At 39.9% G+C, this 144,179-nt stretch overlaps 2 protein-coding genes and 1 long non-coding RNA gene across 35 annotated transcripts; 2 read left to right on the top strand and 1 right to left on the bottom strand.

The window, feature by feature from the left end:
• The first annotated feature begins 24,571 nt into the window (after positions 1-24,571).
• Positions 24,572-27,466, top strand: LOC125700943 (uncharacterized). Its single transcript, XR_007380100.1, has 3 exons — positions 24,572-24,629; positions 26,793-27,008; positions 27,259-27,466. It is a non-coding gene; the product is annotated as an uncharacterized LOC125700943 (long non-coding RNA).
• A 28,261-nt stretch (positions 27,467-55,727) lies between these two features.
• LSM8 (LSM8 homolog, U6 small nuclear RNA associated) lies at positions 55,728-64,526 on the top strand. Its single transcript, XM_048931768.1, has 4 exons — positions 55,728-55,912; positions 56,786-56,826; positions 57,947-58,074; positions 60,813-64,526. Exons 1-4 carry the CDS (start codon positions 55,882-55,884, stop codon positions 60,901-60,903), a joined length of 291 nt encoding a protein of 96 aa, XP_048787725.1. The 5' UTR covers positions 55,728-55,881; the 3' UTR covers positions 60,904-64,526.
• A 6,086-nt stretch (positions 64,527-70,612) lies between these two features.
• On the bottom strand, positions 70,613-130,466 carry ANKRD26 (ankyrin repeat domain containing 26). 33 transcript variants are annotated; one of them, XM_048956988.1, is made up of 48 exons: positions 130,175-130,466; positions 127,243-127,357; positions 126,824-126,997; positions 126,595-126,701; positions 126,044-126,181; positions 125,102-125,250; positions 122,267-122,317; positions 122,150-122,183; positions 122,000-122,069; positions 120,752-120,812; positions 119,399-120,384; positions 118,394-118,544; positions 116,774-116,835; positions 115,245-115,395; positions 113,600-113,661; positions 112,479-112,581; positions 110,867-110,895; positions 110,705-110,768; positions 110,571-110,615; positions 107,624-107,706; positions 105,011-105,161; positions 103,375-103,436; positions 102,251-102,353; positions 100,646-100,674; positions 100,484-100,547; positions 100,350-100,394; positions 97,395-97,477; positions 93,808-94,043; positions 92,862-92,993; positions 92,121-92,154; positions 91,769-91,907; positions 91,173-91,256; positions 90,140-90,353; positions 87,867-88,050; positions 86,215-86,361; positions 84,676-85,632; positions 83,834-83,986; positions 82,388-82,563; positions 82,099-82,192; positions 80,836-80,907; positions 79,301-79,435; positions 78,203-78,315; positions 77,638-77,779; positions 76,643-76,924; positions 75,744-75,979; positions 75,089-75,335; positions 72,789-72,834; positions 70,613-71,955 (listed from the first exon to the last, which is right to left on the bottom strand). In XM_048956988.1, the coding sequence occupies exons 1-48, from the start codon at positions 130,378-130,380 to the stop codon at positions 71,807-71,809; spliced, it is 7,350 nt and encodes a 2,449-aa protein (XP_048812945.1). In that variant the 5' UTR covers positions 130,381-130,466; the 3' UTR covers positions 70,613-71,806. The 33 variants fall into 33 exon arrangements, with proteins under 33 accessions (XP_048812945.1, XP_048812954.1, XP_048812973.1 ...); XM_048956997.1 differs by having other exon boundaries at positions 100,484-100,541; XM_048957016.1 differs by lacking the exons at positions 107,624-107,706; positions 110,571-110,615; positions 110,705-110,768; positions 110,867-110,895; positions 112,479-112,581.
• Between the last annotated feature and the right edge of the window lie 13,713 nt (positions 130,467-144,179).

Here is a 144,179-nt window from a genome sequence, read left to right as displayed (position 1 = left end):
AAAATCACCAATGCCAAAAATTCACAGTAACCCCATTAGTCATTTTCTAAATTTTAAGTATTTTTTGCTTTGCATCCAGCAACCGGAACATGAGAAATGACCTGGTTAAGAATAATTTTTTTGTTCTTCCCAAAAGACCTTAAGAATGCACACCACTAAATTATTGGAACACAGTGGGAGTATAGCATACCGTTGATCAGGTAGGTACTTTAATTAAGACTTCTAGTGCAAAAGCAGCTACACTGCAAGACATTGTCCTACATCCAAGTCAGCATTCTCCTTCTCTGTCATTGTGGACTTCAGCTGTGTAAAGCAACAATCCTGCAGGCTACATGGATTTGAACACAGTTTGTCCTCTGACAAAAGGTTTAAGACAATATGACCACGTATGATAACAATATGTTATCACCTTGCTACTAACTGGTAGGATTTATTGAGGCCTTGCTTGAAATCTACATGAGGAAAGTACAGAGTTTATGGTATATGTTTCAAAACTTGTCACAAAGTCACTCCCTCCCTGATCTTTTTCTCCACTCCACTGTTTTTCAGTAGGATCTTGTGCACTTCTAGGCTGCATCATCTCCTTCTGACTTATTAGAGACAACTGGTTCTGACTGGGTCGAGAAGTCACTATCACAGTGCTGATGATTGATACTGATGTTTTGTCATGAATCAGTGTTTAGCAGTCTGTGCTTTATGAAATTCAAATTATTCATGCTTTTTTGTGAATCAGACTCTCCTGTTCCAAATCACTGAATATATGTCAGGAAAGGCACAGCTGCTGAGTGGCACCTCTCTCTGTGGCAAACTGCCTCTGTGCTCTCAGGGAAAGTCTATGTGCAAACAGGCTCTGGAGTGGGAATGACTGCATGCACTGCAAAAGCCTCTGGTTTTTTTTGGTTTTCTTTTTTTCTTTTTGTGGTGTATCCAAACTCCATGATTAAAACCTTCTTACTAGCTTACCTGTCACCTTTTCACTTTCTCAGCTTTGGCCTTTCCAGTGATGCTTAAAAATCAGTTTCCTGAGTGATTTGTCTTGATTTTCATCTTTTCCAGAGATGCTATTTACAGGTTGTGCTGGTCAGTTCCAGTCTCAGTTTCAACTCCTCACGTGAGAGTTTTCTGACACTTGTGTACTTGCAAGAGTAGGAATTATTAGTAGTAATGATCTTCATGGAACCCATTTCTTTAATTTTGTATTCAGGTTTCTAAGAATGATGCTGCAGCAAGCAATAAGCATTCCCCTCCAATTTTCCACCCCTGAATTCCAGTGCTGTATATCTGAATCTAACTTATGTTGTTGTTTTTTTTTCAATAGTTTCATTAAAAATAGCTCTAGTAGCTTCAGGTACCATAATTAGGGCAGAACAAAGCTGAACATTGGTTTGTCTCGTTGCCTTTCTGTCTTACGACATATGACATCTGGGACCACAATGTATTTTGCAAGTCTTGCTATGACAATTTTCCCATGTAGACTGTGAAGTTTACTCTTTGTAGTAGCCTGTCCTTCTTTAATATTCCGTAGTTTTAAGATAGAAGTTGGTGGCTGATCAAGGCTAACAGACATATATCAGAAAATTATATTAATGATGAGAAGTAGGCAAACTCCATGCTGAGAATGGGAAGCACATATGTGAACTGCAATAAGCAAGGAAGAATCTCCTTTCTCCTCTTTGAAAAGTCCATAGCTGGGCAGCTCAGCTGTGTCTTGCAACAGGTTCTATTCTTCCTGAAAGACGTAGTCTCATGTCTCATTTGGGGCAAACAATGATATTAATAAAGGGGTTAGAAAATTTAAAGGGTCAGAAGGGAAGTAAATAAAGGAAGAAAATGGGGTACTATATAATGATAACATTGGAATGCATGAAAATACATAAAAGACTGTTTGGAAGACAGAGATGTCGACTGCCCTGTGTCTGTGGTAGAAATGACAAGGCTGCAACTGATGACTCATATTACGTTTTGTGGCAAAAAATAGATTCAACGGGCTGTGGAGCTTGGAAAATACTGTTTGGAAAAGCTGTGCAGTCTGTTATTGTAGAGGTTGGAGGATAGTTCAGACAAGAAATATGTCCTAAATAAATATATTTAATCTTCTTATGCTGTACAGGTATGCAAAAGAATGTACTGATATATAGTTCAGGCCTGGGTTATGCTGTACAAATTACAGAATGCACAACACACAGTAGGTGAGGTGAAGAAAACTCTGCATCTTCTATTGAATAAATGCAGCTGATTTGTTCCCAGACATTATCTATTCAGGAAAAATAGAGGAAATATAGAGAAAAGGAAGGAGAGGAGGTCAAGCACAGTCTTGGTATGAGACAGCTCTTACAGTCATTACAACCTGCAAGCTGTACAGGGTGGGATGTCACTTGCCAGCACTGTTTGAAGGGTGAGAAATCTGGATTATATTAGATGAATTTGTAGATCATTAATTCGATGAGCTGTTTGGACTATTTCCATTCTTTGTATACTCATCCTTTTTTCCTTTGCTCACTAGATATGGAATGGATAGAATGCTCCAGAATTGGAGCATTAACTCTTCAACTCCCCATGCACTACATGATGTTATGATGTGGAATACCGATAACTAAAAATCATAAAACCAAGACAATTTACTAACTTTCTGCACAGAAATTTTGAAAAACATATCTTCCTAAACTATATTCTGTAGGTATTTCTTCTGTAGATCTGTGCCACAGCTTTCAAGTTTCCTGCAAATAGATTGCAACTTTACAGTTTTTAAATTCAAAGCAAAAACTACTGGGGAAAAAAAGCGAAACAAAACAACAAAACCTCAAGTGCCTCATACTAGTTATATATTATATGGCTTTTTTCCTGGTTGCTCAGCAATAGAAAACGCAGGCATGTGTCTCACTCCTCCATCTCCCTGGCACCACTTGGAGATGTTTTGTCCTGGCCTTTCTTCTTCTGTTCTTACCTTTCTGTGGGAGTGTCAGTTATGAAAGGGTTTTCAGCCTGATTTTCTTCTCTGAATTTATATCTCCCTGTTTTCTTTTAGAAGACCGCTATATACAAAGGGCTGCTGGGAAAGAAAGGACAGAGGTGTGGGAGATGTATGTTACTTTAACTTAGGTGTGGAGATGCTTTAGACACCTGCTTATTTGCAGCATCCTTCTGTCAGTGAGAAGATGAAAACAGTGCTAGAAGACAATTCAGTACCTTTGGGACCTGAGTTAGCAGGTAGAATTGTGTTGGTGAGTCCCCCACAGCCACAGGCCGCAGAAGAAGGCCAGGAGAGCAGAAGATGGCTCTTCTTAACAAGGTGAGCATTGAGATACAGGTCAGCTCCTCAGCTCAGAAGGGTTGACCACCATCTTGCCCACCTGTACACAAGCAGGATCTTCAAGTAGATAATGCCAAAGTTTGTCACTACCTTGTCTGCAGGGCCAAGAGGCCATTCAGTTTTGAGCTCCTGCATTAATCTCAATGGGGTCATTTCAACATCTCATGCTTTTTTTTATGGATCTTAGTAGGATTTGGACCAGACTGCTGTTCTTGCCACAGCCGTATAGAGAATTATTGATTGGTACCATCTCCCCAGTGAATTTGCCTGTGCTTCTGGATACCAAAAGAGTTGTGGGAAGGCAGGTAGGGAGTTATCAGCACCAGTGTGATTGAGCCTGCAACCTCATTGCAAGGTGGATGAATCACCAATGCAAAAAAAACCCACAATTCTTGGCCTCAAGCTTATAGATATGCACTTGTGCCAGCTGGTGAGAAGATTGGGTAGGTGGATGGATGGAAGGGTAGGAGCAATAGCTGAGAGAAAAAAAAGGACTTCAACCACACTTGAGGCAAGAGAGTTGACTGTAAGTTTTTGACCTCATTTACCCTCTCCGTTGTGGCCATGATTGCCACTAGGCAGCAGCTTTTCATCCTCTGCAGTTTTCAGCAGAAAATGGTGGTGGGTGAGTTCTCATTTTGGTTTATCCTCATGCACTGTTCTGACAATAAGTGTACGTGCTGATTCACAGAGCAGATCACACCTGCCTGCCTTAACAATGGGAAGAACTTCAGCTGCCCACATTTAATCCATCCTTATGTCTGTCAGGGTACAAAGTCAGCAGTGGACCATACCTGAAGCTTCACAGAGATATACATCACCAAGCAAGTTAAATCTTCATTTTTTAATCCGTCATGTATAAATGGTTATCTTTCACCTCTTCCTGCAGTTGAGAAATGTGTGCAGGCAGATTGTGAAATCCTCAGACACGCTCATTATTCAAAACTGTTTTCAAATTGGTTTGCAGAATGTTTCCCATGTGCAGAGCCTAAGAGTATTTTGTAACAAAGAATTGGTTATCTGGGCTTCGTTGGTGGGGTAACTTGCATTGCTGGGTTTATCTCAAGACAAGAAAACACAGTGCAATTAGCAAATTCTCATTGCCATCATCAAATGGCAATGCCAAATAGAATTTGTAAAATTTATTGCCAGCTGAAACATGTGCAAGTTAATAGCCTGTCTTCATTTAGATGTGAATTTGAAATTGTCACAAACTTAGAACAGTGTTTGAGACTCAGGTTATTATTTATAAGTGTGTGTTTAGACTGTTCATCCAGCTCTGATACTATATCTGTACCATCAGTTAAGTGGCAATGCACGTGGCAGAGTGGCAGCTCTGCAGCCTTGATTTATTCACCACCAGGTGCACTGGCTTCACGATCCAGTTTCTGGAGAAATATTTAAACCTCCAGCTGGCACAATGTAAAGTAAAATTCTAAATAAAAAAGTGACATTTAAGGAAAAAATAATGAGAGGTCTGGAGAGCAGCTGACTATACACAAAACCTTGGTGTGCTGCAAGAATAAAGAACTTCCCAGACACCGTGTTCCTACATATGGGCAAGACACATGCACAAGAATGGGGGTGACTGAGATCCACAGGCACAGTGTTTCAGTGCAGGCTGCCAAACCCTGTGGTGGAGCACACTGGGCTGTCCATATTGGAAGAAGGGAAGGTGAGGCCCCAATTTCCCACTGTGGTAACAAGTATGGATTGCCATTTCCTACTGCTCTGTGCAAGCATGCATAGACAGTGCAACTTGTCATGGTACCTGCAGCGTCTCAGGATTACTAGGAACTATCCCAAACACATAAAGCCCATCTCTTCTGTATCCAAAGGACATCGAGACATCCCCAAACACTGAACAGGGACATGTACTTTTCTTATGTCCCTTGTACCAGTCAAAATGTAGTTTTCTTTAAGGACAAAGTATTCACGTGGTTCAAATTTATGTTAAAGAGAGCCTACACTGTATATTGAAATAGATGAAATAAGTATTGTAATTAAAAAAATCATTAGGAAGCCAACTTAGGTAAAAGAAAACAGTAGTAAATGAATAATCTGACTACTAAATTCTGTAATTCCTCTCAAGAACACTCTGCCCTGTGCAAGTTGTTCAGTGTGTTAAGAGCCATTTTGTTCAGTGTCACTAATGAGTCACTAACAGACTTCTTTTGAAATGATTTCCAAAAGATCTTTTGAAAACCCATCTTGTTTGTGAGCTACATCTTTTGCATATCGTTCCCTGAGAGATGCACCATCCCTTCTACGTGATGAATTTCTAATTAGTTATTTGCTCTTATATACCAGTACTCCACAGTGGCATGGGGAAAAAAAATAAAAAATTGTTCCAGTTTGGTATTTTTCTATTCATGAAAGTTTTTACTGAAGGTTAGTACAGAGGAGAACAGCAGTGGTGTCCAAACAGAAGGGATTTCCTTGAGAATGCATGTAGCTGCTTACCTCTCAAGGATAACAGTGCTTTCCCATGCTTCTCTCTCCCCATCCCTGTGGGTATTTTGAACTTCAGTCTGGTGCAGGACATGTCACCATGTCACATGTCACCATACCACTACTGCCTTCTGTTGGGTGACTTTAGGCTAAGGAGAGGCTCATAGCCAGCAGTTGCTGGCTACATTGGGGCTTAGGCAGAGTCCTGCTGTGCACCCAAATCTTGTCTGCCTGCCTGGGCCCTGGGCTGCCCCTTGGGAAGGAGAGAGACCTCTCCACCTCCAGAATCTCCTCTTGGCCAACGTAAAAATATGAAAGCTGTTTAATAAGTTTCTACACCTATGTTAAGAAAATGAAGGATAATTATTTTTTCCAGTGAGACAGTAGAAGGTATATCAGCATAATGTATTAATCCAATTTGAAATTTGGGTAAGACCTCTCTAACCCACCTGGGATGTGGGACCTGGCAGAAAAATGACACTTCTACATTGTAAGCAGGGTCATTTCTACCCTGCACTGCAGCCTCCAGAAAATACCTCCCCAGGAGTATATATACTCCCCTTTATTTGGGCTTTATTTGGCAGAATGTCAAAACCAATTATAAAAGAAGACCAGCTCTCTCCAGTTCTGTAGCACCATAGGACTGCTATCATCTTCACACCCAGTTCATTATCAGACACTCCTGGCCTTTCTGGCACAGACAGCTACAGAGGAGATGGTTCAGTCTATGTGATTACAGGCTAATCACCGAGACTGCAAAGGTCTGGTGAGGAGCAGATGCTAGGCAGAGGAGCCCTAGCAACCCAGTAACGGGGAAAATGGAGCACACTGAATCTGCTGCACCTGAGACTGCCCAAAGGAGTGTTCACCTATTGTGTGTGGTGCAAAACCACAAAGGTGAGCTATCTCCATCAAACACCTCAAAAGCTGTCAAGGGTGTATGAGACATACGGGATATTTGGATACCTTGGGGATGGGACAAAGGTGGGGGAAAAGGAAGGGGTTGGGGCAAAAGGAAGGGGTTGGGGCAGTTCAGCCTGGAGAAAAGAAGGCTGCGGGGTGACCTCATTGCAGCCTATCAATACCTGAAGGGAACCTACACCCAGGAGGGGAGTAAACTCTTCAAAAGGGCTGACAACAGCAGGACTAGGGGAAATGGTTTTAAGTTGAAGGAGGGAAGATTTAGGTTGGATGTTAGGGGGAAGTTCTTTACTAGGAGAGTGGTTAGGCCCTGGAACGGGCTGCCCAGGGAGGTTGTGGATGCCCCGTCCTTGGACGTGTTTAAGGCCAGGTTGGACGGGGTCCTGGGCAACCTGATCTGAATGTGTATGTTTGGTGGCCCTGCTAGGCAGGGGGGTTGGAACTACATGATCCTTGGGGTCCCTTCCAACCCGGGTGATTCTGTGATTCTGTGATTCTGTGATTCTGTGAAAATGGGGAAAACTGAGGTAAGAAGGGACAAAAGGGCCTGGCCATGTGTAAGTGGGTTAGCAGGCAGTGTACTTGTGTGATTGAGCTCTGTGCTAGATCACCATAGCCTAACTGATATTCTGGTTAAACCCTATTTATAGCCATCTTCTGTTCTGAGTAGGAATGTGTGAATGCCAGTGTGCTTCAAGCTGGATGTGTAGGCATATAGGATAAGAGATGGGCGTACCAAGAAGACTGTGAACCTTCATGCATAGTATGTCTAAGGAGCTGAGGAAACTGAGGAACCTGGGACCAGCTACTGGAATTAATCCAGGTAAGGCATTGTGTCACCCCTGAAGCTGGCTGTGTATGAGTGTTCCTGCCTGTAATCACTTTCCCACTGTCCAGACCTGGGGAAGCAGAGCTGCAGCAGCCTCTGCAATACTGTCGTCTGTTTAATTAACAGTGGACTATGTCCAGAAGTTAATCAAACTTGAGCAGAAATTATGAGAAACACAATTGTTTTTCCCCAGAAACAAATTGCAAGCCTTCTGGTCCCACCCTTGCCTCTCCACCTGCCATTTAGTTCTGCTGTCATGTTGTCTAGGCTTTTCATAACTCTCAAAATCAAGAAGAAAAATCACATTTTGTTTGCAAAATGGATCTCAAATCCAGCTCTGAAGTTTAGCCTCTATTGCCTCTCCATGAGCATTAGTGGCACCAGCCCTGTGTAACCTTTCCCAGTGTTTGTTTCACACATATGAAAGTACACAGATGGCCAATTATGCCAGTGACTGCACTGAATTATGATGTATAATTAGAGATGGGAGCAAGTTTCTAAGTTGGGAAAAAGTCAGGTCTGATTCTTTTAGACTTTTGGATTTATGGGATTTGGGGAGGCAGCTGGTGTGGTCCTCTTTTATCTGAACATTCAGTGCTTTACCTCCATGTGGGATCAGGAGTTGTGCTCAGTGATCCTCGTGAGTCCTTTCCAACTCAAGGTATCTCATGGATCTATGACTTAAGGTATAGATTTTTCAATTTCTTGCAAAATACTTCAGCTTGAGAGAGGAAATACACCACAAGAAGAGGGAGGTAGCAGTATTATTTATATAAATAACTTAGCTGAGGAATAAGCCCACTCCTCCTCCTACCCAAGCTTGAGATGAATTAGTGGCATTCATTTCTACCCTGCTATGTTCCACAAGAAACACAAGATTGTACTTTTCACTTCAAGCTTGAGTAAAAAGACATGACTGTGACAAATCAAACCTTTTGGACCACCACAAAGTCTGAATTAATACTAAAAGAATTACATGCAGCCTGGTATTTTGTTCTCTTCTTTCAAGTTTATTCTGGTAGAAAAGCAATTAGCTCTTGAAGCACAGTTGAACCTTGCCTACTTTATACTAAAACCTGACTCACTGGAAGTCGCTACAGTTTTCAAATTCATGTGCATGAAATGAAAGCAGTGAACTGCAAAAATCAATACTTCTCAAAAGATACTTTCATCTGATATCTTTTGTTTAATGTCATTTCAGATAATAAGGAGTTGCTGATCAGTCACTAAAATACAATTATGGTATGTTTTGTAAGAAATGACATCTTAATAGAAAAGCTTCCTCACCCCTCAAAAGACGACTGCTGTGATCCACTACTGGAGTGAGAGGGGAAAAGATGTTTGATTTCGTGAACCATCTAGAGAGTGGGTGTAAGGCACTCGGCAATTGTTTTTCAATATAATTGAAATATAACTGACTATTGTTTACTTCCATACATTTAGCAATAATGGAACCTATTTCTAAGGCAGCAAAGTGTTAAATGCCTGACAAATCTGCCAGAAGAATTCTGCTGGATATACTTATTAAATTTCTGACAAGAATGTAAATACATTGCTCTATGCATTATTTTTTTACAGCTTTTGTTTCATCTCCACTTGGCCAAATACAATATTTTTCAGCCAATAGATCCATCAGAACATTTATCAGTTTCCAACCTTCCTTTTCATTACTGAGGTTCAGCTTTGAAGAGTTATTACAAACATTTTAAAACTGTATCTATGAAAAATACATAAAATGCAAAATAAATGATAAAGGATGTGCTCATTGCAATTTTTAGGTTGTCAAGTAAAAAATGTTTATGAAATGAAATGCAAACTTCAAAAAAGCAACAGTGTGGCATGCAATAATTTGTAGTAAATCTTTTTAATAAGTAGCTAAATGTATATAATTCTTCCTCCTGTGACAAACTAAAGAGCAAAAATCAAACATTTAACACTGAACATCTCCTTATGCAATGTATTCCCCCTCAACCCCTCCCCTCCCCCCCCCCCCCCAAAAAAAAAAAAAGAAAAAGAAGAAAAAAGAACAAACATACAAACAAAAAAAGCTCCACATCAGCATTGTTTTTACATGAGTTTAATGCTTTTCATGTGCAGCCTGGACTGCTACTGTTGCTGAATATTGTAGTGAGCTCCATTAACATGTGTTTCTGCCTGCATATTAGCAAATATCAATTACAGCTTTACTGTTTTAATGGCTCACAGTTTTCTCATTTTCCCTCTCCCTCTTGAGGTTATGAGCATGGACTGCAGTACCTACTGTCTGACAATATCTGTAGTAACTATCTATTCCCAACACTGTTAGGTCAGCTAAATAGGAGAGTGACCAAAAACAGCTCAATTCCACCTCCCAAGTACTGCCTGGCTCGAGGTTCTGCTTTCACACAGTGCAACGGAGCAGCTCATCCAAGCTCTCACTGTGATACTGAGAGGACATTTAAATTCTCTGTGGGTTGGCTCTCTGTCCAGAGATAGAAACAGCCTCAGTTTCCAAGACAGCCTAATACTTGTGATTCCCAGTTTGAAGTATCCTGGTGTGTACCAAGGTATGACCTGAAAAAGGGAATAATAAAATAACTAGGGCTATCCACATGACTGTTCTTCCCTTCCCTTCCCTTCCCTTCCCTTCCCTTCCCTTCCCTTCCCTTCCCTTCCCTTCCCTTCCCTTCCCTTCCCTTCCCTTCCCTTCCCTTCCCTTCCCTTCCCTTCCCTTCCCTTCCCTTCCCTTCCCTTCCCTTCCCTTCCCTTCCCTTCCCTTCCCTTCCCTTCCCTTCCCTCTCCCTCTCCCTCTCCCTCTCCCCTCCCCTTTCTTGTTCTTCCTTTCTCCTTTCTCCTTTCCCCTTCCTCCTCTTTCAAGAGAAGAAATGCTGTGCAGAACTGGGGCGCAAAAGCTATCAATCAAAACATCTTTGTGGGAGTCAAATCCTGAAAAAAATCCTGCTTTGGAAGGGTGGAGACTTTTTTCCTCTTGTTTCCTGGGCTGCTCAGCTCCTCTGGCTGCATGCTGGGTAGGTGATCCCCCATAGACCTAAAGGCAGAAAAGAACAGCTAGTTTGTCCTGTGAAGGACAAACCCCCAAACTTTCAACTATCATGAAAAGAGACCAACAGAAAGACCACCACTCTCTCCTGCCCTGGGCTGACATGGAGATCCTGGACAGCAGACACCCAGATGACCAGCACACATACTATAGGGCTGGGTGATAGATTTAGTATGTGTACATTTGGGGGAAAAATGAGCTTTGATTGCAGGGAGCATCACCATGCCTGACCCTACCATCTGTCTGGAGGCTAAGACTTTTCTGAGGAAAGCAAATGCAGTGCAGTGCACAGTGAGGTTGAAGCAGGAGTCCACAATTGCCCTGCCCTCTTCTGAGTGGAGGTGCCATGGCATCAAGAATTAAAATTCTGGATTGACCAGTTTTGTCCACTAGGAATCTAACAGACTCTTGAAGTTATCTTAGCTGGTAGCTGCCTCCAAAAATTTAATTTAAAAAAGGCATCTGCTGAGAAAAAAGGAGATGACTGGTAAACTAGATTAACTGCACCTGGATACTTCAAGCATTGTTTCTTGATGTTATTAACTACCCAAACGTGGCCCAAGACAAAAACTAAACTTTAGAATCATTAGATTTCTTGCCCTACAAGAAGTGGTCATTTATAAACTTACCTAGCACTGAAGATATATTTGGCAGCACCTGACATCCTTCTGCTACTACTCATAGCTTTCTATTAGGCTACAAGAGACCTCATCTCCCTTATTTCTTACTTTATCTCTTTTATATCTATTTTTATGCTTTTGTTTATTCGCTTTTCCTCTCAAAAGGCTAAGACAAGTATACTCAACAAATGTCTTTTTAGCTTAGGCCTGTTGTTGCATTCCTGCAGGACAAAGGAATTGTGGATCTGCTTGCAAATATTATGCTACTTCTTTTAGTTGTCCTTATGTAATTGTGGATTAGGCTTTCAGTATCTACCTGCAGGGAATTCATGCTAAGCCATAAAAGCCTTTACAGCAGTGACTGGTGAGGCACTAAAAATACCTTAGTCAGAAACAGCTTGTTTCAGCTCTTTATCAGGCACTAAGAAAAGTGTGATGCGTAATACCTCACTGAAGAAGGATGACTTCCAGAGGAGAAGCACAATACTCCTGGAAGTTCAGAAGGAGAAAAAAAAGAGATTGTGACAATCCAGGCACTGGATGTTCCCTTCTACATAAGAGAAAAGTCTTCTCAAAGCAGCTCAGAATACTTAAGAGAAGCTACCCTGAAAAAAGGTAGTCCTAGTCCCAGCTCAGTGCTCTTAACTCATATCAACTTTGCTCTTATTCCTTTCTCTAAGTCATCTTCAGGTAACTCCTTCCTCCCTTTGCATTTTATCTTTTCATATCTCCGTAACTTCCAGCACATTTTATTTGCTATTTCATCTGTTCTCTCACCTTCCAACTCTCTCTCCTGCTGGTTGATCAGTGATGGATCACGTTTCAGTCTCTAGCCTTGTTTTGTTTGTCCTTCCCTCCTATTATAAGACCCTTTCCTTCTAACTCTGTTTCTTTCTGATCCCATCCTGATGAATGTCCCTAAGACTAGAGTATCTTCCTTCACATGAATTTTGCTCATCCTCTTTTTTATTTTAGTGCTATATCTTCTCTAATATAGTCAGTAACTGGGCTAATAGTTTCAGGTAGCAGTCCAACATCTTTGTTGTACTTCTTAAGTGTGCTGTATGACTTCATCTTGCTCACATCAGTTCTCTTTCTCCCTTTGTGTAATTGTTAGACATTCTCACATTTGCACTGCCATGAGTCTTTGTCTCATGATGTTTGTGCAACGTCAGTAGCAGATTATTTGTACAGGCTGAGGAGCTGTGAATCACAAGATGACTGAGAACTCATGATTGTCTTGCACACCAGCAATCCTTTTGCCCAAAACACAACTGGAGTTTTCTGATTCTCCTTTGCCATTCACAACCCCCTGTTTACACAGAACTGTTGTGTGCTTTCTTTGCTTCCTCATTTACTAAATCTTGAAGGCTGTGTGTATGTACTGATGCAACATATAGTCATAGGGTCACCATCAAAAATAATGCTTTAAGGTTTCAGCCATTTAAGAATTATGATAATTCCTGTCTATAATTTTAATTCAAGTCTTGAGCTTGTGACTGGAACAAGATTAAATAGCAATCTATCTACCTATTCCTGCAATTATTCCTTCCAGATGTCAAATAGTGGATAAAAACTAATACCAGCTATGAAGATCAATAATTCTGATACAGCATCATTTTTACCCATTATTACATTGTGTGACATGATTTAAACCTGAGTTTCTGGCTATGCAGAAACTATTCTCTTCATTCTTTTTTTCCTATAGCGTGATGTTCCTACACTTCAGAGGCGATGCGTTATGTAACTGATTTTTCACAAGGAAATAAAGTTGAAAACAGCAAAACGGGTATCTGATGCATTGACTGTAATAATTACTCAGAAAGACTATTTTAAACTGCCTAAATCAGTGAGCACTGGAGGACTGATGCTGTAGCACATGCCTACTCATAGGAAGAGCTGCCACGGTGAGTTGTAGGCCTTCCATTGAGAAAAGAGAAAGTTCTGTAGTCAACACATTATCCAGTTATTACTAATAATTTGTCCAAGTATTTCTGGTCGGGCAAGTGTCTGGGAGATCAAGTTAGTCTGCTTTTTGTCACAGTTCCCTGAAGCTCAAGCTGTGATTTCTGGCTGCTCCCTTGTGGTCAGTCCTCCAGCAGTAGGGCAGCTGCCTATGAGCCTTTGCCTCATCTTGAGTAACTCTCAACTGCACTTGAGTTAGCAGGACTTCAAGGTCCTGCTAGGAAGAGGGATTCCTGAGGGTCCATGACAGCATGCTTTTAAAGATATGTCTATACACTGAAGAAAGGCCTTAAGCAACTTGTCCTTTGGATGTAGCTGAAGGCCTCTGCGGAGGGTGACTGACCCTGGAGTGAAAGAAAGAATAATAAATATGAGGATCAGGAGTTTCTTAATGTTACAAGTTCCATGAACTGGAAACTTTTAAAAATCATAAGAAAGGAAATGCCTGAGCCCCACACAAGATCCACACAGAGTTCAGAATATACAAGCTAAAAATTGTGCAACACCAACAGCATGGTCAGTACATCTTATTCGAATGAAGTGTAAATAGAGCTAGTTCATTTATTAAGTGGAGCCTTCCTTCTCTATTATGTTTATGTGGAAACATCTTGTTTTCTTCATAAATGGAAAAATAAACTACAAACACTTTATCACTTCCTTACAATTATTTTTCCCTTTTCCAAGAAGCAACTCCTGAATACAGACCAATTCAATAGAGCAACTCCATATAAAGCATATTTATTTAATGCAGTAAACCCGTTACACGGTGCTAGCATGGGGCAATAGTGGAAACTCTGATATCAATAAGTAAATTTTACATTATCCATAAAAGAGCTCAGTAAAATGCAGAAAATCAGGCTCCTTTGTTCCTGCTTATAAGGTTACAACCCCAGAACTATCTATATTTAATGCTGCTTCTAACTGAAGTAAGTGGAAAATCAAATTTGAGGGGTTTGAGTGAACATCAGAACTGAAAGAGGAAGGCAGGAAAAGAGCTGACTGGCATTTTGCCACCAGCCTGGTAGCCCAAGATATTATATAGTCCTTAAAAAAATAACAGAAGAAAATATATCATATAATATTTTGTTATCAAGCTTGATAGATATTTATCTCCTCTTGGAGTACATATACTCTTTGAGTACTGCATTGTACTACTTTGAGTACTACATTGTAACCCTTACATCTACGAACAGAACCAGAGCAAATTAGAAAGCTAGCAGCACTCAAAAAGGTTGAGATTTTGCAGAGCCCTGCTGGACCTAATGGCAACGATCATGTTATTATCTGATATCAGTATTAAACAAGCATTACCACAAGACCACAATGAGCATTTTAAAAATGACCAATTGCGTCCTCTACAATCTGCTCTGTGGTTTCAATGTGAAGATATCTAAAGGTCTCCTTGTGATGGATCTCACATATAATAGTTGTCATTTAAAAAAAAGGTTCCCTGTGAAAAGACATATTGTTTGGATTTGAGTCTGAGTTCTTTGACACATTTCTTCCAGCACAAGTTCCTGTCACTGATGTTTAACTGAGTCATTGGACACTCACTCATTCACTCTTAGGAAATTTGCTCTTAGGAAATTCCCATAAGCTTGCTTTAGCAGATCTCAGGCTTTGCCCATCGATCAGGGAATGAATCCCTGGATACCACAGTCTCTGTGAAGACAAGAGACTTTGAGTTGCTGAAAAGTTGTGAAAATGAAAAATCAATCCTTGTTCAGAAGCTGATCAGAGTCAAATCTCAAGCTGCAGAGTTCAAATGAGCCCAAGAATTCCCAAGATGTTTATTGGACTGAGAAAACTGAGCCTACACATTTGAGGGTCTAGGAGTTTTTCCTCTTACTGAGTTCTGTTTGGTTTCAGGAGCATTATGAAAAATGATTTTGTTATAAACTGACAAGCGGTGCTAATCCATGGTCACCATGGCAAAGATTTCCTGAACAAATAGCTAGATATCTAACTAGTTCCTAACTGGGATCTCTAAATTTGAGTGTATATATCATGAATGATTCCTGGAGGAGGAGGATTTGTCAAAACTCTGAGCCGATGAGAACACTGAAATTTTGAAAAAAAACTCCTTCAGAAACTGTTTTGCCAGAGCTGCATTACAATTCAAGAAACTACCCTGAGAATAAGAATTTACTGTTGTAAAGATCTCTAGCAGCTACCATTCAGTTTAAACTGGCAAGTAACCATACATTTTGTTTTAGAACTCTAGCTTAGCACTGTATGCTACATCTTCTGCTTTATTCTTGTAAACCCTAACTACTTATGATGAAAACATCATAGAATGTCCTTAGCAGAAGATTATTTTACCTGCACTGGTCAATGCTATCACTTGTGTCTGGCCAGTTTCCAGGTATGGCTTGTTCAGAAGATGATAACTGATCTTTTGTGAAAATTATCAACCACATGAAATATCTTCAGGATAAGACAATCTGTATGAAATGCCTACAGATACTGGGTTTTTCATCTTTCTGATTTTTTTTTTGTTATTATTTTTTTTTGTTTTAAGCACGTATTGTGGAGCCCCAGCTAGCCAGGCTCCAATAAATTCCCTGAAAAAGAAGTGAAAGATGAGCAAGACAACAAGAGCTGTTGAGCTGGCATTGTTGGCAAACTGTGCCACATTTCATGCAATGTAGCTTATCTAGAGTACTGGTGACTATGGAAAACAGCTCTAATAAGGCCATTGCAGATTACATACTTAACAGACCAAGACCTTTTTTTCCAAGAAAAAAAAGGAAACCATTAAGAAGAAAAAGAAAAATGCAAGAGCTTCCTCAACTCTGAGCCAGTCACTCTGCAGCAATACTCATGGGCTGGTCAAAGAGATGCTCTTATCTCTGAGACTGTCTTCTGCTGATTTACTGTCTTCTCTATAGAAACCATGTGTTACCATCTTTTTCATCAAACAGCTGAGGAGAAAATCGAAAGCACTGAGCATAAAGCCAGTGATGCATTTACACAAGTTCCTTGTTTAAGCTCTGAAGCCAGCTTTTACTGCAGCATTTCAGTGAAAAGTGCTTGTTTATGCTTTTCCTGTTATAAGCTGAAATAAGAGTGATCGTTTGGGAGACTGAATCCTGTAGGCTTTAATTAATTAACTTCAAGTTGCAGGGAATTAAAGATGGGGATCCTTAACTCTTGGTGAGCTATAGAAGAGATATGCTGTTAGGCAGTTTATGAACACTGCATCAGAATAATGTAAACTACTAGTGTGGGAGAAGAGAGAAGACCAGAAAACCTATGTATGTATTTCTTTTATTCACCTTACCCATACAGGTTATCTTTGCAAAAAAGAGGGAAGTGCTGCAGGAACCCAGTGTCAAAAAAGAAGCTGAAAACGCAAGACTAGAAAGAACGTGGTGACAACGAATTGTTTTTGTCTCTGGTTATATAGGACAGCTTTGAAAGATCCAGTTGGGCTGAAATCTTTTTAAAAATGATGTGTTCTGGATCTTTTGAATCTACCACACAAAAAGAGAAGCTGAGGAATGATCTGAAACCACAAGCCATCTGGTTCTTTGGTCTCCTTATTAAGTGGTAGAATTTTTGATAGGAAAAAATAAGACTGAAACCTTTGTCTGCATTTGTCTTACCTTATTACAGAAGATACACAAAGACTCCAGTACTGCACAAAGACATAGCCACTGAGCTGACTGTCTATCTCACAGTTTCTTAAGGACAAGCTCCAAGAAAAACATTTATGAGTGTAAAGAACTATTCAAGCAGAAGGTGTGAAGGTCCAAGATGGTGATTCAAAAAGAAAATAATCTTACCTCCCTCCCTTCCTCTGATGCCTGAGTCTGTCTGTACCTAGCCCTATCCAGAAGACTTTTTTGGGTGACAAACATCATGCTGTCCCAAATGGCTGGAGATCCTACTTTCTTGCTTGAATTGAATGTCTGATATGAACATATCTCCCATCTCACATTCCTTGGAACTCACAAAATAGGCATCCTAAGAGACCCGTACACAGGCCTGATCTGTACGCATTGCACAGTCACTGAATTTAATGAAAAACACAGTGGCAGCGGTAACTGTGGTGACAGGGATCACTGTTTATACAATGCCTTAAAGATTAGTTGCCAAGTTAGGAGGAAGCCAAGGACACAGCACCGTATTTTGCCTCTAGGAACAACTCGTAGGTCAAGCACTCCATTGCATACTGCCAGCAGATTCCTGGGGGAACGCAACCTGGATCAGAGGGGTTAGGAGAGAAAGCAGCTGGTGAAAGCTCTCAGGCTACAGCATTATTTTCACCTGTAAAGTCTTTCTTTGTTTTCATCTTACGATCACTACCAGAACTTCGAGTTTTGGAGTCACTCAGAAAAGATGTGCGGAGTTATGGCCATGGCCAGCTGCTGTAGTATCACAAAGGACAATTCTGTAGCAACAGGAGATATGAAATGAGCCTTAAGTTTCTTATGTTAGCAGAACTGTGCTGCCAGAAACAACAGGCCTGAGAAAGCCCTGGTGGAATTAATGTGTCAGGAACCATGGCACTTTCAATATTTCTGATTTAAAAAAAAATAGTTGGAGGAAATAATACAGAAATTGCCAAATATTTCAGGCCGAGTCATGTTTCCATAAAAGTCAGCGGGAGACTTGCCATGCACTTTTAAAAGACAAGGATTAGACTCTAAATAGCCCGTTTATGAGGAACTAGCGATATTTTAATGCACCAGTATTTTTCCAAACTGTTTTAGGAAACTTATTAATAACTGAAAAAAGCTGAAAAACCCCAAACCTTGAAAAATGCTTAATTACCATAGCAACGCCTCTAGTACATGCTGTCAGATACTGTAACTCCAATGAGACACAAAGCTGCCATAAGCAGACGGCTTCTTCTAAAATTCCCTGATTGCTAAAATCAAAGAATTGCACTGCATAATCCTCTTTAAACACAAGAACAAAATCAGCTTCTTTTGCCATTAGTCACAGTTAGCAAACAGGTTTCTAACCTTTCCATAAGCAGAGATCACCTTTACTTAATGCTCTTAAAGGTCTTTTAGCTACAAAACTAAATATGGAATTGAGTTAAAATGAATGATACTGCAACATCTGTAGAGAGCCTTTCTCCACGTAACTCACTCTCACTGAGGGAGGCAAAAAGTCTGACTCCTGTCAGCATGAAAATTCAACGTGCTTAGTTTGAAAGAGATTGACTTGCTGCATAAACACAACTCTTCCCCTCTCTTAATAGGAAATAAATGTATTAGTAGTGGTTATAGATTCAAAAGCTGATCATCTGAACCTTCGTCTTGCCTCAGTTTAGCAAACTGCCTGACAACGTTTGGTGCACAAAAGTATTGCTGGTATGGTAGAGCCTGGTGTGGTATTGCAGGTACGGTAGCGGAGCACTCAGCCTTTCAAAGGAAAAGGCCTAACGCTGGCCTCAGCAAGCTTTGCATCAGGCTCTAAAATTGCTGATCTTGAGGATCTGTGGTCAGAAGAGCCGAGGTAGCCAGAGAGGAGTTCACTGGCAGATATGTGTTGTGCAGAGCATGACAGCTTCTGTGCCCTATCCCTGTCCTTGGGTTGTTATTAAGATGCATTGCGAATGTTCATCTTAAGAAACATAGAAGACAATTGACAGTGGCCATTACAGTGGACAGGATTCACACATTCGTGGTCTTAACACTAATTTCTTACAACTGCTGATCATTTTATGTGAGGTCGGAAAATTTGTCTAGCTGGTGTTGGCATGCCTGACCAACACTACTGTTTGAGGAGGAAAACCACAAAAAGTCCTGGTGTTCATATACAACATACATGTGTCTGTTTCCCAACACTAGTCCCACCAATGCTGAGGACACTTGCTGCAGGTGGCAGTGGAGAATGAAGGTAGCAGGTGTGCTCAGAGGCAGCAGCACGGCCACGATGTGGCAGGGACATGTTTGCATGGTGTGCTCTCCCAACTCCATTCTTCCCAGTTGTTTTCAACTGCTGAAGAGTAGAGACCCTCTTATAACAAAGGGATCTCCTGATAAACACAAAGTAGCATAGGGAACAAGTATGCAGCTTTGTGGAGGAAGCAAGCCATACACTTGTTTTACTTTATTTCTGGCTATTTATAGCTTATTTGAACATTCTGACAACTGCAAACAATGCTGTAGGCTAGCTATTTAAACCCCCTGCTGAATGTATCCTGGCAGGAATGAGAGGGGTTTATTAATTTTCTAGCCAGAGAGAATTAAGCTTGTGATTCACTGCAGAATATGCCAAAACAAGTCAGCCACTGAATTTTTAAACTTCTGCTTCTTAAATATGAACTCGTAGACTGTTACCCCCAATTACTTCTCTCCTTTTTGTGTATGAGTCAATCATTTTATATGCAAACAAACAAACAAACAAAAATAAATAAACACCAAAACATCCCAAAGTTCTCACCATTTCAGCAAAGAAAGTGATGTATATTTGCAGAGGGGAAAAAGAAAAAAATTGCAATGCTGAGCTATTGGATTTCTGCTACATTGGAAATCTGTGGGCTCCTGAGCAGCAGGTTAAAAGAATAATGTTTTGGAGGGATAACACCATAGAATCATAGAATCCTTAGAGTTGGAAGGGACTTCTGAAGGCCATCTAGTCCAACTCTCCTGCAGTGAACAGGGAGACCACAGCTAGATCAAGTTGCCCAGAACCTGATCCAGCCTCACCTTGAAAGTCTCCTGAGATGGGGCATCAATCACATCACTGGGCAACTTGTTCTAGTGTTTCACCACCCTCACTGTAAAAGACTTTTTTTTGTTATATCCAATCTAAATCTACCCTCTTTGAACTTGATGCATTTCTCCTTGTTTTATCGCCACAGACCCTGCTAGAGAATCTGTCCCCTTCTTTCCTGTAGCACCAACTTCATCGCACTGCAGGGAAACTTTAATTCTGCCAATTCTGTAACCAGGGAAATTGAAGTTAATTCTAGCTACCACCTTCTCAGACTTCTGGTAAAAATGGTATAGCCTATTTTTGAAACCTCTGTAAATATCTCTAATGACTTTTACTGCCTATATCAATTTCCCGACTAGCACTCTCTAGATAGCCTAAATTAAAATATGTTCGATATTATGTGTCATTAGTAAGTGTGCGCTCTCACCTTTTTATGTACAAGATATCTTTGCATCATTTGCATTTGAAAAGAATGAGCTATTTTCAGCTCTGGGAGAATTTAATCCACATTATTGCTTTGTAATTTTGCATTCACCTTAAAAATTCTCCTGCCACACCTTTCCTATCTCTAGCACTGCCAGTTGGTCCAAATCTCTCATGAGTACTGCATGGGAGCTCAAAAAGGAGAGGTAAAACTTAGGTCATCTCATGTATCTTTTACCAGAGCAAGGATGATCTCTGTTGTATGTACAGGATCTAAAGGATGTATTTTCCTACTGAAATTTCTTCCCTCTCCTTTCTTAGACTGTACGCAATGTCCTATGGCAAATAAAGGCAATGCATATGATCTGACAGTGAACAGGTTTTTCAGTCCTATCTTTATAATTATTTGCACTGGTGAGCTTTTCATTGTTTACATAAATGACACGTATGTTCATTTTTCTCAAATTTCCCAGCTGTAATTCTTCCTGATTTCACAAGGCTTCATGTTAATCGTTAAAGAATAAGCTATGATTGGAAATCTCCAAAAATATAAGCATATAGTGCTCAAGGCCATTGAAGGATTGTTTTCATTACCTTGAGGAGTTAAAGGCAAAATTCATCCCTATTGCTCAAGCAGCTCTGTGCCTCAAAAGGTCTCATGATTTGCTTTCACTGAGTCATGTTCAGGGGTCCTTTCCAAGATGTGCCTTCAGCTTCCATGCACAAGTATGCAATGTAAGCACACTCGGAGCCTGCTCCTAGTTAAGCCACCCTGGTACCATCATGTTTAGCCCCATGCTACCATGAAAACAGTTCTGCAGGTTGCTGCAGTCACAGCTCATCTCTATCCCCATTGTTTCACAGCATTTACTTGTTTTTGTGTTGTTGTTTTTTTTTTGTTGTTGAGACTGAAGTAAGCTTTAGAGTGAGTCTTAGCATCATTTTCCTCTTAAAATTCCCTATGAGTTACATCTCCCAGTAAAGAAAAAAGAATTCAAATTCATATGTTCTATCAGGCATGTGCAACCTATGGCCCTTGGGCTGCATGCAGCCCAGTCCAGCCCAACTCAACCACAGTCACTCTGCCATGCACAGTCACAGCGGCAGCTCTTCCTGCTGAGCAGCCTGGCCCGAGATATACAAACATCACTCAGCACCAAATATTGGTGTTCTGTTTGCCCCATCTGGGCTAAAACCAGGGCACAGGGCGCAGTGTGGTGCTAACTCACATGGTGGCAAATAAGGTCATGGATTTTGATGCATTTGCTAAGCACAGTCTTTTGAACAGCAAAAAAGATGCAGCCATGCTTTCCATTTTGATAACGTAATTTGAGAATAGATTTAAAGGTTGTAAAAAAAATCATTGATTTTTTTGGTTTATTTGTGACTCCATTTCTAGCCAACATTAATACATTACTTGTGAATTTTCAAATTGAATCCATAGAGTTGCAATCCAAAATCTGACCACATCTCTTTACCAGACTCTAATAAGCCCTCATTCGCCAGTGAGGAACACCCCTCACTTCACAGTCACACCTTACTTGTGTCACCACATTTTGGCACTATGAACATTTGTGAACAATCATTCACAGCTGTGAAGGATGAAGCACAGGAAGAGTAAAATTTCATCAAAACTCTCTAATGAACATGCTGAGAGCTCACTGAAAATGGCAACCACTGCCACTGAACCAGCCTGATGTGGTAGTTTCACCATAACTGGGTCACATATCCCATTGGTTTGATGGATTTGTTGCTCTCTATTTTATATTTTTCAATAAGAAAAAACATTAACAATTAAAATAAGTTTTGCTGTTTATACACATTAACTGTAACATATATTTAATGAGGGCCACTCAGAAAATAATGCCTCCTATTTTATGACATTGGCCCACTGTGTCTGAGGCAGATGGTGGTATGGCAGCAGAGGTTAAACCTTCCCACCTAAATCCCATTACATGTTGTTTCCATGTGACAGCAGCAGAGGGGCAGTCTGACACAATGGTGTATGAGATGGAAGTGCATATGAAGCAACTCTGTATCACTGAATTCCCCCATGTGTAAAAAATGGCATGCATTGACAATCACTATCGCTTGCTGAACATTTTTGGAGACCAAACAGTGGATGTATTTACAGTGAGGCAGTGGGAGGTGTGTTAACAACAGTGGTGACAGCAACAGTGGCCTACCTCCACTGATTGTTCATGAGCTCAGCATGAAGGCTTTTGTTCACTGGCAAAAATGCACAGCTGCTGGTGGTGACTGTGTTGAAAAAGACTGTTTCATAGCTGAGAATTTGCTTTATCAAATGGTGCCATCGCGCTCTTTGTATCAATTTTATTTTCCATTGAAATAATTAGGACGTGTTGCTTTCAGAGCAACCTTCATCGATGCAGCCCTAGGCAATTCCTCTTCATTCATTGTAACCCAGGCAAGCCAAAAGGCTGGACAACCATTGCGTTAGTTTCTAAGGTTCAGGATACATAAACTGGACTAGGGCCTGGCTAATCTCTCACATCCCCTTAACTGCTATAAAGTTAACTAGATTACCAGCTTAGTTGATAGGCTGATATTTGATTGTACGTCACAGCTCCTGTCATGCATAGGAATTCCTAGCACTCAGAAGGAACAAGATGGACCACTCTTGAATTACCACTACTTTCTAATATTTTGATTTTATAAAAGAGATGTGACAATGGAGTCAAATACTCCCATTCCACAGGAATTCTGATGCATTCAGTGCATTAGATTGGCGTTGTCCTATGTTAAATAGACACCTGCCTATTTTCTTCTGAATGTGGACACGGAGATCTGGGATTCTGTCCCTGCCTCTCTATTTAAATTCTGTATGATGCCGAGAATGTCGCCCAAACCACAGTTTTCAAAATGTGACCACAAGTTATACATTCCTTATTATTTGGGTATCTAATATGAAACATCTGGGGATGATTTGCAGGCACAGAGAGTACTTCATCTGGAGCCAGTTCCCATTGCATTACGTTTTATAAAAAGGTTAAGTGCTCTGAAATATGAATTCCAAGCTGGCTGTCTAAAAGCAGTAGGTATTTCTGACAGTGGGATAGTAACACAAACCATTCCTATAGGAATTCAATGACGAGCTCACTAACATTTGTGAACCACTAACAGCAAATCTACAGGGATTTGGGAAGTGCAACAGAAATATTCCAGGTGCCCTGTCATAGTGCAGGATCCACAATTCTGAATTAGCAGCACACAAGACATCAAAAGGTTTTGCATAAAGTGAGAGTAAAAATTTCTCCTACCTTCTCTCCTTTTCCAACCACATATATACATGTTGTACACTCAGATAAATGAGAACTGAGATAAATGCAACAGTAAACAAATAATCCAGTCTACAATTTTGGTGTTTCTTCAGTTTTAAAAGCTTGTGAAGCTCTGCCTCCCACAGAACATGAGGAAAGAGAGGCATCTTCCAGCATACCCAGGTTATCTAATGCCAGCATCCAAACCATCAAAACAGGGACCACTTGCACATTTCTGGGTCTGAGTCCTACTTTAGTGCCTGTGTCCTACATAGATGAGATAAGAGGCCCAGCTCTTTGCACCCTGATTTCCGTTAAAAGGAAGCCCTGCTGAGCACCACAGAGGCAACCATGATATGTTCTCATAAATGTCTGGTGTTATTAAAGGGATCAGCAGTTTCACATAGACATAAGACCTATCTATCTCAACTAGAACATGGCAGGTCTGCGTTAAATTCCTTCTACTGCTGCCTGAGGGAATCTGACCTAACATCTCCCACATCCAGGTGAATATGCTGATCACTAGGTCAGCTATTTTAAGGCACATAGGTGAGGAGTCCCATTATTTCTGTTCCAACTGTTCCACTTTGCAATGCAGTGAATATTCATTAGGCTCACCGGGGAATTAAAGTATAAAAGTACGTCTCTAACTGGCTTGTTAGGATGCTCAGTGGGGAAGGTTGGCGAGCAATACAAAGGGATGCAAAAAGGGAAGAAAAGTGAGTCTAGTCCTTGCTTGAATTCTAGGAGCAAAAGCAAAAAACCATTCTCTTGATCAGGAGCACTCCCCCTAGGTGAATGCATGAACCATTAGCTTTCTCTTCTTTTTTCTTTTTTAATCTAATCAGTTGTTAGTTCTCATGTGCCCAGAAGAACTATTTCACCATGTATGGGAACTACTGAGTCACGGCCTGAACCTCTGATTGATCACCTGAGGCGAGCCGTGAGTCAGCCAGAGGAGCACAGGTGAAGGCAATTCATCTGTGCTGCCAGAAGGGGTGGAGCCAGGCTGCACTCCTCCTAGACCTATTGAAGAGCTGGCTACCAGTGGGGAAGGATCTCATCTGGAGATCCCTCCTTCTGATGTTTTGTAAGTGAGCCCAGCATAAGGGTAAGCCTTCCATTTATTCTCTCTTGTTGTCATAGTCCACTTTGCCTAACTTTTTCTTATTTTCTTTTCTTATTTTCAAGAAGAAATAAACTTCTCTTGTTTATTTTGTGATTGTAACATCTTGATATCCATTGATTATATACACCAATATAAGCTTGTACCATGACGTGGTGAACACCTTCATCTTCTGCTCTCACTGTTGGAATATTGGGTAGTGGACACGTGCAGCAAGAAAGGCTACTCATTCCTCCACTGTGCAGGTTAAATAAGCAATACAGCTTATATGTGTCTTGAATTACCTAGTTAAACAATAGCAAGGGGTTTTCCTGATCAGTGTTTTGCCCTGAGATGCTCATGCTGGCAGTAAGATAGAGCTTGCAGGCTTGAATCTGAGTGTGGCAGCAGCCTTCATAGTACTGACATAGCTTCATCAAAGTTAATAGCTGTGTATTTAGTGCTGGATAATGTGAGGAAAATGCAGTGTGAAGCCAGTCACAAAATGATGAGAGTGATACAGTGAGAATCTAAATTCTCCTTCTAAACTACACTTACATATAGATCTGGGAATAAAAATGATCCTGGTATAGAAGTAATTAAATGGAATGACTGCAAAAGTCTGATGATAGATTGTCCTAACTTCAGTGAGAAGCCCTTCATCTAGATGCACTGAAAATTAGATTAAATAACCACTCACAGGAACTCGTCCATGAAGGTATTTTTTGCCTTTAGACTTCTGCTTTAATGACTATGTAATTATTGGAATGAATTGAGTTTGAAGGAACATTAGCACTTTTAGCACAGGTTTTATCAGGCAGTGAGAGTGTATTTTGCCTTACCGTAAATTTTATTTTGACCCTGTGACACCTTACTGCTGAATCAAACTTTTCATTTGTGAAGGTGATAAATTCATCCCTGTGGAAAAAGATTCGTTTCAGATTGTTTGCAAGGACTGCTCCAAAAATAATGCCTCTCATTATATTCTGTAGGCCAGGGACATCAGAGGAGGATGTTGGTGGTATGGCAGTAGAGGTTGAACCTTCCTGCCAGTGTCCCATTATGTGTTGTTGCTGTGAGACAGATGGCAGCAGAGGGGCAGTCTGACAAAATGGGGTCTGACACAGAAGCATGTAAGATGCAAAGATGCGTCACTGAATTTCTCCATGCAGGAAGAATGTTATCCACTGACATTCATTGATGGTTTCTGAATGTTTATGGAGACCAAACAGTGGATGTGAGCATAGCGAGGCAGCGAGTGGTGAGTTCTGACAGCAGGGACAGGGACAGTGGGTCATCTCCACCGGTGCAGATTGCTATGAGCATGGTATGCAGGCTCTTGTTCACTGCTGGCAAAAATGCACAGATAATGGTGGTGACTGAGTTGAAATTTGGCGGTGTGTGTGTCATTCCAGTTCCGTCAAAACTTATTTCAGATTTTCTGGCTACGAAAACCCTGTAGATTTTCTTATGTTTGCATGTTTGTAGCTGATTTGGGACTGCAACTTCCTTTTATATACGGCAGAGGGGTTTGGTGGTAATTTTTTGGTGTTTGTTTTTAAAGAATGCACAGACTTACAAGGAATAGAATACAACCAGCAATTAGAGGAAGAGCAGCAGCACCAGCAACTGTCTTCATATGAACTTTGCTGTTTTATTAAGCTTTACCAATGAAGATTGGATGCATCAATTCAATAACTTCTTGTTTATCTTACAGACTGGTAAACTAGAGTTGTGTCTCTTGCATTTTTTAAAATGTTGGTAGATCCAGATTACTATTTTGATGCCTTTAATGTACCTACAGAACTTTTATGCCATTCATCTTCCATAAACTCTACCTTTTAGCTAATGGTGATAATGATTTGGGGACTGTAGGAAGAATTTAGATTGTATTTTTCCAGGACACTTGAGAATATCTGGGGCTTGGTATGCTCTCATATTCCAAAAGAAATATTTTGAGTGCCCAGAGAGAAAACATCTCTAGCAAGAGTTATTTAAGAAGATTCAGACAGAAAGGATTACATCGGAGGAGGGAGATTGCTCAAAGTTTTCCATTTGCTGCCAGAAGTCTGGTCAGGCACCCTCTGTGACTAACCTCAGTGTAACATTAGCAGGTTTTATAAACTGCAATTACACATTAAGAAATATTTCTTTTGTTCCTGCTTATAGATCTTCTTGGAGGCTGGTGAATGTGAACTCTTCTCTCTTCAGGGATGCTCATTTATTCTGGATCAGAACCAGAAACCAGAAAGTGTATTTTTCTAAGTGACGAAGAGGATGCACTTATTTCATTGAAGACATCACTTGTCCTAAAAACACAGAAATAAGAATCTTGAAAGGACTGCAGGAAGCTACCCTGCCATGGCCCTGCACTGTCCTTAACAGGTATGGGAGCTGGCATTAAACATACTCAATAAAAGGTATTCAGCTGTATTCTTGAGAGCTAAATCCAGTATTTCAGCAACGAGAATATTCCTTCTTAAAAGGCTTACAGTAAATATTCTCTGCTCTAAATTGTACTGATTTCTTCTTGCCCTTCCTTGCTGCTCTTGAAAAACTGATCATCATTCTTTCTATAATTGTCTGTTTTACATACTAAAAGACATCCCTTTTAATCTTTTTTTTTTTTTTCTAGCCTAAAGGAACAGAAATACCTTCCTTTATGGATTGCATTTTCTAAACCCATTAGCATTCTTTTTACCCTCCTCTGGATCTTCACCAAGTTATCTTTTTTAAAATTCAGTGGACGCACCGGTCTGAGATCCATTTGGCTTCCAAGTAGAGCAGAATAATTACTTTTCAAGGCTTGCATACAGTATTCCTATAAAAATGTCTTAGACTAAGAAGTGTTTTTTTTTTTTTTTTTTAATAAATATAGTGTTGTTACTCACAGCCAGTTTGTGATTCACTACAACCTCCATATCTTTAACTCATGTTACATTTGCCTGTTTGCATTTGTATTTGTCAAATTTCATCTGCTTTTAATTTCAGATTATATCTGACTTTTCAGACTCATTTGACTTCTAATTCTGAGCTTGTCTCCAAAGTAGGTACAGCTCCTCCCTTCATATTGTCTGCAGATTTTTTTAAATGTTTTAATTTAATTTCATTATTCGATGATTAATAATAATACTCAGAAGAAATGAGTCTCCATGTGAGGTGCCACTCCAGCTTAACATTAATCACTGAAAGTTATTCTTGGCACTCACTCATAACAGTGACACGCAGAGGGCAGGGCTCAGCACTTACTTTTCTCAGGTGTGGGCAAACCACCCTGGTGCCTGTGGTAGTTCTCAGCTCTTTTGCAGAGCAGTGACGTTAATCTAAACATTAAAGCCTGAAAACTCCTTTGCCCAACATATACCTTTCCAGAAAAATTACACGATGGAAGAGATGGAGCCAGACTCTTCTCATTGCTACACAGTGACTGTCAGAGAGGCAATGTGCATAAAATGAAATATAGGAAATTCCATTTAAATGTTAAAAAAAAAATTACTTTGTGAATGGTCTAAAATTATAACAATTTTTCTGGAAGCTTTGTGCAGTTTTCATCCTGAGGACACTTAAATCCTGAATGGACACAGCCCTGAGTAACCTGCTCAAACCAACCTCGTCTGAGCAGGGGGATTGGATGGAGTCCTTCTGAAGCTTCATTTAACCTCAGTCATTCTGTGATTATATGAATTTACTAGAAAACTTTTTTTTTTTTATTCTACACATTCTTTCTTGAATTTGAACAGTGACTTTTACAAGCAGTTTTCACTTCTTAAAATAGTAATTTTAAACAGCCTGAAGTCATGGTTTAATCTGTAGTCATTCTGCTGAAAAAAAATCTGGAGATGAGTCTGAGGATTAGATTATGTATTTTGCCTGTCTCTGCGATACTCTGCATAAGTTATAACATTTCAACAGCATTTAAAACTATAACTGACTCCTCTGGAGACTGAATACATGTCCTTTTTAACTCCAGATCTAAGGCTTTCTCCCAGAATTTGAGCACTGTATCAGACAACTTCTCCTGCAATCTCCCTCATCCCACCATTCCACCTTTAAAAAGCAGCATGTTATTTTTAAGGAAGCTGAAGCCCTATTAGTGAAAATCTACATTCATCTTTGTGACTCATATGACCCAGCATAGGCCACTACAGTCAACTGGGAGTATTGACAAGTATTACTTGTGACCTGGACTCCGTCCCCTGTGTTCCCAGAACCTTGTAGTCATTTCATTAGTGCCCACATGGATGAGTAACATGAATAGTATGAGTCACAGTCAGGGACTGGATATGCCCCAACAGTCTTTCCACTGTGCCTAAGGTTTTGGATTAGACAAGAAGCCCATGTCCTGGCAGGAAGGTCAGACTGGCAGATGGGTGTCTTTGGCCCCATTACAAGAGTCTCTTCTAATTATCTGCTGAGAAGTTTATCACTGGAGCAGAGAACACAGGAGATAACGTGATTATACCTTACCAAAGAGCTGGGCCAAAATGTATTTGTCTTGAAACTGAATTTTTTCAACACTTATCACTCCTGAAATATGGATTTTTTTCATCCCTAGCGTGGTGGGGCACCTCAGGCTTCTGACTTCACTACGTACAGAACCTGTCATATAATGAACTGAAAATTTTTGTGCTTACTGTTTTACAAAACTCATGGACTGGTCAAAATGCTTTCAATTCTCTTATAACTTGATTTTGATATTTGGCAGAAATTTAAGAAGTATTTTCATTTCTTGCTTTTCTATTTAGGAGATTGCTTTTCAGCACTTTTCCTTTTTTACATCAAGTTTTCTGATTGAAAACTCTCCATTATATTTAGATTCACAACAATCTGTTCAGACAGGTTTCTAAAATATAAAACAAGCACATGTTCCTGAATACCAGTGCAATATCAGGGTGTGGTGAAACAACATTTAGCACATCTCCCTGTGTACAGTTCTCTTAGTTACAAGGTTGAAATCCACACCATGTCAGCTATAACACTATAAAAGTGCTGCTTCTTTTTCTCATTTGCATCTATTATGAACACCATTGTGTTCTCACTTATTGGTAAAGTTGACTAATCATTACCTAAAACAGATAAATAGAGTTTTCTAAATCCACTGGGATTTAAGTGTTCCTAAATACATTTCTTCTACTGGCGGAATTTCACATTTCCTTACCGCAGACAAATGCTTCTCCCCAGAAGATTGTTGTATGTTGTATGTAAAGATATCAGTACTTCTGTTCTCCAGGTAAGATACAGATGGGAAGGCCTCAATTGGAAGTCTTGCCAGAGCTAGGTTTGAGACACTGGCCGGAAGGCTGAGCATCAATTTGTCCTTTGGAAAAGTAGGTATTTTCCATTACCATCGAGATACACTATAAAGAAACTCATAAGAGTTTTGGGAAAACCTTAACATGATTTGGGCACCTTGAAGGGCAGTTAGGTAACGAGTCCTCCAGTGAATCCAGCCTTTTATCATACCAGAAAATCTTAAGCTATGTGTGGAAATGGTGAGGCAGTAGTCCCACTTGTGAGGGGATGCAGAAACGATGCAGCATTTGAACATAGCACTGGTTATTTCTTCTAAGAATTAGTTCTGATCATCTAACACCACTAAAACTCCTATGGTTCTTATAAAAGACACTTGAAATTTTGGCTTCAGCAAAAAATTCAGCAAAAAATTGGCTGCCTAGAGTTGTGGTTTTTTTTGCCTAGTAGAATGACCCTGCAGCTAGGCTGATTCGCATGACTCCTCGCTTACCTTAGGGCATATAGATCCACATTTCTAATTAATATCATACACATGGCTAGTTTACTAGGAGCTGGAAATTTCAAACCTGCAGAGACAAACACAAAAGCAAGTACATTTGTTGATCTTTCCCAGACAAAGCTCACAGTAACCATGCAGATAGAAGGATATAACCCACAGGTTTATGTGGAATAACATAAAGAAAATAGATTAAAAATCTAATAGTAATTCCTGGAAATTTCCAGCTTTCTGCCTTAGTGCAGTAATATATACTGATACCTTCCTCCTGCTTCCAAAAAGAGCAAACAGTTTTGCACATTTATAACAGCAAGTCATGATTTCCATCAGCCGTATCAGCTTGAATGCTCCTACTCCATTGGCTTCTTAGAAGTTATATTGGGCCAAAGTATTTGCACATTTCTGAGACAAATCTACTGTTACAGCACTAAGGACACATCCCCATTACAGCATAGTTCATAGCTATTTCAGGAATGAAGAGTTTTAAGAGCTCCCCAAGGTTAAATACAGCATCCTATGTGCAAGCTGAGTTGCTATGGTGACAGTGCTTCATGCTTGCATCACTCACTTGTTTAATATGGGCCGATGGCCTTCTGTTTTCTAATTGTTGATAAACTATCAAACTGACTTAGATAAACTGTACAAAGGTGATACGAAACGTATTTCAGAGCTCCAAACTGAATTAAATCTGAGGAAAATTCAGCATCATAAACAAAACTCTGTTAAGATAAATTGTTGGTTAAAGCCATACAATAGAAGCAATCTTTGCAGTCTAACAGACACAAAATGTGTTTCTACAGAATCAAGAGGTAAAGCTGGAATTAGGAGCTCCCGTAACAAAAGTGAACCATTAAATATCAGGAAATTATATTTCTGTCATTAAAAAATCATCTCATGAGAAATTCCAGAGATTTCTAAGCTTCTGATCTCAGTCCTTCATACTGTTTTGACCTCCATTCACCAGCAGTTTGAAGCTCACTGTCTATCCTTTGGAAACAAAATCATACATCCCATCAGATATGAAAATTATTAGTAATCATTTCATTTGTTTGCTTGCTCACTGTTTATGTTTTTTTTACGATTCAAATTCTTTTTTCTTTGAGAAAGAATTGTAAATAAAAACAGAAAGCTTTCTCAGCAATATATGAAGCATAGCCTGTAACCCTGATAGCGATCTTGTGAGACAGCAACTAATTTTAGGCATTAAATAAGTACACAATTTCTTGACTGGGGTCTTGACGGGGATCACAGCTCTTTGCCCAGGTGTAACTTTAGTTTTGTTTCAGTTCTAGTTAGAAATAATCAAAATATATGTGAAAAGTAAAAATTTTAAGTGAAACTGTTATGTCTCTTAACTTTTAGGAATAGTACTGAAATATTTGTGTTGTGCTGGGGAGACAGAATGCTTTTAGGCAGCTGATACAATCAAATGGTCTTGGTGCATCATTAACAGGCAAAATATAACTGATTGGATTTTATAAGCTCCAAAATATGCTGGAAATGAAAGATTGTCTGTTTCTTCTTCTCAGTGTTTAGGCTTTTCTCTTAAGATTCTGTGCCACTGAGCATCCTTTGCTAACCATAATTCTGGTCAGTCATAGATTGAAAGGCACACTCTGAGATGCATACTTCATTCCCTGTCAGTGTATGAAAATACTTCTGGAGCAACATTTTTTCTTTTAACAGGCAAGATATGTTGCTGTACAGCTCCCTCAATGTATGTAGAATCATTTTGTGTTGTTTTCTTTTTTTTCTTTTTTTTTTTTTTTGCTTTACCTGATTAAATATATCCAGGCATGCTTTTTATTGTAGCAGCAAGCATAAATAGTAGTGCTAAATACTTTCCAAACAACCATTACCTTTCTTCTGAGGAAGTCAGAATTTAGACAAGGAACAATACATGTCAATCATTGGCAGAGAAATGAAAAAGAGACAATTTACTCACACAAACAAATCTTCAAAGCTCTCTGAAGTGAGAAGAACCCTGAAGTGTGGATGAGGTCAATGTATTCTTGTTACTTTCACTGGAAGTATTAAGCTAAAGGTAACTTTTTCTTTCCTTTCAAAATTCCTGCAGCTAATAAAAGAATAACTTAATACTCTCTGTTCTGCTATGCTGTTGAATAAGTCTCTAATGTATTTGGAATGTAAAGTTCCTATGCAGTAATTGCAGAATGGATAGACTGATACATGTGATTCACAATAGACTGAGAGGTGTATTTATGGAAAGGCATTCTTTAAAAAACTGCGGATTTCAGCTTTCACAAGAACATCTAGTTCCATCCTTTAATGCATGTTCCTCTGGAGACCCGGGGAGTCTGTAGTTCAGAGACTAAGATAAAATGCCTTCTGTGAAATATGTAGAAGTAAATCCTAATCAGAAATTAAGGAGGAATTATGATATGAGATAGGAATAAAAATTACATTTGTTACAATTTTAAGCTGTTGCCTTCATTGATGCTTACTTGTCACATGCTGCATTCTAATAGCCATATTTTTGAAAAATTGGTTCATAACCTTGGTTGCATGTATCTTGCAGCAAGCCAAAAGGGGTTCTTAAGAAAGTTGAGGCTAATTAGCAGAGAACTGTGGCTATTTGCTGGGGAGGGAGAACACATATGCAAATGAAGTAGTATCACTTCTTAGGACACTCTCTAAGGACAAGGTTTGAGGATCAGCCATTTCCCAATTAGATCTCTTGATTCCCAAACCTTTGATTTCCAAGCAAGAGCTGGTATCTAGCTAGCTCTAATCCCATCTTTGCAGTAAAAATAAGATGCCCACATAAAGAGGCTTCAGAACGAATTCTACACATTGCCAGTGGAAAAAAAAGGCATTTTATTTCACTGCGTGAAAGATATGCTAGTAGTTTAGACAGGCCATGACAAACAAAATATATATTCCTCTGACAGAGAGAATGGCCATAGAAAGTATTAACATTTCAACACATGGGAAAGAAATCTATGAGGATAAGCCTCTGTCTTGAACTGCAGGATCAGTACTCAGGAAGGGGTGTAGAAATGTCAATGAAAACCCCAGAGCCAGTCCTTCCCCACCCACTTTGCACAGGATCCCTACTCTATCAGTACTCTCTCATCTGCCCTGAATACAACCTGGTTTTAGACATATACAGTATGTACAAAGTGTGCACTGCTGACTGTGTGGATTAGACCACCATCAGTGTACACAGCATATTGGCTAAATGACTCAAATATAAGCCTAGGGTCAACTGATGGTTTTTTTTTAGTTTTTGTCAGCAGAATTTTATTGAACAGTTAATAATAGGTTTTACAGAGCATTTTATAAGTGATTATTTTTGTTTGCTTTAAATTTAATCTGGCTTGGACGAGATATTCAGTATAGCTTAGTAAAATAAAAATATAACAATCCTGTAAAATGTACTACAAATTAGTGTCGATATTCTGGACAATACTCAGAGAAATTAAAATATTTTGCTCTAGAACATCCAAAAAGTATCAATGGGTTCCTCTGATGAGGTTTTTTTTGGGGGCCGGAACAAGGAAAGTACTCTCAAGATAAGCATTATCCATACAACTTTTCTGTTATGTGGATGTTTTCTGATAAGAGAACTAGAGACTTGGGGATTTAGGAGAATGTCAGGGAGTGGTGCTCTTACAGGGCTTGCAGGGATAGTGGAATGAGTTGCAAGTCTGCTGTACTCTACCTTAGACACTATAATGAGGGATGAAGAGTGACAGCATGGATTTGCAGCATCTTACTTTAGTTAACTTTGGGATGCTATTCTCTGGCACAACTGACCATTATCTTTTAACTCCAAGAAAGAGGAGAGGAGAGGAGAGGAGAGGAGAGGAGAGGAGAGGAGAGGAGAGGAGAGGAGAGGAGAGGAGAGGAGAGGAGAGGAGAGGAGAGGAGAGGAGAGGAGAGGAGAGGAGAGGAGAGGAGAGGAGAGGAGAGGAGAGGAGAGGAGAGGAGAGGAGAGGAGAGGAGAGGAGAGGAGGAAGGAGAAAATTTCATATTTTAGTGAACTTTTTTACTAGCTCTGCTGGTACCAGTCAAGACTGAGAAGAAAATGAGTGTAATGACTTGAGTGCCATTTTGGTAGATGGTTTTGGCATTGAGGAGTCAAACTGCACAAAGGTTTCTCAGAATGAAATCATGAAAGCCTGCTCTCTTTCTAAGAACGGTTCTTCTACATCTGGCTGGAATAGATTCCAAAGATATAAGGGTGAGATGTGACTAACAGATAAATACAGGATGGCAACCTCCAGAGTTGTCAGCCTAATAACTTTCAAAAGCATTTCAATCCCTGACAAAAATTCCAAGAAAACAGAATTCTTCAGGTTAATGCCAGAAATCCGGCATCATGGTGAAGCTAGTACTAAAATCAGATTCCCTGCTGCCTTCCAGTGTGAAAATAACTCAGTACTTTTGAGTACACTAGAGAAGACAAAGCATCCTAACAGTTTTTCGGAGCTAATTAGGCAATTTCTGAAGCTAGAAAAGATGTGTTCCTAACAGTATATTTAAAAGATAAACTGTGGGATGGATGTGTATCTGTTCTACATCTTATGTTTCACAAGAACTACTTCTAAAAATTATGTGGACCTAGCTGATAAATTCCTCTGCACTGTAATTAATTAGACAGATACATCTTAAAACAAACAAATAATGCAATTTAAAATCTATGAATTAAATTATCACAAACACAATGCTTTAAGATTCTAGAGCAGGGACTGTATTTCATGAAATCTGAAAGATGATGACTTCTTTGTCATTTCCACCTTTTCATTTACAGAAGCTTAAGTAAAAGTAGGCCCTTCTAAACTGGTTACGTTGGGGAAAACTCTGGAGACTGATTCAAAGGCAACAAGAAACTTCTTTGAAGAATACTGTCCAGAAAGCAGCACTTTAAAGTAACTATTATGTACAGGTAGTCATTGCTAGAAATAATTCCTCTCCCAATAAACCAGAAACAGGAAAACAGATAAACAGTATTTACCCTGAAATTTGCTGAGGTCACAGAAGAAGGCTGGTAAAGAACTGGGAATGAAACTTCATTAGTTTTTACACCGTCCTTCATCTGTGATTATACGTTTCTGCTGAGAAATGCCTGCTCTAAAATGAATTATGAGTTAATTAGCTTTCAGAAGGCTGACTCATATAGTTCAGAAGCTTTAGCCCACCAATTTGAAAAAGAGCTCTTTGACATTGCATATTAATTGTAATAGAGAAAGGAGAAAACAAAAATAACAAAAAAAACCCAAAAAACAAAAAACACCAAAAAAACCCTGATTCTTCTCTGTCTCTTTTTTTGAAAGAATAATCATTTACAAATCAAGACATGTAACTAGTTTCCAAAGCAACAGTAGCTAAGAGAAACCAGTCATGTTTTTTTGCTGGCTGTTTGACAATAGAGTTAATACATTTAGGTGTGAAATATTCTATCTAAATGCATAGCAGTATTGTCATGATTGATAATTAAATATTTCGCATTACAGAGAATTGCAAGAATGTCATTAGCATAAGAAAATGTAAAGAACATTATGAAAATACCTCTCAATTGAAACAAATGTTAAAAAAAAAAAAAAAAAGATAAGGTATACTTTCCTTGGTAGCAGAAATTAATGGTGAATTTGGGGATCAACTATATATTAATATTGACAGTAATATCTTGTTAATGAAGTATAAATGGCTTCTTATTACCTAATTGAGAGATTAGCCAAATGGAAAATGAAAAGCTGGAAGTAGATCCCAGGCACTGCCAGTTGCTGATAGTTCAAGGGACTGACACATTGCATGGAGACAAACTTTTGCTGAAACCTGACTTGTGTCTTCAGAAAATATCTAACAGTCCATGCACATTTTTACAATCCAGAGCAGAACATGATGATCAGTGAGCAGGGGGGCTTATGCTTTTAACATCTTGATGAAAATATTCCTATTAAAGCAGTCTTTTTGCAGAAAACTGAGGCTTTGTTTAATTTTTGACATCTGCTTTTCATGCTCTATTTATTTTTTCTATGACATACGATGACCTGAAAGACAAAATATTTTCTCTGAAACCTCAAAATTTTATGTTTTGAAATGCAAGCAGGTGTCCTCTGAATTTCATTTTCTCCCCATCTCCACCATCTTCTCAGGTTCCTCTCCTGAGCCTCTCTTTCCTGGTGCACTGTCATCAGAGACTCCTAGGAATTTGGCAAGACGTGGATGTTCAGACACAGAATAAACAGAGAAACTGGACTTGAAGGAGAATTAACTATGACTTGTATGGTGGTAGCAATTCCAAATACATTTCATTTTTAGTCAAATACACACATAAGTATTGTTTTTAAGCATTTCTGACAAATGCAATAATTATACTTTACTCAACTAGCTGTAATTTTCATCACTAGTTTCAGCTGACCTATGAAGCCACCTAATTTCTGGGCATGCAGCTATTAAAATATATATGCTTAACATTGACAATGAAAACTTTTGTACAGAATACTTCAATATTGCAGAAACTGAAGAGACAGCTTTACTCCAATCACTTGGGAAATTCCAGCAGCTATAGCGTCAAGACACATAACCATGCAATACCCTGCATATTATAGATCTAGCTCCTTAGAAAAACACTAGCTCTGCAATCATCCATCAAATAAATGACTCAGTCCTGCAGAAGCTAACCAGTAACAATAGGCTTATCTGTATTTTGTTCGAGATCTTATGAGCTGCCTGGTCTTGGATGCCAAGATACTTCATAGGTACTTCAATATCCTACACCATGTGTAGGATTTCATCAGAAAGTGACTGTGTGTCTCAGATTTTTTACAAGGAGGAGCCACTAGAGTGGGATCTCTCTTTCCCCCTCCTGAGTCATACACATGACGCCCCCATCTGAACTTCTTGCCTATGGTACACTGATGGCTCACCAGTAGCTGATTTATCTCAGGGCCAGCAGCAAGAGGAAAGACAAATGGGACACCATCTCCACAGCACATTTTGTCATGAAAGACAATATCTAACTATTCACTTCTGTTTAAACAGCTCCCCACTGTATTTCGTCAAGCCTCAGGGATATCACTTTGATGGGAGTTGGTCCTCACGCACATCCCCGGGAGGAGCTGTAGCCATTTCTGTGCTGAGTGTGATCTGCTTGGCCTTAATGGCTCCATCCTGGATATTTTCTGAGTCCTGAGCCACGCTCACAAGGGACCATCTTCACAAGTGGTTTTGTGGCCAATGGAGTGTAGGAAGTTGATCGTCCTGGCGTCAGTCACCCACTGTATGGCATCGTAGAGCGGAGGGCCATGGAGCCCAGCTGGGTGAAGCAGAGCAGGCAGGGACCCATCAGACATGGAAGTCTAGCGCTTTTGGGCCTCACACGTTAGGCTGGAGATTTTAGGGGTGTCTGTGTAGGGGACAAGCTGGCCCAGTCATGCAGAATAAGATGAGATCTTCAGATATTCCGTCAGGATGAAGGCACCAAAACTACCAAAACTTGTGCTGAAACTCAGATTTTTTCTCCACAGACGGCTTCAGAAGAATATGTAAAACTGATCTGACCCAGGAGAATACTCCAGGGCTTTGTGCTCGATCTTGCTCTGAGGAGCAAGCTGAGCTGAGGCTCTCCTCCACGCCTAGGAGCTGGCTCTCCCTAGTCCTGGGTTCTGGAGCAGTCATGAGGCTCGCTCGTGTGAAGACATGGAAAATTTGGGCTCTCAAAAGGCTGGATAAGTTCAACTTAGCGCCTTTGTCCTTTGTGTTCTCTTAACAGCTCTATTTTTCCAAGGTTTAATGCTTATCTCTTGCAGTAGGAAATCCCTTTATAACACATCAACTTGCCGTATGTCTGCCGAAGCGAGTTTAGAAAATTGTAAAGCAAAGAATGCTGCTTTTAAAAAAGTGCTATCATAATTATGTGTACTTGTGGGACAAAATTAAAGACAAACGATTGAGGGTTGAGGCCACAGTAACATGGTAATTGAAACGTTATCCACAGCGTCCTTTAAACAATGAGCCAGATGCTAGAGACCTTATTCCAAACTCTGATTATTATTTCCTTTGAAGTTTTATAGAAGTAAAGTTTGGTATAAAAATGAGCTTGTAATTTAGGATTTTTCCCACTCTCTGTATGCAATTTTCTTTTTTAAAATATAAAGCGAAAAGGAAACAAAGATTTCATGATAAGAACAAACTGAAATACAAGAACTTCTGTGGGAGACTGAAATAGCAGCAGGATTAAAAGCAGAAAATACACACTTTCTTGCCTTGGAGGCCTCCCATTCAAGTACTGACCAGGACAAATGTAGCTTGGTTTATGATAGCTGACAAGCTCAAAGCCTCTCTGACTGAGACAACATTAAGTAATTCTCAAAACACACTTTGAAGCTCTAGGCAATAATAAAACAGTATTAGGAATGGAGTTCAGCTCTTCTACATTTGCTCAGCATTTCATCTATACTGCCAATGTAGAGGTAAACTTTAATCTGTCTATGTGTTGAAGGCATGGACTTGTGTGTATATATATAAATGTTGAAGCATTTTATTAACTCAGAATTGGAAAGATCTGCTGTTTATTTTGGAGAACTTTCAGAAGGATGTATTTATACAATACTTCTATTTTCTTATTTTATATAGCTGATTGATAATATACATCATCTTTGTTAAGTACTTTTAACAGTTATTTACAGTTTGTTAGCTTAAATTAAAGAAATTCTTCTTAATTTTTAAGGATTTGGGGAAAATCCCAACTATTTGTGGAAGAGAATGGATTTTATGGCATGTTTCAGCACTGCTAGAGTCAATAATTTCTCATTAACCTCAATGTCTGCAGGACCAAAGCCCTAAGATCCGAATGGCTAACAGCTGTCATCTTGCCCTCTAGTGGCACCACTAAATAAAAACCACATGGCTGCAGTATTCTAAATTTATGAAAAAAATTAAAATTGATTCATGTTGAACCTGGAGAAGAAAACAGATACAAAAAGTGCCCAACTATTCTAATTTCCTCCAGCATGGCAGGCAAGATAAGGCCGTTACAAAAGGTCTTAAAACTTTGCAGGAAGGTTTGCAATAGAAGATCAGGCAACTCGGATAGCTTGGTAAACAATAACCCACATTTTTCCAGTTTCTTCTGAAGCTTCCCATTCAGGGGCTATGATGTCAGACTTTTTGATCACTGGATATCTCACAGTTTTCTAGTGACTATGAGTAGATGATTAAAAAAAAACATGACTGCAGGAATTTCTGCCTCCAATTTTTGCTGGCAACTCTATGGTTTGTTTATAGGATGCAGAGTTGTTACATGCATAGATTTGGGAAGCTGATATAGCAGAAAAGTAAGCCAGCACAAAGAGGGGATTTATTTTTAGTTAAATCAGCTCTCCTATCCAGTTCAGCAGGTGAATCCTAACACTAGATCACGAGAAGAAAGAGCTTCCTAGGGAAACTGGACTTTGATCAGCTTTATCTGCAAAGGCACTGACTGAGTAATGTCAGAGATTTGGGGCAGACACAAGGAGAGGGCACAAGAGCACTGCTGTAAAGGACCTCTGTGTACTTCAACCAAGTCTTCTATGCGTTATACAGACTCATGGAGAAGAACTGCCCAGTCTCAGGGTCAAAACCAGCTTTTTCCATGGAACCTTCAATGAATAGTTCAGTTCTGGAGACAATTCAAGATCTAACCTCCACCAGCTTTTCACCTGTTGTTCTTGTTTTTCCCACTTGAGAGGAAATCTGAGGCTCTTTAAGTAGTCCAGATTTTTTAAGTAGTCCACGGTAAAAGACTGTCAAAAGTACCTCACTGGAACTGCATAAGGAGGAAGAGATTATACATTCCTGGCAAAGAAAATGATGAAAGACTTGAGGGTCTTTCACTACTAAATGACACAATCAGAACTGCAATATTCATACAAAGGAAAATTCATAAAGATAAATCGTGCCCTGTGAAGAAATGACACTGTCCCTCACATTAATGACCACCTCCATTGAAAATGCCTGCACACAAAGGCTTCTAAAAGCAATAAAAAGTATCATTTCAACAAGGCATACCTTTGTAATGTTGCAAGAGAGTTTCTATTTCACTCTACAGAAGTTACCAAATAAAGATGAATATCTTTCTAATTTTCCACTAGGCCTTAGTCTAGAAATCCTTAGATGGTATTTAATCATATTGACTCTGGCATACATTCGTAAGAGTATAAGTGCACAGTTTCATACCAGTAAGGACATTTATCATTTCAGTAGGAATTTTTCTGTGCCACATGTTCTTTGATTACTCAAAGCAAAATCAAAAAAACAAACAAAACAAAACAAAAAAACAAAAAAACAAAAAAACAAAAAAACAAAAAAACATTACTAGAGATGATCCTAATCCACAGAATCCTGATGTATAAGTAAAATTGGTTCTCCATACATATTTTGGCTCATTCTGTAGCAGAGATTGTTTAGGAATCAATAACATGAAAAAACAGAAACCAACATAAATATACATTGATACAGAAACCATAGAGGTTTGGATTCAAGCTGCTTTCTTTGTAAATAAAACTATTTCTAAGTGCAGGCAGTCAGAGTAATTTTTAAAATGTTCAGATTTTAGGCACCTAAATCAAGTAGTTGTCTTCCTTATTTCCCTTCTGAGTGTCTCACCACAAGTCATTTTTCTACATGTTACTTGAGTCAAACACTTCTAATTGACTCAAATGTTGGAAAAGCTTGTTGGTTTATTGGCTACAGGTGAAGCTCAGAGAGATAAGCACCCTACTTTAATTTCTCTGATTTCCTTAAAAGTCAGATGAAATAAAGCAGTAATTTCATTTTTTTTTTTACCTGAAGCTTTAATTACAATTATCATTTTAAAGATAGTGCTTTAATCTAAAGAGGTGCACTAGGACTGTTCTGGTATTGGAACACACATTCTGACCTGACCCTACTAAAAATGTTCCCATAGATGCTAGGGATTTACGTGCAGTGCAGTCAGGAGAGAAAAATCTTCCTTTAAGTGAGAAAATGTGTTAATTGTTCAGTTCATTTGTTCAAAAATTACGGGATTTGGTTCTGTTCAAAGCATCAGCAAAGCTATCAAACTGAATGTGAAACTTAACTGCTATATTTCTGTGCGTGACTCTGGAAATAAAAGCTCTGATATAATACCTGATCAAACAGATAATATTCTTCTAAATTCCAATGAACTCCTGTGTATGTCCTACCTAACTTAACATATGTTCACTTCAGAACACAAGTTAAAAAAGCCCATGCTTTCAGAATTAAAATTTACAAGATGAAAGTGTCTAATGATCTGTGATATTTCCATTTTTACAGACTGAACTCAGGATCATTAAATTTTGATCTTTACAGTGCATTAAGCATGCATAAAATGTCTCCACGCTGGCAACTTAAATCATGAACCTTTCCTAAAATCTTCTAAAAATTCTCTATAGAGTGCATCTGAAATACATTTCTGTTGGAGGCAATGATGATGTAGGAGGTTTATATATATGCACATGCATTCCTTTTTTATGTATAAGAAATTTATGTACATACTTATATAAATGAGCAATTTCTTCAGGTGTGACGCAGATGAACTATGAGAAGGTTCAGGTTCATTGCTAGTTTCTGAGTAGTGGTAGGATATTCAGAATGCTTTCAAAGATCCATCCAAATATCCCTCCTGCTGTGAAACTGGGACCAGTAGTAAAATGGAGAAAAACAGTTCCCACTGCTAGCACTGTGGACACTGCATTGATCACAGATTTCCTTGCTCATATTCTGAATGCACTTATGCGGTGCTAGAGCTAATTGTATTAAGAGATAGGAAGCTATCCCACAGTTACACAGAGATTCAAGATGAGAAATACTCTTGATCAAACAAGTGCAGATATAACTTCATATTAACAAGAAAAGAGAGAAGAAAAAGGAATGGGAGCACGAAGCTTAAAGTGGAAGATGCAAAAGGAGATTTCCAAATGCTATAGTTATGCATAATTACTTCAGGAGGTACCTTAGTGATGGATGTATTTTCTAAAAGATCTTCAATGAGCTGAATTTCATTGAAAGTGCTTAGCATATTTCCTTTTGCACGCATTGGTTGTGTAAGCCTTTTTTGATTCCAGCCTGACCCTGGCAAATCCCCGGAGTCAGGTGGAGCTCAGAGCTCCATGGCAAGCTCTGTAGCTCCAAAGGTGAAAGCCAAGGTTAAAAGGCAGTAATGGACTTGCTTAGTCTGAGCCACAGGGCCAAAAGGGCAGCAATGAGTCTTACATATCCTGGCCTGAAAAGAGGAGACAGATATAACCTTTGGCAAATTGAATTCTTCAGGGACCTTTGTTTCAGCTTTGTGGGCTGTATTTCTATGAGCAGTAGAGGACATCATACAGCACAGAAATATAGGACAAGTGATTACAGTGTGCCAGATCTGTGGAGAGCGGGTGGGAAGTGTTCATCTGCATATGCTGTAACAATTCACTAAATGCAGTAAACTGCCTGCAAAATTTACATAGTGGAAAGAGGACATTTCATTTCTTCCTCCTTCTTTGAGGGAAACAAAGAATGCTTTATGTATCTCATCAGTCATAATCTTAAAAAGATTTTGTTCACTACAGGGGAAGTACCTGGTGTCATTTTGGTGGGGCTAGGATTTCACCTTGAGATCACCAGTTGCTCCAATGCTCTCAATATTGGAGATCAATAAAATGCATTCCCAGACTTGGAAAACATTTCCTCCAATATTTTATGCTAATCTTAGTTGCTACATTGGCTCTATGCATGTTAAACTTTTGCAGAATCATTTAATTGCATGAGAAAATATCAGAACAGAGACTTCCCATGCGACTGAATTTGTTAATTCAATTGTCAAAATGCAAGATTTTGTTATGAATCTATATCATAAAATAAAGCTTTGCCATCTAGCTTGGGTGGTCCTAGGTCACCTGTCCTTAAACATTTAAACTATGTCAGAAAATGGAAAGGTATGTCTATTTCCCTTAGAAGTTACTTCTCCAAAAAGGTTGTTAAGAAATTTGCTTTCTCTTGCATGTATTTACAGTGCATAATTATTTTAAAGCAGAAAGAATTCTAGTACCTTTGCACATCCCCCTTTGACAGCAGTCATCTTGGATTTTAGTAGCAATTACTCAGAATGAAAGGGATGTGTTATTGTAATTGACTCCTATTTATATGCCCCAAAATATCATTTGGTGTGGGTGGCGGAGGAACCTCCACCAACATGCTGATTTGTTCCGTTACTACATGTTCTTTGAGATTATCAACAGTGTGAAAAAAATGAACCTGCCATATGTCTATACTCAGCCATTCTCCTTTTGGTTGAATGTACGATGCCCATTTTATATAGCTCTAGCTTTTACACTCTCAAACCATGCTGAATGGAGACTCAGCACTCAGCTAAATCCAATGATCTAAGGCCAAGCAGAACAATTATGATTGTACATCTGATCTTCTGCACCACATACAGTTCTATCTAGTCAAACCCAATTGACTCCTGGTTAAAACAGGCTACGTAAACATTTTAGGAAGATGTCAACCATTTGAGTCAGCAGCAGAATGCCTGAGAGGATGGAACAGACTATCAGCTGCTTTTCTAAAACTAACATGTAGCTACCCAATCACCAATAGAAAATTACACCTTGGGAAAAAGTTGAAATGAGTCAAAATTTATGCAGCCATTAAAATATATATCTTTATATATGGTGAGAAACTGCTGGAAAAATTCATGTCCTCTGCATGCCTTCTTTCCCCTTACTGCAACCACGTGAAGATATAAGTTTTCCTATAAAGGAAATAATCATTAAAATGATAGTGTGTCACATCAACTTGTGTGGCATGTCAGCTGAGGCCAACTCACACTCAGCAGCCAACTTGGCTGCCTGTAGGAATAATTCTGGTCCATTCACCAAGTTCTCGGGGAGAAGAACCCTACAGTCAGAGTGATATCTCTTCTGGTTGGGCATATTATATCAAAGCACAAATAAAAACAGCTATGGGGTATATCACATTAACTCCATTTCCTATCAAATAAGAAAAGCTATAGCCTGGTAAGATTTGATCAGGTCTTAAGCACTGCCACAGTGGGAAATCTACTGGCACTATTTCTCAGGTTCTGGTGCAATTACATTAGTTTCTTCTATCAATTTGGGACTTTATCATAGTGCTGCTGTCACTTTGCATTCTCTGCTGCTCACTGGTGTCAGAACCATCTCACCCTAGTTCATACTGCCACTAGACTATTTCAAGGAAAGCAGTGTTCTTGGTTACAGCATCAGATTCTCTTTGTTCTTCTCTTCACAAACATCATTAGCCTTCCATACTACCTGAATAACAACGCCTACCCCTGCTCTCACAAAGTGCTTTTGTAACTCACAAAATGCTGCAAATATTTCATGAATCTCCACCTACAGCAAGAGACAGGTGGGCCATGGGCTGCATCTTGATTTGGGCCATAATCTATGAGAATAGTGGCTGCTATTTAACTGTGAAAAGCTTTCCTTGAATTGTCTCCTTATTTAATGCATCTGGTACGTACGATGCAGCTTATATCAGCTCTAGGAACAGTGCTTCCTCCCTGATGCCTATAGCAGAGCAGCTCCCCAGGTAATGAGCTGAGGCAGCCAGGAGCAGGAGAACAGATAGATGGTTCCCCTTGGGGAGCATGTAAAGCACATAAATGGGGCCCCAAGGAGAAACACTGACACCTGAATTACAGGGAGCCTGTGGGAGGAAGTCTGCTGGTGTAAAATGCTAGTCAGGAAGAGACAGGCACAAGGAAGTGAAAACTGAATACAAGAAGGGAAAAGTTAGACCTTTCATGCCTCGATTGCCTGGAATGGGAGGAGATTTTGAGAGAAAGACCCAGGGGAATCGTTCTGACATACAACAGACAGTGTAGGTTTGGTGTGGGTCAAAATGTGTGTCAGTCTAAATTATTACAGCAAAGTAGGGGTAAGGAAATTTGGGAACTGATAGTTCTTACACATTACTCTGTGTAAGGGACAGAGAATAAGACTTTGACGTACCCGAGCTTTAATCTTGGCTTAAATATTGACTCAATCTATTGCCAAGGGCAAGAAATTGGTTAGATTGGGTCAATTATGTCTATCTACCTATTTCAAAGAGCTGCTTTGAGGATTAATTAGTCATTGTTATTACATTTCTTTGGAGATGCAAATGTAGAACTGTATCATTAAATGAAATAATTACATATAAGGTTATGTGGCTTTGATCTTTTGCTAAAATACATAAATTAATAGCATAACATCTACTTTTATTTTTAGGGATAATCATAATCCTGGATAAGGAATTAGCAGTGCCTGTAAAATGTGCCTACACGGTGATTGTATCAATGAAGTCCATCAAGTAAAGATTAAAGCAATACAAATTAGGTTTACGTATCGTTTCCTGTTGATATCCAAAGACTTGGTAAATCTGAGTACTGACAAATATTATACCTATGGCAGCCAACAGATTTTGGTGACAACAATGAAAATCTTAACACAAATCATGACAAGTTGCAGTGGAAAGTTTCTGGACTAGACTTGTCATTAAGAGATTTTGTATTTTCTTTAATGAAATTTTATTAAACATTCCTGAAAGGACACAACAGCTCCACCACCACACAGTCTGCTTCTTTATAGCTGTCACTTAGCATTTATATAACAACAAAATTTAAGTTTTATTTTAAACTGATTGTTTTCCAAACAGCTTTTGTGTGCTCAGTTATTGAACGTGGTGGAGAGGGGGAAATGCGAGGGAGTGTTAGATTTCTTTAGGGTTCAATCATCACATGGACTTTCTCACAACTCCTAACACCCATACAACACTTAGTGGGACCCATCTGCTGGGAAGAAATGGTGCCTAGGGCCTTTCATTTCTCATTTAAAGTTTCTGAAAACAAACAAAGGTTGGCAAAATGGCTGAACAAAAGACGACTATGTTAATATTTACCTATCTTCAGATTCCATTCAGAAAGCTTCCTACATTCTATTAAACTGTCAAGCCAGTGCCTTTACTGTGGAGCTCACAATGCTGTCCTTAGGCCAGTTCATCATATCCTGCAAAAGCAAACCTAAAGACCTCCACCACGGAATGCATGCTTCCTCTGTCCTTTATTATTTGCTTATAATTGCTTGGGTTAATTCTTTCCTCTATAGCCTCTTTTGCTTTGTTCTTCTCATCTTCACTCTAACCCTTGCTCATCCTCTCTCAAGAGAATTATTAATTCATAATATTTTCTGGAGTGATGTCAATTCTCATTCCCCCAATCTCCTCACTTTCAACACCACAGAAAAGGCCTGTGCCCCTGTTGATGCCAGCTGCAGGCACCTCTCTCCAGACAGCAAGCAGCGCCTGTTAATGAGGCCACCCCAGACTCAACTGAACGTTAAAAATATCATTAGCTCACCTCAAGACAAAATGTTCTCTCTCACTTTGTAAAGGACAGCTCAGACCTCATCAGGAAGCCTTCCAGTATATTGAAAGTTGCATTACATGTAAGTGTACTGATATGCCTATACACTCTGCCACACCTTGCATAAATATATCTATGCATTAGTGGCTTTTATATGAGATATGACATGCAGCAATTAATCATGTGGAAGTGGTGAGGTTTCATGTGGCAAAGCTTGAAGCGACACTGTGATCGACTTACTGTTTTCAAGATGCATATTTCATAAAACACTTTGCTTTCATTCTGTAACTCTTCACGAAGGGGGTTTTCCTCAGGAGCCTGGTGAAGAAACCAGACAGCACCTCTTCTCCTCATCCAGGCTGCTTAGTTACAATTCATGTGCTTGTTTCCCAAACCCAATATATTATAGACATTCTCAGTTCAGAGATTTCATGGTCAGACAACCACAGCAAGAGAACTAGATGCAGAAAAGATCTGTTTTATAGGACAAATATACAAGAGTGATGGTGAGTATTCCAAACACAAAGTGTCTGATTTTCCATCATTTTGTGAGCTTAGAGTGAGAAAAAATATAAAAAGCCTGCAGATGAAAATTCCCTATTTATTTGTACATCATGTTGCAATCTCTGCAACTCACTCTCTACATCTTCAGTACAAACGCAGAACACTGAAGCAGGTCTCTGTGGAGGCTGAGAAGAATGAATGGCTAAACTGAAACACTGACTTTACAGAATCAGAATCAGGCCTACACTGCATAGATGCAAACTGCCAAGATAAATGGAAAGAAATGGCTTCAGCTGAGTTTAGGATTTGGGCTGCACTTGATCCCTCCAGTAGCTTCGCAGGTCCTCTTTTCCCCAGTTGCTTCCCTCAAACACACAAGTGGGTCTGGTCTCCAACCAGTTTTACAGTAACTTTTGTGTAAATCCCAAATGCTCTTCTCCTGCAATCCTAGACAGCAATCCTCAGACTGTGAGATGTTATAGAGATCCACTCTCATTTTGTGGACAGTACCGTGTTACACAGCAGACTGTGGATCCTGATAAAATCCAGGAGGAAATGGAAGCCTCTGCCCTCTTGCAATTTCCTCTGTCAGGACAGTGTCATCCTGACAGACAAGCTGCTGCATCCCTGTTCTCAGTTGCTCTATGGATCTTGCTTTACAGTACTTGCTTGCATCTGACATATTCCAATAGATTGTTCTGCAAGCCCTGCTAACAAGGTGAGGAAAACAATGGTAAAGAACAAAATGGGGGAAAAAATACCTGATCTGATGATATAATGATATAATACGTCAGGGTTCTACTCCACCCATCTCCTAAATCCAATGCATTAGCATTGCTGAAATGCAATAGCTGGTCTAACCTTGTTGCCAGCATCCTTCATGCTCTTTTCATTTCTGTGTTCAAATATTTGCCTTTGGAATCCTTGCATTGCACAGAGGCCTCTTGCTGGACAATGTCTGAACCCAGAGCAGCAATTGTACCCTTCTGAACTCAGGCTTTCTTCAGCTGGAACATTACAGATTAATCACCAATTTAGCACAATAATGCTTCAAACTGAAAAATAGACCTGCTTCAGAAAGCCTAGCATAATACTTGGCATTGTGTGTTACAATATATACAAACATGGTCCCAGGATGCACAGTTTCTAAACCTAGGCATTTTCCTGGAAAGATTTTATTCCTGAGATACAAGTAATGAATGTTTCAAGAGTTTATCCTACCTTTCAGCTAGGTATGTATATCCCAGACATAAACCTTCTTGTAAAAATAATTCAGGAATGGTACAACAGAAGAAGAAAGTCTGTATTCAAGTCTCTAAGCAAGTTTTCTTCCAGTGACTGGAGATTAGTTACCAGCTCAGCTTTCTCCAGGAATTTAAGACAATTAGGTGCCTCTCATCAAACACGTTTTCAGAATACAAGCACATCATGTTCATATTTCAATATTTTCAGAAAGTCTTGAAATGCACTTAAAAAACAGCCACCAGGCTAAATCTTTGAAAGGCATTTTGTTTTTAATCAAAGGCAATGTGATGCTTGTCATACTGAGCGCATTTTGGGTATTAACAGTATCATGAAGTTTTGTGAAAAGGTCTCCATTATTTACAATAGTTCCTACTCAAGTGGTACTGCTCATTTCATCTCATTAAGCACAGCTCTTAGATTGAAACAGGGGACCAATATTATATAGCAGCTACAAAAGAAACAGACAAACGTGCATATATGTAAAAGCTTTCCAATTTAATATTATGCTTGCATTTCTGATAATGCTCCCCAGGTAGAGACCAGAAATCAGATTCAAATCACCATAGATTCGTACTGGAAATAAAGAACATTGGGTATATTCTTTGAAAACAGTCATAACACCCTCTTGCCAAAACCCAGCAACACTTTATTATTTCCTCTGTAACACAGCCCCTTTTCCATGTGCAGAACAGATCACCTCCTGTTTAAATACCACAATCGTGACTACAAAATACTAGAGTCAGCCAATACTGAAAACACTTAAGTGCTGTATATGTTCATAATAAAGAACAAAAGTATGAAATCATTTGCAAAAACAGATTGTGCTCATTAGCTCCAGGACAGCAGAGACTTGCACAACGACAGTCTTATCTTGATCTTGTGCTTCAGTTTGTGACAGCCTGTTTTGCTCAGGAGACAACTTCCACACCTGCCTCATCACTTACCTGGCATAAGAGAAGACAGACTACTTTCTAAAAGATATATAAACACCCTAATATATCATGTCAGTGTCAAGAATGGCAACGAGTACTCCTTCCATTCTAATGACCTTGTTCCAGGTGCATTTAATTCTCCATTTCTTTTTCCATTTTATTATTATTTTTAAATTGAATTCATAGACAAGCATGTGAGGCAGATGATAACAGTACTTTACCTCATGTGTGGTGGTGGTGTACTGAGGTCCACATCGCACTCCGGAACTTCTCCTTAGGAACTGAAAGAGAATGAAATGAATGTGGATATCAAAGTAAATGGAGTCTCTGGAAAGTGAAAGAGGCCAGATGGGAGATGTTCATACATGTTCATTATCACATAAAGACATACAGCAGAAAGGAACCAGGGGAACCTTCCTCAAGCATCAAAAGCGCATTGTAAAATAAACTGTGACAAACTGCATACAGTCTAGAAATCTGAATTTAGTTTCAACTGCTGGTACACAGCAGCCTTAGCAAAACAATTTTCTTTGCTTCCTGTCTGTAGTGGATGTCTCCCTCATTCTGCATTGTCTTGGCTATTCACTATGTAAATTCCTTGCAGCCAAGACTTTTGGTCTTCCTTGTACATACCTGTACAGAGTTCAGCATAATGAGGCCCTGATAATGACTAAACTCTTTTGGTGTTATTTATAATACCAATATTTAAAAATTAGCTGATTTCTATTTGCAGTTCCACCACTGACTTTAGAAGAAATTCTGCAACTTCAGTGAAGGTCTATGTGATTCAGCTTAAGATTTAGTAACCAATTGGAGTAATGCTTTACCAATCATTCTGAGATATGGTAATACTTCAGATGTACAGAATACTTTTAGTCCCTACAGTGAGTGAAGCATGTCCAGAGCAACATTAGTAGTAGCAGCATTTCTAGCATTAGTTGAATAAAATATTAACAAGCCAGGATTGTATCTGGAAATTTGATGCCTTCAGGATGCTTTCAATATTCAATGACATACCTACTTTTGCCAACGCCTATAAATGGAAGGAGTGCTGATGAACGACATTTCACTCACTCTTCTTGCTATTCAATTAGATGTGGCTGATACATTAAGTGGTTTTCAGTAAGAACATAAGGGACCAGCAGGAATAGCAGTAATCAATAATGCAATAGCACAGTGGTTGATAATGAAAAGGCAGCAGTTACCAGTGGATAGCACTGTGCTCTCTGCGACACAGCTCTTCTCTCAGGTTCAGTGCTGGCGGTGGTGGTATCTTTTCCACACCCCAGCTAGTTATAGAGTGCTAGTGCACTCTAACACAAGGACATGTCTGAAAGCCTTTTATGCTTTTCCTCACCGCTTCTCAGGCACTGTTCACTTGCAAAACTAACTTGAACATTCAGACATTAGATATGCTCACCAAGTGCCCCAGAAACTTCAGGGCAAGACATCACTCCAGAGTACAATTAGGCTCAAACACATGATCACAGTAACCCAAGTACAATTCTATCAAAGCCTAAAGAAAAAAAACAAAACAACACAAATGTGAACAGAAGACAACTTCTTGCTGTAAAGCAAATCTGTTTCAAACAAAAAGCTTTACCAGTGTAAAGGCTCTTCAGACAAGAGATACATCCTTTCACGTCCCAAAGCCCTGTTGTTTCTTTGTGTGTGTGCATGTATGCGTGTGTGTGTCTGTCTGCCTGTTTTTTTTTCACAAGTGTCTTCTTCTGCCAGCCATTCTTACCCCACCTTTTTCTGGAGCTGCAGTCCTCCCTCTCCTTCAGATCTCCTTGTGCTGGCTGCAGCCCAGGTCCCACAGTAAAGAATGTGCATGAATCCTATTCACAACAAAAGGCCTGACATTCTGCCCAACACTGATGCCAGCTGACTGGCCTCAATATCTGAACACTAAGCTAAAAAAGACCCGTAATTATGCAAAATCTTGATGCCAGCAGAAACTCTGAGGATGTGAAGAAAGTACCTGAAAGCACCACGTGGAAGCACCAGCACATACCCTGGTAGTGAACAAAGATTCCAGCCGCCATTACCAAGGAGATTTTGGGGGTTGTATGAGAAAATATCCAGCTGGAGCAGTAGTTCAGTACTTCTAGCAGTACCTAAGCTAGAAATGATGACAAAACAGACAGCCCTCTTCAAGGCTGTGAAGACAGCATAGCATCTGCCATCCTCATGTGCCACATCTTTTCATTGCTGTTGGTGCAATTGGTTGCCTGTGTTCGAGTTTTGCCTTTCAGAACACAGTCTAGTGATAAAAAATAGCTTCCTCCTTGCCCTTTGTTCTTCTGTGTTTTGTTAGATAAAACAGTTCAGTGCCTGTTGTAAGAACGCCAACTTCTCCTACTTATCCTCCTCTTCTGTTGATCACTTTTCATTTATATGTTTCTAACAACAAGGAATTCAGCACCTGTTCTGTGCAACATCAAATTCACAGAATGTTCTTTCTCCACTTCCATAATTGCTTTAAAGGTCCTGGTACCAGCAGACTGCTCCGTGGTACATTGAATAACCTTACTTCACAAAATAATTATACCATCTAAGTAACAATGCAGAATTATACTGAATTTCTGGTCCAATCTACATGATATCTGGCAGTAGGCAGTGTGTAAGGCACCCCTGAACATGAAACAAGAAGTAGAACGGGTCAAATAGGCATCAGCATAGGGAGTGTTAAGATAAAGAGCCTTAAACTTAAAACTGGAAGATCTAGTAATCTTAACAGAGGCTAAGGATTAAGATCAGTGCTTTTACAAGAAGATGAATTATACTTTGAGAACGAGGGAATGTATCAGAATGAAAAGTCTGCTTCACAAGAGCAATTTAGCAAATGCAATTTCAGCTATGACTGTAAAAATGATGAACTTGACATGCTGGTAAATGTCAGTTACTTGAAGCACATTACTCATTTTATGTACAATAGCATTGTCTTAGTACTCTGCTTAGAGTAGATGAAAACAACAGTCTACTTGCTCTATAATTCTATAGCTGTAGGTACATGACCCATTAGCAATCACATTTTTTCTACCAATAGTTCACAACATCCCCTGAAATTACCATCTAAATGGAAAATAGTACTGATTTTCTACAGATGTTTTCAGTTTCTTCAGGGAAAAAAAAAAAGAAAAAAAGATAGCAGCTAAGAGTTTGTTTTCTTGCAAACAGAAACATGCACTGTTATTTTTTATGCTAGCATATTAAGTGGGGAATCGGTAAAGTCATTAAGACTGGTATCGTATTTTGTGTGTTAGCAAAAATTGCTGGAAAAATACACACTTTCTAGTATAAAGGAGATCTGAGTAAAATGAGGGTTTTTTATAATGTTTCCTATGAGAGCAGCAGTTGCTATCATAACAAACAAAATTTATATCAGGTGCTTGCTAACTGCTTATAAAAAGAAATAAAAAGCACTTTGGGACTGCTCACGTGACAGGTTTGCTCCTGATGCACTGTAACTTATATTCTGTGTCTACTGGCAATTTTCAGGCTGCGATCCTTTTAAAATATTTTCCAGTTGTCTTGTTGCAAAAACCAGCCATTTGATGTAACAGTATCAACATGAAGCATGTCCTGTCTTAGATCACAGCTAGCCATGCATGAGGTGAGCAAGATCTTTCTAGTTTTCCCCAGCCAACACCTATAATCTGTGTCCTTGCACTGCTGATGTTGTATCCCCAGTGTTTCTACAGACTCAGAGGAACAAAGCCAAGGTGAAGGGATGTCTCTGTTTATCCTGAAGACACAAGTGGGCATCAGTCATGTTTAGTCAGCTTGGGTGTGTATAAACTAAAGAAGAATTAAAGGGGTAGGCCAGGGACACTCTGCGAATGTAGATAAAAATCAAAGAGGTTCAAATCTTTGAGTTCCAGAAAATATGAGAAAGGCTGTCAAATGTATTAAGTAATGACATGCATGAGATTTGGGGGTGCTTAGTTTTCTTCTGCAGGATGTGATGTCTGCTTCCTCTTCTCCAGTATGCACCACTCCATTATTTCCAGCCTCGTGTGCAATTTTTTCTGGATGCAATTAGTGCTGAGCAAACGGACAGATGTTGCCAATTTGGGAGGATTTGTTACAAGAAATGTCTTAAATCCCCTCACAGTCTGAGCATTACATTAGAGGTTCAGCTTTCAAGGAAGCCTGAAGAATAGGTGGTGTACCTTTCTCCACCAGATCCGACAAGGTTTGAGCTTGGTAGAGTGGTTCTGGGCAGGCCTTTAATTCCCCACCACCTCCACAAAGCCATTTCAGCCTTTAGCATGGCTAGGTCTATAAAGCATACCTATTTCTTGATAGCTAAGGAAAGCAAAGCCACAAGAAGCTGTCGTGTTTGAAGAAATGTAAAAGAGATAAACAATACACAGTGGCAGTAGCAACAGATCATCCACTCATCTGCTCTGTCAGCTCAAGGCTAGATAACAAGTTTACACACAGTAACTGCTTGCAAATACACCCTGCAACTATCACTGCAGGCTTTCCTTCCTGCCCTGGCAGAATATGAGGAAGCAGGAAAGTAAGCAGAGACACTCCAGGGCATAATTAGTTGGTTATATTTTCTGTGGAAAGCATAAAATACAGCAATCGCTTGCGATGGAAACCTTAAAGTATAGAGAGTCAATTGCAGAAAAAAATGGTTTTAATTACAGGAGTAAATGGTATTATCAAGTGATATGCTAGACAGGGGAAAGGGAAAGCCTTCCTACAAAGATGCTTTGTTTCTTCAATTATTTGAGAGCATAATGACCATTATGCTGATATTAAGTTATTTGCTATGTCTTAATTATCTGTCTGCAGCAACTCAGTGGAAGAAACAGGCAAAAGGGTAGCAAAATAGATGTTTCTCATCCTAACACCAATGTTATCTTGGCAGCTATGGCCAACAGGAGCAAAATTTGTGTGGCTTAATGTAAGTGCTGACCTGTGAAATTCCTGTGTCTAAGCTAGTCACCCAGGTTCCTTTTATAGCCACCAGAGAGAAAAGCAGAACATCACTGCAAAATGCACCTCAACCGATGGTAGAAAACAAATTATTTTTTCTCTGTAAAGAAGACTAAAATGACATGCTAAGACACAGGTACCACATTTCTACACCTAAAATCAGGACTCAAAGGATCCTGACCAGTGAGAGAAAAAAGATAGTCAAGGCTGCTTATTCATCACATCTTAAAACCACTGGATTTCTACTCTGAAAGAGCTTGTAATACAACCAGAGGCTACGACTTCCCTCTGCTGGACAAGCACCTAAACCACAGTTTCAGACTCTCGCTAGCCTCATGCCAGCTAATTGAATTATGTGTCCTCTGTTTGTGGCACAGCTTCAACCAAAGAGCCAGGTTATAGCATCATGTCAAAACTTGGTAGTAAGAGAGGAGGGGAACCTCTGATTTCTTCAAAAAGATGTCGGTGTCAGATCAGATCTTTCTGCTCCTACATGGAAGATTATTATGCAGGAGACTGACAATAAGTAGTGACTTCAAGCAGAAGGCTGAACCTGGATGAGAATTTAGAGAAGGCAGGCACAGCTGCTCATCTGTAAGCTCCCCTCGAGTACTGGAAAGCCACAGTGAGGTCTCTGTGCCTGAATATGGTGTAAGAAAACAGCTTGTCTTTATTAAACTAAATACACAGCACATGTTTACTGCTGGAAGGAAGATGTGCAGAAGACAGGGGACACAAGATGGAGACATGCTAAGCTATGCTGACTTCTCCCAGTCTGTGCTTTTGCTCCAGGATCTTTCTTTTTAATAGGATTCCATCGCTCAGTGAGAACACAGGACGACACTTCGTTATTCAGAGTTTCATCTACAGAACGGGGAATAAAACAGACAACCAAATATCCAGGTTGTATTTCAAGCACCTGACGATATCTTCCGATTGTTAATAGACGGACTTTATTGCAATTATAGATTTATGAACCTCAGAAATGAAACCACCAAAAATCAATCTAATCACTAACGGCGGTGCTTCAGGAGGGACTCTGACCACCCGATCCCACCGCACATCCCTATGTGCCCCCTGCGCCCCACGACGCCCCTCAGGCGCCACCGAATCTCGCCTTAACGCGCAGGCGCAGTAGCACTGCTCCGCCCCCACCCGCCTCTCTACGGAAGGAGCCACGTGCTGCCAAGGGGAGGGACAGCCAGACCCCCCTCAGCACGCTGCACTTGGTACAGCCCGCTCGCCCCTCTCTTCCGCGCGCCGTTTGAAACCCAGTCCCGCCGCGGCGCCGCGCGTGCGCAGTGGCCAGAGAAGGTCCTTCCCGCCCTCCTGCAAGGTCCGTGCGGCTGCGCGGCGGGCGAAACGTCATCGGCGCACGACGGAAGCGCTTCCGGAAGTAGTTCTGCGAGCGGTACCGGAAGTAGTTCTCCGAGCGGTGCCGGGAACGTTGCTGCCGGTGCGAGGTGAAGCGCGGGAGCCGCCGCCATGACGTCGGCCCTGGAAAACTACATCAACCGTATCCTTCTGCCGAGCGGGCGATCTGGGGGCGGCGGGGATGTGCCTTTCTTCTGCAGGGGGCGAGGCTGGGTGCGGGTTGGCGGTAACATGCTGCAGTGGCTTATCGCGCTGCTCGGGTCTGCCGTGATTCATGACAGACAGAATGGGGGGTCAGAGAGGGCCCCCAATGCTGCCCGCTTGTTTGTTACTTGTAACAAACTGTGGTGAGGGCTGTGGTGAGGAGCGGGATCCGCAATAGACCTGGCCCCTCACAGGGTGCATAGCGGGTGTTCAGCTGCCAGCTTCACGTCACTCCCTCAAAAGCCATGCACTGGTGTTCTTAGGATCTTTCTCTTGCAGGGTTTTTCTTGTTTCTTTGTTTTTCCTGTTACTTTCAGTTTTATTCACAAACAATAAAGTGTTAAGCCAGCATCACTGATAATAATGAATGGTAATAATAAGACTGGGAAAATCAGAGCTTCAGAAAGAGGGGTGTGCAGTGTCACAGTCAGGATCTGCGCTGCTGCACTGTTTTTAAGCTCCTAGCCTGAAATGGCTGTTCATCTCGTTAATAAAACTGTTTTCATTTCTGTTCTGAGCTAGTGCAGTTAGTAATGGGAAGGGAGTCGAACTCTAAACTGTAGTTTGCTTTTGTAGTGTTCATGTTTGTATGCAGCTGTGCATATCTGGGGGAAGTGAAACTTTAAAGCAGGTTGTCAAGACTTGTTGTCAAATGTTCATATTAAATGTAGGGGGGTGTTGTTTTTTGTTTTTGAAGGCCTCTGGTAGGCTTTTCTGACTTTTTTGATCTTATTACACATAGATGTTACAGAAAATGTTAATGATTCTATTTCATATATCTCTGAATGCTTCCTTAATGAACTCTTGTCAGGTACTGTTGCAGTGATAACTTCTGATGGAAGAATGATTGTGGTGAGACATTTATTTTCAGGGGGAAAGCAGGGCCTCAAGACACTTAGCATTTTCTTGGGAGAACAGACGATTTCATAACGAAAGCCTTCCTTCTCTTGCCCTTCCCCGGCTTTTATAGCTGAATGTAACATCACTTGGTGTGGGATACACCGTGTTCACTTTGGTGCAGTGCTGTGTTCCCTTCTGTGCCTTGCTGCCCCTGGCCTGCTGGCTTTCGGTGGCTTGTGTGCTGCCTTGGTGTGATGTTGGTGCTGCTCAGCTACAGCCAGAGCACTGAGGTGATATCAGCACTGTCACAGATCCAGGTGCAGTGCACAGCCCTGTGTGGACTGCTGTGAGGAAGGTTAAGTCCAGCCCAGCCACACTCAGTAAAATGACTTTAAATTTCATAATCTGTTAATTGATACAGATCAGTTTTTATAATTTTTCCAAACTCTTGTTAAAGCAACACAGAAATTCTCTCTTTTGTGTGTCTTTCATTTTTGTTGAGTAGTGTGGTGGAACCAAGATAACCTCCTTTAAAGAGGTGCTACTTAAAATTGCATGTTAAAAATTGTTTCAGTGCTGTTTAACATGTAAGAATCTAAGTTTTCTGTTCCTTGACTTTATTTTTAACACTGGATTTCTGGAGGGTTTGGGGTTGTGGATGCCCCATCCCTGGAGGCATTCAAGGCCAGGCTGGATGGGGCTCTGGGCAGCCTGGTCTGGTGGTTGGCGACCCTGCACATAGCAAGGGGGTTGAAACTGGATGATGATTGTGGTCCTTTTCAACCCAGGCCATTCTGTGATTCTATGAAATTTCCATACAAGGAAGACTACAAGCTGTAAAATCAGTTGTCTAGAGGACCTAAATAAAATTTTTATCTCTTATTCTAAATAATGTAGCTGTTAGTATGAACACTCAGGAGTAAATATAGATACTTGCTTAAGTAGATTACCATTTTCAAACTTCTCCAGCAGTTTGTGTTTAAGACTAACATTAAAAACTAAATAGAGCATCTGTTCTCTAGTGTCTTAATATTGCCACTTTGCTGTTTAAGATATCTGTGAGAGCAAAGATATAAATTTAAAAGGCAGTTGGAGAACTTTTATTTTTGTATGCTTATTTTTTTCCCCTCAGGGAACCCTCAAAGGTTTCGATCAGACCATTAACTTGATTTTGGACGAAAGCCATGAAAGAGTGTTCAGTTCTTCACAAGGAGTTGAGCAAGTAGTGCTGGGATTATACATTGTAAGAGGTGATAATGTGTAAGTAGAGCATTTTTTTTATTTTTGTTTAAACCAATAAAAAAGTTCAGTGTGTGCATATATATATATACATATATATACATATATCTATATATATTTACATGCTTATGCAGTCATGTGTCTTACATCTTTCCATCTGTGGATAGCCCTGATAGAGCCATCAAAGCTGAGGCATATGAAGCAGCAAATAGCTATGCTTCTGTTGCAAAAGTGATTGCATTGTAATGTTAAGATATTGTTGGTTAAGAATATCTGAGTTGTAAATTAACCAGGTCGCCAGTGATAGCAATGTGAGGAAAGGGTCAGTATGAAGCTCAGCATTTTTCTTTTTTAAGTCTAGGCATTGTGCAGATGTACTTTATTCCAATCTGTGTATGGCAGAGTCTATTAACAGAAAAAGAGAGAACAGTGAACATATGATAAGGCAGGTCTTGCACGCCACGAATTAGCAAAGTAGACAAAGTTAACTTTTAATAGGATTGATTTAGGGACGCTATGGGAGAATTAAGATGAGCTTTGAGGGAAAAGGGAATGCTTCATATTCTAAAAATGCTCAGAGTTTCAGGCTTGACAATGCAGCAACTGGTGGCTAAAGCTGATGTAGCAGCAGGCTTGACAATACAGCAACTGGTGGCTAAAGCTGATGTAGCAGCAGATGGAGGGGGGAAGTTGACATTTGATGTCAAATGCCACAATACAGTGAGCAGAAAAGCTCATTGAATGCAGAGAAATGCAGAGTTGATGTGTCAAAGAGATGAGGAGGCCACAAGAGCACTGGAAACAAGCTCCAGTATATGGGCCTGCAGCAGCATTCTAAAAACAGATTTATTTATTTATCTGTTTGTTTGTTTGTTTGTTTCTGGTCATGCCCAGCTTAGGTAAGAATTTTCATTTCTAATTCCAAGGAATATTCACAGGAAATGCTGGGACTGATACTTGTATCTAGATGTGTTTATCCAGTGTCATTGAGAAAACATTTTGGAAGGTCCTCATCACTTTTTACCCTTATTATAAAAAAAGCTCAGGGAGGGAAGGTTTAAGTTGGATGTCAGGGGGAAGTTCTTTACAGAGAGAGTGGAGAGGTGCTGGAACAGGCTGCCCAGAGAGGTTGTGGATGCCCTGTCCCTGGAGGTGTTCAAGGCCAGATTGGATGGGGCCCTGGGCAGCCTGGTCTAGTATTCAGTGTGGAGGTTGGTGGCCCTGCATGTGGCAGGGGGTTGGAACCAGGTGATCCATGGAGTCCCTTCCAACTCAAGCTGTTCAATGATTCTATGAAAAAACATTAAAAAAAAAAAAAAATGACAAACAAACCAAGGTAGCAAAGAGGCCAGATCTTTCTTCTTCCTACTTGATTTTTTGTTTCACCATATCAGGCTGCCACGCTATTCAAATATATTCAATGCTTTCTTTTGTAGGAAAAAAAAAAAAAAGTGTATTTTTTGTATGCTTAACATATTCAGAAATATATTCATTAGAAGGAATATTTCTGTATTCCTGCAAATATTAACACACTGATGTTTGCTGTCTGTATAACAGAGGAGAGTGGAAACTTTAGCTTCAAAAAAGGAGACTCTGAGAAGGTGGGGAAGCTACTGAAAAATAAACAGTCAAGGGATAAAATGTTTTCAGGCATTCCAGTGTGGTTAAAGGTAAATCATAGAAGCTTGCAGTGAGTATGCACCATCAGTCAGAAAAGCTCAGTGTATTTCAAAAGCAAGTGAAGGTTGTTAGAGGGAGGACTATTGAACTGGGAAAAATAGGAAATATGTTTATGGCAGGTAGTCACGTGTTTTTAAAAAAACAAACACAACTTCATTAGAGATTGTGAACAAAAACTATTTTAAAAACGAACATCTTAAATGCGTATCTGTTTTCTCTACTTTAGAAGCAAAAACTATGTAACAGGCATCAAAGGTGATAGATTTTATTTCTTTCTTTTACGTCTGTGAGAACGAGAGCTGATGAAAAATCTGTATTTGTTGACATGACATTTATGCTCTGATACAACGGCCAGTTTTTAATCCAAGGAAATGTTTTAAATTGAAAAGTTGTTTTGAAAAAAGCTGTTAACAGTGACATTGATCCAGGATCAGGTTTTCTTCATCCAAGAATTCTAAAGGGATTTAAGTATGAAATTGGCATTCATGCTGTTGATACTTGAACATTCAGCTGATGTAAGCAGTTTAAGTTTGTGTTGTCTGAGTTGTTGGCACAGTGAAGGTAAGTCAGTGGTGGAATGAAGAAAGCTGCTTGGCATTCTGATCTACTAGTCATCATGGGAATTCTGATACCTTTTGGAGATGTCTTACTCCTGAACTCAGTCTCATCCTGTCTCTGGCTAGTTCTTTGTAAACACTGATTCATCAGGAAGGAAAAAATACTAGGGATTATTAGAAAGAATAATAGAACAGCAGGCACCATTGTGCCATTGCATAAATACCTGGTATGCCGTGACCTTCAGAGGGCTGCAGTAGGAAAATGCACAATGAGCAGAAGTCAGAATAAGCAGAGGGATGAAATGTTATTCGTCACGGAAAATCTGAACAGACAAAGGCTTTTCAGTGTGCAAAAGGCACAGCTACAGAGGCAGCTGATTGCTGACATGATATAATGAGGTGGGAGATTACTATGAAAGTTTAGCATTTAAGTGCTAGAGCTCTACAATTAAATTTAAACAATAAAAACCAAGTCTTCCCTTTCCAGGATTTTAACAAACGATAACTTGTTTTTTATTACAGCGCTGTCATCGGTGAGATCGATGAAGAGACAGATTCAGCTCTTGACTTAGGGAATATTCGAGCAGAACCCTTAAATTCAGTTGTGCATTGAAAGGAAGAGAATGCACAGGGACTTTGTAAATCTTTGGTTGTACAGACCTATTTAACAGTGTTCAACAGTTTTTACAAATTGTGCGTAACTTGTTTAATCACCAGGTTTTTTTTATTATGAATATGTTGTAGTTTCACATGTAAATTAAAGTTTCTACATTTTACTAAGTATGTTTTTGTTGAATTTACTTTGGAGATTTCATGCTGTGTAACTTCACTACAAAATGTATATTGGGAAACTGAAGCAGTATCGGGAAAGGAGGCTCTGGTATAGAGATCAAAGAAGGTAATGCATCTCTGCTCACAGGCTGATGTAAAAGTAGGTGCTAGAGCATTCCTGGGGAAGGCGAGAAAGGTGATTTCAGCCTCCTTTTCAGAAAAGACCTCTGACAAAAACTGGCAGCACAAAGCCCAAATAGGCTGATAGGCTGTGTGTTGTTGAACTGAATTTTCTTCAGTGAGGCAGGCAAAGGATGGCCTGCTCACAGGTCTGGTTAGGATTGTAGACAGCAACTCAGTGCTGCCAGGAGGGAGCCTACTGAGAAGCAAAGTTTGGTTACCTGCACACGCAGACAGCAGCAATGTTAAGATTATTTTTTACTTTTGGCTTGCATTCAAATTTTGTTTCTGTTTCAACACCAGATTTTATTTCCGTTCGATGCTCTTGGTTTTGGTCTGGATTTGACCAAAGTGTGTGCTGGGTACACTGGTGAAGAAATCAAAGACAGGAGAACTGATCAGAATGGGTTACTTTAAATCAAACCTAAGGCCCGCTACCCTTCAAAAAGTACAAAGATGAAATTGCAGCCTAATAAAATTAGGCTCTACAATGGATTGCTAGGTCCTTGCAAGGGCGTGGTGCAAAAGAAGCACTCAAAAAAACTGTATTAGATGCAGGAAGCTGAATTGTAACCAGTCTGATACAGCATTTGTATTCAATCAAACCTGTGCTTCAAGTAAGCTATGCATGGGTCACCAGTGAAAGTTAATGATTTCTTGAAAAATTGTGATGAAGTGGATCAGTAGCAGAAGTAAATGGGATTGAAAGCAAAGAATGGATATCGAAATATGGCCTTACAGTTCTTAAAAATGCTAGAGAATTAGTCCCCAAAGGATGAGGAGGCTGAAATTTCAAGGGTGATGTTTATGTGTATGTCAACTAGATAAAATTACATGAAAACCACATAGCTAGCCAAGAAAGAAAAGACAAGAAAAAAATAAATAGAGCTTAATTTTGAGAGGAAAAGTTATGTTCTCAGATATTGGAAGAGGTCTGGAAGAGGAAAGAGAGAACCACAAACTGTTACTGTGTTGGACAGCTATGCCAGCTGCTTTGTGCCATTTGGCTGCTGCTGAGGTTCCTGTGGTTTTCCACTCTGTACAGATGTAGAAAAGAAAATGTTTCCTAGAAGATAAATGGTATTTTCTTTAAAAAAAAAACCAAAACTCTCCCTGGGGGGAAAAGCACTCAACAAAGAAGAACGATCCCCTTCTCAGGCTTGAAGGTGCTCTCAGTGAGTACTGACTACTGGTCTTAGGACTGTCAGGTGGTTCCTCAGAGTACATGGAGAGTCCTACTGAAGTACAAAAAAAGGTGTCAGTTCACAGTGTTGGAAACTGGCTTTTCGTGACGAGTCAAAATCAAGAGTCTGATAAATAACAAGTAACTGAGTAAAATTCAACATGTCCTTGCAAATGAACAAACTCCTTTTACAGAGGTGAGCAGGACAGAGAAAGATGATGCTGAGGACAAAAGGAAGTAGTGCTGAATTGGAGGTAATTGTCACAATCCATGACATTTCCTGCATTGCCTGATGTTGGTCACTTCCTCCTTTTGTTCATTTAAAAGATGTCTTGGTGTTAAAGAACAAGTCTCCAGTGAAATGACTGAGCTGGTTTATAAAAAGATGTGTTGAAATTCATTCAGTGTGCTTGAAGCAAAACAGTAACCATCTTAGTGGTCAAAGAGCAAGTTCCCTAATTGCAATCTGTGTGCAGAGCCTCTGTGTCCACATATATGCAAAGTTCTTCAGACATTACATGGTGTATGGCTTGAAAAAACGTGGATTCTGTTTTGATGACTTAGGCTGATAAGGGAGGCTTTCTGTCCAGCTCATCTTTTGCTATCAACTATGGCCTATGTGTATCAAACATGCTGAGTTAGATCTGGAGATAAAACAGGTTGTATGATATATCTACTACAATTCCAGCAGTATACTACCTTCCCAACAAACATACCAGTTCTGTATGTGTGAATAGGTGCTTTTCCACCTATTAGCTTCTGATGGGTGAAGCTGTGCTCCACTGGGAATTTTACTCTGCAGGTTCATATGGAAATGATCCTAAATACCAGGTTGGTGTTCTCAGTGCCTTGGTGAGAGATGATTTAGTTGATTCCATGGCTGACAGCTCGTGGCTTGGTATTTTTATGTTCCTTTAGGAATTCATGAAGGCGCTTCTCAACACAGTAAAAGCCTCAGAAGAGATTGAGAAACTCCAAATAACGCCGGTGAAAAAACACAATTTGTGCTTGCAAGATTTATTTGGTCTGTAGCATTTCTGAACACATCTTCCTCTTTTGCATCTTTCAGGCTGTGGGTTTGAGGAGCCACAGTGCCAAAGGAAGCGGAAGCCAAGGAGCCAGATGCAGTAGCTCTGCCTCCATGTCTAGCAGCAGTGTATGCAACTTGGCTCATCTTTAGTAATTGTATTTTCATTGCTGCTTTCCAGCTGTGTGTGCTGCTTAGTGATTAGAACCATGAAAAAAAAAAAATCCATGAGTTTTCTTTGAGTGGAAGAGGGTTCCTCAGTCTCTGTTGCTGTCGTATCAATGAGCCTCAGCTGTCCCTTGCTTAAAGAAGGCATATTTTGTGTGCCAGGTATTCACAGGCAAAAAATCCACCAAAGCCGTATGTGTCAGCAAGTGGTGTCTGTACAGACAAAGCTTTGAGCTGAGGTAGGGGAAACTTATATCAGGTTTAGTTTAACTACATGTGACAGAAGGCAATAATGAGTCAGGTGTTTGCCTTGACAATCCCACACCTGTAATACTCTCTGAAGGATTTTTTTTTACAGTAATTTTTACAGTAATTGCATAAATGGTGACATTTCTTCCAGTAGTAGCATCTTCCCTGAAGAAAATAAGAGCTCCGCTGACAGAGGTAGAAATCAAAGGTGAAAACAATAGCATTCAGACTTCTGCCAAGAGCTGCTTGCCTGCACTGCGATGCTGACCTTATCCAGGCAGTAATATCTTCCTTCCTGGACCTCGCAGCACGTTCCAGGAACTCAGGGACTTGTGCTGAACAACGTGTTGCTGCTGTTAGTCTGATATCAGTAACACTGCCCCTGAGCAGATGCCAAGAAACGTCACTCCATGCTGAACTCCTTGCCCACCACTTGCACTTTTACATAAACGGTGTTGGTTACTTGTGGGGACACAAGGGCAGGAGGAGGGCAGTCCCTGTACAATTTTTGTTCTCTGGAACATCATTTGTGGTTGTTCCCCCCACTTCCTCATTATCATTGTTTTGTTTTCTACTCTAGATTTATATTTTCTTGACATCAGTGTACATGTTGCCAATAGCAATGATTACAGTGTATTACGTGGAAACTGGAATGGAAATTGTACAGGTGGTAAAATCAGAGAAACAGAAGTCCATCAAAAAGAAGGAAGAAGTGGGACAGCAACCTGTTGGAGGTGGACAGGATTCAGCTGTACAGCACTGATCAGAGCTAAGTTCTCGTGAACAGACACAATGTGCACATTATGTTGTGAGAAGCACTGGAAAACTGCAAGAAAACATTCTCAGAATTATTTTAGGGCATTAGAATGTTGTAAAATTCCTAAAGTGTGGTTCTTGCTTGGGATTGTTGTGCTTAAATGAGAATTCTCACCTGCAACATGAAAAAAAAAAAGCAACATGAGTGCAAAAGACCATATGTATATGTAAAAGGGGGGGAAAAAAAAGCTATTATTTCATGCTGAGCTTCCATTTCCATTTTCATTTTTGGTAATTAAGAACTCTTCTTACCAAGTGCAGCCCAAGTGCCATTTTATCTAACGCCACTGCATTGACACTTACTCATGGAAGCTTTGTTCTGCAGCAAGACGCAGTGCAATGCTGAGCAGAAGCCAAGGAGGAAGCGATTATGGCTGAGGAGTTGATGCTGATTGAAAACGTGTGATGCTACAGAGGAAATATCACACAATAGAACCTCAGTTCGTTTGGAACTCGATTTCAAAAACAGGGCACATGAAGATGTAAACAGTCAATAGCAGCGGGTCCCACCTTTCTGCTAACAATCAGCTCATTAGTGGTAGAAGCACACAGAATGATTTCCATGATTAAACCACAAGTGCAAAGTGTGCGCTCACCCAATACACGGAAACTGCCTTCTTGCTTTTCACCATGTTTCTCCTACAGCTTGTCCCACCTCATCCTGGATGCACGTCAGCCACAAATACAGTTTAAGTCAGGAGCTGGAAACGCTTGAGACCTTTGAAAAGGCAGCTTTATGATTCTTTAAATTAAAATCGTTAGGAGCAGAGTGGAATCAGTCTTTGATGTGAAATGCAATCATTAAAACAGTTGATGGAGTTCAGAACTGTTATAATTTGTGTTGATATGTGGGTACAGGGGACAGCCTCCTGTTCTATCCAGAGACTGGTTTAACACCATTGGTCAAGTCATTTGAGTTTTATGCTCTAACTTCTGACATCACTGTTTTTGATTAGTTCAGAGGGGGCAAAAAGCAGTAAGCAAGGCAGCTTTCACTCTGGGGGCTGCACCATTTTATTTGTGGATAAGACATGTGTGATTCTCTACAACCACATCACATAATGCCTGTAGTTTTGGGCTTGGTTCTATTTGTCCTTTTTCTGACCATCAGTAGAAGAGCAAAGCTGCCAGCAGAACTGCCTTCAGCTGAAAGGGAATTGCCAGACCACCCTGCTGCTAATGTTTGGCTCCAATGCACAGATATGCCCACAGCACTGTAGAGCATCATTCATGGCTGGCACATCGTCATCTCAGGCCTCTGAGCACCTGAACACCATTTATAAAAGTACCAAAATTACTGTTGCGTTCTGCTATGGGCTGCTGAGCTTTAGTAAACTGAGGAAGCCAGTTCTAAGATGACTCTTCTGCAGCACTAAGAAAGACTTCTTCAGTGAAGACAGTCTGGACATAAAGAAGTACAGAAAAGGTGCAAGAGCCAATCACAGAATTGCAGGGTTTGGAAGGGATCTCAAGAGATCATCAAATCCAACCCCCTTGCTAAAGCAGGTACCTTATAATAGGTTGCACAAGTAGGCATGCAGATGGATCTGGAATATCTCTGTAGGTGACTCCAAAACCTGTTCCAGGGCCACATTACCCTTACCACAAAGAAGTTCTTTCATATATTTTTATGGAACTTTCTATGACCAAGTTTTAGGCTACTCCTTGTCCTATCACTACACGCCACAAAGAAGAGCCTGGCATCATCCACTTACGTCCCATCTCCCTTTAGATGTATATAAACATATATCAGATTCCTCCCGAGTCTTCTTTTCCTCAGGCTGAACAGATGTGAGTTACTCAGCCTTTCCTCACATGGGAGATGTTCCAGACCTTTTATAATCTTTGTAGCCCTTTGCTGGACTCCTTCTAGGAGATGCCTGTCTTTTTTTGAACTGGAGAGCCCAGAACTGGACAGGGTATTCTAAATGTGGCCACAGCAGGGCAGAGTAGAGGGGGCAGATCACCTCCCTCATCCTGCTGGTCACGCTCTGTTTAATTCACCCTAGGATACACTTGGCCTTCTTGGCCACAAGGGTACACTCTCGGCTTGTAGCCAAACTGTTGTCCACTAGAACACTCAGGTCCTTCTCCGTAGAGCTACTCTTCAGCAGGTCATCCCTAATCTGTAGTGATGCATGCGGTTATTCCACTCCAGATGCAAGCTCTACATTTGGAATGAAATAAGGCATTCAGTATCTCCACCTTCTCAGAGTCCTGTTACCAGGGCACCTATCTCATTATTAGGGGACTCATATTTTCCCTAGTCTTCCTTTCACTGCTGACATGCTTAAAAAAAGCCTTTCTTGTTATCGTCTACCTCCTTTGCAAGTTTTAATTCCAAGAAGGGCCTTAGTATTCCTTGTTGCATTGTTACAGACCTTGACAGCATTCCCATATTTTTCCCAAGTGGACAAGCCATTTCCTCACAATTTGTGGACCTCCTCCTTTCCTTTTAGTTTATCTATGAGTTCCTTGCTCATCCATGCCACTTTTCCCTGATTTCTTACTCTTAAGGTTGCACTGATCTGGAGCTTGGGAGAAGTGGTGTTTTAAATATTAACCAGCTCTCATGGGTCCCCTTACCTTCTAATGTTCTAGCCCATGGGACACCTCCAAGTAGGTCTTTGAAGATCAAAATTAGCTCCTGTGAAGTAGGGTAGCAATCCTGCTTGTTGTTGATCTTACTGCTTTGCTTCTCCCAGACGAGATTTGGAACTCCACCATCTCATGATAGCTACATCTCAAGCTGCCTCCAGCCTTCACATCCCTGACCAGCTCATTCTTATTAGTAAGAACAAGATCAAGTAGCACACCTCTCCTCATTGACTCCTCCACCATCTGCATCAAAAAGCTCCCTTCAACACACTGCAGGAACCTACTAGGCCATGCGTATCTGGCTGTGTTGCTTACCCAACAGATATCAGGATGATTAAAATCCCCCATAAGAACCAGTACTGGAGATTACAACACTACTTCCAGCAGTTCATAAAAGGCCTCATCAACTTCTTCCTCCTGATCAGGTGGCCTGTAGTTCATACCCACAGTAGCATCACCTGTGTTAGTTACCCTTTAATTCTTACCCACAAGTAACACATGAAAAAGCTCTCCACTTTTTCATCATTCACCCCCAGATAGAGCTCAATACATTCTAGTTGCCCTCTCACATAAAGAGCAACTACGCCACCTTGCCTTGCCACCCTGTCTTTCCCAAACAGCACATGACCATCCATGACAGCATTCCAGTCACGTGAGCTGTCCCCCCAGAGTCTCTGTGAACACGATGAGATCATTGCTCTGTGACCACGCAGAGATCTCTAGTTCTTCCTCTTATTTCCCATGCCATGTGCATTGGTATACAGGCACTTTAGGGAAGCAGAGGGTGCCAGGCTATTAGCAATGTTATCTTCTCTGAGGAGTATTCGGAAGATCCTATGGGAAAATTGAGAGGTTTTTCCCTGCAATTTCCTTAAATGACAGCATTCCCTGGTCCTTCTCTATCACAAGGCACTCTATCCCCTTCCTGCACTGAATCTTGTTTAAAGCTCTGGTAATCAATCCAGCCAGCTTGCTCTCCTGCACACTTTTGCCCCATCTACTCTGTCACATTCTGTCTGACGTCCACATACCCCCCTGTCTGTCAAAGGCCTGCCCAAGACCATAGTACCCCAAACCTTGATCCTGACACCATCACCTCAGCCAGTAATTTACCATTCCCCCCCTTCTTTTCCCAGCCCCCAGTCAGGAGGACAGAGAACACTACTTGTGCTCCTAATCCTTTTGATGTCTTTCCAAGGGATGCAAGGTCCCTTTTAATGTTCTGCAATCTCCTTGTTGCAGCCTCCTGTGACCCTACTTGAATGACATTCAGGTAGTAGTCTTCTGTTTTATCAGATGCAGTAGTGCCTTCTCTCACACGTGCCCCCAGAAAACAACAAACTGCTCTGGAGAGGTTATTTGGGTGGCAAAAGGGGGCCTCAGTGCCTCCCAGCAAGCAGTTCCCAATTACCAACTCTTTGCCCTTTTTTGGTGGCACTAGTTTTAATATGGCTCTTCGGTTAGCCCTGTTCCACATGCTTGCTGTATGCACTGGAAGCAGGGATGCTGGGAAGAGGACGGGGATGCTGCCTAGATATACATGGGATCAGGAAGGCCAAGGCACAGATGGAACTGAACTTGGTGAGGGATGTGAAAAACAACCAGAAAGGAGTCTACAGGTGCACTTGTCAGAAGTGACAGAGCAGGGAGCGTGTACTCCTTCTGATAAACGAGGAGGGAGAACTGGCTTTAACAAACAAGGAGAAGCGTGAGATGCACTGAGTGCTTTGCTGTCAGTCAGGTTTCCCATGTTTCTGAACCTCCAGGTGGGGTTTGGGGGAGCAAAATCTGTCCTCCTTGTCAACGATTTATGAGAAACGACACTACTGTAAGACAAAAGCAAGCCCAAAGCTGCCTCCTGAGACAGAACATGTACAAGTCTATAGGGCTGGACAACATGACATCCCAGGGTTCTGAAGGAACTGTCTGATGGGTCTGCCAAGCTACTCTCCATCACATTTGAAAAGTCCCTGGTGATTGGAGAAAGGGAATCACAGAATCACAGAAACATTACTCTCATTTTTAAGAATGGGCAAAAGGTGGAAAGAACGTAGTTTAGGGTCCTGGTGGACGTGAACCAGCAATGTGTGCTTGCAGAACAGAAGGCCGGCTGTATTCCAGGCTGCAGCAGGAGGGGAGGCCAGCAGGGTGACGGATTGTTCTGCTCTACTCTGACCTCCTGTGGCCACATCTGGAGTAGCTTTCATGGTGCAGTAGCTGGAATTGCTGAAAGCTGACAGAGGAAGGATCCCAAGGGTTTTGGCCGCTGATGAATCTCATGGCTTCCCCTTTCAACGGGGCCTGAGTGTCCTCCAAGTACAGTGGACCCTGTTGCAGGTATTCTTCCACCTAGCTCCTGTCTTGTACCAGCTGAAGAGAGCACAAAGGGCCACCAGAGGTCGTCTCATAAAGGGATGGCCAACCTTTTGCAGAAAAGGCCCTAAAGATCCCCCAAGCACGGCCAGGCTTACAGACTCTTGGTTTCCTATTAATGCAGCACCACTGAAAACCAGAAAGTGGTTCAGCACACCCATTAAAATCACACCTCTCCATACTTGTTTCAAGCACACACGCCTTAATTTCTGTGATGACAAAGCTTATAACATCAAAGCTATGAGATGGTACTAGTGGCTGGTTGCCCCACTGTAGCTGCTCCCAACACCTGTTATGCTAGGTGCCAACACTGAGTTTCTGTGCTGCTTCTCCTCTAGACAAGAACCTTCCCCTCTCAACTGACAACCAACAGCACAGAAGCTTATTAGGGAAAAACACCAGAAAGCTTAAAACAGGTCCTATCTGAGTTTGCTAAATTAACCACGCAAAGTGAAGGCCATGACCTTATGCACCTGCTTTCTCTGCGGAGAGATGCTAAAATGTACCAAAATGTGAGCTCCTCTTTGATCACCATGGTGCAGGCCAGAGAAAATTCTTAACACCTTTGCCATCGGCAGGCTACAAATTGTTCAGCTCCTCATAGATCCAAAGTCGTGGGATTTGCTAGCCTTTCATGACTCCCAGAAGCTTGCCCACCACCTTCTGCTCAGACCACAGGAAGAATTACTCTAAAATGTAGGAGTCTGGAAAGTGATTGCTAGCAATACTTCTACTTTAGTCTCCAGACTTTACACAGTGATGCTTCAAGTACCCCAGGAGAAAAAGGACACAAATGCATACTGGCCATTTACCTGAACTCAGGGCAGGCTGAAGGCACCAAGAAGCAGGGATGAAGCGGGCAGAGGAGAGCAGTATCAAGTCGCAGAGGCAAGGAATGAGGTGGAAAGCAAAGTCACGGTTAACAGAACAAAGAACAAAGACATACTGAATATGAAAGTTTATTAAATACCAAGTTGGAATGTAATACCTGGAATTAAATACAGTGTATTAGTGTCACAAAATTGTATTCATGTAAAAAGGAGCAGAGAGTTGCAGCAACATTCACTACATCTCCCCACTGCTCCACTCAAGTTGTTGAATTAGTGGGTAAAAATCTTTTTTCCAGTTTCTGTTTGCTTCAGTACAACATTCTCATGTCTCTGGAATGTTGATTCCATTTGTTGTGTACTATTTTAGCAAATTTTGTAGACAAGGAATGACTACTGCAGATCTTCAGTAACATGTAATTGTTAACAAAACTGCTTGTCTTACAGACACAAAGTCCCACAGCATTACTCTTCACCTGAGTTGCAGCAATTTTATCACCAGCTGTTAGCAGCAATAAAAACCTGTCCCACCACACAAATAGTGTTAAGTACCAATTGGACCGAAGGTTGAAATGTTAATTTTCCTTCTTCTCAGTATGAACTGCTTCAGGTTCATCCCATGTTGATCTTAGCAACTGTGAATGTCTTAGGTTGAATCAAATTCTAATGCAAAACCCAACATGGATACCAAACCAAAAAGATCACATTAAAGCTTTCTTGGCACTGCTACACACTCACAGTATTTTTAAGCCCAAGGTGCATATAAGTGAAACAATGTAAAGTGCATCCTTCTCCAGCTTAAACACTGGTAAAACTTTCACTTAATCAGCAGAAATATTCACAGCACCAGGACTGAAGCAGCTGGCAGAACAAACAAATAACAAATAATAACAAATAAGCCAAACAAATAACCTCCTATGCATTAAAATAACACTGGAAACACAGACAGTGAAAGGGTTCAACAGAACAAGGGGAATGCTTTAAAATGCTTTAAAACAAGGGGAATGCTTTTAAAACACAGAGCACAAGTGGAGCAAAATAATGCATCAAAAACATTCTGACAGTTCTGTCAAGCTCAAGAATCAACGTTACTGAATCTGATAGTAAGAAAAAATAGATATGGCTCTTACTCTGAGTGCAAAATACTAACTACATCTCAGTGACCAACAGGTAAGTGCAGAGTGCTTGACACCTATTTAATACATTTTTAACTTATTGCAGTTTGAATATAAAGATGTTTTCACATCCAGGCTGCAGGATGGGAAATCAAAGACATCCTATGTAAACAAAATGATTTCCAGTACTTTTCCCTTTGCATTTTTGTTTAGATCAGATAATTTTTGTTTAAAACATCACGGTACTCCTGTATTGCTCTGCTAAGGGGATCCTGGTCAATATTGAGATTTTTTGAAGATCCATCAGTAGACATCATTGGAGAAGCTCTAGCAGATCCAATTTCAAGTTCAGCATTGGCTAGAAAGAAAAGAAACAAGATTCATGATGTTACTTTTACAGTAGATTGAGTCAAATAAGTCACTGTAAAAACATTACTGGTAACTGAACAAGCTACATTCTAGAGAAAGATTTAAAAAACTTCCAAGGAAAACAAAAATAAAAAAGGACAGGAGGCATAAAGAAAGAAGCATTTTTTCCAAATTCAATTATCAGTCAACACTAGAGAAAGAAATTCCAGAGGTCTTAGAATCACAGAATGGTTTGGGCTGGAAGGGACCTTTAAAATCATGTAGTTCCGACCCCCCTGCTACAGGCAGGGACTCCTTCCTCTAGGCCAGGTTGCTCAAAGCCCCATCCAGCCTGACCCTGAACGCCTGCAGGGTAGGGGTATGCACAACCTCTCCAGGCAACCTGTTCCAGTGTCTCTATGCACAGCAGCAGGGACTCTGCAGAATGATAATTATGAAACAGGTGAATTCCTCTCTGAATGTATGCAATGAATGCATGCAGAAAGAGATAAGGTGACTGAAGTCTATAAAAATCTTATTTCAGGGCTCTTTTTCATTTGGTGTTTGTGCCTGAGGATGAAAGGTGACTTCAGTTTAAATCAAGTGTATCTGTATGGGGGAGATGGTTTGTTCTCTATGCTTTTTTTCAAAAGTAACTGCAGAACATTCTGAACAGTATTTTGGTAAGCAGGAAGTTTTCCATTAAAACTCTGAATTGGAGAGTTAAAAAAAACAAACAAACACTGTGCTTCAAACAGGATCTTGACAACTTTTGAAAATAATTGCATGAAAGTTACAGTCATCATCTTCCTTAAAAACACTGATATGAGAGTAGCACATTACCTTGTTCAAGTTCTTTAGTGATTTTTTCATCCAGTTCCTTCCGTACCTAGAATTACACATAACACAGAATTGAGATTTCAAGTTCCACTTTTGCAACATAAAACTTCTAAAGCAACTTTAAAATCCACACATTATGTGTGGTGAAACCTAAAATGCCATCCCAAATAGGGACATCTTGGTTTGGAGTTTGAGTTTTCACAACGACAATCTCTTGGTCAGTGAGGCTGTAGCATTCTCATTGCTGAGCAACATTAACTTTAGCACAAAACAATCTGTAATCCACCAGCTGAACCATAAAAAATACAGCAAGAAAGCACAATGGTTTTATAAAAACGTATACATGGTTAATGTCTATCTTCAAATACATATAAAAATATAAAAACACATTATTCTTTTGCTAACTGTCTTGTTAGCTTGCTTACAAAGCAAGTGCTGCGCATTTTATTATGTAACAGAAACCAGCTTGGATCACTAGAAAGGAGAATTTATCCCTTGCTCCCCCAGGAGCTGTTTATTTACTGTCATTTATTCTGAATGCAAAGTCTTCATAAGGAGAAATCAGGCCTTTTAAAGGCCACAGTCCAAAGACTGTATGCTACTGTTTACTTTGATGATATATGTGACTCCTGCATTATTTTCCATCAGGTTTGTTACACACAGAAGTAATTGTCAAAACAGACAGCATACAGCTTCCAGACTTACGTGAGTAGCAAATACAGTTAAGTGCTAGGAGCACGTGGCTGATGTGGAGGGGTTGAGAGCACCAGGACTGTTCAGCCTGGAAGAGAAGGCTTGGGGTTTCACCTGCAGGTGTAATTATCTGATTGTGGGATGGACTATAAAGTAGACAAGGTAGACTCTTCTCAGTGGTGCCAAGTAAAAGAACTAGAGTAATAGACAGAAGTCAAAAGAGTGGAAATTCATAAGACTGCTACAAAACAGGAGTGAAGACAGGAAATAAAATCAGAAAAGGAACAGAAACTGAGAGATGGAATGGGAAGAAAGTGTTCCTTTTCTTATGCTACCAGTAGGAAAACTGGTTCCATAAATCCATGCACTCACACTGGTTGCAGCTAGCAGAGTTCACCATTATTTTCTGCGCCTACTTGTCAGAGCAGCATTGTTTATAATCAGCACAGCTTGTTTCTTCTAACAGTTGCATGGACGAAATAATTGATACCAGCAATCTGAATGATGGCAGTGTGAAGTATTTCCAGCTTCTTGTCCTTGTAGCTCTTTCAAAGCTTTTGCACAAATCAAAGCCAAAATCTACACAAGCTTCCTCCTCCCAGGAGATGCATATACTCTACTTCAGATAACCTCCCTTACTTTGAAAAACACCAAATGTGCACCGAGAGCTTTAAATAAAAACACAAGAGCAAGATGACTACGTGACTGCACCTTAAGCTCCTTAACTCCCTGTCATTATGAGCTTTACTGTCAGGAGTACTTGTAATCTTTTCCATCCAAGAAGGCAGCACTTAGCTTGAATTTAATGGCAATACAGAGGTGGTTGCTTTGTTGCTTTTTTTCCTTTCTTTTTTTTCCTCCTCTCAACAGAAGGGAACAGATTACTGGAAAAATGTGAGGTCTAACTGAAGCAAAGAAAAGGCTCAGAGTCAGATAAACTCTTGTCTTTTTAAGCAGTCTGGTGAACAGGCAAAGTGCTAAGCAGCACAACTGGTGAAGTACTTTAGAGCTACTGCAGAGGATGCGATCACATATAAATTGCTGCAAAACATTAGAAAGCTGTGAAGGCTTCCTGAAGAGTAGGTTGTTCTCTTCTCAGATAATAATACATAGCAGGAAGCACAAAAAGAAATGTTTCCTAGGCACAGCATGCATCCCACAGCAGACTGTATAGGAAGAAGCAAAGAAATCATACTCATATCATCCTAGTTTTGAACCATGTCTTTGTTAGTATTTATGTACTAAAAGAAATTAAAAATGAAGATCAGTAAGGAAAGAAAAAGTTGCTTGACAAGAGATGTCTGACAGGCAGGGCAAAGATGTCAAAGTTATCCATCTAAAGTATGTCATACACTTATACACATACTATACATTGAAGTTTAATAAATAGCTTAGCTGGGAACTTCTAATGCCACAGCACTGCTTATTAAATTCCCTCTTGTTGAAAAAAACAAAACACACAAAAACCTTGTACATGTACATAGGTATGTATATATATATATATATATATATATAGTTAAATAGTTCACTGTTTAGATGCCAGTATTATTGGTGTCTGAGCACTCTTGGAATTCTGTACAGTCTTGATGACCATATTTTACAATGCTTACCTTATCCATGTAGGCTTCAACATTGTTTCTTGACGATAACGCATTCCCAGCTGTGCCTACAAAGCTTCCTCCTAGGTTGAGACTTCTGTTCAGTGCCAGATTGTTGCCAAGATGCCCCAGTTCAGTTGAATACAGAACTGGACTTGCAGGCAGACCTCCTGCGACAATGCTGCTTGTAATTAAAGATTTGTTTCTGTGGCGCTCCTGAAAGAGCTTAGCATTAGCTTCTGCTAGTCTCTCATTGGCTCTGAAACATTTAAAAACATGCAAAGAATTATTTTTGATAGTATTGTTGCAGAGTCACTTCTTCCAGGTCTTTGGCTACTATTCAGCTTTTGCAAATAGAAGGCATTAAGAGTCCAAAACGAGAGGGGCCCAAAGGCCACCTGTTAAAATGCTATTAACTTCAAGCACACGCTAGCGATGTCACGACTGGTGGTGTGACTGCTAGAACACTGAAGTGAAATGATGGTGGTTCCAAAAATAAAGGGGAAAGGTTTTAGAGGGCTCTTTCATAAAGATGTCATCTTAGGTTTACGTCCATAATGCTGACAAGACACAGAAGAGAGAGTTTAGGAAGAAACAGTACAGGGTTTTTCATGCAAGCTAATGCTACTTTACATCTTGTAACCACTCCAAAAAAGCATGGACTTACCTTTCCAGCTTATTTCCTAGGCTTTTTCTAATTTTCACTTCTTCCAGATACTTTTCTTTGTATTTTTCCACTTCTGCCTGTGTGGATTCTTTTTGAAAAATACTGTCGTGTTGAGTATTTTTTATTCTGTCCAACTCACATTCAAGATCTTTAATTCTGTGCTTTAGTTGGTTTCTCAGTGAGGCATGATGATTGTCTCTGATTTGTTCTAACCTGTCCTGGGAGGCTGCCTGTGCCTGAAGCAGATAACACAATTTCAACCACTGCAAAGAAAAGGTGAACTGCCTCCCCCCAAGACAGTTGCACATAACCAATTTTAAGGGCCCAGCTGAGACAACTGGACCTCCTCACTACCATCAGTAATGAAGGCAGAACCTTGGAACCAACACATTAAATAACTGTTTTCATCCAGATAGAGATCTGCTCTTAGCAACATTACTCATCACAGCAGCTACTAAAAGAATGCTCACAAAAAGGGCACACAAAAAGGATTCTACAAAGAAATTATGAGAATCCCATCCCCATTCTTTCTGCCCCATCAGCGACTTCTTCTCTGAGCATTTTATCCTACACAGTGATAAAACATGACCTGTATGTATGGCAAAACTATCTCTAAGTTACAATATTCATGTGATAACAGCAATAACAAGATGACCAGATAGCAACAGCCTCTAAGAACTGCAGAACAGAAGCCTGTCATGGGAACACTATTAAGTTGGGAACCTGCAGGCAAGTTACACACACGAAAGCACTTCTGCCCAACCATTTTCTGTTCTCCCACTTCTCTTCAGGAAAGACAGAAGTACAGCACTAACACAAAGAATCAAAATATGAACAAAAAATGACAAAAAAAAAGTTTCATAATAAAGACTACAGACATACACAACAAATTCATTTACCTGCAAAAACAAATTGACTTCTTGTAGCTTTTGTCTGATTTCTTGTCCAGCTCGTTCTTCCATCTCTTTCTTGTATTGTTCTATTTGGCTGTGATTCACCATATTAACCTCCAAATGATGTCTGAGGCTTGCCACCTCTTCCTTCAACTGGGATTTGCTCCTCTCCAGCTTTTCATGGTTCCCACGCAGAACAGACAGCTCTTCTCGCAAATCCTGGTTTTGTGTTTCCAGCTGGATGCATTTTTTAGACTCTAACTCCAGCTGCTGAGAAAGTTCAGTAACCTGTAGACAGTAAGAAAATGAACTTAGATGGGTGTAAAATTATTCTTTGAAAATTCATAAAGAGGAAAACCATCAAGTCTGTAACCATCACCTGCTGACTCAGTATCAGAGTCAAAGGAAAGTCAAGCTCATCTTTTAAAAGAACAGCTTTTAAGTTCCTGCCAATAGGATTCCTCAAGTTCCACCCTTCCTTAGTTCTTCTACAGCAAGTAAAAAACCGACAAGTACCAAACCAGCAGAATTTCACTGTGGGAGTGGGCTGAAAGGTGCTAGGGCCATTCTTCCGTGCACTGCTCTATTGCTTAATGCAAATCAAACAACTCTACCCAGATACCAGAAAGAATGCCTATTGTGCTTCAGGGGGAATGTTCCAGTACAGAGCTAACTGGGCACAGGAAAAAAGTACTCCTCCTGCCACTGCCTTTGAAAGCCTTGTAAACAGCGCTTCAAAAAGCAGCTTTCACAGCAGTGGTAAAGGAAGGTATTTTCTCTCTAGGTCAAATCCACTGTCTGGTTGCAAGAATATTTAGGAAATATGAGATGTTTCAGAAGTTTTCAAGGTCAACTGTGAAGCCAATTTCATCTCCTCTCCCAGAAACATAACTTTTCTATACCTACTGAAAAGAATATTACAAGTCTTCAGAAATGAACACAACTCAAACAAACAAACAAACAACAACAAAAAAAACAGCAAAGAAACAACCAGAACTCACCTTTGTTCTTAAATTTCCAACTTCATTCACCATTTCAGAATACCTATTTTTCATTTCTCCCTGGAAATTAAATTGGGACTCTCTTTCTCTGGACTCGTGCACTCTTAGTTTCTTCACAACTCTGTTCAGAAGCCTCTTGCACCTGCACAACAAATCAGTCCAGAAAACATGCAATAGTACTATGAATCTATTTGTCACACTTGCATGTGAAAAGCATAGCTTCATCTTCAAGGTTGCTTCCTCTCTAACATGTTCAACAGGCCAACAGTTAATAAGAAAATCCAGCATTCCAATGCAATAGGTCACATGGAGGGTCCAAATTTCACCTCAATAGAGGAAAAAAAGACCTCCCTCTCTCAGGAGAAGTGCAGGGCAGCCTGCATTTGCTGTTCTTTTGGCACCTATAGAAAATCATAGGCTCATGTACCAGAACTGCCCTGCAAGAACTGATGTGAGACTTGAATTTGTTTAGAAAGGGTTAAACATACCTACTTTTACATTCAAGTCCCATAAAGCCTGACTTCTAGCCTGTATGAGCTCTCTTTCAAGTACCAATGAACCATACCTGTGATGTTCTTTCTGCAGTTCAACGTTTCTTTTCATTTCCTGGTCAAGACGTGCTTCAACTGGTCGTTTCAACTCTACCAGCTTCTTCACTTTCTTTCTTTCAGCCTCACACTTTCAAAAAAACAAACAAAAAAAAAAAAGGAAAAAAGAAAAGCAACAAAAAACAAAAAACCATGTCACACTCAGCACAGAATACTACACGTTGCAACTGCAGGTAGCACACAGATCCCTTCACACATCCCTTCACCAAGTTCAGCAGAACACTGGGGCACAGGATTCTTGTGAACATTTAATCACTTCAGGTTTCACACAAACAGGCCGATACCCAGGGATACCAATCAGTGCCCCTGCTGAAGCAAATGCTCCCCCCCCCCCCCACTGGGCTTTGTCCCAAAAAGCTGGAAAAAAGATGCAAGAAAACAGCTTCCACAGTTCCTCTGCAAATAGGTCTGCTTGCATAGGTAGCCACAGTCCTGGAGAACAACGCAGACTCTAGAGCATTCATGGAATCCCCAGTGACCAGCAGGCTCTTGCAGAAGAGTCTGCTTTTCTGGAATTCATCAGTGCCTCCTCAGTCATTACTTCCACATCCTGTTTGTGGGTGTTTACTAATTCGGGTGTTGCTCCTCGTGGTGTTTTCTCAGACAAACCAGAGGAGAGCTGGAAACTAGTTTTGTAGTTTGCACTTGCATCTTACTTATTCTGCAAGTGTTTTAAGCTCCTCCTGTTCTGAAAACATGCAGCAGTTCCTCCATACACTGCCACTGAAAATAAGGGGTGTTTTAATCCTGCCTAGAAATCAAGGGGTCAGACAACAACCAGAAGGAAATCAAATAAATAACTCAGGAACCGCAGCCTTGCTCCATGTGCTCAACTGGTATCAAACCACACTGTCTTCCTGATAGGACAACTCCAGCATTTCAGAGATATACTCTGTTGGCTTTTATTCAATTCCTTCATGACTCCCAAATCACAACAGTATTCATGGCCCAAGCGGCAAGGATATAAAAAGCTGAATATGTAAGAACTCAAGAAAATGTCAGCATCATTTTGAATACTTGCCAGGTATTAGGGACTGTCTGTTTTCTGGGCTCACCTGTTCCAAGAGCTCAGCCTTTTCCCTCTCAAGTTGAGCAAGACGATTTTCAAGGAGGGCTCTTGACTTCACTTCTTCCTCCCACATACTGCGTGATTCTTTTGATGTCATAGTCAACATATCCTGCTTTTGCATCTGTGGAAACAACAATAGCAAAAGGAATGCCAAGATAACTAGAGAGACAACACTGCACATGAACTGCATTATAAACTCGTAACTCGAATGAAGGCAGGGCTAAGCTCTCACCACTAAAGACCTACACTGAATGTCATACAGAGTGTATAAAACGTGGCATCAAGAATAGCACTTAATGCTAGTGGTAAGAGTGAATGCCCTATACGAGATAAAATGAGGTTACATCCGTTGGGGATAAGAAGACACACATACAAAATTACCCCCAAAATTTCTTCATGAAATTCTCCAGATTTCATAATGATACAAAAATAACTACATTTATAACTCATCTACTGCCCAACACAGAAAATTCCCTACACTCACTGACTGTGTAATAACTGCAGATCTTCTCAGAGCAAGAAAATGTTCAGATCAGAAACATTACTTACACTTTTACCCAAAAGAACAAAGATTTGCATCACAGATGCATTTGTGTGGAAACAAGTTATTCAGCTCACTTCGTAAAGAATGAAAGTTGCCTAGACTCTTTGAGTAATACATTTTAAGGGAAAAAAAAAAAAAAAAAAAAAAAAAAAGAGATGCCCCCTGATCTACAGAAGGACACAAAAACCTTAGCTTAAAGGCTTACACAACAAACTCATAAAACTTTCTCATGTGTCCTTACAGAATAGGTTAAATGCTGGTTCTCAATATGTGACAATGTATAAAAACCCAATGACTGCTTCCAATTGGTGCATACCAATTGGACCAAAGGAAGACGACAGAAAAGGAACCTGGAAAAGAACTCAGACTTTTCTGGGGCAGATAACCAACAGTTTTTCCCTTCTACTAGATCCTTCTTACTCTCCCTACAGCAGCTTAATTTTTCATCAGCAGACTAATTCAAGAATATTCCAAGGTTACACAAAATGCTAGGCCGTGCACACACACCAGCTACTTTCCAGCTGCCTGCCACTAAACAGCATTACCTCACCTAGTTGCTTTTTCCTTACCTCAGCCCCCTGTGTGGCAGTACAGTACCAACACATATTCACAAATGGGAAAAGAATCAAATGAGAATCTAATGAGGTGGAAACTATGACAAAGCTCTGAAGATGAGACAGATTTCCAATGTCTAGTTTCCCCTCTCAGCTCTCTCTACCACACATCTCCCTCCTGCTGACATCATCCACCAAAAGAATCATGCTGATGAACACAAATATCTGCATAGCACTGAAAAGATAGAAAAGGCAGCAGGGAAATATGGAAATTTACAACTTTTGCCCTTGAAGGTGCCTTGTCCTGAAACCTATTTTGTCAGTGTATTTGTACCTTACAGTCCACCCAATCTTTCCAATCAATTACCTGCATACAAGACATAAAAAAACTAAACCAGTTATTTTCAGAAGTCATTGAGATACCTGCTGATACTGGTACTTTTCTGCAGCTGTCTGTGCTGTCCGTAAGCACAACTCTTCTAGGCGATGATGAACCTAAGAAAGCACCAAAAGAAGAAAGAAGATGCTACCTTTCCAGACTGATGTTATTTCATTATAAAAAAAAAATTTTGCACATATCTTTCCATCACTTTATTCTTTTCACACTTATCCTCACCATCAGTCATGAGAAATACCTCAATCTGATGCTATGATAAAACTATTAGCAAACATTGCCTCTGCCAGTTGGCTTCAGGGAGAGAACTATGTGGAATACAAAGAACCTTCAATCACAGAATCATACAATTGCTCAGGCTGGAAAAGACCTTCAAGATCATCAAGTCCAACTGCATCCTAACCCTACTACCCTAATTCCAAAAATGAACACACAAAGGAGCTTCTCCCATCCACCATACATTTGAAAACCATGCTGTCTTAACCAAGGGGAAGAGTAAGCACTTCTCTCTTCTTCTGCCAGTGCCAGTACAGCACAAAGTTCAACTTTAATGTATAGCTATTTTCAGAACCTCTTAAACATTAATTAACAACCACAGGTATAACAAAGCCCCCAGATCACTGTTTCGAATACAAAAATAATTTGCTTTATATAAACCACATTATTTATGCTAATATCAATCACCCTATTTATGTTAACACCACTGAACAGGGGGAAATTGCAAGCCTTTCACCAAGTTCTGCAAATAATACCATGGGGATTCCTCTTTACCATTTCATGAAAACAAATACACATCAAGCAGCCAATGGAAAAGCAATTCCACACAGCAAAATGCCTGGGGAATATAATTCTTGTCCCAGCCTGATGATGTCAGTCAGGCCTCTGGCACGAAGCTCTTGGAACCATCACACATGTGAAATTTCCCTGAAGAAACCGCAGAATGCATTTCAAGATACACATTCCAGTATGTGTCTGCCATCTAACATCACGATTGGTATAAAGAATAAAATATTTAAACCAGCACTACAGTGACAAAACCTCACCACATACAGCGTTAAGTAGGACTTGATATATTATTACAGGAAAACTCTCAAAACCAGAAAGCTGGAGAATAGACCAGCAGGATTTTCAGAGTACCCTACAGTCAGCACAACTCAGGTGACTCACCTCCCTCTATGCTCCCCAGGAAAATCATGTAGCTTCCCCACAAAAAATATCTAACTAGGCTCAGAGGCTCACACTGAATAAACAAACAAACAAATAAATAAATGAAAAGTTTATGACTGGCTTACTGAGGCTGATGCTTGCATATCCTTCTGAAGAGCTTCAATACTATTGGTTTGTTGTTTGGTTGTGACTTCCAATCTGGCATTTTCAATTTCAAGTCTTAAAGAGAAGCACAGATCTTATTAGAGAAATCCATAATGGCACAAGTTGTAAAGGAACACTGTGAAAGAATGCAACTTAAAGCAAGAGCTTCTTTCAAAATCATGCATTACCATGATGATGCAACAAGGCAATCCTAATGCTTTCAAAGAATCTCAGAAAGCAAAACCTTGCTTCATTATGTTATTTTCTTACCGTTGCACATGTTCTTCCAGTTGTTTTATAACAGCATTGGTTCCAGAAGTTGCTAACAGAAGGTCTTTCAGTTTCTGGGAAGAAACTGATATTTCTTTTTCCTTATTATCTAGGACAGTCTTCAAGTCATGAACACAAAGCTCAGACTGAACACGTTGTTCTTCAGATTCCTGTAACTGTAAGATAGCAGTGAGAATCCTCAGCACCCAGGTTAGTTTCTCTATAGAGAACTCAGTGAGTGCTGAAGAATTTGAATATTGCACATATCTACATACACCCTCTACCCAAAGTATTGTAATCATTTCCAATTCATTCAAGCTCTCATTTCTCTTAGCAAATGAACAATAACAGACAATATTTCATCATCTGTGATACTGGCCTCTTCAATATGTACAAAGGATTTTCTCTAACACCATTATGAGCACTGACGCTGCTAATCCTACATTCTCAGTGACTTGTAGAGACTCAGAGACTCTGTAGCTACTTGCCTGCTATTCTATTGAAAATATTAATTAAAAAATTAATCCTTCTCCTAAAGTGATTTCACAGTTCAAAAGTAGATTCTTATGATATATGTTTCAGTAAAAAACAAACACAACTCTCACAGAGAGCAGAAAAGGAAAACTCAAATTCAGCTGTCCAGTATTTCTACTGTTTCTCAGAAATCGGACATCTACTTGGCCAAACCAGATGCTATAACCTGTAGAGACACCAGGTAATTTTGCAAAGCAGCTTATCAAATACAGATCTTCATGAGGTAAAGATATTGTGACCTCATGTCAAAGACCACCCAATCACAGACACCAGGTGCATAGAACAATCCAATTCATACATATGTAATTAAATCTATATATTGAATTTATTTCTAGGATAGGAGGACAACATTTCCTTATACTCTGAAATCTCTGCTCTGGTTTGGCACAGGCATGACTGTGATCACAGATGACAAGGGGCAAATTGAGAAGACTAAGGAGATAAAGACCTGCTTACAGCATTTACAACCAACCTTATAAGACACAAAATTAATTTATAAATTCAGAGCACCCATGTGATGTTGCTTCAGAAAGTGCAAACATCCCATACACAAACAAATTCTTAGTTGTGTCTGATACCAGGAGAGGGAAGGAAGTTGGAAAAAGAAAGAACACTGCTGCAGTACCCTGGAGCCTCAAGAATAGCTTTAGCTGTGGGGTTGAAGAATGTCTCCTACTTGCAAAAGAAACTAGTTGGCTTTTTGATGATTCCAGTAACACTCATCTTTCACTATAGAGGAGGAAGCCAGTTGGCAAAGATTTCACTGGCGTCATGAATTATGACAGGGTATCACTGCTAACCTCCTTAGCTCTCTCTGCTACTTGTTCTCAGAACATTATTTTTCTCTTCTTCACCAAAAACAGGAAAAAAAAACCCTCAGATTTATACGTATAAGTTACAGCCTCTCTGTACCTTGGTTTTAACCCTGTCCAATTCCTTTTGCAAGCGCAATTTGTCTTCCTCAAGGTCACTGCGGTAGCGTGTAGTAACTTCAAGGGAAGCTTCTGACATAGACTGCTTTTTAAGAGCGTCAGCAAGCTCCTGCTGTAGCTGTCTGACCAAAACCTAAAGAAACAGTTAGATAAACATGAGGAAAAACATGAAATTTCACTTTACTCCTTTAAACTGACTAGATTATACAATTCAGCCATTTACCAAAGTTTTCCTTAAATACAAGAGAAAAACAACAAACCGCAACAAAACAACATAATTTGGTCCTATGCATATAACTTACACCTGGTGCATTTCAGAAATACAAAATCATTTTATGGATTGAAACATTTTAATGTTTCAGTTGGGACTGGAGCACCTCCCCTACACAGACAGGCTGAGGGAGCTGGGCTTGTTCAGCCTGGAGAAAAGAAGGCTGAGGGGGGGACCTCATTGCAGCCTTTCAGTACCTAAAGGGAGCCTACAAACAGGAGGGGAATCAACTCTTTGAAAGGGTTGATAACTGCAGGACAATGGGAAATGTTTTGAGGGAGGGAAGATTGAGGTTGGATGGCGGGGGAATTTATTTACAGAGAGAGTGGTGAGGTGCTGGAACAGGCTGCCCAGAGAGGTTGTGGATGCCCCATCCTTAGAGGTGTTCAAGGCCAGATTGGATGGGGCCCTGGGCAGCCTGGTCTAGTATTGGATGTGGAGGTTGGTGGCCCTGCATGTGGCAGAGGGGGTTGGAGATCCATGGTCCTTGAGGTCTCTTCCAACCCTGGCCATTCGGTTATTCTGTTATTCCTTTTAATTGTATAGCTTACCTCTCTTTCTACTTTGTCAGTCTCATATTTAAAGACTTGTTCCCTTAAATCAGTACACTTCGTATTTAATTCTTTGTTTCTCTCTTCCATGAGGTAAACTTGCTTTTCAGTATCAGCTCTGAGTTTGTTGAAAATATCATTAAATCTGTCCTGGACATCATTCACAACCTTTTCTTTGATGATCCCCTTGTTCTGCAGATCTTCCAGCTGCTGACGGAGTAAGAGGTTTTCACTTTGGAGCTGAGCCAATCGTTCCTGCATAGATTCCTGCTTTATCATAAATTTGCTGACTTGATCTTTCTCAAGTTGCCGTGCACAGTCACTTTCTTTGGCCTGGCACTGGGCTTGATTTAAGTCTTTTTGCGTCATTTCTAAAAGCAGTGTTTTTTCTCGAAGTGTTTGTTTCAACTGGTGAAGCTCACTTTCTAGACAATTAGCTTTCCTTTCCATCTTACTCAGCTGCTGAGACAAGCTCTTGTTGGTCTCTTGCGCTTGAGAGAGCTCATGATGGAGCTTGTCTTGTAAACGATGCCATTCATCACGTTCTTTCTGAAATGTTCGTTCAGCGTCACTTTTCAATGACTGATGACGTTCAAGATCTTGAACAGCAGCATTCAAGCGGGAACGGAATGATTCAATTTCTGTTTCCAGTCTGTCTTTGCTTTCTCTTGTCTGTTCAAGCTTGGAACTTAGCATTGCAGATTCTGTCTTGAGTAAACTCAGCTGTCCATTGTACTGCAATACTGTTTGTGTTAAGGCTTCCTCATTCAGCTTAAGTTCCTTCTGAAGATCGTCATTTTTTTCTTTCAAAGACTCATTTTCCCCTAAATATTTTCCTTCATTCTCCTGGTGCCTAAGTTTCACTTGATCAAGTTCAAGTCTTAGTATAGCAATCTCTTCTTGCAGTAACTGATTTTTGTGCAGCAGATCCTTTTCTCTGTCATTAGTGTCAGATTCCTGTGTGATAAAGGACATGAATGAATAGTCAGTTGGGAAATAAATTCTGGTTTAACCTGGCAGGCAGCTAGGCACCACACTCCCCACCACTAAGTGGGATGAGGGAGAGACTGGAAACAAAATAGAACTCATGGGTTGAGATAAAAATAATTTACGAAGCCAAAAGATGAAAAAAATGGAAACAAGAAAGTGGTGATAGTACAATAACCAATTCAAAAGCCAAGTAATAGGATCACAGTCTCAGGCAATTTCTTTCCTTGTTAGTCTCGAGTTTTCTGGATGTTTCACTGATAGAAACCTTAAAAATGATTATAGCAACTATACAGTAAAGAACAGCAGATAGCTTAAGGAAGTGGGAACACAGCATCTTATTTTCCAGTGGCTTCCTGCTTCCACATGCAGTTCAGGTATATGTGGGATTGATGCTGCTATCCAGAATTTTTAAAGACAGCAGTAACAAAACTGGGTTATATTGATGAACTGTAGATAATCCACCAAAATGCACAAAATGTTATTTTTCTTATGATTCTAGAATGAGCACAGAGAAATATAACCAAATTAATTAGAAATGGAACTGCTTACCTCTGAATTTTTTCCTATAGTTTTTCTTGTCTCTTCTTCCAGTTCCTTCTGTCTCCACAGGTGGCTGTTCAAAATTCCTTCTTGTAGAGCTCTAGCACTCTTTTCCTGAGAGAGCTGTCTCTGTGTTTCATCACGCTCTTCTTCAATCTACAGTAATATAATTAAGCTTGTGAATCTTGAGCAAAATTAGCAATACCTTCCTATTTCATTCTTCTTTGCATCCCTATTTTCTAGTAATTCTAGTAAGAGCTATTTATCATAAAATCATAGAACGACCTGCATATCAATTTTCCATGTTTGCAAACAAATTTAGGTTTGTTTGTGTTTAGGTTTATCTGAATTGAAAGTTATAAGGATAGTGTGTGTCCGTTGCACAAATCAGCATTATAGAAGTTCTATACTTAATGAAATGAATCTCTCTCCATAACAAATGGAAAAAAAAAAAAAACCACCCCAAACTACTATTCTTGGAAATGTACACAGTTTAAGCAGAAAGCCAAGTTCTCTTTCTAACATACTACATATACACACTAAAAATAGAGATGAACACTCGTATGCTTACAATCAAAGATCTGAAAACATCTATTCATCAATATTAACACTAACATTAAGAACTGCATAAATCAAATGAGTAACATTTCCAAAAGCACAATAATTACATTGTCTATACTCCACTGCAAGGTCCTAAGCCTCCATCTCTTCTACTAATATTTAGAAATGCTTCAGAACATATGCCAATATATTTTCAGTTTACCAAAATCTAGCAATACTGCTGTACAAAATGAGTTGCACAGGATTTCCAGAAATTATTAATGAAGTGAGACATAGAAGAGGACTGACCAGTGGAACAAACAGACCAGGAGGTAAACTAATGCCAATCATGCCCTCATAAAATTCAGGCAGACTGAAAGAGGTGATGCTAACTACTTCCCGCTCCTGCCAGAACAACGTAGGCACTGAAGATCCCTAATGATCACTTTCATGTGTTCTTAATGTGTTTGCAAATGTAAGTTTTGCAAAGTTGAGGCTTAAAAACACAACAGAACAGACTGAATTTTTGAGGTATATTTGAAACTGCATGACAGGAATGCTGAAAAGTATGTCAAGGCCAGTGGAAAGATCCCCAAAACTGTATGTAAAAAATGTATGTAAAAAAAGAATTTATGCAGGTTATGTATAGTAAAAACATCATCATCTCAATCAAATTAAATAAGGCATTAAGCTTGTAATAAAAATAAAGTTGAGAGATTTTCTGGATTCAGTCCTGACTTTAAGATTATCAGGCAAATAGTAACATTTAGGCCTAAATTTAAATCCATGTAAGTATACTTGAAAGAGTGCTATAAACAGTAACTCTAATTTCCTCCTGAAAATGAAAAAAAACAAATCACACACACAGTTTTGTAGTAATTAGAAAAGATAACTCAAAGTGAGGTTTTGTCTGAAACACAAACCAAATTATAATTCTGAAAAATGAGAAAAGGAATCATGAACTTGTTTGTTCACGTTGGTTTGAGGACAATGGTCCTCAAAATGTACCAAGATGGTTGGTTATATAATGCCTCACTCACAAACAAGCTTTGTTGAACATACTAGCATAAAATATCAATCAGAAAGAAGCAGAAAAACAGAAGCTAACAGGTTTAATATACCTGTTTCATGAGCTTTCTCAGTGTTATTAACTCCATTTCTAAATTCCTTGCACGTAACTCAAGTTGTTGTTTCTCCTCTGCCTCTCTACAGTATTGATCCTCTTTCTTCCTTAGTTGTTCTCCTATTTTTTCATATTGCATTTCAGCTCTAAGCCTCTTTTGCTCTTCTTGTTTCAAAGAAAATCTGGGATTTAAAAGAGAATATTTGAGGAATTAAAGCACTCACAAAAAAGTAAATATGCCACACCATGAACTTGCAGAAACAAATTAAACCATAAAAATGTCACATCTTTTCAAATACAGAAGTTTTGCTGCAATTTTAAACTTTTAAAATAACTCTAATTTCATTCCATTAGTGGTGAAAGACATTTTGTACATGAGCTGCACAAGGCTGACAAATAAGCCATTTAGTAATGTACAAAATTTATCATGTATTTTTAAGTTCACATAGGTAAACATGAAGAATAATGCACACATCTGTAATTCCTAAAAAAAAAAAACCCAAAACTTCACATTACAGGTGCACACTTCATTCAAAATTAGTTCACAGTCTTACCAGATCAAAATACCATAAATTTTTAATATAAAAAATATACTGTATTTAATATGCTGAACATCATCTACATACTATGGATTCACTGTGACTGCAAGTAATACTAACAAAACAACACATCACTTGTCTAAGACAAATCCAAAACCTTTTAAGAACCCTTTCCAGGACTATAACAACTGCTTACCATCTGTGAAGTAACTTTTTCTTTTTTTTTTTTTTTTTAAATAAAGGATAAGGATAGTGTTCCAAAAAGGATTTAGAAATGTTAAGCTTAGTATGATTAAAAAACACAGTTACAGTTTTAAAACTCACTGGATTTACATGTGAGAGAAATAATAGCAACTTGATTTTCCATCTAACTGATAAAAACACCTTGGAGAATGTTAGGCTTTTTTTTTTTTAATAACTGAAATAATTAGCAATAAGCATTGATATGGTTAAAACTGTCATTGTGTATCCACAGTAAGTAAGCAAGAAAGCATTTTTGTATTTGCTTCTTATTTTGAATATTTTTCCAATATTTTTGTCAACAAATAAGAAAGTAACTACAAACATAAAGAAAGTGGTACCCCAAAAAATCTGCTTTACTAATTCTGGAAAATGAGTATCAGCAACCACTAATAAATAGCTCAAAAGATTGGCTGTAACATCAGTATTTAAATAGCTTATACTCAAGGAGAAAGCTTTACATATAATTGTTACTTTAGTTTCCTGAAAAGTACAGCTTTTACAAACATATAGCTAATTAGCTAATACTGTTTTGAGATTTTACATATAAAGAATAAATTAATTCCTTGTTTTTATAGATGTTTGGGAATTTTAAAAGATATTTAGAACCAAATCCAGGCCAAATTAGGAATGGCTTTGTCTTACTCTGTCTTACTCATAATCCCCTTCCATGTACTGTGAGACTGCTGGCATATCTCCTTGAAGTCCATTTCCCTCAGCTTCTTCTCACAGAGAAAGTGCTCCATGCTCTGTGATCAGCCTGGAAAGCCTCTGCTGAATTCACACATGTTGACTATGATCTCTTGTACAGGGAGGCCAAATGTTGGACCCAGTGCTCCAGATACAGACCAACAAGAGCTAAGTAGGGATGGATCCCTCCCTTCACCTTCTTGGGTCTCTGCTCTTCTTAATGCAACCCAGGACGCTGTTGGCCTTCTCAGCTGCAAGATCATTCTGGATCATGTTGCTCTTAATCTCTGCCAAGGCCCCAAGAGGCTTCTCAGCAAAGCAGCTCACCAGCAAGAGCATTTTACTGTGTATCCTCACAAGGGGTTTCTCCATCCCATGTGCAGGGCTTTGAATTTGTTCTTAATGAATTTTATATAATGCCTGCTTACCACCCCTCTGAAACGGTGTAAACAGTGACTAAAGACCACCTGCATGTAGCTCAGGAGTAGGAGGACAAGGAAACAATACCAAATTTGACCTTCAATCAAACACACCCAGTAAACTGTTTCAATTTGTGGTCTGAGGAGTTGCCATGATTCCTGATTTTATATAAAAACAGAAGGTACAAAGACAAAACCTGTGAAATACAACTCACAAAACTGCTTTTATGTCCCACTCCCTGGAGGTACTTAAGAGACACATGACTGTAGCACTAAGGGACATGGCTTAGTGGTGGGACTTGGCATGCTGTTGATGGCTGGACTACCAGCATCTTCTAAAACATGACCAGGATAAAAAACAATCAAAATGCAAGATTACATACTTAAGGCTTCGGATATCACTTTTCAATTCCATTTCTTGGTGAGCCAACGTGGATTTCAAATCTTCAGTCTCTTCTGCTATTAACTGTGACTCCTCTTTTTCACTTTTCAACTTTCTGACTTCTTTCCAGAGAGCTGCATAGCGATTTTTTTCGCGATCTATTCTCTGTTCATATTCAAGAAGTATGTTTTGAATTTTCAGCAAAATAGCAGAATCTGTACAGAGACAAAAAGTACACAAAACTGCACATATGCATAAAAACTTTCCACTTTACAATCTATTTAATTCTTTGGTGAAGTGGGTATAGGTGTCAAGGTTTTAGTCGTGGGGAAGTCTCTATAAGAAATACCCAAAAGACTGTGCCAAATGCAGTGGGTCCAACAGACCCACTACTGGACACAACTCAGCCTATCAGCCAATTTTATGGCACCTCCAAGAAAGCATATTTTGGAAAGGGCAAAAACACCACTTAGGCAGAGGAGGAGGAAAAACAGGTGTAAATAACAGTGGAAACATAAAGGTAAGATGAAAGAGAGAGAGGAAGAAAGAAGCACTCCAGGTGAGGGTTCCCAAACAGCCTGTGAAGAGCACCACAATGGAGCAGGTGTTTCTCTCCAGCCCTTGGAAAGGGCCCCATTGGAGCAGATACCCACACTGCAGACCATGGAAGACTCCACTGTAGAATAGGTGGGTAATTCCCCTAAAGGATCTTGGCCTGTAAAAGGACCTATGCTAGAGCACAGAAAATGTGTGAAGAGGTAGAAGAGGCAGAGAGGAACTATCATGTATTGACTGGAAAGCCACCATCCTCCTTGCACTGCTCAGGAAGTGGCAGTGAAGAAGCAAAATTATGTGTGAGAAAGTGGTGGCTGGAAGGTGTTTTATTTACTTATTTTTATTTTTCTCACTCCCCAGTTTAATTAGCAAGCAATGAAATTAATTTTCACAAGTGGAGCCCATTTTGTCCATGACAAAAAGTAGTGATGGCTTTGTCTGTATCACATTTCTTGAGCTTTTTCAACTCCTTTATTTACCTCCTTCCTCTCCTGTTGAAGCGTGGAGGTGAGAGTGCAGGTGGGTGGAAACAAGGCCTTTAGCCACAGTTAATCCACATTTGCCTAATAAAGTTTTAGTGAAAATTGAGAAAATTAGTGCTCCTTGTATTTATATCAAGCTATGTGTATACATGCAAGCATATTACAACATTTCATTATAGATTTCTTTATTTGTTTTTAGCAAAACCATTATTTTGTGGAGCATTACTTATTAAGGGACATAAAGAGGAAGAAAAAAAAAAAAAAGACTGGTCTTTTTTTCTTTTTATCACTACATTTGAATGAACTGGTCTGTACTTTACAAAAACTTTCTCTTCCAGTTCTGACTAGAGACACAGCTGGTAGGTAAGGCGTGTTTGTTGACAACACAGATAGACATCTGAGGTTAGGTGAGATAAATTCTGCATTCAGTGCAGGAGCCTGTACTTCTTAGGGAGTAGGGTATGGGCAAGAGTCATTTTTGATCATAAATATTAGACCTAAATATGACACTAAGCAACTGTGAAGGTACACAAGGAAACGAGAGTTTTAAAAGATGAACTTGTAACAGAAGACAAAGTGAGTTAGAGACTTACCTGTATGATCCACACTAAGCTGTTCTAACAGCAACATAGCTTCTTTGTAAGTTGAAGTTGGCAACTCAGCATCCTCTGTAGTTGTATCAGATGACTGTGTTAAATCAAGGTCATCAGTAACATCCATTTGCATGCTGACCTACAGACAACACAGTATGTATACAAAACTATGTTATTACAGATCATTATAAATGCAGGAACAATTCAGTCTCTCACTCACAGCCCATGAATTTGACTCAAATAGTACAAAGCTGCTTATTAGCAGAAATCTTTGCATCTAATTGAACATGATGTAAAAGCTGACACAGTTTAAGTGATTAAAAACCGATCAGAAAAAGTAATTTTACAGTACCTTGCCCTTTTCACTCCCTGTTTTTGCTGCAGACCTGGAAAACAGAAATACATTTCAGTACTGGAATGCTTACACAACATGAACAACAAATAACTGAAAGTGATCTGAAAACTTAATTTCAGAAGTGAATTAAACTGCAGTTTAATACAATAACTGTGTTATACGTAGTCATGTAGTTGGAGGCAGAAAAAAAAAACAACAAAAACACCATACGTGTGCTGGAAGGCTATTTTTTTCTGCATTATATTGTTAATTATACAACAGCCAAAGTTGAAAAGCACCTCCAAAAAGGCTCTCAGGTCTCCCCAGAGCCTTCTCTTCTCCAGGCTGAGGAGTCCCAGCTCTCTCAGCCTGTCCTCATAGGGGAGGTGTTCCATCCCTTGGATCATTTTTATGCCCTCCTCTGGATTCACAGTATAACAGATCCACATCTCTTCTGGACCCACATCTGGATGCAGTACACTTGGTGAGGTCTCACCAGTGCAGAGTAGAGGGGCAGGATCACCTCCCTTGATCTGCTGGCCATGCTGCTTTTGATGCAGCCCAGGATATGGTTGGCTTTCTGGGCTGTGAGGGCACACTGCTGGCTCACGTCCATCTTGCCATCCACCTGCACACCCTCAAGTCATTTTTGGCAGGGGAAAATCATTGTACGCATTCAGTTTGTAAAATTTATCTTTAGTTTTCAGGACAATTTTTGTAATCATTAAATGTATTTATCATATTCCTTATATTCAGTACCTTTCTTCAGTTTGGGATGTTTCACTGCAAGTGCTATCATCCGTTACTTGAATCTTCTGATTAGCCTTCTGCTTTGAAGACTGCCTTTTATTCTCATTTTTCTTCATACCTTTTGCATTCATAACAGATTTACTGTATTGAACAGAAAGAAAAAAAGTCACCAATTGAGTACATTATATAAAATAAAAAACACTCTATGAAAAAAAATCAAGACTAAAAATGCCTGTTAAAACACAGGCTTGATTCCCAAGATCTGGGAAGATACTCAAGTAAGCTGGAACACCTCTCTCTCCCCATTAAAGGATGTACTTAGAGCACAGATTTTCCTGAAGAAGGTGCAGATAAAAATTCCTGCCAAGGGTAATGCAAAAGCATCTTTGCTTTCTTCAAACTTCTTAGAATTGTTTGGTAATATTATTGTTCCCTTTTTCTTGACAAAGAGAGTCTGAGTTTAATGAAAACAATTCCATGAGGAACACTAATATCTCCTAGAAAAGGGAGAAAGTAAACTGAGTTCCTGCTTTTCTGTTCTGGGTGGCTATTTATTAAGAACATAACATTTTCTCAACCTCCAGCTAAGATTCTGAAGACATGACTAGTGTCAGTATTGAGGAAAAAATTCTCTGGGCAGCCTGGTCTGGTGGTTGGCGATTCTGCACATAACAGGGGGGTTGAAACTAGATGATCATTGTGGTCCTTTTCAACCCAGGACATTCTATGATTCTACAATTAAGACCTTTATCTCCTCCAATGAAATAAACCTGAACCTTCATTGTGCACTTAGTTCTCAGAAAAATATATTTTTTTAAAAGTTTGAGAAGTAGGAGACTACTCAGCATAGCTTTCAACACTGAGGAGAGTGCTTCAAATACAAGATAAAAAAATCCCTAAAGCTAAAACCCCTAAATATTACAAATAAAAATTGCAGAATGTTTTATTAGTTTACCCTTTTGTTGGCATTCTAGTTAATTTTGGTCTCTCCTCAGATGAAAAGTTCTTTGTGCGTTTTTCTTCTATCTTTTTTTCATCCTCAAGTTTTTTCTCATTCTTCCTTAGAGCAAGCTCTTCTTTAACTGGTTGATTGTTAATACTGCCTGCTGGTGTATTTAATTTATCAAGACCATCCTCTTTTTCCACTGCTTGCATTTTGAAATGTTTCTGCTTCTTTTTTTTCTTCTCAACCTATGAAGAGAAAATTAAGCTTCATACATTTTTCTGTTTCTAAAGGCAATGTAAGACCAAATAATATAAGCTTGACTTCTAAAATAACGTAAAATAAAAAAGAATTTTCACAAAAATTACTCTACAAAACGTACCAAGTCAACGAAAACACACCGAATTCACTCATGATTTGAAGTTCAACAAAAAAAAACCCCAAGCCTTAGGAAAGAAACAATAAAGGCATGATGGGTGCATTACTGATAAGAAATTAGACAGACTACACAACATTAGCTGTAGAAATAAAAAAAATATGAGTAGATGCATGATGGAGTACTCCCTTAATGATGAGGAAAAAAACCTCACAAGCAGAAAGTTTCACAGCAATCAGGAATTTTAGTGAAAGGCAGTGAAGGCACGCCATGCACAAACCACAGCAAATGAAGAGATTAGTCAAGACCCTGTTCAGAAGCTATTTTCATTCCTTGATTGAGAATCAAAACTGGTGTACTTGTATGTATTTGTTTTTATGGCAATGTGGTGATAACTACTTACACTGGAACTGACTGCCACCTATTGTTAAACTGAATCAATACATTTTGATTTCTCAAAACCTTCTGATTACATCGTGGGGAAAAGTACAATTCACCACTGCTCTCCTTATTTATGAGTAATGTACTTCCCTTAAAACAAAAAAAAAGAAAAACAATTTCCACAAAGCATGATCAATAGCTAACATGAACAGGACCATTGATATGGAGAAAGACTAAGGAATAAGGAGAAGCAGGTGAACTTCTACCTCTTTTTGTAGCTGTACCTTCTCTTTCTCCAAAGCCAGGAATACCATTTGCAGCATTCCTACCTTACTCTTAAATCTTTCCACATCTTGTTTTAATTCTTCATCCAGATTCCTTTTCAGCATGCCACAAGGTTGCTGATCATGTGGAATAAGATTTTCAATTTCTGCTTCTCCTATTTTCTTGTTTTTGATAAGGCAGTCTCTGGAAACACTGTCACTAAAACAGACATCCTTGCCAAATTTCTTCTCTCTGATAAAACCCAGTGTACTTTCATCATTTGTGGAAATAGGTCTTATTTTAGGAAGAATATTAGAAATGTCATCCAAAATATTTGTTTTTAAACAATGTCTCGGGGAATACTCAGGACTTCCCTCTACATTCCTACCAATCCCATTCTCATTTTCTTCCATTTTCTCTCCTCTTGCTAGAGGTACTTTTGTATTATCTGTGTAATTAGTGCAGTCTTCTTCCTCTGTACTCCAGGTATTTTCCATGTTTGCATTTAAGTTACTGTGATCAGGAAGGACACCGAGACTCTGAACTACAATTTCCACTTCGGGTTCTTTTAGGTCTACATTAAGTTTCATATCTCCAAATTCACCTTTACTTTCTAACTTATTATTTGATTCCGTTACACAAGATGAAACACGAAAACTCTTCAATTCTTCATTGAAGTCATCTTCTGCCACTTCTGCCACAAGGGATGTAGTTTCCTCAGATTCATTAATTTCACCGAACAGCTGCTTCAGCTCTGCTGTGATGTTTTTAAAATTTGTTTTCAATTCCCTTTTCTCTTTTTCAACCCACATTCTTTCATATCTTTCTTCCCACGGCTTTAGACTTAAATGCTTGACAGCACTGTGGGATTCCTCATTTTCTGCTAGGGCTTCCTGATGAGAAATTTCTGCTTTGTCAGTCTGTATTTCATATGCTGGGTTTTCTATCAAGTTGGTAGTTTCTAAAACATATTTATCCTTAAGTAAGCAGGTAAAGACAGAAAAATTACCAAGAAAAAGGAAATTACGGTTAAGCCATGTAATTTACATTGCAAACTCATTCTATCATACAACAAAAAACAAAGGTACCACCTTATTTCTTTTTTCCTCAAAATGAAAGGATCTAGTTTAGAAACAATAGTTTTTCTGCCATTAGATTTCTCCAAACACGAGAATTGCTTTAGCCAACTACAGAGAGCAGGCAGGCTAAAATGTGTCACTATGCAGTTTATGTTTTAGTACTTAAAAAATAAAAATAAAAATTTAAAAAAAAATAAAAATAAAAATCAAAAGAAACCAACAATCAAGAACAACATAAAACACAACTGCCCAAATTTTCCCATCCTCCATCACTTTCTACTGACTGGCACTTTACAATACCCTGTTAGTTGAGTTAACACAGAGTGAGTGATCATAACAAGCTTGTTACTATCCACCACAAGGGACTGATTACATTACAATCATTTATGCTCCCCAGAGTCAAAATTATTAAATTACATTCCAAGCTCCCAAGACAAATATTTACTAGGAAAACCTGTTCGCTGCTGCCCTCAGCCCAAAATCATGAACCAAGACATCTATCAAAACTACCGAGCCTCCTCATATCTCTGGCTCCTCTCTGGTGCTGACTGCTTGTACTGTGTGCCTCAGTCCCTGCAACATTATCCTTGGTTTGTGTTCCCTTCTGAATAAGGCCTGCCACCTTGGCGTCCCAAGGGACCACAACCACTGATCTTCTTACTCTGGTTATACAGGCCCTTTTCTCCTCCCACATCTTAACTCCACAAAAATCTTTCACAATGCAGAGGAGTATCTCAGTCACCACCTCTCTCAGCCACTCCACTCCCAAGCTCCATTCACTCTGCACATCTGCTATCACCTTCCAACACTTAAGTCCTGTTCTCTATCTGCTGAAATTAATCACATCCCTCTTCCATGGTGCCTTGGATGTATGATGGATATTATTTCTTACTCCACTGTCCCTTGAGGTATTACAGAAGACTCCAGACGCTCACTGGAGACCCCTACGCAGTCCTGTATGCCCAGTACAAACAGGATACCTGGTTTATATGCCTCTACAATGGCCTCCAAAAAATATATTTTCAAACACTTATTAACTTGATCAGACAAGGATATATTTTGCAGAGGCAGAGAATGCATGGACAGATCATCATATTTCAAGGTTTTGCTTAATCTTTCTCTTACAAAGAGGAAAATCTGGCATGTTTTGTCAAATAAATAATCACATGATAGAAAAATCTTGCTCCTAATTGAATATGTATTTTGCATAGGAAAAAAAACCCACCACGTGACTGCACTTTTTATCAGCATTGCACACAAAGAAAAACAGAGGTCAATGTTTAAGCAAACCAGCTGGAAACATAGCAGGACAATGTCAAGTATCCATCACAACGGCAAGCATTTTACACAACCATAAGAAGACAGTATCTAACTTCAAATGATACAAACTTCATGTACAAGACTCTTTTCTCAGAACTATTTACTGACTGGTAAGCTTTCTTATACATTAACACATAATACAGTTTACCAATTCAGATATAATATTTGCTTTCACATACCTGCCTTCCACAGGTTTCAATGGCATCCTTGACCGTCTCTTTTTCAGCTGATGACACATGAAAGATATGTTCTGAGCCCTCACCTACAGTGAAGAAATTCCTTCTTTATAATGAACGTGACTTATTACGACTTATTTATACCTACAGTACATTCTGAGTCGTTGCATTTATGAGAAAATAACACAAACTAACACAATCTCTCAAGTGTATGATTTATGATTTGAAGATAATATAACACAGTTTAAAGATGCATCTCTGTGAACTACCCTCTCTCAGGGCATTTTCCCTTTCATGCACAAGGGAAGTTTGAGGAAAATCAGTACAAGTGGTCACAAATACACCTTTAGAGATCTCAAATGGTTTATGTATATGTAGAAATATATTTATATACAATGACACACTGTATGCTACACTGTAACTGGCTAGATTCCTCTAGCTATTTTCACTGCTCCTTATTTTGTATGAAGAAGAGTCTCATTCAACCCTTTTAGAGTTAGAAATACATGTACCACAGGAGTCACAATGCTCTGCAGAAGAAATACAGCTTGCTGAAACCCAAACCCAAAAGTCAGAGAAACTTTCACATATCCTTCTTAATACCTGATCTTCAAGATAACACATAGATGGAGAGAAAAAAAAAAAAGAGACAAGGAAGGATTAACAGAAAATATATGAAATGCTATGCTGACATAATATGAGCTATGAGAAAATTGATTTTCCTACCCAACTTTACAATGTTATAACATCCTGGACCATTATTGGACTACATTTCACATTACTGCATAAAACAGACAAAACTAAGACTCACAGAATCATAGAATCAGAAAGATTGGAAAAGACCTCCGAGATCATGGATAAATGAGGTTGCCAAATCACTATCCACCATATTTAAAGAGTTGTGGCAGTCAGGTGAAACCCCTCAGTGACCGTAACAAGGGAAACATCACACTTGTTTTTAAAAAGGGTAAAAAAGGAGGTACTTCCCAGGATCCAACCAACTTTCTATTATGGAGTGACTGCAGTGACAGATTAAGAAACAGCAACTGATGTTAGCTACCTTGATTTAAGACTTTTTACATGGGCTCAAATAACATACTTGTCTCTCTAAATTGGAGAAATATGATGGATGGATTGTTTAGTACATAAGGAAGTGGTGCCAAGTGGTGTAGCTGATATGTTAGTGAAAAGAGATGACATTCAGAAGGACAATGACAGCCTAGAGAAACAGGCCTCATGACGTTCAACAAGGCCAAGTGCAAAGTCCTGCACCTGCATTGGGCAATCATCAGCTCAGACTGGGCAATGAACAGACAGAGAGCAGTCCTGTGGAAAAGGACTTGGGGATCATGCTGGACGAAAACTTAGATACAAGCTGCCAATGCATGCTTGCAGTCCAGAAAACCAATTGCATCCTGGGCCACAAAAGAGGCACTGCATGGCCAGCAGGCCAACAGAGATGACTGTCCCCTTCCTACTCCACTCTTTCAAAACCCTACCAGGAGTACTGAGTTCAGCTCTGGGGCTCCCAGCACAAAAATCTCCGGTTAGAGCAGGTCCAGAGGAGGGTCACAAAGAATAATTTGAGAACTGGAACACTTTTCCTATGAAGAAAAGCTGACAGTGTTGGAAAATAAAAGACTTTGCAGAGACCATATTATGGCCTTTCATATAAGCCCCTAATTGATGGGGCTTATAAGAAAGATGAAGGAAGACTTTTTTTTTTTTTTACTATGGCCTGTAGTGACAGTGCAAAGAGTAACAGTTTTAAACTGAAAGACAGTTTAGATAAGGAATAAATTCTTGATGAGGGTGGCAAGGCACTGGAACAGGTTACCCACAGCAGCGAGGTTGGAACTAGGTGATCTTTAAAGGCCCTTTCCAGTCCAATTCTATAATTCTATGATTCTAACAATCCTTACTGCATCTTACAGAAATACTATCACTGCAGAAGAGAACCTCCTTTTCTTTATGCATTGCAAATACACACACACATACATTTTTTCAGGAGTCAAGTTTAACCCCTACTGTTGTCAAAAGAAACAGTACCTTTTTTCCTAAGACAAGGATGTCAAACAGCTTGGAACAATTTCCATTCCATACTCAGAAGCTGTAATAGTTTTCTGAATTTTTTCTAATCATCTACTTCATATGCCTGCTTATATAGGTTTTCACCTGATTTGTATTTTCAGGGGCTCATTGTAGAAATTCTAAGACCTGAATAGAGAACTGTTTTGCATCTTGCTAACAAACGCTTAAATTCATACACATCAGAACGAAGAAACTAAAAACCCATTAAGGTTATATATCCTCTCTCCCATATATATATATATAGTGTATGATCTAGATGCTTCACTTTTATCCTTGTTTCCCAACAAAAAGGAATTCCTGTGAATGTACTTCCACTCATTACCTCCCACTTAAACCTTCTTCCCTACATTCTTCCCCTAGCTCTAAATTCAGTGGTCAGTTTCACCAAAACGAGAGGAGGGGCTTCAGGAGAGAATATATATTACATGTTTTAAAACAACTGTCAGAGAGGTAGAGAAAAGTCAGGTGAATAATCACTCATGCTAAGTGCAGCATAAGCCTGCAATCACTCTTACTGTCCCACCTGCAGTTCCTGGACAGCTCAGTTTGCAGATCCCTTGCCTGGAACCAGACATAGGACATACTTCCTATTGCTCCTCTAGAAACTGGTATATTCAGAAACAGGAAGAAAAGTAAATTTGAAGACTTCCTGACAAGGGGTGATGATAGCAGATGGAAGAAGCTTATGCTGTAGAAAGGTTTTTACAAGCACTGAATAGCGGACTAGAGGAAAAAGCACTCACAGATAGAGGCATATTTCATTAAATCTTATGCTGAAATAACATAGCAAACATTAATAGCAGGAATTTACAAGTAGAATGTGTGTGCCCACAAAGGAACATGACAAAAAAAACCTTTTAAAAGTACCTTCAATATTGTCTACATCTTCTAAACTCAATTCCTCCTGTAGATCTGCAAAACAAGTGAATCAAATGCTTAATTAAATGCGCTTCTCCAGAAAGATTCTGAAGTTAAACTCGAAATACCAAAGTCACCATTACCTGATTTCTTCCTTTCTTTTTTTGAAGGTGTTTCATTCCTCTCTAAAACTGCAGAAACCTTCAACTGTGAAAGACAATCCAATGAACAAAAGAAGTTAAATTCAAAGGAACTACATATTCTTTAGCAAGCAGGACAAGTAGACTGAAATGAAAATCATTTACCTGCAAATCACTGGATTTCTCTGAAAAGCCTGCAGGTGAAAAATGAAAGCGCTATTTTATTTAATTGAAGATACCTTTTACTCTGTACAACATCAGTAGGTTCTGCAATTGTTGGCTGGATGCTTTACTTCATTGAGAGTGCAACAGCTAATATTCAATTATCTTATCACAGAGAATTCACAGCAGTATGCAAGAAATGCAGAGTAATTCCCATCATGCATCTTTTATTAAAAATGTTAAATCACAGAATGACAACAATCCCTGTGAAGCATTAAGTCATGCCTGTTAACAAAACAAGGTTAAAATATTTTATTCTTTTTGGAAGCTGAATTCTGCTTTCTAAAAGGATTAATTAGTGCAGAAAGCTCTATGAACAATCACAAAAGAATCCAGCAGCACTAGGACTACTTCTATCCCACTAGTGCTCAATGTTGAGGCTGCTTTCTCATTAACAGCTTTACAGAGAGCAAGGGTACAGACACAAAAATCTCATACAAATGTCATTCAATGAGGTAAAACTAAGCTGGTTCTCAACTGATCACTCTGGTTTAGCTTGCAGGGAAATAAATGATACAAATGTTGTTTGGTTGTAATGCACATGTGCATTATTCCAAATATTTGTGAAGTTTTGTGTCCAATTTTATTTCCAAACTCACACAACCTACTGCCCATGCATTTCTTGAATTCTGTGCTGCAGTCATCTTATAGTTTGAGTCCTCTGAAACAAGTATAGAAAATGCTTCTAGGAATGGTTCCACAGAAGAAGTCTCACATTAAAAAAATATTAATAAAAAACCACCAAGATGTGATTTTAGTACACGTAGTGTACTGAAGTAACATGGAAATACCTTAGAAAGATTATCACTATCAGCTCTTCCCCCTTTCCATATTGATTTCAAACTTAACAGAATCATATGAAGCAGACTTCCATGACAGTAAGTTGATTTAGAGCTCCCAGAAGCTTGAAAAAAAATCTGGTTCCATCTTACTAAACTGAATTTGGATTAGCCTTTTTAGTCATTATACCCATACTATAAGCTGGATTTCCAAATCATTTTTAAAAAGATAAAAGCCTTATTCCAATAGCAAAACTCCCTTTCTCAATCAGGATGGTCACAAGGCAAATGCCACAATCTGCAGGCAGAAACCCTCAGCAACAAAACCTAAATTTGTCCTCACATTTTAGTTCCTACTCAAAGCACAACAGAAACCTATAAAAAATAAAGCTACGTAAAAAAGAAAAAAAAAAAAGCTTAACCAGATGATATTTTTCTTCTGCTGATTATCCAGGAATGACTGAATCCTCAAACAGGTAAATCTTAAACTAGATACCACTCTTACCACATTAAGCAACAAGTTAAAGCAAAAAAAAAACCAAAAACAAATAACATACATGTCCAAAAAAACACATAATGAACACAAGAACTTCCTTGACTAATCAAACAGGCCAGCAAGTGAAGAGTTAGCTGGCGTTAATTAACAATAGCCAAGCACTTCTTCATTGCTGTAGCACATAACCATAGCACAACAGGGCTCCTAAGGCAAACACTGGAAAAAGTTCACTTGTCTGTAAAGAGAGACAAATACAATCTATGAGAAAGTTACCATTGTCATGCTTCCTTGAAATACTCTGCGAGCATAATCCGCGTTCAACTGCAGGTGGGAGCACCACAACAGGTGATACATTCCCTGGAGTTCCAGAATACGTCTGTACAATACAGAACACATGCATGAGAACTAGTACAATTTTTTCTTTTTTTTTAAATCAAATTTATGAAAGGTTTATGTATCTCTAATAAAAGGGCAAAAAAATCCTTACAACTCATCTAAACTATTCTGTAATGTTGATAAAGGCTGGCAAACCGGATAGCCACAAAAGAAATTAACACGGGAAATCAAGATGTTGATTGCAGAGAAGTAGCTGCAGCTCTGTGTCCAACCAACATTTGCAGCAAATTTGTGCCTGACATTCCAATGTGAGCTTATGTTCTGGGGGCACAGGGGTAAGGGAATGCATCACTACGATGCAAAACAAACAAACAAACAAACAAACAAACACGATTTGCTTTGATTAAAGGCTAACAAGGCAAAGCTAACTGAGATTCAGGTTACCTTGAAAGTCTTGTATTTCTAAGAAAGGGGTGGGGAACGAGTCTTTTCCCTCTCACAACAAAAGCTAGAGGGGAATTAGCTACAGACCCTGCTCACCCTCATCTTGTGAATCATCAGGCAGAATGGATAAACACAGCCAGCACACTTGGTGTCTGTGTTGAACACAAGTTTGAAAAATGGATGAAGTCTATCTACAGAAGACAGAGGTTCTGTACAGAAGAATCTAAATGTCTAGGTTGCTCGCCCTAGGGGCATCCATTTAACTCTGACTGGATCAGCAGAACAGAGCCGCACAGTGGAAGAAAACTACTTCTCACACAAGCCTCCTTGAGAAGCTCCTACATTTTTAAGCAGCAATAAACTGTGCTGCTGTATGAGCTAGAAAACCCAACTCAAAAGGCAGCAGCCAGGAGGCCCCTGTAAGGAGCCCGACCTAACGGAACACAGAACCTACACCCAAAGTATTTCAAGGATCCCCAGTTATGGACACAGAGCAGCAGCAACTGAGGTCAATAAACCACATAGAGGGCAGGGCTCTGAATTTGAAGGCAAGCTCACACATAGTTTTCATACGACTTTCCCCCAGACGGGGGAGATGCACGTTTCACAGAAAGTACCTCAGAATCCCAGGGAGAATCAGACTCTTCCTCTTGCTCTGGTCCTGCTACTGGCAGGGCACCTACAAAGAATGGACAAAGAGAGACACTGAGAATTTACTGCACTCCACTTCTATCCTCCATCAGTCAAACACAGGATCTGAAAGATGAGTAACAATTCTACAGCACAGGACAAATCAAGAAATGAGTTACGTTCAAGGACAACTTTACACCCAGACACATCATAGACACATATTCTCTTCACTCCTCTTTATCTCTTTTCCAGCAAAAGATGCCTAAGAATGACAGCTGACATGGCTATGTCCCTCATGTTCAGGCAATGCTCAGGAAGAAACTCCAGCGGGCTTCAGTTTCAGCACACGCAGAGCTTGAGTCATCTTCCCTCTAGCCTACACCCCCATCATCTGGCATTTACCATCACTTTCCACTGTACAAGACGTACCATAAAAGAAAGATGCAAAATACCCTCACACTAACAGGAAACTGCCAACGCACACGGCTCCCTGCTTAGCGCTATCAAGCAACATCTCCCCTGACTGCTGTAGGCAAATGCAACACCTGACTAAGACTCATTACCCTGCACCTTCCGAGAAGGCAGACACTTAAGGACTGACATTTGAAAATGGAAAAATGGAGCTCACAGTTCCAACACTTGGCCCAGACAACTGCAAGCACTTTCCGTCTTATCACTTTACAGTTTCATCTCTTCTCACCAAACTCCTGTCCAGAAAAGACCACATTCATTGCTCCAATCTAAGCTACTCCACTGTGTATCACAGAATCACAGAATTGTAAGTGTAAATAATATGAAACGTAAAACAAACTCAGGATGCACCCACACAGAAACACGTGCAAAATGTGCAGGAATGAGCCACACAGTAGTGATGGTGTCCACTCTGGAAAACCATAACTGTTGACTCCAGCCTGGGTGTTGACTATCTACGCTTTGCCAAATGCACGCTTAGGGGGAAATGTGCAAAGAGAGAAGAGCACGTACCCTCACTGCTTCTGCCAGACTCTCTCTGCAGCATCTGACCAACAGCTACACATGCTCTGAAAATAGCTACTGCAGCAAGCTATGCTCTGGAGACAGAGAATGGCAATAGTATCTTCCCCTGCTCTGAGACCCTGACGTGAGTACCAAAGTACCCAACTCTCTCTGAGCCGCTCATGCTCTCCAGCACACAGAGGAGTAGCATGGAAGAGACCTCCCACATTTTACAACTGAACAAGGTGAAGCACTGCAAGAGTTTTCTCACAGTTTGACTCAAGCGTGCTCTTTGCTGAAGCCCTGAACAAAACACAGCTTCTCAATCTGGTAGTATCTACCAGAAAGGGAAACACTACTGTCACACACAAGACACAACTACACTACCTACTTGTTTTGTTCAGATCACTTCATGGAGAACGCAGCAACAAAATTAAGAAAGCCACTTGCTTCATACGTGATCATTTGGAATCCAGCAACACAAGTTGTGATCTCTAAAAGGGAACAAAAGCTGCAAACCTTCTCTCCCACTGCAGACTGGGGTACACTAAAGTTCATCATCTTCAAGGCTAATCATCATTTTACTTCCTTCACAGAGCATTAATACTTACAGAGGAACAATCAAGATCAATATTTAATTAAACTCACCTTTCTTGTTAGCAGTGTCTTCTTTGTTGTGGACTTGATGCTTATTACTACAAGCAGAACTTTTCACATCATCACAAACTGTAGTTTGCAGCTTCCCACCAGCATCTTCCTTCTTCAGTTCTTTCTCTTGTTCCCACTTAGCCGACTCTTCCTAAAAGAGAGGGACAAAAACAGCTGGGAAGAACAGAAACCACTATCTTCTTCACCACACATGAACAACTTGGAACACACTTCCCACCAGTAAGAAAAAGAAGCAAAGCGCAACAAGGTTTCTAAAGGCCTTCAAGTTTTCACTGGGAATCCGCACGATGGAACAGCAATGCCTCATGTTCTAAACTTCATCCCTGGTTATGCAAAGCCCCTGAGAAGCACTTCCTTGTGGCGGTCTAATCCCAGTTTCATCTACGTTATTCAGAAGTCATTCCTTCTTTCTGCCTCACAGTTTCACTAGCTTCCTGCCCTCAACTGCATTCAAAACTTCCTTCCCTTTCCTTCCCTTTCCTTTTTCCTTTTTCCTTTCCTTTTCCCTTTTTCCTTTCCTTTCCTAATTTGCAGTCATTACCCCCATGAATTCTACTAAATGGCAGCAACTTTTAACAGAAATTAATCAAATGAATGAAAGGTTTATGTATCTCTAATAAAAGGGCAAAAAAATCCTCACAACTCATCTAAACTATTCTGTAATGTTGATAAAGGCTGGCAAGCCGGATAGCCACAAAGGAAATTAACACGGGAAATCAAGATGTTGATTGCAGAGAAGTAGCTGCAGCTCTGTGTCCATCCAACATTTACAGCAAATTTGTGCCTGACATTCCAATGTGAGCTTATGTTCTGGGGGCACAGGGGTAAGGGAATGCATCACTACGATGCAAAACAAACAAACAAACACGATTTGCTTTGATTAAAGGCTAACAAGGCAAAGCTAACTGAGATTCAGATCAAGGCAAGTCAGTCTGTATTTCATATGCTGGGTTTTCTATCAAGTTGGTAGTTTCTAAAACATATTTATCCTTAAGTAAGCAGGTAAAGACAGAAAAATTACCAAGAAAAAGGAAATTACGGTTAAGCCATGTAATTTACATTGCAAACTCATTCTATCATACAACAAAAAACAAAGGTACCACCTTATTTCTTTTTTCCTCAAAATGAAAGGATCTAGTTTAGAAACAATAGTTTTTCTGCCATTAAATTTCTCCAAACATGAGAATTGCTTTAGCCAACTACAGAGAGCAGGCAGGCTAAAAGGTGTCACTATGCAGTTTATGTTTTAGTACTTAAAAAATAAAAATAAAAATTAAAAAAAAAAAAAAAAAAAAAAAATCAAAAGAAACCAACAATCAAGAACAACATAAAACACAACTGCCCAAATTTTCCCATCCTCCATCACTTTCTACTGACTGGCACTTTACAATACCCTGTTAGTTGAGTTAACACAGTGTGAGTGATCATAACAAGCTTTTTACTATCCACCACAAGGGACTGATTACATTACAATCATTTATGCTCCCCAGAGTCAAAATTATTAAATTACATTCCAAGCTCCCAAGACAAATATTTACTAGGAAAACCTGTTCGCTGCTGCCCTCAGCCCAAAATCATGAACCAAGACATCTATCAAAACTACCGAGCCTCCTCATATCTCTGGCTCCTCTCTGGTGCTGACTGCTTGTACTGTGTGCCTCAGTCCCTGCAACATTATCCTTGGTTTGTGTTCCCTTCTGAATAAGGCCTGCCACCTTGGCGTCCCAAGGGACCACAACCACTGATCTTCTTACTCTGGTTATACAGGCCCTTTTCTCCTCCCACATCTTAACTCCACAAAAATCTTTCACAATGCAGAGGAGTATCTCAGTCACCACCTCTCTCAGCCACTCCACTCCCAAGCTCCATTCACTCTGCACATCTGCTATCACCTTCCAACACTTAAGTCCTGTTCTCTATCTGCTGAAATTAATCACATCCCTCTTCCATGGTGCCTTGGATGTATGATGGATATTATTTCTTACTCCACTGTCCCTTGAGGTATTACAGAAGACTCCAGATGCTCACTGGAGACCCCTACGCAGTCCTGTATGCCCAGTACAAACAGGATACCTGGTTTATATTCCTCTACAATGGCCTCCAAAAAATATATTTTCAAACACTTATTAACTTGATCAGACAAGGATATATTTTGCAGAGGCAGAGAATGCATGGACAGATCATCATATTTCAAGGTTTTGCTTAATCTTTCTCTTACAAAGAGGAAAATCTGGCATGTTTTGTCAAATAAATAATCACATGATAGAAAAGTCTTGCTCCTAATTGAATATGTATTTTGCATAGGAAAAAAAACCCACCACGTGACTGCACTTTTTATCAGCATTGCACACAAAGAAAAACAGAGGTCAATGTTTAAGCAAACCAGCTGGAAACATAGCAGGACAATGTCAAGTATCCATCACAACGGCAAGCATTTTACACAACCATAAGAAGACAGTATCTAACTTCAAATGATACAAACTTCATGTACAAGACTCTTTTCTCAGAACCATTTACTGACTGGTAAGCTTTCTTATACATTAACACATAATACAGTTTACCAATTCAGATATAATATTTGCTTTCACATACCTGCCTTCCACAGTTTTCAATGGCATCCTTGACCGTCTCTTTTTCAGCTGATGACACATGAAAGATATGTTCTGAGCCCTCACCTACAGTGAAGAAATTCCTTCTTTATAATGAACGTGACTTATTACGACTTATTTATACCTACAGTACATTCTGAGTCGTTGCATTTATGTGAAAATAACACAAACTAACACAATCTCTCAAGTGTATGATTTATGATTTGAAGATAATATAACACAGTTTAAAGATGCATCTCTGTGAACTACCCTCTCTCAGGGCATTTTCCCTTTCATGCACAAGGGAAGTTTGAGGAAAATCAGTACAAGCGGTCACAAATACACCTTTAATGATCTCAAATGGTTTATGTATATGTAGAAATATATTTATATACAATGACACACTGTATGCTATACTGTAACTGGCTAGATTCCTCTAGCTATTTTCACTGCTCCTTATTTTGTATGAAGAAGAGTCTCATTCAACCCTTTTAGAGTTAGAAATACATGTACCACAGGAGTCACAATGCTCTGCAGAAGAAATACAGCTTGCTGAAACCCAAACCCAAAAGTCAGAGAAACTTTCACATATCCTTCTTAATACCTGATCTTCAAGATAACACATAGATGGAGAGAAAAAAAAAAAGAGACAAGGAAGGATTAACAGAAAATATATGAAATGCTATGCTGACATAATATGAGCTATGAGAAAATTGATTTTCCTACCCAACTTTACAATGTTATAACATCCTGGACCATTATTGGACTACATTTCACATTACTGCATAAAACAGACAAAACTAAGACTCACAGAATCATAGAATCAGAAAGATTGGAAAAGACCTCCGAGATCATGGATAAATGAGGTTGCCAAATCACTATCCACCATATTTAAAGAGTTGTGTCAGTCAGGTGAAACCCTCAGTGACCGTAACAAGGGAAACACACTTGTTTTTAAAAAGAGTAAAAAAGGAGGTACTTCCCAGGATCCAACCAACCTTCTATTATGGAGTGACTGCAGTGACAGATTAAGAAACAGCAACTGATGTTAGCTACCTTGATTTAAGACTTTTTACATGGGCTCAAATAACATACTTGTCTCTCTAAATTGGAGAAATATGATGGATGGATTGTTTAGTACATAAGGAAGTGGTGCCAAGTGGTGTAGCTGATATGTTAGTGAAAAGAGATGACATTCAGAAGGACAATGACAGCCTAGAGAAACAGGCCTCATGACATTCATCAAGGCCAAGTGCAAAGTCCTGCACCTGCATTGGGCAATCATCAGCTCAGACTGGGCAACAAACAGACAGAGAGCAGTCCTGTGGAAAAGGACTTGGGGATAATGCTGGATGAAAACTTAGATACAAGCTGCCAATGCATGCTTGCAGTCCAGAAAACCAATTGCACCCTGGGCCACAAAAGAGGCACTGCATGGCCAGCAGGCCAACAGAGATGACTGTCCCCTTCCTACTCCACTCTTCCAAAACCCTACCAGGAGTACTGAGTTCAGCTCTGGGGCTCCCAGCACAAAAATCTCCGGTTAGAGCAGGTCCAGAGGAGGGTCACAAAGAATAATTTGAGAACTGGAACACTTTTCCTATGAAGAAAAGCTGACAGTGTTGGAAAATAAAAGACTTTGCAGAGACCATATTATGGCCTTTCATATAAGCCCCTAATTGATGGGGCTTATAAAAAGATGAAGGAAGACTTTTTTTTTTTTACTATGGCCTGTAGTGACAGTGCAAAGAGTAACAGTTTTAAACTGAAAGACAGTTTAGATAAGGAATAAATTCTTGATGAGGGTGGCAAGGCACTGGAACAGGTTACCCACAGCAGCGAGGTTGGAACTAGGTGATCTTTAAAGGCCCTTTCCAGTCCAATTCTATAATTCTATGATTCTAACAATCCTTACTGCATCTTACAGAAATACTATCACTGCAGAAGAGAACCTCCTTTTCTTTATGCATTGCAAATACACACACACATACACTTTTTCAGGAGTCAAGTTTAACCCCTACTGTTGTCAAAAGAAACAGTACCTTTTTTCCTAAGACAAGGATGTCAAACAGCTTGGAACAATTTCCATTCCATACTCAGAAGCTGTAATAGTTTTCTGAATTTTTTTTAATCATCTACTTCGTATGCCTGCTTATATAGGTTTTCACCTGATTTGTATTTTCAGGGGCTCATTGTAGAAATTCTAAGACCTGAATAGAGAACTGTTTTGCATCTTGCTAACAAACACTTAAATTCATACACATCAGAATGAAGAAACTAAAAACCCATTAAGGTTATATATCCTCTCTCCCATATATATATATATAGTGTATGATCTAGATGCTTCACTTTTATCCTTGTTTCCCAACAAAAAGGAATTCCTGTGAATGTACTTCCACTCATTACCTCCCACTTAAACCTTCTTCCCTACATTCTTCCCCTAGCTCTAAATTCAGTGGTCAGTTTCACCAAAACGAGAGGAGGGGCTTCAGGAGAGAATATATATTACATGTTTTAAAACAACTGTCAGAGAGGTAGAGAAAAGTCAGGTGAATAATCACTCATGCTAAGTGCAGCATAAGCCTGCAATCACTCTTACTGTCCCACCTGCAGTTCCTGGACAGCTCAGTTTGCAGATCCCTTGCCTGGAACCAGACATAGGACATACTTCCTATTGCTCCTCTAGAAACTGGTATATTCAGAAACAGGAAGAAAAGTAAATTTGAAGACTTCCTGACAAGGGGTGATGATAGCAGATGGAAGAAGCTTATGCTGTAGAAAGGTTTTTACAAGCACTGAATAGCGGACTAGAGGAAAAAGCACTCACAGATAGAGGCATATTTCATTAAATCTTATGCTGAAATAACATAGCAAACATTAATAGCAGGAATTTACAAGTAGAATGTGTGTGCCCACAAAGGAACATGACAAAAAAAACCTTTTAAAAGTACCTTCAATATTGTCTACATCTTCTAAACTCAATTCCTCCTGTAGATCTGCAAAACAAGTGAATCAAATGCTTAATTAAATGCGCTTCTCCAGAAAGATTCTGAAGTTAAACTCAAAATACCAAAGTCACCATTACCTGATTTCTTCCTTTCTTTTTTTGAAGGTGTTTCATTCCTCTCTAAAACTGCAGAAACCTTCAACTATGAAAGACAATCCAATGAACAAAAGAAGATAAATTCAAAGGAACTACATATTCTTTAGCAAGCAGGACAAGTAGACTGAAATGAAAATCATTTACCTGCAAATCACTGGATTTCTCTGAAAAGCCTGCAGGTGAAAAATGAAAGCGCTATTTTATTTAATTGAAGATACCTTTTACTCTGTACAACATCAGTAGGTTCTGCAATTGTTGGCTGGATGCTTTACTTCATTGAGAGTGCAACAGCTAATATTCAATTATCTTATCACAGAGAATTCACAGCAGTATGCAAGAAATGCAGAGTAATTCCCATCATGCATCTTTTATTAAAAATGTTAAATCACAGAATGACAACAATCCCTGTGAAGCATTAAGTCATGCCTGTTAACAAAACAAGGTTAAAATATTTTATTCTTTTTGGAAGCTGAATTCTGCTTTCTAAAAGGATTAATTAGTGCAGAAAGCTCTATGAACAATCACAAAAGAATCCAGCAGCACTAGGACTACTTCTATCCCACTAGTGCTCAATGTTGAGGCTGCTTTCTCATTAACAGCTTTACAGAGAGCAAGGGTACAGACACAAAAATCTCATACAAATGTCATTCAATGAGGTAAAACTAAGCTGGTTCTCAACTGATCACTCTGGTTTAGCTTGCAGGGAAATAAATGATACAAATGTTGTTTGGTTGTAATGCACATGTGCATTATTCCAAATATTTGTGAAGTTTTGTGTCCAATTTTATTTCCAAACTCACACAACCTACTGCCCATGCATTTCTTGAATTCTGTGCTGCAGTCATCTTATAGTTTGAGTCCTCTGAAACAAGTATAGAAAATGCTTCTAGGAATGGTTCCACAGAAGAAGTCTCACATTAAAAAAATATTAATAAAAAACCACCAAGATGTGATTTTAGTACACGTAGTGTACTGAAGTAACATGGAAATACCTTAGAAAGATTATCACTATCAGCTCTTCCCCCTTTCCATATTGATTTCAAACTTAACAGAATCATATGAAGCAGACTTCCATGACAGTAAGTTGATTTAGAGCTCCCAGAAGCTTGAAAAAAAATCTGGTTCCATCTTACTAAACTGAATTTGGATTAGCCTTTTTAGTCATTATACCCATACTATAAGCTGGATTTCCAAATCATTTTTAAAAAGATAAAAGCCTTATTCCAGTAGCAAAACTCCCTTTCTCAATCAGGATGGTCACAAGGCAAATGCCACAACCTGCGGGCAGAAACCCTCAGCAACAAAACCTAAATTTGTCCTCACATTTTAGTTCCTACTCAAAGCACAACAGAAACCTATAAAAGATAAAGCTACGGAAAAAAGAAAAAAAAAAAAAAAAAAGCTTAACCAGATGATATTTTTCTTCTGCTGACTATCCAGGAATGACTGAATCCTCAAACAGGTAAATCTTAAACTAGATACCACTCTTACCACATTAAGCAACGAGTTAAAGCAAAAAAAAAAACCAAAAACAAATAACATACATGTCCAAAAAAACACATAATGAACACAAGAACTTCCTTGACTAATCAAACAGGCCAGCAAGTGAAGAGTTAGCTGGCGTTAATTAACAATAGCCAAGCACTTCTTCATTGCTGTAGCACATAACCACAGCACAACAGGGCTCCTAAGGCAAACACTGGAAAAAGTTCACTTGTCTGTAAAGAGAGACAAATACAATCTATGAGAAAGTTACCATTGTCATGCTTCCTTGAAATACTCTGCGAGCATAATCCGCGTTCAACTGCAGGTGGGAGCACCACAACAGGTGATACATTCCCTGGAGTTCCAGAATACGTCTGTACAATACAGAACACATGCATGAGAACTAGTACAATTTTTTCTTTTTTTTTTTTTTAATCAAATTTATGAAAGGTTTATGTATCTCTAATAAAAGGGCAAAAAAATCCTCACAACTCATCTAAATTATTCTGTAATGTTGATAAAGGCTGGCAAACCGGATAGCCACAAAAGAAATTAACACGGGAAATCAAGATGTTGATTGCAGAGAAGTAGCTGCAGCTCTGTGTCCATCCAACATTTACAGCAAATTTGTGCCTGACATTCCAATGTGAGCTTATGCTCCCGGGGCACAGGGGTAAGGGAATGCATCACTACGATGCAAAACAAACAAACAAACAAACACGATTTGCTTCGATTAAAGGCTAACAAGGCAAAGCTAACTGAGATTCAGGTTACCTTGAAAGTCTTGTATTTCTAAGAAAGGGGTGGGGAACGAGTCTATTTCCCTCTCACAACAAAATCTAGAGGGGAATTAGCTACAGATCCTGCTCACTCTGATCTTGTGAATCATTAGGCAGAATGAATAAACACAGCCAGCACACTTGGTGTCTGTGTTGAACACAAGTTTGAAAAATGGAGGAAGTCTATCTACAGAAGACAGAGGTTCTGTACAGAAGAATCTAAATGTCTAGGTTGCTCGCCCTAGGGGCATCCATTTAACTCTGACGGGATCAGCAGAACAGAGCCGCACAGTGGAAGAAAGCTACTTCTCACACAAGCCTCCTTGAGAAGCTCCTACGTTTTTAAGCAGCAATAAACTGTGCTGCTGCATGAGCTAGAAAACCCAACTCAAAAGCCAGCAGCCAGGAGGCCCCTGTAAGGAGCCCGACCTAACGGAACACAGAACCTACACTCAAAGTATTTCAAGGATCCCCAGTTATGGACACAGAGCAGCAGCAACTGAGGTCAATAAACCACATGGAGGGCAGGGCTCTGAATTTGAAGGCAAGCTCACATATAGTTTTCATTCGACTTTCCCCCAGACGGGGGAGATGCACGTTTCACAGAAAGTACCTCAGAATCCCAGGGAGAATCAGACTCTTCCTCTTGCTCTGGTCCTGCTACTGGCAGGGCACCTACAAAGAATGGACAAAGAGAGACACTGAGAATTTACTGCACTCCACTTCTATCCTCCATCAGTCAAACACAGGATCTGAAAGATGAGTAACAATTCTACAGCACAGGACAAATCAAGAAATGAGTTACGTTCAAGGACAACTTTACACCCAGACACATCATAGACACATATTCTCTTCACTCCTCTTTATCTCTTTTCCAGCAAAAGATGCCTAAGAATGACAGCTGACATGGCTATGTCCCTCATGTTTAGACAATGCTCAGGAAGAAACTCCAGCGGGCTTCAGTTTCGGCACACGCAGAGCTTGAGTCATCTTCCCTCTAGCCTACACCTCCATCATCTGGCATTTACCATCACCTTCCACTGTACAAGACATACCATAAAAGAAAGATGCAAAATACCCTCACACTAACAGGAAACTGCCAACACACACGGCTCCTTGCTTAGCGCTATCAAGCAACATCTCCCCTGACTGCTGTAGGCAAATGCAACACCTGACTAAGACTCATTACCCTGCACCTTCCGAGAAGGCAGACACTTAAGGACTGACATTTGAAAATGGAAAAACGGAGCTCACAGTTCCAACACTTGGCCCAGACAACTGCAAGCACTTTCCGTCTTATCACTTTACAGTTTCATCTCTTCTCACCAAACTCCCGTCCAGAAAAGACCACATTCATTGCTCCAATCTAAGCTACTCCACTGTGTATCACAGAATCACCGAATTGTAAGCGTAAATAACATGAAACGTAAAACAAACTCAGGATGCACCCACACAGAAACGCGTGCAAAACGTGCAGGAATGAGCCACACAGTAGTGATGGTGTCCACTCTGGAAAACCATAACTGTCGATTCCAGCCTGGGTGTTGACTATCTATGCTTTGCCAAATGCACGCTTAGGGGAAAATGTGCAAAGAGAGAAGAGCACGTACCCTCAGTGCTTCTGCCAGACTCTCTCTGCAGCATCTGACCAACAGCTACACATGCTCTGAAAATAGCTACTGCAGCAAGCTATGCTCTGGAGACAGAGAATGGCAATAGTATCTTCCCCCGCTCTGGGACCCTGACGTGAGTACCAAAGTACCCAACTCTCTCTGAGCTGCTCATGCTCTCCAGCACACAGAGGAGTAGCATGGAAGAGACCTCCCACATTTTACAACTGAACAAGGTGAAGCACTGCAAGAGTTTTCTCACAGTTTGACTCAAGCGTGCTCTTTGCTGAAGCCCTGAAAAACACACAGCTTCTCAATCTGGTAGTATCTACCAGAAAGGGAAACACGACTGTCACACACAAGACACAACTACACTACCTACTTGTTTTGTTCAGATCACTTCATGGAGAACGCAGCAACAAAATTAAGAAAGCAACTTGCTTCACACATACATGATCATTTGGAATCCAGCAAAACAAGTTGTGATCTCTAAAAGGGAACAAAAGCTGCAAACCTTCTCTCCCACTTCAGACTGGGGTACACAGGTAACACGAAAGCTCATCATCTTCAAGGCTAATCATCATTTTACTTCCTTTAAGGAGCATTAATACTTACAGAGGAACAATCAGGATCAATATTTAAACTCACCTCTCTTGTTAGTAGCATCTTCTTTGTTGTGGACTTGGTGCTTATTACTACAAGCAGAATTTTTCACTTCATCACAAACTGTAGTTTGCAGCTTCCCACCAGCATCTTCCTTCTTCTGTTCTTTCTCTTGTTCCCACTTAGCCGACTCTTCCTAAAAGAGAGGGACAAAAACAGCTGGGAAGAACAGAAACCACTATCTTCTTCACCACACATGAACAACTTGGAACACACTTCCCACCAGTAAGAAAATGAAGCAAAGCGCAACAAGGTTTCTAAAGGCATTCAAGTTTTCACTGGGAATCCGCACGATGGAACAGCAATGCCTCATGTTCTAAACTTCATCCCTGGTTATGCAAAGCCCCTGAGAAGCTTCACTTCCTTGTGGCGGTCTAATCCCAGTTTCATCTATGTTATTCAGAAGTCATTCCTTCTTTCTGCCTACTTAGCTCACAGTTTCACTAGCTTCCTGCCCTCAATTGCATTCAAAACTTCCTTTCCTTTCCTAAGTTGCAGTCATTACCCCCATGAATTCTACTAAATGGCAGCAACTTTTAACAGAAATTAATCAAATGAATGAAAGGTTTATGTATCTCTAATAAAAGGGCAAAAAAATCCTCACAACTCATCTGAACTATTCTGTAATGTTGATAAAGGCTGGCAAACCGGATAGCCACAAAAGAAATTAACACGGGAAATCAAGATGTTGATTGCAGAGAAGTAGCTGCAGCTCTGTGTCCATCCAACATTTACAGCAAATTTGTGCCTGACATTCCAATGTGAGCTTATGTTCCTGGGGCACAGGGGTAAGGGAATGCATCACTACGATGCAAAACAAACAAACAAACAAACAAACAAACACGATTTCCTTTGATTAAAGGCTAACAAGGCAAAGCTAACTGAGATTCAGGTTACCTTGAAAGTCTTGTATTTCTAAGAAAGGGGTGGGGAATGAGTCTTTTTCCCCTCACCACAAAAGCTAGAGGGGAATTAGCTACAGACCCTGCTCACTCTCATCTTGTGAATCATCAGGCAGAATGGATAAACACAGCCAGCACACTTGGTGTCTGTGTTGAACACAAGTTTGAAAAATGGAGGAAGTCTATCTACAGAAGACAGAGGTTCTGTACAGAAGAATCTAAATGTCTAGGTTGCTCGCCCTAGGGGCATCCATTTAACTCTGACGGGATCAGCAGAACAGAGCCGCACAGTGGAAGAAAACTACTTCTCACACAAGCCTCCTTGAGAAGCTCCTACATTTTTAAGCAGCAATAAACTGTGCTGCTGTATGAGCTAGAAAACCCAACTCAAAAGCCAGCAGCCAGGAGGCCCCTGTAAGGAGCCCGACCTAACGGAACACAGAACCTACACTCGAAGTACTTCAAGGATCCCCAGTTACGGACATAGAGCAGCAGCAACTGAGGGAAATAAACCACATGGAGGGCAGGGCTCTGAATTTGAAGGCAAGCTCACACATAGTTTTCATACGACTTTCCCCCAGACGGGGGAGATGCACGTTTCACAGAAAGTACCTCAGAATCCCAGGGAGAATCAGACTCTTCCTCTTGCTCTGGTCCTGCTACTGGCAGGGCACCTACAAAGAATGGACAAAGAGAGACACTGAGAATTTACTGCACTCCACTTTTATCCTCCATCAAACACAGGATCTGAAAGATGAGTAACAATTCTACAGCACAGGACAAATCAAGAAATGAGTTACCAGACACATCATAGACACATATTCTCTTCACTCCTCTTTATCTCTTTTCCAGCAAAAGATGCCTAAGAACGACAGCTGACATGGCTATGTCCCTCATGTTTAGACAATGCTCAGGAAGAAACTCCAGCGGGCTTCAGTTTCGGCACACGCAGAGCTTGAGTCATCTTCCCTCTAGCCTACACCACCATCATCTGGCATTTACTATCACCTTCCACTGTACAAGACATACCATAAAAGAAAGATGCAAAATACCCTCACACTAACAGGAAACTGCCAACACACACGGCTCCTTGCTTAGCGCTATCAAGCAACATCTCCCCTGACTGCTGTAGGCAAATGCAACACCTGACTAAGACTCATTACCCTGCACCTTCCGAGAAGGCAGACACTTAAGGACTGACATTTGAAAATGGAAAAATGGAGCTCACAGTTCCAACACTTGGCCCAGACAACTGCAAGCACTTTCCGTCTTATCACTTAACAGTTTAATCTCTTCTCACCAAACTCCCGTCCAGAAAAGACCACATTCATTGCTCCAATCTAAGCTACTCCACTGTGTATCACAGAATCACCGAATTGTAAGTGTAAATAATATGAAACGTAAAACAAACTCAGGATGCACCCACACAGAAACACGTGCAAAATGTGCAGGAATGAGCCACACAGTAGTGATGGTGTCCACTCTGGAAAACCATAACTGTCGATTCCAGCCTGGGTGTTGACTATCTACGCTTTGCCAAATGCACGCTTAGGGGAAAATGTGCAAAGAGAGAAGAGCACGTACCCTCAGTGCTTCTGCCAGACTCTCTCTGCAGCATCTGACCAACAGCTACACATGCTCTGAAAATAGCTACTGCAGCAAGCTATGCTCTGGAGACAGAGAATGGCAATAGTATCTTCCCCTGCTCTGAGACCCTGACGTGAGTACCAAAGTACCCAACTCTCTCTGAGCTGCTCATGCTCTCCAGCACACAGAGGAGTAGCATGGAAGAGACCTCCCACATTTTACAACTGAACAAGGTGAAGCACTGCAAGAGTTTTCTCACAGTTTGACTCAAGCGTGCTCTTTGCTGAAGCCCTGAAAAACACACAGCTTCTCAATCTGGTAGTATCTACCAGAAAGGGAAACACGACTGTCACATACAAGACACAACTACACTACCTACTTGTTTTGTTCAAATCACTTCATGGAGAACACAGCAACAAAATTAAGAAAGCAACTTGCTTCACACATACATGATCATTTGGAATCCAGCAACACAAGTTGTGATCTCTAAAAGGGAACAAAAGCTGCAAACCTTCTCTCCCACTGCAAACTGGGGTACACAGGTAACACGAAAGTTCATCATCTTCAAGGCTAATCATCATTTTACTTCCTTTAAGGAGCATTAATACTTACAGAGGAACAATCAGGATCAATATTTAAACTCACCTCTCTTGTTAGTAGCATCTTCTTTGTTGTGGACTTGATGCTTATTACTACAAGCAGAATTTTTCACTTCATCACAAACTGTAGTTTGCAGCTTCCCACCAGCATCTTCCTTCTTCTGTTCTTTCTCTTGTTCCCACTTAGCCGACTCTTCCTAAAAGAGAGGGACAAAAACAGCTGGAAACAGAAACCACTATCTTCTTCACCACACATGAACAACTTGGAACACACTTCCCACCAGTAAGAAAATGAAGCAAAGCGCAACAAGGTTTCTAAAGGCCTTCAATTTCTCACTGGGAATCCGCACAATGGAACAGCAGTGCCTCATGTTCTAAACTTCATCCCTGGTTATGCAAAGCCCCTGAGAAGCACTTCCTTGTGGCGGTCTAATTCCACTTTCATCTACGTTATTCAGACGTCATTCCTCCTATCTGCCTACTTAGCTCACAATTTCACTAGCTTCCTGCCCTCAATTGCATTCAAAACTTCCTTTCCTTTCCTAAGTTGCAGTCATTACCCCCATGAATTCTACTAAATGGCAGCAACTTTTAACAGAAATTAACCATTCTCTCAGTTTTATGTAATAGAAAGTCCACAGATTCCAGAAAGAATGAAGTTTCATGTCTTTCTCCTTCAAAAACTCAGCAATCACACACTGAAAATATTGAAAATAATGTCTGATACTGCTCTTAAATTTCAGAAATGACTTTGGCTACAATTAAGATATCTTTAGTATCAAAATACCATGATAGATATGTAGATACATGGTAAGCATTAACAGGAATACAGTTTACTGTTACTTATTTATACTTATATAATATACTATATTATATTATTATAATATAGTATTATAATATATATAATTATAGTAATAATTATATAAATTATTATTATATAATAAAAATATAATAAAATATAATTATATATATAATATATATATAATTATAGTAATAATATACTTATTACCCTTCATAAACCCTTGCAATTGAATCATCCCTCCACACTTACTTCTGTGCTTGAGGAAAATGCTGTCCTTAGATTTTCCTTACATCGACCTAGACGCAGGTTTTCACTTTCTTGTTTCTGTGCTTTATGCAATTTAATATCTACCTGTTTATACTGCTCTGCTTCAGTATCTTCATCATCCGTGACAGAGCTTCGTCTTTGATTTTCAAGCTTTATACTTCCCCTTGTTGACGAAGAACCACTAATACTTTTGAGGACATCGCTGAAACTGAACTTCTCCTGAAGATCACCACCAATTTTTGAGAGGGGCTGAGGCATCCCTTTTTTCAAGACTGTCATTTCAGAGTCTGCAGAAGAGGAGGCTGTATTTCTGTGAAATATCTTCTGCATTATGCTTTTCTTCTTGCAGCTTTCTTGTTTATCTTGCAAATTATTTACATTTTGAAGGATAGGTTGTTTTGGTGCTGACTCGTAAGATACTTCATTATTCATTTGCTTTGGAGACATGGCTGTTATATTCTCTTGCAACCTTTTGTGAGATCCATCTATAAAAGACACAGGACTGTCAACAGATCCCTCCATCTTTTCATTGATTTTTTTACATATTTCCTGATAATCACTGGAGACACTTTCAGCTCCACACTGTTCATCCCCTTCATTCTTAACACTACTAAGATACCCCAATTTCTGATTAATTTCTTCTTTAGGTTCTATTTTACCTATCTGCTCCTCTTCCGTTACGTCATTAGATTGAGTTTCTTCATCTTCCAGATCTCCTTCCTCCTTTTCATCTTGAGTAAGATCTTCCTCTTCTTCTTCTTCACACTCCTCATCGTCATCTCCATCATCATTTTCATCTTCCTCCTCTTCCTCCAATTCATCTTCCTCAAGGCTGCTTGAATCTGAGCCATCTTCATTCAACAACTTTCCACATTTTCCTCTGTTCAGGTTTGCATCTGTTGGTTTTTTGTGTGTAAGGCTTTTCTTCTGTGACTTAGGACTTTTAACTCTAGAACCATCACCACCACCTTAAAGCATGAGAAAAGGAAAAAGGAATATGAATCAAATGGGTTATATAAATAGCAACAGGCATTTTATCCATTTAAAACAAAGGAAAGGAGTCATCTGGGACTGTATGGAAAAGCCAGGTAATGGCAGGATAGGGGAAGGACAGATAAGACACAAAGGCTTAGGAGGGGACTCAGTATCTTCATTTTTATCATCTGACTTATTTTACTCTGAAATGACCACGTGCTCTGTTCTTGTAACACCATTTTCCTCAATTACTGTAGCCAAGTGAAAAACAAACACAAGCAAACAAAACCCAGATGAGATTACTTAGCAAGCTTACTTTTGTATGTCATTGTATGATGAAGTCTTTTCCAAATAACTTACCTACATTGCTGAACTTCTGGGAAACATTCAATAACATTGTCAAGTTTGGCTTCTGTGGCTTCTGTAAATAAAAATGCATTTAAAAAGAATTATTTCATCTATTTTTGTTTGTTTGTTTTTAAACACATCCCTTACTTACATCAAATCTTGAACAGTAAATACAACCAGGCTGTCCCCTTTTGAGAGGACTTAGGTGCTTGCTAGATCCTTCAATTTTAATTACACAAACATTCCTCTTGTGTACAAGTCAGTGACTATTCACAACTATCTGTAGATGCATAACAATTATAAAAAAAAAAAGTTTTTTAATCCATAGGTAAAATACAACTACACTTGGGATTGTAGAGTCTGGCTGCCTACTTGTAAGTGCCCACAACTCAAATATCTATTAAAGTTCCTAAATTAGTTAATACAACTCCACCTAGTGTAAGATCTGCAAACATCAAAATAAGGCTAGAAATATGCATTAATTCCCCTTAAATCAGTGCAAGAAAATGGAACAATGTTTAAAGTACACATCTTTGCATCTCCAGCATTACAGAGCATGCTGAGCTACCAAACCAAAATTCCTAACCACTACAGAATCCCAGTGCAACATACTAAATACTCCAGACATCACTAAAAAAATTGGCAATCCTTCAGAACATTCATAAAAACAGCAGGATAAGCACATGGAACTTATAAAGAGTAAAATCCAACTATTCAAAAAATGAAGAAAATCATGCAGTGTGAGATTATATACAAGCATGGAATTCCATCTCACAGAAGAAGGAAAAAAGAAAAAATACTTATTTGAACAACTCAAGCAACCTAGTGAGGAAGGAAAGCAAACCAGGCAACGAACAATTTCACTAGATTTTGATAAATAAATGTTCTTTCTCATTATCAGTTAGAATTCTATCATATAAATTAGGGGAAACAATAGCAAAGTTAGAAAGAAAACAGAATAGGTTATTTACTAACTTATCAACTCCTAGGATTTGCAAATCTCACTGAATGAACAACTAATACAACGTGGTAGTTCATCTTAATATCTACTGCTCCTTTGCCCCAAACCACAAATCTACTGCATGTTCTGCCAAAGCTACAAGTTTTTAGGAAAAACTCATAGCAGAAGAAATGTTGGCAAATGACTCCTTTTAGGACAATAAAGAATGAATTGGCTGGAAAAGCAGCTTCTTTCTATCAGAGAAAATTACCTTCAAATCACTTATTTTACACAACCATTCTCTTATAAAGGCACCGTACCTTGGGTGTAAAATCCAGTTCTTCTTCCTCAGAAGTATGCCAAGTGTCATTACTGCCCTCTTTTTCAGAACTTCAAAAACAAAGCAAAGTAAATACTGGTTCTCTCAAATAATTCCTCAAGTAAGTGTTAGATATTTTTAAAAGCCTCACCTTGTTGAGTCTCCATGGGAAAAGTCATCTATTGCTGTTCAAATATAAGTAATTTTAAGTAAGTATTTGTGCATCACAAGACATGTTTGGTATTTAAAATACTACTGTGCAGAATACCTTTCCTCGATTCTCCTGTTCTTGGTGTCTGCTTAGAAGACTGCTGCATTCCTACATCCATTAAGGGAAAGGCATGGAAAGGACAGATGAAAGAATGACATCAGAATACATGCAGAATCTCAGAAGTTTGGAAAACACAAAAAGCATACAGACAAAGCTACAGCACTGGGAGAATACACTGTGACTATGACATGCATTTGCGTGCACATATACATCTGTGTTTCAAATGAGAAGCTGTGGAACACTATCCCTACATCAAATTCTTTCACAACAAAGCTGTTACATTTCCCTGGAGCAGAAGGTTGTCCTAATTCTATTGATTTTATCACATATACACACAATGATGTGGAAAAATGGCTTCTGCCAGAAACATACATTTAAGAAACAGTTAAACGGTTTCTCATTCCTTCTGGCTTTTCTCCATTTCCTTAAGAGGGAATATAGGAAAAGTTTCATCTGACCTCAGGATATATAAATCACACAGGAGTGCTGATTCACTTCTGTAAGAGCTTTATAATGCTGAGACAATTTCTCTAGTGACTTGGGGAAACACTGAAGGAACAATGCTCTACTGTGTGCTGCAGTGATTAAAAATACTGTCACTGTAGACATACAAGAAATAAGAATTGCACAGCTATTATTTTTCTCAAAAATAAATTCCTACTTAAAATCTAAGAGGTCTTCATTCAGTATGTTCTGGAAGCCAGTTTGTCTGCGATTAATACAAAGGTTCATGTTCTGACATCCAAATAATCATGAGCAAACTTGTTAAAAAATGCTGACCTGTTCAACATTCTTCACAATCTTCTCTTCTAATTAGAAAGTACAGAAGTAGCAGAAAGAATAAGGTCAAAATTTTAAATTGCAGAAAAATAACAGAGAAAAGCGAAAGAGAAGAAAAGGGAAAGGGAAAAGAATTCCAAAGTGGGTATTTCTCTGGTCTCTGTCTCAGCATCCTGGCTTCCCCTCTAAAGGCCACTTTGTAGACTGTTACTGTGGTGTATTAAAATGACTCTCGTAATGCAGGGTGTGAATGCAAGCCAGAGACTGCAGAGTTAATTGCAATACTGTTTCTACTACACTACTAAACTTTCTCTCTGTGCCCTCCCACTCGTCTGCCGGTGTCATCTTTAAGAGAATGAGCACAAGGGGAATCACAGAATGGTTTAGGTTGGAAAGGATCTTTAAGATCACCTAGTTCCAACACCCTGCTATAAGCAGGGTCACCTCCCTCTAGACCAGGTTGCTCAAAGCCCCATCCAGCCTGGCCTTGAATGCTTCCAGGGAGGGAGCATTCACAACCTTTCTGGGCAACCTGTGCCAGTATCTCACCACCCTCACAGTAAAAAATTTCTAGTCTAAATCTACCCTGTTCTCAGAAGAAGGATCCTTCAAGTCATGTATTTTAAAATAACCCAGGCCTGTCAGTCCTTACAATGGGGTACCAGAGCAACTGCCTACATGCACAGAAGGTAGCAACTGGGTGCAATTTGGGTGAAAACAGTATTTCAATGATTAAACCAACTGGATCAAGCCCCACTGAAAAACAAGAAAACAGAACTTCAAAACCTTCTAGTATGTCTACAGTGACAGTATTTTTAGCCACTGCAGCACATACCAGTGTACAGTTCCTTCAGTGTTTCCCCAAAACCTACGAAGAAACTTTTCCAACCACTGTGTAGTTCAAAGCAACTGCTCTTAAGTCAAAGGCAATATCTAAGTATCTAAAATCTATTCTTCCACCTCTGATAAGCTCGGGAAGAAAAAAATATGCCATGTATTCTTTGTTCATATTTTTCAATGCTTTATAATAAAGAAGGAATTAATTGTGTTTGAACAGTCTGCTGCCCATCTGATACGTGATTCTGACACAATAAAATTCCTTAAAAATAAGGAATGAACAAAATCTCCTATGTTAGAGCCTGAAATGTAAATTGCAAGGCAAACAATTTCATTCATATTAAGTAGCAATTTTTTAAGATTCCCTTAGGGCAATGTTAGCTTATAATCACTGCCTCAATTTTCCAAATTCATTCTTTCTTTTAATTACAAGGCAGTGAGAAAATGTAACAGTTTTCTGGATCACAAAGTCCTTTTCTTTTTCTTAAATAAAACTAACTGAAGTTGAAGAAATTTTTTTTTAGAAATCTAATCATGTTCAAGAAGATACACTATGCATAAACACTGCACTATTGATGCTAATGAAGTTACCTTTCCAAGATAATTTTTGTTAATGTCCCACAGCATAAACAAAAGCAATTGTAACTGAAAGTGAGAAATTATATGACTCTAAAAGGAGGTTAGTACAGATGAAACTAAACAAAATGACAGAAATCCAGTGGTAATCAACAAAACATGCATCTTCTTGCAATTAATCTGCTGCTTCGCTGCTATAGAAGACAAAACTATTTGGGATGAAACTACAGCTTTTACAATTGGATTCTTCTGAATAACAATCTGAATGAGCATCTCTAAGTAAAATTGCACACCCAAAAAACAAGGCCAGTTTGTTCTAACCTAGTTTGTTCCTTGTCTTCCCCCCTCCCCCTTGCTAAAAGGAAAACTTAAATAAATGGGCAACTTGGTGGGCTGAAGGTGACAAGTGTATGAGCAGATGGATGTAATGCACACAAGTCACAACTGCCCTCAAAGCCTGTTGAGATGCACTGCAAAGTAGCAGCAAGCAAGCACATTCATAACACTTCTTGTGACAGTCCACCTGGTGCTTCCACTGAAGTCCATACTGAGCACAGTAAACTTAAAAGATACAAACCAACTTAAGGAAGAAGCCAGCATAATTTTTCCCATTAGCTCTACCACAGTTAGGTATCCTACCTTCTCTGTTCACAGCAGGTGCACCCAATGTAAAACCAGCAGCTCCTGCCTTGTGAGGAGTCATCGGTACTCGGGTGCCTCGGGAAGCACCTGCACAAGCTTTCCCTGTGTTCTCCCAGTCTGCATATTCTGCCAGTTGTTTACTAAGACTGTAGATAGAAAAAGAAGAAATGCATTTGGGAAAATAATCCCTTAGCTGTATACAACACTTAATGGAATAAGAAGAGCCTCATCTTATCCATCCTAGACATATCCATAGCCAAAACAATTTGTATATTCACTAAGGGTAACATACTGTATTTATTGCATGACTGTAGCATACTCAAATACTCCACACACATCTATTCTTCAGATGTACCTCCAGATCTATGAAGTTATTAAGTTAAGGGTACTGCCTGGTACCCTCTTGCAGTCCAGTTTTTACAAATACAAGCACTCTTATGAATGAACACCCACAGGTAAAATGCTTATATGTAGCACTAGTAAAACTGCTTAGTAACTTAATAAAAGAGATAACAGCTAGATCTCCTCTGAAACAAAACGTAGGCGGCTCCTAGTCAGTGAAATTGAAGACAGTAATAACAATGGTTCTGTTTTGAGAGAGTTTACAAACATTTCAGTTTTTCAAGTTGAACCTCTGTGTCTGTGGGCTACATTTTAATAGCATATGCTAGGAATACTAGGCAGACATGAGCTTATGCTAGGAATACTAGGCAGACATGAGCTTAGCAACAAACACTTAAAATCTTACAGAGAATTTTGAGCAGAAGCTTTCATCAACTTTCAAATCGACAGCAGACACACGGACAGTGTACATGAAGATGCCAATGAACACATCTTCAAGATAGGTCTCAACACACCATTAAATCTTAGTGCTGTTACCAAAAAGGTCAAAACTGAACACTGATGACTGAAAACCTGGCAATAAATTTAGAAGTTTACCTAGCATATCCATGAATAATAGCATAATCCTCAGCTGTCCATCCATTAGTGTCTTTATGGGAAAGATCAGCACCATAGTGAAGAAGGATTTTTACCAACTTAAGCTCCCCACCGGACGCAGCAGTCATAAGTGGGGTTCTGCAGCATCCAAAATAGAAGACAAAATATGTAATTTTAGTCAGACGTTGTAATTATTTTAATTCCCATTTGCTCACTCAAAGGAAAATAAAATCACTTTATGAACAGAAGAAGCAGCTTATACATTAACAACACTTGCATACAAACTACACGTCACTTTGAAAAACTCTCTATGGCATAGCAGTAAGGTTGCCGGCACAGTGGGAACTTTCCTGACACAGTGGCTACCATAAACAGTGTTTTCTTGCAGTTCTCAATGCAGACAACATGCAATAATGAATTACACAAGCTAAGCTGAGACCTGCAAAAACTCTTCTCCATGTCTTTCTACTGCAATGCTCATTCCCATCCCTCTCATCAGTCTAAACTGAAGACAAGTAAGATAACCTGCAGAGTTTAGACCATCTCCTCACCTCTCACACAGATCTCGAGCATGAACATCAGCTCCTTTTTTAAGGAGGAGCTCCACCATCCCATCACAATGTTCAGAGATAGCGAGAGTAAGGGGAGTACATCCATCCTGAAAGGACAGAAATCATTCAAGTTAAAAATAAAACGAAACAAACAAAAAATCTTCAATAGAAATATCAATGCACCTTTTCGAAAGAACATTTTTTTCCCCCAACACATCTCAAAATGTACCTTATTCTGAGCATCAATACGGGCACTGTGCTCAATTAACATCCCTGCTAGAAATGTGTTAGGAGCTACAGCAGCCAGGTGAAGGGCAGTGTTGCCGCTAGCATCTGCCAGGTTCGGATCAGCACCGTGCTCTAGCAGGATTACCGCACATTTTTCTTGCTGGCATTGCACTGCCTGGAAACAACACACACAAAAAAAGGTAAAATTTCCAGCAGTCATACTTCACTGTGTCACAACTACTACAACTTCCCACTCCTGGAATATAAAAGCATCTTCCGAGATAAGCTAGCATACACCTAGCCCACAATTATAGCTTGCATGTTTCTACACAGACTTTTGTAAAGAATCTAGAAAGGCATCCATCATTTAGTACATAGTCAATAATTCCTACTTGCAGCAGCATAACATGTTCTACTTACCTTCATCAGTGGTGATCTGTTATCACTGTCAAAAAGATCTAGCTTACACTTGTTTTCTACTAGAAACGTAACGACATCCGCATGTCCATTTGCACAAGCAAGATGCAGTGGTGTCCTAAAAATTAAACGTGTAAATTGAAACTGACAGCTAAATAAATCATTTCACTCTGTGGTACATGGATACGCCAAATTTCATTTCTCCATCCCAATTACCTCCCAAAATAAACATAATAAAACAAACAAACAAACAAGCTTAATCCATTACCAGTAACAACAGCTGTATACCCAAACCCTGAGGCTGGATAGGAACAACCGTCCACTGCATTTGCTTAATGAGACAACATTTCCTCCATGGTAAAACTGAACTTTCACAAAGATTTCTGTGTCAAGGCACTGCTTGCAGCCTCTGACAGAAATGTGCTCATGGTACAATGAGAGAGACTAAAGCTTGGGAATATGAGGTCTATGGTGGCATGCATGTAAACCTCTAGGTTCTCCCAGGATCATTCACACACTAGAATTGTACCACAGATTCAAGACATGAGTTCTTTAGAAAAAAAAAAAATCACGTGCTAGTTTGGTTATTACTGCAACTAGTAGAGCACTTTTGCACCAAATATCTGGCAACATCTGGCAGAGCAGACAGCAGAACACTGCTATCCCGGGTACAAGAAAGTAATATGTGACATTCCTCGTGCTTCTAACTATGATATATATAGGATATCACAGAGGAAGTCCTCTTCAGGGAGGAATAGCTGTTTTTCCACTACACAAGACAGAAAGAAAGGGGCTTTTTCAAACTATGGCACTGCTAAGGGTCTGATGCCAATTAACCAGCATGCTTGTATCCAAAGCCACAGTCACCCAAACAGTACCTGCAGGCATTTCTCTCCTAATCACAGGACAGAGCAGCACAGGCTTGGCTGTGTGCAGAAGGCACAGTTCCTGCTGCTCTGTGGGACACCTGCTCCAACAAAGCAGGGGTTGAGCTAGAAAGCATCAGGATCTTTCTCCCTCAAAGGTCACACAATAAAATCCTGCAATTCCTCAGGCATCTATAGGGAGTTTTTTTGTTATGTTTTCTTTTTTAAAGTGCATCACCATGGATAGATCCCTTCTCTGCATTTTGGAAACTTCAAGTAACCTTACAACAAAACACCTGTTGAGGTACCTCGTTGACAGACAGGAGCACAACAGCTCATGGGAATGGAAACGGAGAGCTGTGCAAATGCAGTGACGTGATTCAGAAATACAGCCATTTCTCGTAGAATCATTATGGTTGGAAAAGACCTCCAAGATATCCAGTCCAACTGTCCGCCTATGACCAATGTTGCATACTAATCCATGTCCCTTAGTACCACATCTACATGTTTCCTGAACACCTCCAGGGATGGTGACTCCACCACCACCTGTTCCAATGCACAGCCACTCTTCTGGAGAAAATTTATCCTAATATTCAACCTGAACTTCCCCTGGTGCAACCTGAGGCCGCTCCCTCTTGTCTTAACAGATCCCACCACCAGTGGGCCAAGGAGCCTCCTCCAAAAGACCAGCTTCCTTCAAGGCAGAGAAGATGAGGATGTGTGAGAATCCTTGTTTGTTTTTTTTTTTGGCTCAAAGCTTGCTTCCTGAGGTGGTACTTGTGATAAGACTCTAACTGATTTATTGAGGAGGCAAGTAATGGGTGCTACTGTGTGACATCACTTTGTGTACACTAGAACACATTCCTCCAGAGCTGCTTGCTTCCACAAGGGAGTGCACAGGAGTGTTTACTGGTGGAAGATCTGGCCTGTGACTAAATAGCTCCAGCTTGGTATAGGAAAATTGGGGAATGATGCCATCGTATCCTGTGAAAAACAGGACGCAGGTGGGCATCCCTGCTCCCTCTTGTCTTCTGGCAAGGCCTGGAAGATGGGAACAAAGGATTTCTGCTGCGATCCCAGAGCCAGAAGCTGCTGCTCCAAGGACAGATGGCTCAACCACTTTGGATTTGTACCACTTTGGACTTATTTATAAGTTGGTACTGCCACTGAAAAGTCATCGTCAACAGAACAACAATGCCCAACAACCCACTACTACTGAAGATCAGTGACTGAACTACGAACCACAGTGGATCCATGGTCTCGCTCTTGCTTTCTATAAAGACTCTTGCTTCTTTCCTATCTTTTCTATTGCTCTTCTTCCCTTCCCCATTATCCTAATTCATTACAGTGTCCGTCCTCCCCCTCACCATCTCCCTGATTAAGGTTTGTAATAAACTGGTTGGACCAACATGTGAACCATAGTTTCTTAATCTCACGCCAGGCATGCACGTAGCAAAGAACCTCCTCTCCCTTCTATAAATTGGAGCAAGACAAGATGAAATAACAGGCAGAACTTCAAGGAACTCATCATGCCTTGCCACAGATATGGAACAAATTACAGCAGCAACAGAGCAGTCATTCGAGGGTGACTGTCCCCACTGAGAAATTCCCCAGTGAATGTACAAGATCATTTCTGAAGAGAAGCCTGTTGATGATTATTTGAGAGCTGAGCAGCACGTAGTGTTAGCAGTGTACTGCAAAGAGTTCGGATGGGTAACACAACCACAACCAACACAACTATGCAGGAGTCCCTCACCATCCCAAAACTGTTCATACCGAGCACCGGGAAATACGACAACCTGAAGGAACCACCATCAGCTTCGCAAGCAGGAAAGCCTTCAGGAAACCCGCAGCCTTGTCGCTGTCCCGGCCCTCCAGCCCCCCAAGAGAGCTCTCAGTTAGGAGGAAGTCCCGCCAGCCCCACGAAGAATCCCCGAGGGAAACAGGCCGGCAGGGCACATCGCAGCGGCCGTTGCTGTCCGTGCCAGCCAAGCGCGGTCCCCGCTAACGGCAGATCTACGTGCCCCGGTGAGGCAGCGGGGATCCCCGGCCCGGCCCGCAGCCCTTACCGCTGCGCCTTGTCGCGCTCGTCGATGCCGTGCTTCTTCAGCCTCTGCCGCACCTGGGCCAGGTCTCCGGTAGCGGCCGCACGGTGCAGCTTGCCCAGCTCCTTATGGCGGAGTTCGTATGCACCGGCGGGGCACGGCGAGGCGGCGCCGCCGGGCGGCGGCGGATTTTCCTTCTTCTTCTTCCTGAAGCTAAATATCTTCTTCATGTCGTCTCAGGAGAGCCCCGCGCACTGCATGCAAGGCCACTCACAGACGGGAAGGCAACCCCAGACCCCTTGCCAGAGCCGGGAGCCCCGCGCATGCGCAGCGGGAGGCGGAGCCACAGCGATGCTAGGAGGGTGTCCGCCGCGGAGCGCAGAGAGTGTGCGCATGCGCAGACTCTGTCGCGTCAGGACGCGCCTAGCAGCGATGTGTTGCGGTGCTGTTGCCTGGCGCTGCTGAAATAACAGCAGGGATAACGGTCCGTGTGTCTGCAGGGTTAATTCTTGGCTTCCCTGTGGGTTTTATTTAATAGAGATGTCAAAGCACGAGTTTTTCCTATGTTTAGGAACTGCTGCTTGCATCTCAGTTCTGAAAAATGAAGAGATGGCTTGATCTTTCTTCTAAAAAAATACTTAAGAAAAAGAAAAAAACTTTTTGTTGAAACCACTGCCAAACAAATCCAGTTTGCAAAACCTAACTTCTGTGATTTTGAGAGAGAGCTATTTTGAGAGCATCTCCTTAATCATTTAATGGAGAAATGATGAACAAGATGTGTTTTTAGCTGGGTGTATTTACTTTCTTCCAGATGCGTTAGAAGAATTGCAGGGTTTTATTTAAAAGGTGACAACACAGAATGCCACCTTACTGCTCTTTCCAGGAGCAAGTAGTTATCATAGGCTCTTTTTAACCTTGTTGGCAAGCTGTGCTGAGACTTACTTACAGGGCTTGTGGATATAAACTTAAGGGTACAATAGAAACTGTTCATTCTTTTGTTTGCTGAAAAGATTGCAGAATTAACTACTAGAACCTGTTACTATACCAGTTGTTAGCTTTCTGTCTTCAATTTTTTCCATCTTTTTTCCCTTCTTTGTTCATTCTTTATTTAATCTTTGATATGGATGATTTTGAATATACCCCTTTTAAAGAATATTTTTAATTAATTCCTGTTAAAAACAAATAATTCCTTTTTATTTTTCAGAAGTTTGTGTTTCCTGTTGTGGTTCCTCATCCTCTCAGTGTGTTCTCCTTAGGTAATCTGGAGCTTTCTCTGAGTATCATCAAATAATTGCTATTTCAATTCCTGTCTGCATGAGGTGATTCTTTCCTGTTCTGTTACACAGTACAAGATCCATGTAGCACAGAAAGATTTTCAAGTAAGGGCTTACGTGTGGCTTAAGTGTTGCATAAGCATTGGCATTTGGGTTAGTCTGCTAAAGACTCACCTTTCCTTTGACATAACTTAATACAGCTGGATAATTTAGCTCACAGTCCTTGCTGCTCTGAGGTACAAAATGGCAGTCTAAAACTCTCTTTTTCCCAGTCTTTATTTTCCCCCTATTAAATCACTGTGTGTTTACCAAGGAGTAACAATAGCTGTAAAGTCTTGTTGGACTGATAACAGTGTGCTGCTCATTGTCTGGTCATAGAATCATAGAATGGCCTGGGCTGAAAGGGACTACAATGATCATCTAGTTTCAACCCCCCTGCTATGTGCAGGGTCACCAACCACTAGACCAGCCTGCCCAGAGCCACATCCAGCCTGGTCTTGGAAGTCTCCAGGGATGGGGCATCCACAACCTCATAGGACAACCTGTTCCAGTGTATCTCCATCCTCTGAGTGAAAAAAATTCCTCTTACTATCTAACCTAAAACTCCTGTCTCAGTTTAAAACTATTTTCCCTTGTCCTGTCCCTATCCACTGGTGATTTACAACATCTGCTTTCCAACTGTTGAGTTTACAAGCCAGGAAGTCTGGCTGGGCAGATAGCATGTTTCTGCATTGCTTGCTCCAGGGCTTTGAGGAGAACTGGATAGTTGTATGCATCTTGCAGTTAGAGACTATAGCAGCTCCAGCTCTGTCTAGGTGGAGCGCTGGAGCTGCGGTGGTGCTTTTGGTATTCTACTGTCCCAAGCAGCTAAAGTGTATGCTTAAATACAGTTTTGCTTGTTCTCAGTCCGGTCTGAAACTCTCACGCTATCTCATGCAAACAGTTTGTTAATCCTCAGCTGGATTAACAACTAGTTCTCTTTTGAGAACGCAGAAAGGATTTCTTTAGGCTTCCTCTAAGTGAGAAGCAAGAGATGTTATTTTCAAAACAGTGAAAGAGTTGTTGTGTAACACAGTACCCTCATATGTTCAGAACCACATAGATTGATCAGGTCATGCTGCAGTTTCAAATAGACTTATGTGTTGTTGTAGATATAGATATATTGTAATTGGACTTTTTTTTTTTTTTTTTGGTTTAGACACATCCTAGTTGATAACAAAATTAAATAAAACTTTCAAATATTTACAAATCATAAACCGTGACAAAGTGATGAATGTCTGCTTAAAAAAAACACTAGTGTAATACGCTGAGAATTTATTCCAGTTCCCAAAGGCATAGATCAGGTATGCCCCACCTGCAGCCCAGCACAGCCCCTCAGCACCAACTGAGCATTGGTGCGATGTTTGCCCCACCTGGGCTGAAAGGAGGGCATGGGGCACAGTGCAGCACTAACTCAGGTGATGGTAAAGAACGTTGGTAATGATGAATAATGAAGTAATGGTAAATAACATATCAAAATGGATTTTGATACATTGGCTAGACACAGCCATGTGAACAGTGAAAAAGATGCAGCTGCGCCATTTTGACAATGAAAATTAATAATAGGTTTCAAGATTGAAAAAAAAATAAATTTTTTGCTTTCTTTATGACTCCATTTTCAGTTGACATAAATAAATTACTTGCAAATTTTTAAATGGAATGTATGGAGTTGCAACTAGAAGTTTGATCGTGTCTCTCTACCAGCCTTTTATAAGCCTCATTTTACCAGAGAGAAGTGTCTTCTGCCTTACTTGTGCCACCGCTTTTGCAGTACATATGTTTGTGAACAACTGTTTTCAAAGCTGAAGCACAGGAAAAGTAAAATTTCATCAAAACTCTGATGAACACCTTGAGTGCTCACTAAGAATAGCAACCACTGCCATCGAACCAGCTGGATGCAGTTATTTCACAGAAACAAGGTCACGTATCCCACTGGTTTTGTGATTTTGTTGCTCTCTTTTTTATATGTTTTAATAACAAACCTTAAAAATTAAGTTTTGTTATTTTATATGTGCAGTTTTTGTTCCTGAAGTTCACATGTCACTGCTACTCTTGCCAATATCAGTACAGCACAGCGCTTGCAGTCACTTCCCTACCTTCCTAGACCTAAACCAACAATCATTTGCTTCACATAGGCTCAGATGGAAGCACTGCTTTATAACAATTCTAGCCACTGTATCAAGGACAATGAGGCGCTTCAAGTCAGTGCTGTACAGAGTTCTACAAACTTGACAAATACCTCTAATGCAGGAGGAATGTCAACAGTGCAGCCTGAGGTCTTCAATACCACTACTGACCTAAACCAGAAAATTTTTACACCAGCATGTTAGTGTAAACCCTTATCTTCTCTAGTGTTATGTACAGCTTGCCATAGTATCATGGGAAAATTCTCAAAACCACAAAGGTGGGGAAATGACTGGCAGGATTTTCAGAGCAGCCTATGGTCAGCCTAGCTTGGGAACTCAGCTCTCGTAGGCTCTCCAGGGAAATGTCATCCTGCATTTTCCCCACAGAATTACTTAACAAGGCTCAGGAGCTTGCAAAACTCACAGAGGTTTTTAACTAGCTTACTGAGACAAAGGCTTGCAGGTTGCTCTGAGTGGCTTCATTCATTTTGGTTTTTTTTTGCTGAACTGTGGCTTCCAATCTGTCACTTCCAACCTTGAGACTGGAAGAGAAATACAGGGCTTGTTGTGGACATTCACAAGAGCACAAATTCTGAAAGAACAGTGTGAAAGAATGCAACCTAAAACAAAAGCTTTTTTCAAAATCCCATATTAACTTCCTGTGTTGTAATGAGTCAACCTCTCTCTCCACACAGTCCTAGGAAGCAAAGCCTTGCTCCGCTGTCTAGCTTTCCTACCTACCTTTGCATGTGTTCTTCAAGCTGTTTTAGAGCTGCAGTTTCAGAAGATGCTACCAGAAGGAAAAAGTTCTCTTTCTGGGAAGAAGTTTTAGCTCTAGCCAGATATGCTTTTCTTCCAATTCCTCCAGCTGCAAAACCACAAGAATCTGTAGTGGTTAGCTTAGTCTTCATGGAGGGAAACTTTCCTCCAACAACTTCCACTTTCAAAAACTCATGCTACTTTATTGCATTTTGTTCTATTAGAATTCATAAGCAGTTTTTTGAAAGGAACATGCACACAATTCTCCAGTATGGAAAAAAAGCTTCTTGATGTGCAGCCCTAATTACAGGTGTCTGGTTAGTAAAACAAGGCAACCAATTTCCACGTCACTGAATCTACCATGCTGAAATGATGCCCAGGGTGCTACAACCTGAGCTCATGCCCCCATTGTTCCCTTAATCTGCTCAGAGGAGCAGACATGGAAAGCAGCAGTCCCATTCCTTCCCAGCCCCTGTCACAGCTCAGTACACACTGAAGCATCCTGAGGAAAAGTTCCAAAGAAGGAATTGGTTCTCCACACTGGGTTGCTACAGCAAAGGCCTGAGCAGTACTGTCTGGGAACTAAGTGGAAACTTAAGACAGATATGGAGAAACCTCAGAGTCCAGAGCTTTGATGTGAGTACATGGCTTGTGTTGTCATGTATTTTGGTGCCTGTTTACATTAAGCATCCTCAATATGGCTGCAATCTTTCATGTGTACCAAGCTTAGCAGGAGGGCCAATTCAAATCAGGCATTGAAGGCAGGAGCTTGAGCTCCTCCTAGAATCAGGGATGAGGACAATGCAGAAATATCCATTGCTTATCCACTTAAGTTCATGTCAGCTTCAGGGCAGAAACTTGGAGGGAGAGCAAAGTGTTTCTGTGTACCACCAGAAGGCTGCTCCTAACACACTGCTTTGCCCTTCCAGATTGTGTGAAAAGCACCAGGCCTGCTAGCATCATGACATACCTTGATCAGCTGGCTTAGAGCTTAAGTATTTTAAGATCTCCTTGTTCAGAAACATAAGGCAGAGGCAGAAGCAGAGGGAAGTGGGCCCAGAGGGAAACAAACCCAGAAGTAAGCAAGCTAACAAGTATCCCTGTGCATCCTTCACAGAAAGTACCTCAGAATACTAGCAAGATTCAGACTCTTCCTATTGCTGTGCTCCTGCTGAAGGCAGGGCACCTACAAAGAATGAACAAAGAGAGACACTTTCAGTTTCTTGCAGTGAGTTTCCCTAACTCTGTTGAGCCCTGTCATCAAAGATTTGCCATGCTCTCTGTGGGGAAGTGCAACTGCACATTTTGTTAAAAATTTGTGGTAGCTAGCTTTACAACATAAGTTTTCCATTTACCATGTTCCATGTTTCTGTCATGATTATAATAGGGCCCTTTGTCAAAAGAAGCCCAACTCTATGCAGAGATGTGCATCATCAGGCAGAGCTTTCAAAAGAACAGTGCATGCTTGGACAGGACTTTTACACTGCCTTATTTCCTTCCTGTCCAAGGAAGGAATGAACTCCCCTTAGTGCAGAGAGCAGTTGTCCTCTCAGAAGCATGTTGCTGCTTTCTGCGTGTGCTTTTTGCCATCTAGTGGCAGCAACATATTAGTTTAACATTTCCCTCTAAAAATTACACTTTTTAGACATAATATAAAGTAGTCAGTCCATGCTGTAGGAAACCTTCAAGTAGAAAGGTGCAACTATCAATTAAGGCTATAAACTGTACTACTGTGAAGGGCCAAGAGACGATTTCTCTCTGAAATGGCTGGAAAAGACTCTTACTATCATCAAGCCCAACCATCACCTAACACTCTAAGTCTACCCAGAAGCTATACCTCTAAGTGCTACAGTCACACGTTTCTTAAACACTTCCATCATTTCCTTGGGCAGCCTTCCATTCTTGACCAACCTTTCCACAAATAAGTTCTTCCTGATGTCCAAACTAAACATTCCTGGTGCAACTTGAGACTGTTTCCTTGTATCCTGTGACTTGTCAACTGAGAAAAGAGGCCAACACACGTCTTACTACAACTAGGTAATTCATATATGTGTGTATATATATATACACACACATATATATGTGAGCCTATGAAAATTGACTTTTTGAATATAGAAATTAGATGTCTGCTGTTGGTCACTCTGTATCTTGAGTATGTTACGATCCCACCAGTTAGTACTGTGCAGAAGACAATCTGGTCAGAGGCAATATTCAGATCACAGCTCAAAGTAGCATTGCACCGAAGAAAGGAAACTAATGTAGATCTATGTTAAGCAGTAGTATAACTTACTTAGCATAACTAGATTGTGCTGCAATAGGTAGATTTGCTCCTACAAGCAACTGAACTTGTTTAGCAGTATCTTCTTGTTCATCAATATGCCACGAGAAAAGATCTTTAATCTCATCTCACTTGATGTATGTACAGAGCAGTTTCCTCACTGGGCATCTCGCCTCTCCCATAAAACATGGGTACTAAATTGCTTTTCCCTAATGGAAACTTCACGTCTCCTGCAAAGTCAGTGCACAACTTTCAGTTGTCTAGGTGATGCATGTTTGTTTAATAAGTATCTGGGGTGATAGGGGATGATTTTGCCTCTAACTTCTTGTTACTGCTCTCCACTCAGATTAGAAGAGGATGGCTTTCACTTCTGATGTTCATGTAAGCATTCTCTGATGGGCTTTACTTTTTAAAATGGCCCACTGGATTTTGCCTGAAGCAGATGAGGAAGCACTACATAAAAAATCAACATGTTCTTTAAAACATCTTCAGGTGGGGATACTGGATGTTTTTTGCAAAAGTACTCTGTTTACATCCAGCTGTGGGACAGTAAGTGTGACCCAGTGTCAGTAACCAAAAGTTGAAAGTTGTAAAGCCCTTCAATGCCCCAGTTGAATCCAAGAGAGGTGAATAATCATGAAGTGAATGCTACACTGTTCAAACAATTATGTCTTTTCCATGCTCCTTCTTGAGATAAGCATTTTATTCCTTAAAATCTATTACTTGAAGGCAGGAACTGGACTTGGGTTTTAAGAATGCTAGAAAAGAAAGGAAAAGAAAGAACACTGATAACAGGGATAACCTGCATGTCCAAGGGCTGCTCTGAAAGTAATGCCTCCTTTTTTATTATGTTGGCCCATGACATCAGAAGAGGATATTGGTGGTATGACAGTAGAGGCTGAACCTTCCCACCAATATTCCATTGCATTTTGTTGCTGTGTGATAGATGGCAGCAGAGGAGCTGTCAGACAAAATGGTGTCTGACATGGAAGTGCAGGTGAAACAGAGGTGTGTATTGAATTCCTGCACACCTCTGTGGAGAAAAAAAAAATTGCACCCAAAGACATTAATCGATGCTGCCACTGGAGGGTGATAGAGATATCACCTGTATGAAGTATGAATAGGTAGGTGATCTGCTCAGCATGATGACAGAGCTTAAAGAGGATGTAGAGAGATTAAGCAGCATCAGAGTGTGAGCAGGAGATGTGTGAGACTGGTGGAGCAACTAAATGCCATATCCCTGAGAAAGGCACTGGAGTGATACACCCCAAATTGTGGTGGATCCCCTGTGCTGTCAATGTCAGACAGAGGGAGGGGATCTACCTCACCTTCCCATATGCCCTTACATAATAGATTTGAGGCTTTGGAACTCAAAAGATGGGTAAGTGAGGAAGCCATGGAAGGTGCAGCCTTCCATGCAGCAGAAGTGTAGTATACCTAGACTTCAGCAAAGCCTTTGACACTGTCTTCCCAGTATTCTCGTAGAAAAGCTAGCAGCCCTTGGCTTGGATGGGTACACTCTTCGTTGGGTAAAAAACTGGCAGGAAGGCTGGGCCCAGAGAGTGGTGGTGGATGGAATTAAAACCATCTGGTTTCCAGTCACAAGTGGTGTTCTCCAGGGGTTAGTACTGGGGCCTGCCCTGTTTAATATCTTTACTGGTGATTTGAATGAGGAAATTGAGTGCACCCAGTAAATAAGCAGACAACAGGTTGGAGGGAAGTGTCGATCTGCCTAAGGGTAGATAAGCCCTACAGAAGGACCTGGAGAGGTTGGATTGATAGGCTGAGGCTAGTGGGATGAAAGTTAACAACACCGAGTGTTGGGTCTTGCACTTTGGTCACCCCAGGCAATGCTATAGGCTTGAGGCAGCATGGCTGGAATGTTGCGTGGAAAAAAAGAGCGGAAGTTGGTTGACAATCATTTGAACATGAGCCAGCAGTGTATGCATATAGCCAAGAAGGCCAGTAATGTCCTAGCTTGTATCAGAAATAGTGTAGCCAGAAGGACCAGGGAGGTAAACATTCCCCTGTACTCATCTCTGGTGATGTCGCATCTCAAATACTGTGTTCAGTTTTGGGCCCCTTCCTACAAGAAAGACATTGAGGCCATGGAGTGTGTCCAAAGAATGGCAACGAAGCTGGTGAGGGTCTGAAGCACAAGTCTTATGAGGAGCAGCTGAAGGAACTGGGATTGTTTAGTCTGGAGAAGAGGAGGCTCAAGGGAAACCCTATTGCTTTCTATAACTACCTGAAAGGAGATTGTGGTGAGGTAGGGGTTGGCCTCTTCCCCCAGGTAACTGTGAACATGCAGGCTCTTGTTTATTGCTGGCAAAAAATGCATAGCTAATGGTGTTGACTATATTGAAAGGTAGTGTTTTGTAGCTGAGAATTTGCTCTCTCTAATAGTGTTGTCATTTTGCTCTTTGTATGTGCTGTGGTTTTTGTGGAAATAAAGAGGAGGCATTACTTTTGGAGCAACTTATGTATATTTAATTATAACTGTACTGTATAGAAGAATCACGGAATTGTAGGTATTGGAAGAGTCCAACTCCCCTGCAAAGCAAGCTCCCTATAGCAGGCAACAGGCTCCCTATTGCAGGCACTCGTAATAAGTTGAAGAGATAATGTGCTAATACATAATGAGCCAGAAAAATATTGATGCTGCATGCCAGCCCACATAACTAGTCCCAGTAAGTACACAGACTTGCCTGCTCCCTAATTTATGCGCTTTTTACTGCAGAACATGGCTATATGCTGTGCCAAGCTCGGGACAGAGCCCTTTCCTTATCTTTAAGTGGTGTAATGTGATTAAGAAATGTACTCTTTCACCTCCATATGTTTGGCAGTTTTACTGTCCTAATAAAGTGCTTATATTCTGTTGTATCAATGCCCCTCTACTTAAACTTTATGTATTTTTTTCCTTTGGTGGAGGAGACATGTGCAATTCAGCTTCCCTTGCATCTGTGCAAGAATCATTGTTTCCAATACTTTTAAGATGATCTTTCCTTAGAAATAACTTTCAGAGTGCTTAGTATAAAATTTTAAGTTCTTCAAATAAAAGTAGAAGGCTCATTTAATAATTAAGCAGTGTAGTGTTTTAAGCCTCATTCTTCATTTACTGCTGCTGATTGTGATAATGGTCCCTTATGCAACTGAGAGAAGCTGAGAAACTGCCAGGTATCTGTAAGGGTGACCTGAAGTAGCAGCAAACTCTTGAAGTGAGACTTTTTTTAATAACTAATTTTTTACAGAGGTTAGGTTTGTAGAGGTTTTACACAAGGATAAGATAACTCTTCCTTTGTGGTTGGTGCTTGACTGGCTGCAGTAACTTGACTAACAGGCAAATAAGCAATGTATACTAAGGTTTCCCATGACAGATAATCCAGCATTTCCCTGAAGTACAGGATCACAATTGGATATTACATTTTTAACATAATTAAAAGGCATATAAGCAAATATTCACTGATGCAATGTAAAAATTGGAAAGCATAAGTTAAATTTGTTTTGCAACATTAGGTTCTTAATAGTATTGATTTCTGTGTTTGCAGATAATTCAAAATAATTTCATTATAGAGAAAGAAAGGAAATAAGGAAGCATATGGGATGAATTTTGCATGAACTAATGAATTTCTTTTAGTAACTGTTAATTTGCTATAATGAATTAATTTATTATAATGAAAATGATAATAGTCTAAGAAAAGTACTTTTTAAATTATGTGAAATAATGTTGTGTTTTTCTTTGTTCCATCTCTGGGTACCACTATTATGCTGTGCACTCACTTTTTTGTCCAGTTAGTTTCTGCTAGCCAGGTTTTTAAGGGAGTCATCACAAATCAGTTATTTTCTTCTTAGTTACAAAGACATGAGTTTCTTTGCATGTTGCTGTATATTTCAAATTATAGCGGTCTTCTCTAAATGCACTGCAGTATTTATGGCTTTATTTATATATATGCATATGTATACACATATATAATTCAATAAGTATGTAGACATGTATTGTTAGGCTATTTAGAATACCAAATTAGCTTTAGAATACAAACATTGTTTGTTTTAAGTGGAATTGTAGCTGTGGACTCCTTAGGAAAAAACAGCCTCCTTTGTTTATGTAGAAAACAAACAAAAAAGCTAAAAAATTCCTGTGTTGGAATTATGATAATTCCAGCTCACTAAAAACTGGATACAGAAAATTTACATGCTCTACCAAGGTGGTATTGGAGGAATGGAGCTATCATTCTTGTTCGTTTTAATAGTTATGGCACAATACAGCGTAACACAGTACTTTTAGGAAAAGAGCATCAATTTTCACGTGAAACAATAATAAAATATTTTCCAACCTTTTACACAACTCCTTGGTCTAAATCTACAGAAGTTTAGGAACAAAAAAAACTGTTTTTTTTTTTGTTTTTTTTTGTTTTTTTTTAACTACAAAATGATCTGTAGCATCTTCAGAGGATTAATTTTAACACAGGCTTATGTTATCTGTGAATATATATGAAATTACGCAGCCAGATCACTTGAAATGAAAGTCTGCATTTGTTCAAACTGATTTAGCACTGCAATAGATTATCTTCATACTTTCACAACTAAGGGTTAAATCCTGCCAGAACAGACTGGTAGCAGTGGGATGCTGAGCTCTGTCCCTGAGATGCTCTTTTTCACTGGACGTTTCCTAAGGGCTCATATTGCATTTCTGACCTTTTGGCTTACCTTCTTGAAGATCTCAGACCGTTAATTTTAATCTCTTTCTGCATCAGTTCCCACCATTTTCCATGCAGCAACCAGCAGGAAAGTATGAGAAAGTCATTTCACACACTTTCTCCTACCTGGAAAAAAAGGGAGCATGGTCACAGCTGATCAGCCAGAAGGGCACAGAGGTTAATTATTTTTGTCTGTTTGCTCAGTACCAGCCTTTTCAGGCCACTGGATAGAAAGACTGTAGAAAACGTAGTGACACAAAAAGTAATTTCCCTGGTGAATTATTTTATTTACAGTCCATACATATGTCCCATTTAATAGAGAAGAAGGGGATGAGGCTAAACTGTGCTAATTGGTCTCTACCAGAGTGCTGTGAAGCCCTGCTGTGCACAGGAGTCTCTTTCCTTAGGCTGTGAAGCCCTACTGTGCCAGCTGGGAGCATGTAGCTTTGGCTAATGCTGCACTACCACCCAGTAGTAAAAGCCCCCAACTGCATGAGCTGCTGGCACCAGCTGGACTGGGACTGTGTTTCTAAGGATGTAGTGAGCTTTTCCTACACTTCTTTAAGTGAAGAAATAGTCAGACCCTCATACATGGGTGCAGACAGAAGTAAGGTATTTTGCGTCACTTTCCATGCTGTGCGTGGGCAAGGCACTCCACTCCTGTCTTGAGTCGCACAGCCATTTCTGATCCCACTCACTGCCTTCTATAGGTACAGCTGCATGGTCAGTCCCAGTAGGGACTGTGTAGGTACTCCTAGTTATCTTCCTGTTCTGTTTTCCACAGCTAATTTCACTTTTTTGGTTGTGAATCAACATAGGTTCGTGGTAGACCAGCTAGAAGCAGGTAAGTTTAGCTGTGCCCTTATTCCATGCAGAGGTACGCAGTGATCATAGCAACTCTAGATACTCTAGTTCCTTCACAGAAACTAAGACCTTGAGGACATGGACACTGAACTCATAGTGATGTTAACCCCTCTAGGAAAGGATTTGCTCAGATTGCCAGATATAGTGTAGAACTGGGACAGCTGTCATTGTAAGTGATGGGTATAGGGCACAAGGGAGGCTTTAGCAGAGGTCAGCAAAGTGCACATGGGAAGACAGATGGAGCCAAGAGATACCGACATCTGAGATTTCAGGCAGTATTCCCTACAGAGGGTGATCTTTTTTAGATGATAGAGTAATTTAATTGAGAGCAGAGACTCTTTTAATACTTGCCAGTATTGGCAGTGATTTGTAATATTTACAATCATTTTTTTATATTCAAACTGCTTCTTAAATGCAGTTAAATGTTTCAAAACTTGTTAAAAAGCTTTATGCATTGTGAGCCATCCATTCTATTGGAAGTTGCAGGAACATAATGTGGAACATGTGTCTACCAGAGACAGTAGTAAATTCCCTAGAACAGAACAAGACTGTACTACATATCTTTCAAAAATAGTATAATTAAGATGAGATGTTCTATAATGCATATTAAATCATTTCTACTATTCTAATAATGTGAATGCTATTTTTACCCTCCAGTGAGCAATGTTTCTTTCCTTACATGTAAAGCACTCTGGAATGACCAATTTTTTTTTTTATTATTATTATTTTTTGGTTTTTTTTCTGATTTCACAGTCAAATGCTATCATTCAGTTTTTTTCTTCTCTCCTGCTTAAATATATGCATAAAATATTAACCCTAGCTTTACACAAAGGCAGATTTTTTTTCCATTAAATTATTACTGGAGACAGTATGAATTAATGGTGGTCCAAAGGAGGGCCATGAAGATGATCAGAAAGCACCTCTCCTGAAAGGACAGGCTGAGGGAGCTCGGCTTGTTCATCCTGTGAAGAAGAAGGCTGCAAAGAGATCTTTTTATAAACAGGAGGGGAAACAACTTTTCACCAGGGTAGACAGTGATAGGACAAGGGGGAATGGTTTTAAGCTCAAGAAAGTAGGGTTTGGATGTCAGGGGGAAGTTCTTTACAAAGAGAGTGGTGAGATGCTGGAATAGGCTACCGAGACATGTTGTGGATGCTCCATCCCTGGAGGTGTTCAAGACCAGGTTGGATGGGGCCCTGGGCAGCCTCGTCTAGTGCCAGATTTGGAGTTTGGTGGCCCTGCCTGTGGCAGGGGGCTTGGGACTTGATGATCCTTGGAGTCTCTTCCAACCCAAGCCATACTATGATTCTATAAAGACATAGGTATCCAATTTTTTGGCTTGGCTGGCTGCACTGTGTGAAGAGAAATTGTCTTGGGCTGCATCTAGGAAGGTTGCTCTGAAAGTAATGCCTCCTGTTTTTTTTCCATGGAAATGACAACGGATACAAAGAGTACAATAACACTATCTGATTGCTCAAATTCTCAGCTACAAAATGCTATTTTTCCACAGTCACCACTAGTAGCTATGCATTTTTGCCAGTGATGAACAAAAGCCTGCATGCCACGCTTGTAAAAATCTTTACCAGCAGAGGTACCCACTGTTGCTGCTGTCACTGAAACGCACCATCCATCACCTCACTGTGCTCACTGCTCACATTTACTGTTTGGTCTCCACAAATGTCCAGCAAGCATCGACAAATATTAATGGGTGCCTTTTTTTCCACACAAAGGAATTAGACTCCACACCTTTGCTTCATTTGCACTTCCATGTCAGATGCCATTTTGTCAGACTGCCCCTCTGCTGCCATCTGTCACACAGCAATGAAATGTAATGAAATATCAGTGGGAATGTTTGATTTCTTCTGACATACCACCAATATCCACCTTTGATATCACTGACTGACAGAATAACATAGGAGGGATTACTTTCAGAGCAGCCCTCATTAAATATGTAATATAGGTAATGTATGTAAAATAACAAAACTTAATTTT

This window comes from Lagopus muta, chromosome 1 (genome assembly GCF_023343835.1).
Source record: "Lagopus muta isolate bLagMut1 chromosome 1, bLagMut1 primary, whole genome shotgun sequence".
Lineage (NCBI taxonomy): Eukaryota > Metazoa > Chordata > Aves > Galliformes > Phasianidae > Lagopus > Lagopus muta.
The sequence above is the reverse complement of the archived record's forward strand: the minus strand, read 5'-3'. Positions and strand labels throughout refer to the sequence as shown.

Bases quoted from the DNA above. Each gene is read 5' to 3' on its own strand.
- LSM8 (XM_048931768.1), top strand. From the start codon at position 55,882: ATGACGTCGGCCCTGGAAAACTACATCAACC. The intron at 55,913-56,785 runs GTATCCTTCTGC...AACTCTTGTCAG, and splicing joins CCTGGAAAACTACATCAACC to GTACTGTTGCAGTGATAACT. The intron at 58,075-60,812 runs GTAAGTAGAGCA...TTTTTATTACAG, and splicing joins ATTGTAAGAGGTGATAATGT to CGCTGTCATCGGTGAGATCG.
- ANKRD26 (XM_048956903.1), bottom strand. From the start codon at position 130,380: ATGAAGAAGATATTTAGCTTCAGGAAGAAGAAGAAGGAAAATCCGCCG. The intron at 110,616-110,704 runs GTAATGGTGACT...CTTGTTTTGCAG, and splicing joins AAAAGAAAGGAAGAAATCAG to ATCTACAGGAGGAATTGAGT. The intron at 86,362-87,866 runs GTATATTAAACC...ATATTACTGTAG, and splicing joins TGAGAAAGCTCATGAAACAG to ATTGAAGAAGAGCGTGATGA.